The 111,076-nt window shown below is 44.0% G+C and overlaps 1 protein-coding gene, 1 non-coding gene and 2 pseudogenes across 2 annotated transcripts; 3 read left to right on the plus strand and 1 right to left on the minus strand.

The window, feature by feature from the left end:
* Nucleotides 1–2,217: 2,217 nt before the first annotated feature.
* Nucleotides 2,218–4,489, minus strand: LOC136153187 (52 kDa repressor of the inhibitor of the protein kinase pseudogene; annotated as a pseudogene).
* A 25,094-nt stretch (nt 4,490–29,583) lies between these two features.
* LOC136154711 (ATP synthase subunit e, mitochondrial pseudogene) lies at nt 29,584–29,853 on the plus strand (annotated as a pseudogene).
* Nucleotides 29,854–37,790: 7,937 nt separating this feature from the next.
* LOC136154992 (small Cajal body-specific RNA 2) lies at nt 37,791–38,206 on the plus strand. The gene has a single exon (XR_010660685.1). It is a non-coding gene; the product is annotated as a small Cajal body-specific RNA 2 (non-coding RNA).
* Nucleotides 38,207–65,473: 27,267 nt separating this feature from the next.
* RHOXF1 (Rhox homeobox family member 1) lies at nt 65,474–83,618 on the plus strand. The gene is made up of 5 exons (XM_065916877.1): nt 65,474–65,651; nt 81,582–81,855; nt 81,907–82,088; nt 82,278–82,632; nt 83,379–83,618. Exons 1-5 carry the CDS (start codon nt 65,474–65,476, stop codon nt 83,452–83,454), a joined length of 1,065 nt encoding a protein of 354 aa, XP_065772949.1. The 3' UTR covers nt 83,455–83,618.
* The last annotated feature ends 27,458 nt before the right edge of the window (nt 83,619–111,076 follow it).

The following is a 111,076-nucleotide window of genomic DNA, read 5'->3' on the forward strand; positions in this document are numbered from 1 at the left end:
CAGGCAGCCAGGAGCTTGACGAGCGCACTCTCCCTGGGTGCTGTGCGCCTTATCCCCTCTGCAGTCCCAGCCTCAGTTTCCGGGCGAGCGGATCCGGTATGCCTTGTGTCTCTTCTGGGGAGCTGATCTCTGGCTGCAACCGACCCTCCCGGCAAATGTCAACCATCCAGAATCTTTGGTTAGAGACTGGAAGCCTGTTTGCAGTTTGGTAGGAGATGCCGTCTCTGGGGCCAAGTTTGCCCCTTTCCTCTCCCCACTGCCTCCTGCCTCCAGCGGGGGATGGGCCGGTTCGCAGCCGGCTAGCTCTTCCCGGTTCGCAGCCGGCTAGCTCTTCTCCGGTATTCGCTCAGTCCTTTGTTCTGGGAACGGGTGGGTATTGCCTTAGTTTAGGGATTTTTCCCAGGTTAATTCTCTGTCTCTTGCTATCCCACAGCTTAAGTTGCTATCTCACGTTAGCTCCCTCAGATTGCCCTCAGGGCATTCAGGCCTGGTCCTTACCCTAAGCAATGCCACCCGCTCCTCTCCGTTCAGCCCCCACTTGCTGGTGGCGGATGCGAGCGTCTGGGGTACTTTTCTGCTGGGAGTTGCTTTTAGGCATGTAATCTGTGGGTTTTATTTATTTTTCCTCCCAGTTAGGTTGCCCTCCGAGATTTGAAAACTTCCCCCAGACCCGCCAGTGAGAGGGTTTCCTGGTGTTTCCTCTATTGAGACTCCCTTCCCAGGACGGATCTCTGTCCCTAACTGTTTTGTCTCTCTTTTTATCTTTTATATTTTGTCTTACCTCTTTTCGAAGACAATGGGCTGCTTTTCTGGGTGCCTGACGTCCTCTGCTAGCGATCAGAAGTTGTTTTGTGGAGTTTGCTCAGTGTTGAAACGTTCTTTCGGTGAATTTGTGGGGGAGAAAGTGGTCTCCCCGTCCTATTCCTTCACCATCTTAGCTCCTACCTCCATAAGTTTTATTTATTGTCAAATGAAAGAGAGCCAGACCAGATTGCAGGCTCTATGATTTTTCCTTGAAGAAGTGTTTTATGGATGCCCCAAGACTTGTTAATATCTTAAATACTGAAAATAACTTCTAACAATGGGCCCTATACTTGACAATGTACTTATCTTGTGTTATCTCACACAACTGTTTTTGTCAACCCCATTTGAGATCAGAAACCAAATCATTTTTGTAGGCTCCTAAATGTATCATGGGACCAAGTCATCTCATCTACTGTGCCTAAAGCATAATTCCTTCTGCTTCTTTTTTTTTTTTTACACAAAATTCACATTTTATTTAGGTTGAAATAAACTATACAAAATTGATTTTCTTCACCAAAAATAACAGCAATATTTTCTGTATTATTCCTAGATAAACTTATATTCCTAGAAAAACACTTGTTTTTGTAGGCTTTCTAGGCTTTGCTTGTAAATCAAGATGAGGCTGTAGATACAGTCATGGAAAAAGACAGAAGAAAACAGACAAATCAGTTGTCAGTATCCATGGCCTCTGATCCTTTCTTGACCATGAAACTGAAGTGTTCAACATGTACCTGCCAAAAAGCTTATGAAGACGTAGGCTCAATCAAGGAATGTGAACAGCAATAACCAGATGTGGAACAACAATGGCAGGCTCTTCCATTCAAATTTTAACTTGTTGTTTTAACTTCATTTGATAAAGAGAAAATCTACACTGAAATCCTTGTTTGACAAGCTTACACGTTTCTCTTATAGTGTGATAATTTTCTTAACTGTCCTTTACAGATTTTTAATAGCATACTTATAACTCCTACTATTCAAAAGTCAGTCATGAGCTTCACTGTAACATTTTACAAAATGCATTCCCTCCTCCTATACCTCCTCTAATTTTATATTTTCAAAGATCTGATAACTTAATACCTGACAATTTGATCCACAGTGATAAACATAATGTCTAAAATCACTTAACTAAAACAATTCCAAAGTGCCATTAGCAGAGATCACATAAAACTGTAATATGGTACTTTCAATGCTATCTTCTGGAAGAACAGTTAGGTCTCCAAAGCATGGGTATTTGAACAGGCCATTTAAACAGGCAGATTATCAATGACTAATGTACTCAATGGGAGGCCTACAGGTCAAGATATTCAGTGGTTAACTGGCCTACCCTTACAACTTTTCTGTAAGATATTTTAAAATTTCTTACAAGTTTTTTTAAAATATCAAATATAAGAGAAAGTCTAGGTTAAAAGTCTGTTAGGTATTTTCAGTGGTTTCCGAATTATCTGTAGGAAACTCTGACTTACTTGTATAGAGTTTGATGTATGTATCCACCATTAAATCCAAATCGTGTTTTATATCAAAATTTATGTTAAGCAAAGCAAGGTTACTTGAACTTTGATCTGTCAAAGTGTTCCTCAAGTATGCTTTGAGATGCTTTCACCCATTTTCATAGCGTTCCTTCTCAACTTTCATCACAGGAAGAATACATAGGACCTTCAGCAATGCATAAACATTAGGAAAAAACTTGATGTCTGGTAGATGAAGGGCTTCGTACATAGAGGATGGAAGTTCTATATCTTCCCTCTGTGTTTCCATTTGATCCTCCAACAATGCAGCTCAGCAGAGAGTGTGCCAGGATTAGGTAAGCCACTTCGGTACATGTCAGCATAGTGCTCCTCTAACGTATTGAATTTGAGCTGTCCCATGACAGAGGGTACCAGGAGTAAGCACTTAAGAGTTTTGAGGTGCTGTTCTGAGAAAAATCTTTCAGTTACTGAATAATGGGTTCCACAGTTGGAACACTTAGAGTTTCTTTATAGTAACTCTCAGAGGTTAGCTGAGATTCCAGGTTACTGTGCTGAGCTCTGCGAAATTTCCCTGGGAGTTTCATCTGAATATCAAGTTTGGTTGCCAAACTTGTGGCTTCCTCAAACCAAAATTCATGATAACCTTCAATATTTTCCATCACTTTATTTAGTGAATGTAACACTGCTGTCAAGCTAGTGGCTGCAAAAAAGAACATCAGAGGTTTGCCCCTGAAGATTTTTCCCAAAGGCTCTTGTAAAAGATAAAACATTTTTAAGAACAACAATGGTAACGATGAAATCAAAATCTGTTATCTCACTACAGAGCACAAATGCTCGGCCAGCTATACAGTTATTCCATCTAACATTTGTATCACTATTTATACCATCTAAACATAGAACAAGTGCTTGTAGGAGGTCCACTAAGATTTCAAAAGGATCATGCTGCCTGTCCACTGAGAATGGCAAATTCCCTTCAGTTCTTTGCCCCTTTCTTCATTATTCTGAAAGAGGACAAAAATTACATTTTCAAGCTCTAAAAGCAGTTGTGGTGATTGATGAAAAAAAGAACAAACTTCCTCAATTGTTCTTAATGCAACATATACTCCCATAACAGGCACTGATTTTGCCAACCACATATTTACGGGACAGGAAGGGCACAGTGTGTAGATAGCTTGGGGATATTTCTCTAAAAGTCTAGAAGCAACAACTTTCATTTTGGATGAAAATCCACTAGACACAATGTAAGCCTGGCCATGACAATACTCCATGTTTAATCCCCATTTCTCAGTTTTTGTAGTGTGAAATTTCACAGCCAAAATTTCTGCATCAGCTTCATAAGGCAGGAAGTCTACAAATTCCTCTCTCAGGTTGTGAGCTTCATCGACAAACCTCATCAACACAGGCAGGTGCTCTTCCCCTGCGATGTTCACCACATCATCAGTGATGATGGAAAAGAAGTGAGAATCTCTCACTTCCCTGAGGGTTTCTTCCCAAATGCAGCTCTCACAGATCTCCAGCATCTGTTTCTGCTGTGTTTTGGAACAGAACAATGTGTTAACTGCTGTTGTCTCAAAGCGCTTTCTCAGAACCTCTTCACCAGAATTGATCCAGCACTCTAGCAGTGCTTGAAAGTTATCAGGAGTAAAAAGACCTTTTCAGTTTTCATCAGCTTCATGCCATCCAGAGGTATGTTTTGTTTTCCCATAAGAATCAAAATTTCAAATAAAGATTTTAAATATTCTGTTTTCCTTCTCTTCAAGAGTTAAAGGTAAAATGTCTTCATCCTGCTCTTCACCCCCTTTTCTGCACTGGGATTCTGACCACTGCTGTTGTTTATTTCCTTATGTTTTGGTTCCTGTTCAGAAGTTTCATCAATTTTTTTTTTTCTGTTTCAGTGTCCTGATTTCATCTTCACTCAATTCTTTTATTCATTTTCTGTGTCTACTATGTGGATTATTCAAATGACTGGTAAGATTGAATATTGTTGGTATGGCATTATCTAGAACTGTCCTGTAAGGACTAGTTCTGCAGATCATAGAAGTTTCAAAGTGTTTGGCACACAATTGATAATGTTTATTTAGTTGATCAGGTGTTTTCTCTTCTAAGTCTGCTCTCCTACAGTTCTCCACCCACTTCTGGCATCTGGCCAGATCCCGCAGGAACCTGAAGAAGGCCAGGTCTCACTGCGTGCAGTTGGGGGCCGCGCAAAAGTTCGGCATCGTTGTCTGCCCGCCGTTGGGGCCAGGGAGGGGAGCCAGGCCGGTCTCCCGACCGGCTCCTCCGAACTGGTTCACTGCGTGGGGGAGGGGCCCCTTCTGCTTCATATTTCTGGAGAGTGGGTAAGAAATTAACTAAAAAAGGGTTTGATGACCAATTCTTTTTCAAAAAGATGGTAAGAGATGGCAATCTGATACCTCTTCCTGATTTTAACCAAGATGTTTCCTCCTCCTGTTGGCCCTGATTGAGTACAGCAGGCCTCTGCCTCTCTTGGCTTGATAGCCTATGCACAATTTTGGCTTAATATTAGTTATCTCATGAGAGACTTTAGAGTTTTCATCATGATTTGCATTAGACTAGCTGAGAATTCTATGACAGCTCAGGAAGTGTGTCTCTTCACAGCTCAGATTTCCACAGTGAATTTGTGTTTTCCCAACTGTACTAACCCATGTTACCCTTGACAAATGTTGCCTTACTTTGGCATCAGTCATAGTAGTGTTTTTCTTTAAATTTTACTTAGCTACACACTTTTAAAACCTTAAATACTGAATGGAGCCTCAAGTAATAACCACAAATCATGGTTTGATGTATTAGATTTATGGGAGTGAGGGGCCCTGGAGCCAGATTGTTGGCATCTAAATCCTGGCTGTGCTAACCATTTGCTAGCTGGTTAAACTGTTAGGTTACTTATTATCACTCAGTCTTGGTCTCTACATCTGTAAAACGAGGATAGTAATAGTAACTACATCACCAGGGTGTTTTGAGAATTAACTGAGATGATAAAAACAAAACGCTACCAATGGTCATACTATGCTGTCTTACGTTTCTGACTTTAGTCAATTGTGTGGTTATTTATTTATTCACAAAGGTCCATGAAAGAAGAGAGATGATGGTTATTCTCTGGCAGTTGGCAATGAGGACAGAGTTTTCTTGTGAACATGTTGCTGCCATGTTTTTTGTCCCTATGTATGCTTCAGTCGCTGAGGAAGGCTGTCTTATCTCTCCTTGCTATTCTTTGGAATTCTGCATTCAAATGGGTATATCTTTCCTTTTCTCCTTTGCTTTTTGCTTCTCTTCTTTTTACAACTATTTGTAAGGCCTCCTCAGACCTCAGTGATCAATGCAAAGAAACAGAGGAAAACAATAGAATGGGAAAGACTAGACATCTCTTCAAGAAAATTAGAGATACCAAGGGAACATTTCATTCAAAGATGGGCTCAATAAAGGACAGAAATGGTATGGACCTAACAGAAGCAGAAGATATTAAGAAGAGGTGGCAAGAATACACAGAAGAACTATACAAAAAAGCTCTTCATGATCCAGATAATCACTATGGTGTGATCACTCACACTCAACTAGAGCCAGATATCCTGGAATGTGAAGTCAAGTGGGCCTTAGGAAGCATTACTACGAACAAAGCTAATGGAGGTGATGGAATTCCAGTTGAGCTATTTCAAATCCTGAAAGATGATGCTGTCAAAGTGATGCACTCAATATGCCAGAAATTTAGAAAACTCAGCAGTGGCCACAGGACTGGAAAAGGTCAGTTTTCGTTCCAATCCCAAAGAAAGGCAATGCCAAAGAATGCTCAAACTACCGCACAATTGCACTTATCTCACATGCTAGTAAAGTAATGCTCAAAATTCTCCAAGCCAGGCTTCAGCAATACATGAACTTCTAGATGTTCAAGCTGGTTTTAGAAAAGGCAGAGCAACCAGAAATCAAACTGTCAACACCCGCTGAATCATTGAAAAAGCAACAGAGTTACAGAAAAACATCTATTTCTGCTTTATTGACTATACCAAAGCCTTTGACTATGTGGATCACAATAAACTGCGGAAAATTTTGAAAGAGATGGGAATACCAGACCACCTGACCTGTCTCTTGAGAAATCTGTATGCAGGTCAGGGAGCAAGAGTTAGAACTGGACATGAAACAACAGACTGGTTCCAAATCAGGAAAGGAGTACCTCAAGGCTGTATATTGTCACCATGCTTATTTAACTTATATACAGAGTACATCATGAGAAACGCTGGGCTGGAGGAAGCACAAGCTGGAATCAAGATTGCCAGGAGAAATACCAATAACTTGAGATATGCAGATGACACCACCCTTATGGCAGAAAGTGTAGAAGAACTAAAGAGCCTCTTGATGAAAGTGAAAGAGGAGAGTGAAAAAGTTGGCTTAAAGCGCAACATTCAGAAAACTAAGATCATGGCATCTGGTCCCATCACTTCATGGCAAATAGATGGGGAAACAGTGGAAACAGTGGCTGACTTTATTTTTCTGGGCTCCAAAATCACTGCAGATGGTGATTGCAGCCATGAAATTAAAAGATGCTTACTCCTTGGAAGGAAAGTTATGACCAACCTAGACAGCATATTGAAAAGCAGAGAGATTACTTTGTCAACAATTTCCGTCTAGTCAAGGCTATGGTTTTTCCAGTGGTCATGTATGGATGTGAGAGTTGGACTATAAAGAAAGCTGAGTGCAGAAAAATTGATGCTTTTGAACTGTGGTGTTGGAGAAGACTCTTGAGAGTCCCTTGGACTGCAAGGAGATCCAACCAGTCCATCCTAAAGGAGATCAGTCCTGGGTGTTCACTGGAAGGACTGATGTTGAAGCTGAAACTCCAATACTTTGGCCACCTGATGCGAAGTGCTGACTCATTTGAAAAGACCCTGATGCTGGGAAAGATTGAGGGCAGGAGGAGAAGGGGACGACAGAGGATGATGTTGTTGGATGGCATCACACCGACTCAATGGACATGGGTTTGTGTAGACTCTGGGAGTTGGTGATGGACAGGGAGTCCTGGCATGCTGCAGTTCATGGGGTCGCAAAGAGTCAGACATGACTGAGCAACTGAACTGAACTGAACTGATGTTTCAGTCAGTAATTCTTTGTTGGTTGCTGTGTTTACAAGGCTCTACCTCAGGCAGTGTGGAGAGTGTCATGATTCCAGAGACAGCTATTGTGCCATGGGTTCTCACGGTCTGGAGAGATCAGTCCATGTGAGAGAAAGAAGCTGGAAATTCTCTAGACAGAGTGCCCAGCCCTACCATCACTAACTTGCTGTGTGGCTAGAGGTAAATTAACTGACCTCTCTGTGCCTCAGATACCTCCTTTGTAGGATGAGGACCATGATGGTACCTGCTGGACCGTGTTGTGAAATTTACATGAAGGAATACAAGAAAGGTCCGTGGTGAGGGCTCAGACAACTTCCACTGATGCTGAGTTAAAGGGTTGGGACTGACTGGGGGCCTGCACCACGACTGAAGATGCTGGACATAGAGTGTCACCCCTGTTCCTGAGTGGATATGAGAGTTGGTAGAGTGCCACATGGCCATGCTTGTTTGTGCTAGTGACACCATGTGGGAGCTCACTGTGCACCTGGGCCTGGCTAATCAATCTTATTGGTCCCCCGAGGAGGGGGCCATCATTCTCTTTAGCTCCTAACCAAGGTAATGGAGGCTCTGAGAGGTTCAGTGACTTTCCCAGGGTTACACAGCCCAAAGGTAGGGCCAGGATTCAAACCTTTGAAAAGACTATTCTTAGCAGCCCGTTGTAGAAGCGGGTATGGTTTTTGTGGGAATGGTGTTGTTTGTACCCCATGGGATGGATCAGATACTGGCAGATGCTGAGCAGGTTGTGCTGAGAATCCCAGTGAAAAGCGATAGCATGAAAAATAAAATAAAATAATAAAACAGGTAGCATGTTGTAAATCAACTACACTTAAAAAAAAAAAAAAAAAAGGTACCACGAGCAGCCCCAGGAGGCATGAGTGCAAGCTTGTCTCAGGGAACCCCAACACAGCCAGATGTGGCCAGGTGAGTACAGATAAAGGGTGACTTTTTTTTTGTAATTGGCTGTGATGGATCTTCAGTGCTGCACAGGCTTTTCTGTAGTTGCAGTGCATGGATTTCTCATTGTGGTGGCTTCTCTTGTTGAGGAGCATGGGCTCTAGGGCGAACAGGCTTCAGTAGGTGTGGCACGTGGGGTTCAGTAGCTGCAGCTCCCAGGTTCTAGAGCACAAGCTCAATATTTGTGGCGCACGGGTTTAGTTGCTCCGAAGCATGTGGGATCTTCCTACACCAGGGATCAAACCCATGTCTCCTGCATTGGCAGGTGGATTCTTCACACTGAGCCACCAGGGAAGACCTAAAGTATGGCTTTGAGAGGGAGTCGGAGGGAGAGCCTGAAGGTAACACTACCGTGGGTGAGAAATAAAGTTTAAAAGGTAGATTTAGGTCAGAATTATGAAAGGAGTCAGAATGCCAGCATCTGGGCATGGATCACTGTGGTGGTTTTGGTCAGGGGCAGTGATAATGAAATCGGAATCTTAGGATGTGGAGGAGAGGGGAAGAGCCTCTAACATGGCTCCTGGCTCAGCTCACTGCATTTATTGGGCTCAGCCACGAGGACAGACACAGCTTTCTGACTTGGAGGCCATGGTTGGCTATCAGGGAAATCACGGGTCTTCTTAAACTTGAATGTAAATTGTTTAACAATATATTTTTCCTTTTTAAAAGATTTTTTAAAGTAAAATTTTCTGGTGTACGTATTTTTTTAATATGTATTTATTTATTTTTATTTGGCTGTACCAGGTCTTAGTTGCAGCACACGGGATTTTTAGTTGCGGCACGTGAACACTTAGTCACAGTATGTGGGATCTAGTTCCTTGACCAGGGATCGAACCCAGAGTTCCCTGCATTGGGAACATGAATTCTTAGCCACTGGATCACCAGGGAAGTCCCTGAACTTGAATGTAAATTTTAAGAGTGTGTGCACCTTTCATCAGATAATCAAGGGGTTACATGATGACACTAACTACCCCCTCCCCAAACACAGACCAGAGTTTTGAGTAAAGATCACAGGCTTTAGAGTTGGAACACCTGAATCTGGTTTCAGTGCACAGCACTGTTCTTTAGTTGCCTTCACACAACAAGAACTTTGGCCCTAGGTTCTTGTCACATGACACTGAGCATGCCTTGTATCTCTCTGAGAGACGTGTAAAATAGGGTGACTGTTGTTATGACTACTACTAGCTAAAATAAAAATAATTATCTTACAGAATGCTTTTTCTTTTTTCTTTTTTAGTTTCTCTCTGTCTGCATTTCACTTAGCATAATGTCCTCTAGATTCATCCATGTTGTGGCAAATGGCAGGATTTCCATCTCTCTCATGACTGAACAATACCCCACTGTATATGTATACCACATCTTTATCCACTCAACCATCAATTTATGCTTAGGTTATTTGTATGTCTTGCTATTTTCAGAATTCTTGTGATGCTAGAATGAAGTATGGAAAGATACTTTATTAACTGACTAAAAATATAAAGGGTGATTTCTATTATTGTCATTTGTGTTAAGCAATTTGACTTTTTATTTTTTAAAATAGCACTTAAAATGAAAATTTCAAACATACACAAAAGTAGAAAAAATACAGTAACTCAATAATGAACCCTCATAGAAATCATCATCCAGATTCAATATTTATCAGGATTTTGCTAAACTTGCTTCATCTATCCTTTTTTTTTCTTCCCTCTTCTCTGTTCCCTCCCTTCTTCTTTCTGTCCTTTTCTCCTCCTCCCCTCCCCACTCACTCTCCTCTTCTGGCTGTGCTAATTTAAGAGGAACTCAAGACAGGTATTTTCTTTTTTTTTTCAATAAACACACTTGATTTATTTTGTATAAAAGGGTTAAGTTTACAACTAAACTTTTATAGAAAGTTTAGCATGAATAAGTACATCATTACACTTTATATGCAGAAATGTACATTTCTGCCACTATACAAGAAAACTCTAATTAAAGAGTTCACAAGGTTTCACTCAATATATATATATTTATATATAAATATGTACACAGCATTCAGTAGGCTTGCATCAAAAAGGTAATTTCTGACCAAAAGACTTCATTTAAGTAACTGAATACTGGATCCTTCTGGTATTCACGCTCCACCTTTGAAAAAAGGCAAAGTCTGCTTAAATTGGGCAATTCCTTGTGATTTTAACGTTTTTGCTCCCCATGGTGGGAATAGTATATAAAGAAAACCTTCCAACTGCAGAAAGGGCATTTAAAAGTCCTTTTCATAAATAACTAATATCTGCCTGGAGGGCAGAAAACACCCTGGGGAAGTTGATCATTCTTAAGTTTTCCTTCCATTTTTTTTTTTAAAGGTCCATTTGACTTGTTGTCCTCCTTGTGAAATGGTTGAAAAATAAGTTCAGCGCCTTAAAAAAGCCTGTGGATTTGTTGTTGTTGTGCAAAGGGGGAAAAAAGTCATGAACACCATTTATTCAGCCACAGAGCGCTTTGCTGCCATTTGACATTAACTCAGAAGGGAATTCAAAAGCCTGCAAGGACGGGATGCTGATGTCGGTGTTGAGGGTGGTGAGCGGCGTCCTGGACGCCTGGCTCTGTCCGGGTCACTGGTGGTGCAGGCTGACGACGGTGGGTGCGAGTCCAGCGCGATCTGCAAGTCCGAGATGTGGTCGATGACGTGCTCCAGGCTTTCCATCTTGCTCACCTTGTTTTTTTTTTTTTTTTTTTTTTTAATATTATTTTATTAGTTGGAGGCCAATCACCTCACAACATTTCAGTGGGTTTTGTCATACACTGACACGAATCAGCCATATAGTTACATGTATTCCCCATCCCGATCCCCCCTCCCACCTCCCTCCCGACCCGACTCCTCAGGGTCCTCCCAGTGCACCAGGCCCGAGCACCTGACTCATGTATCCCACCTGGGCTGGTGGTCCGTTTCACCATAGATAATATACATGCTGTTCTTTCAAAACATCCCACCCTCACGTTCTCCCCCAGAGTTCAAAAGTCTGTTCTGTATTTCTGTGTCTCTTTTTCTGTTTTGCATATAGGGTTATCGCCACCATCTATCTAAATTCCGTATATATGTGTTAGTATACTGTAATGTTCTTTATCTTTCTGACTTACTTCACTCTGTATAATGGGCTCCAGTTTCATCCATCTCATTAGAACTGATTCAAATGAATTCTTTTTAACGGCTGAGTAATATTCCATGGTGTATATGTACCACAGCTTCCTTATCCATTCATCTGCTGATGGGCATCTAGGTTGCTTCCATGTCCTGGCTATTATAAACAGTGCTGCGATGAACATTGGGGTGCACGTGTCTCTTTCAGATCTGGATTCCTCAGTGTGTATGCCCAGAAGTGGTATTGCTGGGTCATATGGCAGTTCTATTTCCAGTTTTTTAAGAAATCTCCACACTGTTTTCCATAGTGGCTGTACTAGTTTGCATTCCCACCAACAGTGTAAGAGGGTTCCCTTTTCTCCACACCCTCTCCAGCATTTATTGCTTGTAGACTTTTGGATAGCAGCCATCCTGACTGGCGTGTAATGGTACCTCATTGTGGTTTTGATTTGCATTTCTCTGATGGTGAGTGATGTTGAGCATCTTTTCATGTGTTTGTTAGCCATCTGTATGTCTTCTTTGGAGAAATGTCTGTTTAGTTCTTTGGCCCATTTTTTGATTGGGTCGTTTATTTTTCTGGAATTGAGCTTCAGGAGTTGCTTGTATATTTTTGAGATTAATCCTTTGTCTGTTTCCTCATTTGTTATTATTTTCTCCCAATCTGAGGGCTGTCTTTTCACCTTACTTATAGTTTCCTTTGTTGTGCAAAAGCTTTTAATTTTCATTAAGTCCCATTTGTTTATTTTTGCTTTTATTTCCAATATTCTGGGAGGTGGGTCATAGAAGATCTTGCTGTGATTTATGTCGGAGAGTGTTTTGCCTATGTTCTCCTCTAGGAGTTTTATAGTTTCTGGTCTTACATTTAGATCTTTAATCCATTTTGAGTTTATTTTTGTGTATGGTGTTAGGAAGTGTTCTAGTTTCATTCTTTTACAAGTGGTTAACCAGTTTTCCCAGCACCACTTGTTAAAGAGATTGTCTTTTTTCCATTGTATATCCTTGCCTCCTTTGTCAAAGATAAGCTGTCCATAGGTTCGTGGATTTATCTCTGGGCTTTCTATTCTGTTCCATTGATCTATATTTCTGTCTTTGTGCCAGTACCATACTGTCTTGATGACTGTGGCTTTGTAGTAGAGTCTGAAGTCAGGCAGGTTGATTCCTCCAGTTCCATTCTTCTTTCTCAAGATTACTTTGGCTATTCGAGGTTTTTTGTATTTCCATACAAATTGTGAAATTATTTGTTCTAATTCTGTGAAAAATACCGTTGGTAGCTTGATACCTTGTTTTGCGCGATGTTGCGCACAACGTACAGCAGGCTCATCGGGTCGTCCACCGGGGTTTTGCTCCGGGAGATGCCCAGGCCGTGGTCCGAAAGGCTGTTTTTCCTAACGAACCTCACTGGACTGAAGGCTTTCATACTGACCGCGGGGAAGGGAAGCAAAGCGATTGGGAGAAGGGAAGCGGGCTGCCCCGAAGCTCAGGCCGCCGCCGCCGCCGCCGCCTACAGAACTCGCTGCGCTCGGCACCGCGCTCGGCTCAGAATCAAGACATGTATTTTCATCCTTATATCTTTATGTGCACTTTAAAGAAAAAAATACAGACTTTTCCCTACATAACCACAGAGCCATCCAGGCACCTCAATGGTACTAATAATCCCTTGGTGTCATCACCCAGTTGCTTGTATTCAGAATTACCTGATTGCCTCAAAAGTGACTTTTTACGGTTGGTTCTTAAAAAGATATTTATTTTTTTGACTTTGCTGGGTCTTAGTTGCGGCACATGGGATCCAATTCCCTGACCAGGGATAGAATTCAGGCCTCTGCATTGGGAACACAAAGTCAGGGAAGTCCCTGTGGTTGGTTTTTATAGTATATAAGTTTTTCTGTATCTACACTGATACAGTAAGAGGAAAACTCCAGGGGAAAGGGTTTTTGTATATCTAATTCCAGCCTTAGAAAGGTGAAGAAGAAATAAAGACAGCCTTGGATATCTACTACTACTGGTGGTTTTATGTGGCAGTAAAAGCAATTCTATTTTTGCAGAATATCTGCAGATATGCAGATGACACCACCTTTATGGCAGTAAGCAAAGAGGAACTAAAGAGCCTCTTGATGAAAGTGAAAGAGGAGAGTGAAAAAGCTAGCTTAAAATTCAACATTCAAAAAACTAAGATCATGGCATCTGGTCCCATCACTTCAGGGCAAATAGATGGGGAAACAATGGAAACAGAGACAGACTTTATTTTCTTGGGTTCCAAAATCACTGCAGCCATGAAATTAAAAGATGCTTGCTCCTTGGAAGAAAAGCTACGACCAACCTAGACAGCATATTAAAAAGCAAAGACATTACTTTGCCAACAAAGTTTCATCTAGTCAAAGCTCTGGTTTTTCCCGTAGTCACGTATGGATGTGAGAGTTGGACTATAAAGAAAGCTGAGTGCAGAATTGATGCTTTTGAACTGTGGTGTTGGAGAAGACTCTTGAGAGTCCCTTGGACAGCAAGGAGATCTAACCAGCACATCCTAAAGGAACTCAGTCCTGAATATTCATTGGAAGGACTGATGCTGAAGCTGAAACTCCAATACTTTGACCACCTGTTGCGAAGAACTGACTCCTTGGAAAAGACCCTGATGCTGGGACAGATTGAAGGCAGGAGGAGAAGGGGATGGCAGAGGATGAGATTGTTGGATGGCATCACCTACTTAATGGGCATGAGTTTGAGCAAGCTCTAGGTGTTGGTGATGGACAGGGAAGCCTGGCGTGCTGCAGTCCATGGGGTTGCAAAGAGACAGACACGACTGAGAGACTGAACTGAACACAGCTCGGATATGGAAGCACAGAGATGTCAGGCAACTTGCCTAAGATCACACAACTCAGAAGTGGAAGCAAGGAGATATCAGGCAACTTGTCTAAGCTCATACAGCTCAGAAGTGGAAGCACAGAGAGGTTAGCAAACTTGCTAAGGTCACACAGCTCAGATATGGATTCGCAGAGAAGTTAGGAAACTTGCCTAAGACAACACAGCTCAGAAGTGGAAGCACACAGAGGTCAGGCTATTGTAGCCACACATTCCGGGAAACAAACTCACTCAGAAGGACAATGCAGATAGTGGAGTGCAGTTTATTACACCAGTGGGCCCAAGGCAGAGTCTCCTCTTAGCCAGGGACCCTGACCAGTTTTTGTGAAAACATTATATACCCTAAGTGTACATGCCCACACCCACCTTCCCAAATTCCCTGAAACTAGTCTGAACAAAGGAAAAGAAAGATACAATCAAAGTTAACCCATGATTCATATGCCTTAAGTCTAGATAGTTAACAGTGGACAATCATCAATAGGCCTGTGGTCATACCCCAATAAGCATAATAGAATGTATGATTCTATTTGGTTACACAGATAATTAGGGTATTCTTTTAGGCTAGGGAGAGTCTAGGTATGAGCTCTGGGGCTCTTCCTTCCAGGGGCCTGGTTTTCCAGTTGGTATGTCATTTCCACAGATACTGGGCATATAGCTCAAAGTAAACAGTCCAGTCCAAGATGGAGTCCTGCTTTCAAGACAGAGCCTGTTCTGTCTGTTTCCTCCTTCAAGGCAATGTGCCTGAGATCACACAGCTCAGAAGTGAAAACACAGAGAAGTCAGGCAAATTGCCTAAGATCACACAGTTCAGATGTGGAACCACAGAGAGGCCAGGCAACTTGCCTAAGATCACACAGCTCATAAGGGGAAGCACAGAGAGGTCAGGCAAGTTGCCTAAGATCACACAACTCAGAAGTGGAAGCACAGAAAGAAAAAGAAAGAAAGTGAAGTTGCTCAGTCGTGTCCAGCTCTAACGACCCCATGGACTGTAGCCTACCAGGCTCATCTGTCCATGGGATTTTCCAGTCAAGAATACTGGAGTGGGTTGCCATTTCCTTCTCCAGGAGATCTTCCTGACCCAGGGATTGAACCCAGGTCTCACGCATTGTAGGCAGACACTTTGGCATCTAAACCACCAGGGAAGTACAGAGAAGTCAGGCAATTTGCCTAAGATCACACAGCTCATATGTGATGGACAGGGAGCCATGGTGTGCTGCAGTCCATGCGGTCACAAAGAGTTGGACACGACTGAGCAAATGAACTGAACTATATTGTACAAGTAATATAGCCAATGTTCTACAGTTACATAAATGGAGTATAACCTTTAAAAATTGTGAATCACTGTTGTAAACCTATAACTTATATAATATTGTGCATTTTAAAAGGTAAAAATGTAAAAGAAAACAAAGTCGGGGTAAGGAGAAAGAGTGCCAATTATTTATTTTTTAAATTAACATAAAACCTGAAACAGTAAAAACTACTAGAAAAAAAAATGCACAGGAAAAATTAATTGACATTGGTCATGACAATTTTTTGATCATGACACCAAAAGCACAGAAAACAAAAGTAAAAATAGACAAGTAGGACCACATCAAACTAAAAAGCTTTCTGCATAAGAAAGGAAACAATTGCCAGAGTGAAATGGCAACCTATGGAATGGGAGAATATATTTGTGAACCATATATCTGATAAAGGTTAATATCCAAAATACGCAAGGAACTTGAACAACTCAATAGCAAAAAACAAAACAAAAACACAAACAAAACACAAAAATAATGCAATTTAAAAATGAGCAAAGGGGAATTCCCCAGCAGTTCAGTGGTTAGGATTCCACGCTCTCACTGCCAAGGACCGGGGTTCATTCCCTGGTCAGGGAACTAAGATTCCCACAAGCTTCACAATGAAGAAAGAAAAAAAAGAATGGGCAAAGGTACATCAACTGTACTTCAATAAAAGTTAATAAATTTTAAAGTGAGCAAAGGATCTGAATAGCTATTTCTCAAAAGAAGACATACAAATGGCCAGTAGGTGTATGAAAAGGGGCTCACTAATACTCAGGGATATGCAAATCGAAACCACAATTGAGATATCACCACATCTGTTAGAATCGCTATTAAAGAAAAGACAAAGGGAAGTGGAAGGAGGGGCTCAGGATGGGGAATACATGTACACCCATGGCTGATTCATGTCAATGTATGGCAAAACCCACTACAATATTGTAAAGTAATTAGCCTCCAATTAAAATAAATAATTTTTTAAAAAAGAAAAGACAAGAGATAACAAGTATTGGTGAGGATATGGAGAAAAGGGAATCCTTGCACACTGCTGGTGGGAATGTACATTGAAACAATCAATATGGAAAACAGAATGAAGTTTTCTCAAGAAAATTAGAACTAGTCTATGATCCAGCAGTCTCATTTCTGTGTATTTAACCAAAGGAAATGAAATTGAACCCAAAGGACATTATGCTAAGTGAAATAAGCCTGACAGAGGCAAATATAGCATGATCTCACTTATATGTGGAATCTAAAAGAGTTCAACTCATAGAGGAATAGAGTAGAACTGTGGTTGCCAGGCATGCCAAGGTTTGGGGAAAATGGGGAGATGTTGGTCAAAGGGCACAAAGATTCAAGTTCTAGAGATCTAATATACAGCATATGACTATACTAAACACTACTGTATTGATTCCTGCCTGGAAAATTCCATGGGCAGAGAAGCCTGGTGGGTTACAGTCTATGGGGCCACAAATAGTCAGACACGACTGAGTGACTGAGCACACAAACATACACACTGATACTAGAAACGTGCTAGGAGGGTAGATCTTAAGTGTTCTCACCACAAAAAGAGGAAGGGGTGACTATGTGAGGTGACGAATATGTTTATTAGCTTGAATGTGGCTGTCATTTCACTATGTAAACATATATCAAAATAGCAAGTTGTACACCTTAAATACAATTTTTATTGTCACTTACACAAAATAACTGAAAAAATAGTAAAGGAAAAGAAAATAGACCAGAAATAAGGAAAGGTAAGAAGAAAATGATACATAGCACCAGATAAGGACATTTAAAAGAACAATACTTATTATAATAATAGGAACAATACCTAACCATTATAGAGAGAGCTTAGGAAGGCTTTTTTCTCCTCTCCTACTTCAACTTTCATTCTCCACCCTTCCAACTCCCAATAAAGAATTCCCACTTATAAATCTCAACCAAAATATCTGTTCATCATTCATGAAGCAATAGTTGAGCACCAACTTAGTGGCAGGCACTGTGAATTCTCTGATGAATAAAACAGGGCTCCTTTCTTCCATGAGGTCAAACATAAAGACAAGTAAATTCCAGTAGGTAAATTACCAAATGCAAACTTGTGTGCCCCAGGCACAGTGAGGCCAAACACTACAGAAACATCAAAGTTTGGAGCAGAAAAACGTTTATTTCAGGGCCATGTAGGGAGACGGGGGGCTCCTGCCAATTCCCCCACCAAACTCCGAGAATCCCTTCAGCAAAGCATTTTTTAAAGAGGCCAGGTGAGGTAGACGGGTCGCAGGGTAAGTGATCTTCTCGTAAACAATTCTCTGGTGATGGTGAGGTAACAGGATGGTGTCACAGGGGTTAACATTATTTATCAAGCCTCAGGCTCCAGTAGGCCTGGGGGCTATCCGGTCAGGGTCATCAAGTAGTAAACATCTTCCATTCCCTGTGGGGTTTTCACATCTGCAAAACAACACAGGAAATGTGCATCAAATACTATTATCTATTAACAGGTACTTCAGAGGGAACAAAAGCAGAGGCCATTCTGGAAGGCCTGTGGAGGAGTCGGGAAGACCCCAAAGGGTCCTGCTTGGTTACTGATATTAGATGCTTGACGTGTCTGCTCTAAGTCCGCAGATGCAAGGGAGAGTGAAGACCAGGACACCTTGTGAAAGGACCTGAGGCAGGGTGAGAACGTGAGGGAGTAGGATGTATAAGAGGTTGTTGCAAATGGATTGAAGTAGTGGATGAAAATGGGCTCAAGGAAGGTATTATAGAAAAGGCAAAAAAGGGGACCATTCAGAAGGGAAGAGAGATGAAGCAGACTCTGAAGGCAGGTGGGCTCCTCAGAGCGAAGGTGTGGCCGCATCACTCACCTCCTCCCGGTCCTTGTCCAGGAGATCTGTTTTGCCTCGTTGCTCCCGCAGCGGTGAGAGTGGCGGCCCCGCTCGGTGAACGAGGAGGCAGAAGGGGAGGAGTGGTCGCCCGGAGGAGCCGAAGGCAGCTCTTGCCAACGACACCGGGAGCCGGGGTCGCAGGGCTGGTTTCTGGGGCCTCGGCCAGTTCCCGGGCCGAGAGCCAGAGTGCGGGCTAGAGCGGCGGCGCCAAGGGCTCGGGGCTCTTCCACGAACTCCGCCTCCCGGCTAAAGAGCGCGACAGACCAATCAACGCTGCAGCGAAAAAGGGGGGAGCTCTCTACTAGCGCCTGGCCTTCCAGAATGCCCATGCTGCGGTCCCGCCCAAAGCAGAGGAAACCTTGGAAAAGGTACCAGGCGAGTTGATGACGTCTGGAGTGCACGCTGGCGGGCGGAAGTGCAGTGCGCATCCATGGAAATGAGCCACCTTGGGCACCAGCTCCCTGCATCCTTTCGGTTCCTCAGGAGACTCTGAGCTGAACAGGAGACAGCATCCTTCCTCAGGCCCGTATGTGAAATAACTGAAGGAAAAGGCGATAGGACACTTGTCATATTTCACAAAGAGGCCATTTCAACAATATAGTCAATTCATCTTGTATTTGGGGAGGGGGTGCATATGAACGCCTGCTGTGCATGCGTACTAAGTCGCTTCAGTTGTGTCCGACTCTTTGTGACACCATGGACTGTGTCCCTTAAGTCTCCTTCATTAGCAGGCAGCTTCTTTACCACTAGCATGACCTAGGAAGCCCTAGGTGTATATGTAAACACATGTACATATACAACACACACACACACACACACACTAACACTTTTACGGACTTCCCTGATGGCTCAGACAGTAACGAATCTGCCTGAAATGTGAGACACCCGTGTTCGATCTCTGGGATGGGGAAGATCCACTGGGGGAGGAAATGACAATCCACTCCAGTATTCTTGTCTGGAGAGGAGCCTAGTGGGCTGCAGTCCATGGGGTCACAAAGAGTCAGACACGTCTGAGTAACTAACACTTTCAGTTTCACACACACATAGATACACACACTATATGTGTCACACACACACCCTGTATCATATAATATTATATTAGTATATAATATATCAGTTCAGTTCAGTCAATCAGTCGTGTCCAACTCTTTGTGACCCCATGAACCGCAGCACGCCAGGCTTCCCTGTCCATCACCAACTCCCAGAGTCTACACAAACCCATGTCCATTGAGTCAGTGATGCCATCCAACCATCTCATCCTCTGTCGTCCTCTTCTCCTCCTGCCCTCAATCTTTCCCAGCATCAGGGTCCTTTCAAATGAGTCAGGTCTTCGCATCAGGTGGCCAAAGTATTGGAGTTTCAGCTTCAGCATCAGTCCTTCAAATGAATATTCAGGACTGATTTCCTAAAGGATGGACTGGTTGGATCTCCTTGCAGTCCAAGGGACTCTCAAGAGTCTTCTCCAACACCACAGTTCAAAAGCACCAATTCTTCTGCATTCAGCTTTCTTTATAGTCCAACTCTCACATCCATACATGACCACTGGAAAAACCATAGCCTTGACTAGATGGAAATTGTTGACAAAGTAATCTCTCTGCTTTTCAATATGCTGTCTAGGTTGGTCATAACTTTCCTTCCAAGGAGTAAGCATCTTTTAATTTCATGGCTGCAATCACCATCTGCAGTGATTTTGGAGCCCAGAAAAATAAAGTCAGCCACCATTTCCGCTATTTCCCCATCTATTTGCCATGAAATGATGGGACCAGATGCCATGATCTTAGTTTTCTGAATGTTGCGCTTTAAGCCAACTTTTTCACTCTCCTCTTTCACTTTCATCAAGAGGCTCTTTAGTTCTTCTAAACTTTCTGCCATAAGGGTGGTGTCATCTCCATATCTGAGGTTATTGATATTTCTCCCGACAATCTTGATTCCAGCTTGTGCTTCTTCCAGCCCAGCATTTCTCATGATGTATTCTGTATAGAAGTTAAATAAGCAGGGTGACAGTATACAGCCTTGATGTATTCCTTTACCTATTTGGAACCAGTCTGTTGTTCCATGGCCAGTTCTAACTGTTGCTTCCTGACCTGCATGCAGGTTTCTCAAGAGGCAGGTCAGGTGGTCTGGTATTCCCATCTCTTTCAGAATTTTCCACAGTTTATTGTGACCCACACAGTCAAAGGCTTTGGCATAGTCAATAAAGCAGAAATAGATGTTTTTCTGGAACTCTGTTGCTTTTTTGATGATCCAGAGGACGTTGGCAACTTGATCTCTAGTTTCTCTGCCTTTTCTAAAACCAGCCTGAACATCTGGAAGTTCACAGTTCATGTATTGCTGAAGCCTGGCTTGGAGAATTTTGAGCATTACTTTACTAGCATGTGAGATAAGTGCCATTGTGCAGTAGTTTGAGCATTCTTTGGCACTGCCTTTCTTTGGGATTGGAATGAAAACTGACTTTTTCCAGTCCTGTGGCCACTGCTGAGTTTTCCAAATTTGTTGGCATATTGAGTGCAACACGTTCACAGCATCATCTTTCAGGAAGAGATCTCTAGTCTTTCCCACTCTATTGTTTTCCTCTATTTATTTGCATTGATCGCTGAGGAAGGCTTTCTTATCTCTCCTGGCTATTCTCTGGAACTCTGCATTCAAATGGGTATATCTTTCCTTTTCTCCTTTGCTTTTTGCTTCCATTCTTTTCACAGCTATTTGTAAGGCCTCCTCAGACAGCCATTTTGCTTTTTTGCATTTCTTTTTCTTGGGGATGGTCTTGATTCCTGTCTCCTGTAAAATATCACAAACATCCGTCCATAATTCATCAGGCACTCTATCAGATCTAGTCCCTTAAATCTATTTCTCACTTCCACTGTATAGTCATAAGGGATTTGATTTAGGTCATACCTGAACGGTCTAGTGGTTTTCTCCACTTTCTTCAATTTCAGTCTGAACTTGGCAATAAGGATTTCATGATCTGAGCCACAGTCATCTCCCTGTCTTGTTTTTGCTGACTGTATAGAGCTTCTCCATCTTTGTCTGCAAAGAATATAATCAGTCTGATCAGTGTTGACCATCTGGTGATGTCCATGTGTAGAGTCTTCTCTTGTGTTGTTGGAAGAGGGTGTTTGCTATGACCAGTGCATTCTCTTGGCAAAACTCTATTAGCCTTTGCCCTGCTTCATTCTGTACTCCAAGGCCAAATTTGCCTGTTACTCCAGGTATCTCTTGACTTCCTACTTTAATATTATATAATACAGTGTGTGTACTGTGTCATATATCAATGTATATATGTGTGTGTATAATATTAGCTCAAATCAAAGTACATATTTTTAAAATCTCTCCTGAACTAAAAAATATAAATGGAATGGGGAGAAAAGTACAAAGTATTAAAAGCATTTCCTACAGAAATGATAATATGTTTGTATTACAGTTATAATATTTAGCATAAAGAATACAGGGTAGGGCTGTCCTAAGATGGTGGAGGAATAGGACAGGGAGACCATTTTCTCCCCCACAAATTAATTAAAAAAACATTTGAACGCTGAGCAAATTCCACAAAACAACTTCTGAATGCTGGCAGAGGACATCAGGCACCCAGAAAGGCAGCCCGTTGTCTTCGAAAGAAGGTAGGACAAAATATAAAAGATAAAAAGAGAGACAAAAGAGGTAGAGACAGAGATCCGTCCTGGGGAGGGAGACTTAAAAAAGAGAGGTCTCATTTCTCCAAAGAAGACATACAGATGGCTAACAAACACATGAAAAGATGCTCAACATCACTCATTATCAGAGAAATGCAAATCAAAACCATAATGAGGTACCATTACACGCCAGTCAGGATGGCTGCTATCCAAAAGTCTACAAGCAATAAATGCTGGAGAGGGTGTGGAGAAAAGGGAACCCTCTTACACTGTTGGTGGGAATGCAAACTAGTACAGCCACTATGGAGAACAGTGTGGAGATTTCTTAAAAAACTGGAAATAGAACTGCCATATGACCCAGCAATACCACTTCTGGGCATACACACTGAGGAATCCAGATCTGAAAGAGACACGTGCACCCCCATGTTCATTGCAGCACTGTTTATAATAGCTAGGACATGGAAGCAGCCTAGATGCCCATCAGCAGATGAATGGATAAGGAAGCTGTGGTACATATACTCCATGGAATATTACTCAGTCATTAAAAAGAATTCATTTGAATCAGTTCTAATGAGATGGATGAAACTGGAGCCCATTATACAGAGTGAAGTAAGCCAGAAAGATAAAGACCATTACAGCATACTAACACATATATATGGAATTTAGAAAGATGGTAATGATAACCCTATATGCAAAACAGAAAAAGAGACACAGATGTACAGAACAGACTTTTGAACTTTGTGGGAGACGGTGAGGGTGGGATGTTTCGAGAGAACAGCATGTATATTATCTATGGTGAAACAGATCACTAGCCCAGGTGAGATGCATGAGACAAGTGCTCGGGCCTGGTGGGCTGGGAGGACCCAGAGGAGTCGGGTAGAGAGGGAGGTGGGAGGGGGAATCAGGATGGGGAATACGTGTAACTCTATGGCTGATTCGTGTCAATGTATGACAAAACCCACTGAAATGTTGTGAAGTAATTGGCCTCCAACTAATAAAATAAAATTAAAAAAAAAAAAGAGAGGTCTCCAAACACCAGGAAACACTCTCTCCAGCAGGTCTGTGGTGAGCCTTGGAATCTCAGAGGGCAAAATAATCGGGAGGAAAAATAAATAAATAATTAAACCCCACAGATTGTGTGCCTAACAGCAATCCCCAGTGGAGCAGCAGCCCAGACGCTCGCATCCCCCACTAGCAAGCAGGGGCTGAACAGGGAGGCGCGGGCTGCAGTGCTTTGGGTACGGACTGGGCCTGAATACCCCGAGGGCAATCTGAGGGAACTAGCTTGAGATATCAACCCAGACTTTGGGACAGCTATCCCGTGAAAAGCCCTAACCTAAGACACTGCCAGGCCGGCTCACAGAACAAAGGACCGAGTAGAGTTAGCCGGCTGCTGAGCGGCCCATCCCCCACCAGAGACAGGCAGGCGAGAGCAGCCAGAGCCAGAAGGGGGCAATCGCAGCCCCAGAGAGGCATCCTATACCAAACTGCAAGCAGACTTCGTTGCTGACCAAGACTTCTTGGGATTCTGGACAGTCAACATCTGCTGGGAGGGTCGCAGCCAGAGAGCAGCTCCCCAGAAGAGACACTCGGCACACCTGAGAAGGTGTGCCCATTGTATACCCAGAAAACCGAGCGGCTGGGACAGGGGAGGGGATAAGTTGCAGCGACCCCGCTTGCCAAGCACCTGGTCACCTGAGCTGCTCGGACCTAGGAAGGGTACAAAACGCAGGCCCAACCGAGTCTGTGCCTTTGTGGGGTACCCGAGAACCCGAACCTGAGCGGCTTAGACCTGGGAAGTGCACACAACCCAGGGCCCGCCTCAGACAGTTCCCAGCAGAGCAACCTAGAGACTGAGAAGTGTAGATCATGAAAAGCACACACGCTGTGAGCGGGGGCAAACCCAGTGCAGCTGAAACACTGCGAGCACTCCCCACACACGTCAGTTATATTTGTTTGCATGCAATGTTCCTCCCTCCCCACAGCACGACTGAACAAGTGAGCCTAAAAAAGTGACCACCACCGCCCCCTCGTGTCAGGGTGGAAATTAGACCCTGAAGAGACCAGCAAACAGAAGAAGTTGAAATAAACAGAGGGAACTGCTTTGGAAGAGACAGGTGCAATAGATTAAAACCCAATAGTTAGCACCAACTACATAGGAAGGGGCCTATAGACCTTGAGAAGTACAAGCCGGATCAAGGAGCTATCTGAAAATGAACTGACCCCACACGGTCTGCAACAGATCCAGAGAAAGTCCTAGATATGTTTTTACTATCATCATTTTTTAAAATAAAATAAAGTTTATTTTTAAGTTCAATATTACTCCATTAATTTTCATTTTTATAACCTACTATTACCTTGCAAAAAAAGACCCTATTTTTAAAGCAAATTTCATATATATAAATTCTATAATTTTTGTGACTTTGTTTTGTTGTTATTGTTGTTGTTTTACTATTGTATTTTTGAGAATCTAACCTTTACTCTAGATTTTTAATCTTTGCTTTTTGGTATTTGTTATCAACTTTGTACCTTTAAAAACCCAATCTTCAGTACCCATTTTTACTTGGGAGCAAGATCACTGGCCTGATTGCTCTCTCCCCCTTTTGACTCCCCTTTTTTCTCCACCAGGTCGCCTCTATCTCCCCCCTCCCCCTTTTCTTCTCAACCCAACTCTGTGAATCCCTTTGTGTGTTCCGGGCTGTGGAGAACATGTAGGGAATTGATTACGGGCTGGATCTGTCTCTCTCATTTTGATTTCCCCTTTTATCCTCCTGGCCACCTCTGTCTCCTTCCTCCCTCTTCTCTTCTCTGAGTAACTCCATGAACATCTCTGAGGGATCCAGACTGTGGAGAGTACATAGGGAAGTGATTACTGGCTAGCTTGCTCTGGCCTCTTTTGATTCCCCCTTTTCTCCTCCTGGTCACCTCTATCTCCCTCCTCCCTCTTCTCTTCTCCATGTAACTCTGAACCTCTCCGGGTGTCCCTCACTGTGGAGAAACTTTTCATCATTAACCTAGATGTTTTATCATTGGTTCTGTATAGATGGAGAAGTCTTGGCGCTACTGTAAGAATAAGACTGAAAACCAGAGGCAGGAGGCTTAAGTCCAAATCCTGAGACACCAGAGAACTCATACTCCAGGGAACATTAATTGATAGGAGCTCATCAAATGCCTCCATACCTACACTGAAACCAACCACCACCCAAGGGCCAACAAGATCCAGAGCAAGACATACCACACAAATTCTCCAATAACAGAGGAACATAGCCCTGAGCATCAACATACAGGCTGCCCAAAGTCACACCAAACCCATAGACATCTCAGAACTCATTACTGGACACTTCATTGCACGCCAGAGAGGAGAGATCCATCTTCACCCACCAGAACACCGACACAAGTTTCCCTAACCAGGAAACCTTGACAAGCCACGTCCAACCCCACCCACAGTGAGGAACCTCCACAATAAAGAGGATCCACAAACTGTCAGAATACAGAAAGGCCACCCCAAACACAGCAATATAAACAAGATGAAAAGGCAGAGAAATACCCAGCAGGTAAAAGAACAGGATAAATGCCCACCAAACCAAACAAAAGAGGAAGAGATAGGGAATCTACCTGATAAAGAATTCTGAATAATGATAATGAAAATGATCTAATATATTGAAAACAAATTGGAGTTACAGATAAATAGCCTGGAGACAAGGATCAAGAAGATGCAAGAAAGGCTTAACAAGGACCTAGAAGAAATAAAAAAGTGTCAATATATAATGAATAATGCAATAAATGAGATAAAAAACACTCTGGAGGGAACCGACAGTAGAATAACAGATCCAGAAGATAGGATAAGTGAGGTAGAAGATAGAATGGTAGAAATAAAGGAAACAGAGAGGAAAAAAGAAAAAAGAATTAAAAGAAATGAGGACAACCTCAGAGACCTCTGAGACAATATCAAACACCCCAACATTCGAATCATAGGAGTCCCAGAAGAAGGAGACAAAAAGAAAGACCATGAGAAAATACTTGAGGAGATAATAGTTGAAAAGTTCCCTAAAATAGGGAAAGAAATAATTACCCAAGTCCAAGAAACCCAGAGAGTCCCAAAGAAGATAAACCCAAGGTGAAACACCACAAGACACATATTAATCAAATGAACAAAGATCAAACACAAAGAACAAATATTAAAAGCAGCAAGGGAAAAAAAACAAATAACACACAAAGGGATTCCCATAAGGATAACAGCTGATCTATCAGTAGAACTCTTCAGGCAAGAAGGGAATGGCAGGACATACTTAAAGTGATGAAAGAAAATAACCTACAGCCCAGATTACTGTACCCAGCAAGGATCTCATTCAGATATGAAGGAGAATTCAAAAGCTTTACAGACAAACAAAAGCTGAGAGAATTCAGCACCACCAAATCAGCTCTCCAACAAATACTAAAGGATATTCTATAGACAGGAAACACAGAAAGGGTGTATAAACTCGAACCCAAAACAATAAAGTAAATGGCAACCGGATCATGCTTATCAATAATTACCTTAAATGTAAATGGGTTGAATACCCCAACCAAAAGACAAAGACTGGCTGAATGGATACAAAAACAAGACCCCTATATATGTTGTCTACAAGAGACCCACCTCAAAACAAGGGACACATACAGACTGAAAGTGAAGGGCTAGAAAAAGAAATTCCATGCAAACAGAGACCAAAAGAAAGCAGGAGTCACAATATTCATATCAGACAAAATAGACTTTAAAACAAAGGCTGTGAAAGGAGACAAAATGGACACTACGTAATGATCAAAGCATCACTCCAAGAAGATATAACAATTATAAATATATATGCACCCATCATAGAAGCACAGCAATATGTAAGGCAAATGCTAACAAGTATGAAAGGGGAAATTAACAATAACACCATAATAGTGGGAGATTTTAATACCCCAGTCACACCTATGGATATATCAACTAAACAGAAAATTAACAAGGAAACACAAACTTTAACTGATACAATAGACCAGTTAGACCTAATTGATATCTATAGGACATTTCACCCCAAAACAATTAATTTCACCCTTTTCTCAAGCGCACATGGAATCTTCTCCAGGATAGATCACATCCTGGGCCATAAATCTAGCCTTGGTAAATTCCAAAAAATTGAAATAATCCAAAGCATCCTTTCTGACTACAATGCAGTAAGATTAGATGTCAATTACAGGAAAAAAAACTATTAAAATTCCAACATAAACATATGGAGGCTAAATAACATGCTTCTGAATAACCAACAAATCATAGAAGAAATCAAAAAAGAAATCAAAATATGCATAGAAACGAATGAAAATGAAAACACAACAACCCAAAACCTATGGGACACTGTAAAAGCAGTGCTAAGGGGAAGGTTCATAGCATTACAGGCTTACCTCAAGAAACAAGAAAAAAGTCAAATAAGTAACCTAGCTCTACACCTAAAGCAACTAGAGAAGGAAGAAAGGAAGAACCCCAGGGTTAGTAGAAAGAAAGAAATCTTAAAAATTAAGGCAGAAATAAATGCAAAAGAAACAAAAGAGACCATAGCAAAAACTAACAAAGCTAAAAGCTGGTTTCTTGAAAAGATAAACAAAATTGACAAACCGTTAGCAAGAATCATTAAGAAACAAAGGGAGAAGAACCAAATAAACAAAATTAGAAATCAAAATGGAGAGATCACAACAGACAACACTGAAATACAAAGGACAATAAGAGACTACTACCAGCAGCTCTATGCCAATAAAATGGACAACTTGAAAGAAATGGACAAATTCTTAGAAAAGTATAACTTTCCAAAACTGAACCAGGAAGAAACAGAAAATCTTCACAGACCCATCACAAGCACGGAAATTGAAACTGTAATCAGAAATCTTCCAGCAAACAAAAGCCCAGGACCAGATGGCTTCACTGCTGAATTTTACCAAAAATTTAGAGAAGAGCTAACACCTATCTTACTCAAACTCTTCCAGAATATTGCAGAAGAAGGTAAACTTCCACACTCATTCTATGAAGTCACCATCGCCCTAATTCCAAAACCTGACAAACATGCCACAAAAAAAGAAAACTACAGGCCAATATCACTGATGAACATAGATACAAAAACCTGAACAAAATTCTAGCAAACAGAATCCAACAACATCTTAAAAAGGTCATACATCATGACCATGTGGGCTTTATCCATCAGCAGATGGATGGATAAGGAAGCTGTGGTACATATACACAATGGAATATTACTCAGCCATTAAAAAGAATTCATTTGAATCAGTTCTCATGAGATGCATGAAACTGAGCCCATTATACAGAGTGAAGTAAGCCAGAAAGATAAACATCAATACAGTATACCAATGCATATATATGGAATTTTAAAAGATGGTAATGGTAACCCTATATGCCAAACAGAAAAAGAGACACAGATGTACAGAACAGACTTTTAGACTCTGTGGGAGAAGGCGAGGGTGGGATATTCTGAGAGAATAGCATTGAAACAAGTATACTATCAAGGGTGAAACAGATCACCAGCCCAGGTTGGATGCATGAGACAAGTGCTCAGGGCTGGTACACTGGGAAGACGCAGAGGGATGGGATGGGGAGGAAGGCGGGAGGGGCGATCGGGATGTGAAACCCATGTAAATCCATGGCCGCTTCATGTCAATGTATGGCAAAAACCATTACAATATTGTAAAGTAATTAGCCTCCAACTAATAAAAAATAAATAAAAATAAAAATAGAGAAAAAGAAAATAATTCTTAGATATAGAGGATGGAGAGACTGTGTAGACAGCAACTTTCAAGCAGATATCACAGAACTGTAAGGAAAAACCAGTGAAAATCTTAGCTAAATATTTAGTTTGTAAAATAAAAGTGCTTTCTTAAAAAAAAGAAAGAAAGCTGTGGTACACATACACAATGGAATATTACTCGGCCATTAAAAAGAATACATTTGAATCAGTTCTAATGAGGTGGATGAAACTGGAACCTATTATACAGAGTGAAGTAAGTCAGAAAGAAAAACACCAATACAGCATACTAACGCATGTATATGGAATTTAGAAAGATGGTCACGATAACCCTGCATGTGAGACAGCAAAAGAGACACGTACGTATAGAGCAGTCTTTTTGGACTCTGTTGGAGAAGGCAAGGGCAGGATGATATGGGAGAACGGCATTGAAACATGTAAATTATCGTATTTGAAACGAATTGCTAGTCCAGGTTCGATGCATGATACAGGGTGCTCGGGCCTGGCGCACTGGCATGACCCAGAAGGATGGGATGGGGAGGGAGGTGGGAGGGGGGTTCAGGATGGGGAACACATGTACACCCGTGGCAGATTCATGTCAATGTATGGCAAAACCAATACAATATTGTAAAGTAAATAAATAAATAAATAAACCTGGGGGAGGGGTGGCGGGGAGAATACAGGGTAGGGCTTTCTTGCTGATTCAGTGGTTAAGACTCCACCTTGCAAGGGTCACGGACAAGATGGTTCCGCCGGTGTAGGTCTCTCCACTCATCAAACTCGGCAGTTACTCCGCCCTGTTCCTCGGCTTGGCCTATGGCGCCAAGCGCTACAATTACCTGAAACCCCGGGCAGAAGAGGAGAGAAGGCTCGCAGCCGAGGAGAAGAAGAAGCAGGATGAGCAGAAGCTCATCGAGCAGGAGCTTGCGGAAGCCCAAGAGGATTACCATATTGAAGTGAGCCTGCCCTTCTCTGGAGCAGTGTGGATGAATAAAGTTTTCTGTGCTCTGTGAAAAAAAAAAAAAAAAAAAAAAAGAATCCACCTTGCAGTGCAAGGGACACCAGTTCGATCTCTGGCCTGGGAAGATCCCACATGCCTCAGGGCACCTGAACCCATGTACCACAACTACTGAAGCCCATGAGCCCTAGAGCCTGTGCTCCACAAGAGAAGACACGTCAATGAGAAGTGTACACTGCAACTAGAGACCAACCCCCACTCACTGCAGCGACGAAGACCCTGCACAACCAAAAATAATTATTTTTTAAAAAAGAGAATACAGGGGATAACCCTGGTGGTACAGTGGATAAGAATCTGCCTGCCAATGCATGGGATGTGGGTTCAGTCTCTGATCTGAGAGGATTCTACATGCAACTAAGCCCGTGTGCGACAACTACTGAATCCCTAAAGCTCTAGGGCCGGAGAGTCACAACTACTGGGCCTGAGTGCTACAACCACTGAAGCCTGTGCACCTAGAGTCCGTGCTCCACAACAGGAGAAACCTGAGCACCACAACAAACAGTAGCCCCCACTCACCAGCAACAAAGACCCAAGGCAATCAATAAATAAATACATAAAAATCATTTTTTAAGTATAGGATAAATTTCAATATATTTAAATAATACAGGAGGCTGAGTTATGTTTTAATTACTGATAAACAACAAATATATTTCTGGATAAGAATTTCCCTGCAATATAGGAGACATACTAAAATATTGTTTGTTATTTATTTAAAATATAAATATAAGCCAGGGTTCTGCATTTTATCTGCCAATGCAAGTTTATTTCCCATTGTTCAAGGATGAAGAAGAAAGGGTGAAGGGGGGTGTGTAATGCTTCAGGAGAATCTATTAAGACTGGGATTATATCACATACAAAATAAAGAGTATTATATTTAAATTCTACTTCATTTAACAGAAGAAAAAGAAGCAAAGGAGGTGGAAAGAACTACCGAACTTCAGGAAAATGTTCTTGACCACATGAGGGACCAAAAGGGATTCATAAAATTCCCTTTTTCTTCTCCAGCCTGTTGTTACCTTGTCCCTGAGGCATAATGTTTCAGTGGGACCTGGTTCATTACCATGAGACTTCCTGTCCTGGCCACTCATGATGTCTTAGTCCTCACTGGTCAGAAATCTGAGATCAGAACTAGGTAAGCAGAGTGAAGGATCAACTTAGAGAAACTCCCAGGCAGGGATAGAGAAGAGAGAGCAAAGCATGTCTGGGAGCAGGACTTACAATGAGAAATAACAGGGCAGAACAGTGGCATCCTATGATTGTTAGCTTTAGGTGTGTTTTCAGTTATATTCTTCTGCTGCAGAAAAATGGAAATTGTTTTAATGTTAGCTTCTCAGGCAAAGGTGGCAAATTGGCAACTGCAGCCCAAGTCTATTCTGCAGACCTGTTTTAGATATTCAGCACACTTTTCAAGAAAATATATTTCAGTTAGTTGCCAACATTTTAAAAATGGAAGGATTCATATAAACATTTTGAGGGACAACTCTGGTGGTCCAATGGTTGAGACTCTGCTCTTCTAATGCAGAGGGCTTGAGTTCGATCCCTGGTCAGGGAGCTAAGAGCTCACATGCCATGTGGCTTGGCCAAAAAATTGAAAAAAAAAAAAAAACTATTAAAATTTTTAAAATTTGGGGCCAATCTTGAAAAACTGGAAAATATGGCAGTGCTGGCCCAACATTCCTGCCCAGCAACACTGTGCTGGAAAACAGTGTTCTCCAATTTGCCAGTCACCATGCTCCTTGCTGTTATATTAATATTACTGGCCTGGCTGTGTCAGCATTTGAGTTTGTAACTCTGATCATTTAAAAACATATTTTTTATTATGCAAAATGTCAAACATATGTAAAAGCAGAAACAATCTTAGGATGAATCCCAAGTATTCATCACTTGGCTTCAACAATTATTCATAGCCAGTATTGTTTCATCAACACCTTAATCAATGCTCCAACACACTTGCATCTGCCCTGGAATTATTTAAAGGCAAATCTAGACATCACATCATTTCATCTGTAAATATTTCAGTGTGTGTCTCTGAAAGAACCAGAATGTGTGATTTCTAATTGGGCCTCTCTCCATTATGCCACATATTCCACAGGTAATACACCGAGGGGATGAGGAACATTTTCAAGGGCTTCTTCTGTGGCTAGACATTGTGCTATGTACTTGTGTACATTATGTCATTTATTCCTCTCTTCAATTCTATGACAAAGATATTACTATTACTCCTATCTTATAGTCTCCACACAGAAGTTCTCCCTCATATATATGCATACATATACCTATGCACATATTTATTTATATTATATATGTATGAGACATTTATATGTTACTTATAAATTATCCATATATATATATATTTAATTGTATACATAGACTAGAAGAAGTGATTCAGTTCTATTTTTTTTTCCTTTAGAAAATCATGTTCCCTGTGGCAATAGGAAATTTCCAGAAGCTGGAGTTTACATATACCACTTCCCACTCACAAAGACCCAAAGTTTGAAACTTATTCTCCAAACATGGAAAAGGTAGCAAAAACACACAATTTCAGAATGTCTAGGACAAAGACGTGCAAGTCCAGAAGCAGGTTTTAGAATGGCTGCCTCAACAATTTTTTCAAGTTTACTGGCCTATATCCTGGCTTCATGCACACAAGTGCATCTTGCAAATTCCTTTCTGAGGGAAGAAAACCACAAATATCCAGTGTTTGAAGTTGTAGATGAAATGAAATACACCATGTTCCATTCATGCTTGCTTTTTGGGTGGTGGAGAGCAAAGCAGGATCTTAGTTCCCAGACCAGGGATTGAACCTGGCTGGCCCCCTGCAGTAGAAGCACAGAGTCTTAACCACCAGACCCCCAGGGAAATCCTCATACTTACTTTCAAATATCTATCCCACAACTCTTCACCCCCACTACATTGTTCTGTAATATCCAGATTGTGGCCTTGCTTTAGTAATGTTTTTCTCTCCACATTAAATTTCAAGGGACCCGGGACTTCCCTGAAAGTTCAGTGGTTAGGATTCCACGCTTCCACTGCAGGGGGCATAGGTCTGATTCCTGGTCAGGGAACTAAAGATCACACATAAATAAATAAATTTCAGGGACCCCAAAACTCAGGATTCCAGATAAATGATATTTTTGTTAGTTGTATCACAGCACTGTAAATCAACTATACTTCAATAAAAATTTTTCAAAAAATAAAATGAGGACAATGATATCTGCTGGGAAAAATACTTTTGCAATTTTTAAAAAATCAAAATTAATTATTATGAACAAATTATCAAAATTTTAAATCAGGACAGGATCTGACCCTTCACTTGACAACTAGCCACACCTTACTCTCCTCACCCTGATCACCACCTTGGTTTGAATCAGACACAGTTTACAAAAATTTAGCATCAAGCCAAAGTGTGGCCACTTGATTCATTTTAATGCTGTGTGAAAATATCTACCCTGGTGCCAGGAAGAATTGCCTCCACTCTAGTGCCCAAGGACAATTTTTTATATAAAATTTATATAATTTATTTAAAATATTTTAAAATTCTTTTGAGGCTGACAAGATTTATTGAAGACATTCTCTTCCTGCAGCTCAATTCCAGAAAAATAAATGACCCAATCAAAAAATGGGCCAAAGAACTAAACACACATTTATCCAAAGAAGACATACAGATGGTTAACAAACACATGAAAAGATGCTCAACATCACTCATTACCAGAGAAATGCAAATCAAAACCACAATGAGGTACCATTACACGCCAGTCAGGATGGCTGCTATCCAAAAGTCCACAAGCAATAAATGCTGGAGAGGGTGTGGGGAAAAGGGAACCCTCCTACACTGTTGGTGGGAATGCAAACTAGTACAGCCACTATGGAAAACAGTGTGGAGATTTCTTAAAAAACTGGAAATAGAACTGCCATATGACCCAGCAATACCACTGCTGGGTATACACACCAAGGAAACCAGATCTGAAAGAGACACATGTACCCCAATGTTCATCACAACATTGTTTATAATAGCCAGGACATGGAAGCAACCTAGATGCCCATCAGCAGACGAATGGATAAGGAAGCTGTGGTACATATACACCATGGAATATTACTCAGCCATTAAAAAGAATTCATTTGAATCAGTTCTCATGAGATGGATGAAACTGGAGCCCATTATACAGAGTGAAGTAAGCCAGAAAGATAAACATCAATACAGTATACTAATGCATATATATGGAATTTTAAAAGATGGTAATGATAACCCTATATGCAAAACAGAAAAAGAGACACAGATGTACAGAACAGACTTTTGGACTCTGTGGGAGAAGGCGAGGGTGGGATATTCTGAGAGAATAGCATTGAAACAAATATACTATCAAGAGTGAAACAGATCACCAGCCCAGGTTGGATGCATGAGACAAGTGCTCAGGGCTGGTGCACTGGGAAGACCCAGAGGGATGGGGGAGGGGGGATCCGGATGGGGAACACATGTAAATCCATGGCTGACTCATGTCAATGTATGGCAAAAACCATTACAATATTGTAAAGTAATTAGCCTCCAACGAATAAAGATAAATGGAAAAATAAATAAATAAATAAAAATAAAGACATTCTCTTTAAAGTATTTCTTGGGAATTCCCTGGCGGTTAGGATTCCACATTCTCATTGCAGAGGGCCTAGGTTCAGTCCCTGGTGGGGGAACTAAGATCCCACAAGCTGGGCGGTGCGGCCCAAAAATTAAACAAATATGCACTTCTTTTCAGTGGCCTTAAGACCCCCTAGTTGGCCTTTGGCTCAGAAAAGGACGAAAGAGGTTCTAGGAGAAAGAATGAGTCTTGGGCCCTGCCAGTGCTCCCCAGAAGGTGGGCGCCTTCTGAGTAGACCACTTACTTCGGAATTTGTCCAAGCGGGTTGTAAAACGCTCTTCCGCTCCTGTTGTTGGCAACGGAATGTAAGTGACGCAGTAGAGGGACTGCTGCCTGTTCCCAGGCTCCCGGGGCTTCAGCCCAGCGCCCTCGGAGTGCTCTTTGTCCGTGGGACCAGGAGCTCCTGCACCGTTTGAGGCGGTTACCGCTGTTCTTACATTCCGAGTGTACTTCTGCCGTCTCGTCTTTCCTGCAGATCACTGGATTACAGGAGGAATTGCATCCGGAAAGGAGGAAAGGCACCTAGATCAGTGAACTGGTTCAAGGGCAGGAGCAGGCATGCGAGCCCTGAGCTGAGAGCAGCAGAGGCAGGAGCTCTGCGTCCTGTCCCCTCCCTGCCGTAGGGAAAGGTCGTTTCCTGGAGTTCTGAAAAGCGCAGGTCACCGTCCAGGCACTGACCGTGCACTTCTTCCCAGAGCTCCGGGACGCGCATCTGGTTTCATCTCGGCTGCACTGGCTGGGAGTCCCCTGTGCTCAGGGCTGTGGATGGAGACTCCGTGCTGAGTCCTCAGGCAATGCCTGGTCACTCCAGAGGTGTAAGCAGAAGCCAATTGGGAGTTCTCTTGAGGTGTTTGGTCTCAGTTGACAAGAGTGTCGACCTCAGGTTCAGCCTCAGGCTTATATATTTCTAAAGAATTTTATATTATTTTACACCATGCTCCCCTGTTCACAGACTAGTATTGTTACATAAGCAAAAAGTAAACTTCTATCTTATTTGCATCTTATAAATTTTGAGGTCTGTTAGAGCAATTAGCCGACATTAAATGATGTAAACGTTTTTTTAAAAGAATTTTATTTTATATAATATAAATATAATTCATATATAAAAATTTAAGTGAAAGTCGCTCAGTCATGTCTGACTCTTTGTGACCCCATGGACTGTAGCCCTCCAGGCTCCTCCGTCCATGGAATTTTCCAGCCTAGAATACTAGAGTGGGTTGCCATTCCCTTCTCCAGGGGGATCTTCCCCACCCAGGGATCAAACCGAGGCCTCTGGCATTGCAGGCAGATTCTTTACTGTCTGAGCCACCAGGGAAGCCCCACAGTATGGGACACATGCTAGGAGCAGCACTTAGTCACTCTCTATTACACCCAAACATTATTTTATAACTTATCAACAACTTAGTGTTGTTGTTGTTATGTAGTCTCTCAGTTGTGTCTGACTCTTTGGGACCCCATGGACTGTATTCTGCCAGGCTTCTCTGTCCATAGGATTTCCCAGGCAAGAATACTGGAGTGGGTTACATTCCCTTCCCCAGGAGATCTTCCCCACCCAGGGATCAAACCCAGGTCTCCTGCATTGCAGGTGGATTCTTTACCATAGTTATATAATTATCAAACTATTTAAATATAAATGGTTTCAATATCTATATAAATTAAAATATAGATATAAAATATGGTATATTGATATAATTTCATTTTATAAATGTTTTATACATTATTTATATATATTTATAAAATATAATTTAAAATTTTTGAGACTGACAAGATTTATTAACAGCATTCTCTTTATAACATTTCTTATCAATGCACTATGTGTGTGTGTATATATATATGTATATATATATATACACACACACATATATATATCAGGCTTCCCAGGTGGCTCAGTGGTAAAGAGTCCTGCTGCCAATGCAGGAGACGCGGGTTCCATCTGCGGGTTGGGAAGATCCCCTGGAGGAGGAAAATGGCTCCAGTATTCTTGCCTGGAGAATCCTATGGACGGAGGAAACTTGCAGGCTACATAGGGGTCACAAAGAGTCAGACATAACTGAGCAGATATGCACAAAATTTTACAAAGCCATCAAAAGGTTTCTGATCCATGAAGTCCTGAGTTTAGAAAGTAGAAGGGTGTGTGGGGCAGTGTGTGCAAGTGCACTGAATGGGGCTCTGAATGAATATTGGAGCTCAGACTTGGTGGGGTCTCTGCCCAGAAGAAGGGGCTCCACTTGATTTTACAAGCTGATTTGGGCACACAGAGGAAAGAGGGGGAGATTTCATTCTGGTCTTGGAGAAGTTTGGAGGTGACTTTCAACCCAGCTCTCCATACCTTGCAGCCAGTAATCCTAAAGAAAGGTGAAAGTGTTAGTCGCTCAGTCGTGTCTGACTCTTTGTGACCACATGGACTGTAGCCCACCAGGATCCTCTGTCCATTGGATTTTCCAGGCAAGAATACTGGAGTGGGTTGTCATTCCCTTCTCCAGGGGATCTTCCCATCCCAGGGATCAAACCCAGGTCTCCTGCATTATAGGCAGATTCTTTACTGCCTGAGCCACCAGGGAAGCCCTAGTAATCCTAAAAGAGATAGTAACTAAATAGAAATAATTTGTTGGAGCCTGCTTGCTTTGAGTATTTTCAGTGATGCTGAAATCAAAGCCCTCATGCTACCTGGAGCTTTGAGAGCAGGATCTTGGGGTGGGATTTGTCCAGCACTCTGGGTGCTCAGATGTACTCTGCCAGAAACCAAATGCACCCCTTGAGAAAGTCCAAGTGCCCAGAGTTTTGGTGATGAATCCATGTCAGAGTACAACTGTAAACCCCTGCCTGGTGCTTAGTATCCCCAAGAATGCTTACATGGGGTCCTTCCCAATTAATACTGTAATGAGGAAATATGAGCTAATATTTGGAAATCATTTAGAACAATGCCTTGTGCATAGTAAGCACTGCCCAAGGGTTAAAGAAATATATGTGAAATGAAAATTTTGTGCCCATTTTCAAAGATTTATCACTTTGGACAAAAGGTATTTTAGTGGTGTATGTGGGACAGTGTTAATAGGATTATAGAAAAGGAAATAGTTTGCTGTGACCCTAGATGGATAGAATTGTGGAATTTCAAGTCCACCTGGACAATTCCTAAGAACTAATCTTGTGTAAACATCTGATTTGGCTCAATGTCCAGAAAAATAAGGGACTTGTCCAATACTCAGAACTGGTTGCTTCTTAGCCTAGACCTTCTGATGTTCTGAAAGCCTCATCTTTGATTAAGTACAGTGATAGAAGCCTTTAAATAAGTTAGAAGAATCTTCACCGGAGGGAGAGCGGGCTGGAAGCGAGGTTACTGTGAATTGCTGTGTGGTGTTGTGTGTGGTGTGTGTGGGGGGTGGGGGGCGGCGCGTGTAAGCCGAGTGTGTGAGTGGATGCGTGAATGTGTGAGTGGATGAGCTAATGTGTGAGTGCGTGTGCCTGTCCCTGCGCCCCCTCCCCCCGCCTACACGTTGCTCTTATTTGATCAGGTTGTGACTCCAGCCCCGCCGGGCCGACCCGAAATGAAAAGCTTCCTTCCTGCGAAGCCCTTCCTCGGGGCGCTGTGCAACGCTGTGGCCCCGGAGGTTCTGGAGCCGGTCCTATGGGGCCCGGCACTCAGAAGTGATGAATTGATCAGATAGACGAGGCCAGTCTTGTCCCGCGCCATTGATTATCGAGGCGATTCTGATCTGAAAAAAAAAAAGAAGAAGAAGAAGAAGAATCTTCAGGGGAAAATAAACACTGGGCAGAATCTGCTAGTCTGAGACTGATTACCTTTGACTAGGCAAGAGAGACCCGTTCTGTTGGCAAAATAGAGTGCTGTTAAGACAAGCAAAGGGCTTTGAGCACAGGATTAGGCCCTAGGGAGAAAAAAGGTGAAGAGGGGCAGTGTAGAGAGATTCACAGTGAGGGCATACTGGCTATAAGCCTCCACTCACGATTCAGGATATCAGGAAACTTAGTCTATGTGGGCCTCTTTCTGCATAATACAGACTCATAATTACACAGTCTCCCCTACCCCTGCCCCCAATAAGCCAAATCCCAAAGAAAAACCCTAGAGAGGTAGACATGGAGATACTTTCTAAGGGTGGACAACTTATATACCCTTTATTTTGGGGAAGACAGTATGTACTCTGAAGTGCTGTTCTATTCTTTTTTAAACTTTCTGCATATATTTACAGATATTAGTTATTTGTTTTTTTTTTTTTTTTTAAGTTTTTGGCACATTAAATGGAGAAGCAGGGACTTCCCCGGTGGTCCAGTTGCTAAGACTTTGTGCTTCTAAGGCAGGAGGCTCAGGTTCGGATCCCTGGTGGGGAAACGATCAATAGATCCCACATGCTGCAACTAAGAGTTTATATACCGAAATTAAAAGATCCCTCATGCTGCAATGAAGATGGAGAATCCTGCGTGTGGCAACTAAGACCCAGTGCAGCCAAATAAATAAATATTAAAAAAAAATAGTGTTTTAAGAAATAAAAAATAAACAGAGAGGCAGACCAGTTGAGTCAGTAGCTCGCCAGAGACAATGCTGGTGACCGTGGTTTTCATGGTGATTCAGAGCAGAGAAAGGCCCCTGCCCTTTGCAGCATCCAGGGCATCAGCACAACAGGACTTGACCACTTGCCCCATTAACTGACTGACACCCACTGGGCTAAATGTGATCCTTGGGTTCTATCCTCAGTTAAGAAAGAGGAAGGAGGAAAAAAAAATGAGATGGGGGGAAAAAAAGAAAATAGGAAGAAATACATTATGGGGAGAAAAAACACCACCAGTAATGTAAAGGAGGCAATCAGGAGAGCAGGGCCAAAGCCTGTCTTGCCATGTGTTGTGGGCCAGGCATGCACCTGTCTGACTTAGCTTCCTCACCTAACCTCCTATGTGGGGCCCTCGTTAAAAAAATATAAAAGTGATTGAAGTAGGAAATGTGTGGTCATTCGTGAAGTTTTATTAAACCGCCTCTATTGATCCTCACACCACCTCGTTTCACTTGGTAGTTATAATTGTTATCCTCGTTTTAAAGATACTTGAATGAAGGCAAAGAATAAGCAGCTCACCAGATTAGCCAGGTTGCCTGTGAATGAACAAAGCTAGGGTTTAGATGCATGCAGTCATTCTGGCTCCAGAGCCGTTGCTTTCATAAATTGGTTCCATCAGATCATGATTCCCATCTACCTTTGCTTAGAATGCGGTTCCATTTCTAATTTTTAATTTAAAAATTAACATTATATTAAATTTAACTTTAAAATTTTAAATAAAAATATTACCATGACTGTAGGGCAATAGTTACCTGGGATACATGGGTGACTGGAGGTTAGATAACACTGGAGGACACCTTCAGCCCTGGAGGAGGGCATGGTAACCCACTCCAGTATTCTTGCCTGGATAATCCCATGGACAGAGGACCCTGGCAGGGCTACAGTCCATAGGGTGGCAAAGAGTCAGACATGACTGAAGGGACTTAGCATGCACCCCCCCTGAAGTGTCACAGATGTCCTAGCTAGTCTAATGCAAACTATGAGGAGAACCTGTGTAGGTCTCTCATGTAATAACTGCTCCAAGGCCAAAAATTCATCACAGTGAATCTAACCAAGAGATGAGGAGGCCTGCATAATCCAACAAGAGTTAGTCTGAGGATGTAATATCTTGGTTAAAGTCAGGGAGGCTGTAGGATTGCCATCCTTTGACGTCTTTTTTAAAGTAAATTGTTCAATCACCCTCTTTTAGATGATTTCTTAGCCATCCTCCAGAAACATGAGGCAGGGGCCACTTATCTATCAGGCACAGTAAATGAGGTGCTTAAGCCCTGTGATCCCACAAAAACAATTAAATTTCTTTCATAAAAGGATGCTGAAGACAATGGTGGTTGTGACAGTAAAAAGAGGATAAATCATATACGATACTAAGCATAGGGCCCATTATGAGAAGCTATTTTGAATATTCAGGATATTAACAACTCCCAGAGCATCTACAAAACACAACTCAAAGGGAGAACCACAGAGTTCTCAATCTGGCCTGGATCTCTTTTATTTGACAGTAAATAAAACGTAATTTTGTCCTAAGCAAGAGATTGGAATGCTATTCCTAGTGAAACGGAGGGGGGAAGGGGGAAATTCACCTGGGTTCACAAAAGGAGCTCAGCGCAGGACGGACTGAACTTGTGCAGAAGACCTGCACGAGAGCCGCTGAGCCGGAGCACAGTGGCAGATGGGTACTGCGCTGTGCTGTTCTAAGCCCACGCAAGGCAAACGTTCTTGGATACACTAAGCCCGGGGCTGTGGTGCACACCTGCACTCTGATATGGTTACATTGTTAAAACCCTGGAGTGCTTAAATTTTCTCAACTGTAGGGAGTTCGTTGCAGAGCTTATCTGTCCCAGAATCCTTTGCAGTCCAGCTGCAAGATCTTGCTCCCAGCAACGGCAGGAACATGGCGTGCTCTGGAGAAGCTCAGAGCAAGCAGTACCCTAGTTAATTGTTTCACCTTAATCACTAGCCCGTGGCATGTGCAAGCTGCCAAATATGAAAGGTTGGACCCTGTAACCGTCTGCAAACTTTCCCAAAAGGGCCCCTGCTGTTACTGTGAGGTCTCATGCCTCCCACCCTTCCCCTACTCCTCCTTTCAAAATCAACTTGCATTACCCAGGATAGCCCCTTCCTCAGGGTGGACACTCTGCAAGTGGGGAGTACTGAACTGAACTGTAAACCAAAGCCACCTGGGAAGATCCAGAGGAATCGGGTGGAGAGGGAGGTGGGATGGGAGACCGGGATGGGGAATTCGTGTAACTCTATGGCTGATTCATATCAATGTATGACAAAACCCACTGAAAAATTTTAAAAAAATAAAAATAAAAATAAAAAAATGAAAATAAATAAATAAATAAATAAATAAACCAAAGCCCCAATTCCACAATACCCATGCCCCCACGAGCACACTGCTATCCCTGGGTGTCCCCATTTTGGGGGCCACGCCCCAGTCGCTTTCGCGCCTAAGCAAATCCCACCCCCAGTGACTCCCGGTCAAAAGAGAGCCAATAGCGATCATTCAAGGCGGAGCGCGGAGTGGGGGGTGAACCCAGCCCGAACCGTTATATACTATACCACGCCCAAGCAGTCTCGGGCTCTCCTCGCGGCACCGAGCTTCCACGGCGCACCAGCCATGGAGTCTCCACCCGGGGACCACCAGTGTGGCCCCTACTGCCTGAGAGCTTGCACTTTAGATGTGAGACCTGAATTTGAGCAGGATCGAGGGCCAGAAGGCTACTTGGTGCAAGGAGGTCGTCTGACCTTCGTGCGTGGCCTGAATTACGTGAACCTCCTCCGCCTAGGCTACTGGAACCAAGGAGGCTTCTGGAACCACCAGGGTCGCAATGGTGGCCAGGAGCCGGAGCAGCAGCCAGCTGAGGAGCCAGCTGAGGAACCAGCTGAGGAGCCAGCTGAGGAACCAGAGGAGGAGCCAGGCTTAGCGGCGGCTGTCGTCCAGGCGCAGCAGCAGCAGGACCCGCCGCGCCGTCGTAGGCAGCACAGGAAGTTCACGGCCATGCAGCGGCAGGAGCTGGAGGAACTCTTCCAGGAGACCGAGTACCCGGACCTTCTCACCAGGTACGTGGCGGGCTCTGGGGGAGCTGGATTCCAGTGGGTTTGGGCTCATTTCCAGCCTCCTCTATCCCTCTCTCGGGACTGTTCCTTCCCTTCCAAAGCCACAAAATCAACCTGTACCCCGGGATGGGGGGTGGGGGTAGGAATGCCTTAGTTATGTGGATCCGGTTTGGAAAGTGGTCCATGGTGGTTGTTGTTTTTTAAACTGTGGAAAAATGTATGTAAGCATAAGATTTACTGTTTTAACATTTTAAGTGTCCAGTTCATTGGTGTTAAGGATATTAATATCGTTGGGCAAGCAAGCTGCAGAATTTTTTAACTTGCAAAACTAAAACTGGATGTGGAAGGCAAGCCACCATCCGCCTCCCCCACCCCGTCGAGCCCCTGAGGACCACGTTTCTTTCTACTTTCTCTTTATATGAATTTCACTACTCTGGGTGCTTCATATAAGTGGAGTTGTACAGTGTTTGTCTTGTTGTAATTGGTTTATTTCACCTAGTATAATGTCCTCAGTATTCATCCATGTTGGAGCACATGTCAGAATTTCCTTCTTTTTTAGGGCTGAGTAGTATTCCATTATACATGAATACTGCTATTTATCTGTTCCTTTATTAATGAGCACTTGGGTTGCTTTTACCTTTTGGCTATTGTGAATAACGCTGCTATGAGCATGGGTGTGCAAATAACTGACTCACTGTTTTCAGTTCTTTGAGGTTTATACCCAGAAATGGAATTGCTGAATCATATGGTAATTCCGATTTTAGGTTTTTGTTTTTTTTTTCTTTTGAGCTACTGTTCTCTTTTCCATAGTGGCCGCACCATTTTACATTCCCACTCGGAGTGTACAAGGATTCTAATTTCTGCACATTCTTGTCAATGCTTTTCTTTTTTTTTCTGTTTTTTTATTATTAGCCGTCTTATTGAATGTGAAGTGGTATCTCACTGTGATGTTGATCTGCATTTCCCTGTTGATTAGTGATGTTGAACATCCTTTAATGTGCTTATTCAAATCTTTTAACCATTTTATGCTTTATAAAACTAATATATTTATTTTTTTCTGAATTTTTACTGTAGTAAAATACACATAAAATTTGCTATCTTACCATTAAAAAAATTTTCATTTATATATCTTTGAACTTGGTCTTAGTTGCATAGGACTTTTCTCTAAAGGTGGAAGCAGGGGGGTGGGGGAATGCACTACTCTCTAGTTGCAGTTCGCGGGCTTTTCATTGCGCAGGCTTTTCGTTGCGCGGGCTTTTCATTGCGCAGGCTTTTCGTTGGGCGGGCTTTTTTCACTACCGTGGTGCGGAGCGTGGGCTAGGGCGTCCCCTGGCTTTTACTGCGGAGCGTAGGCTAGGGCGCCCCCTGGCTTCTTTTACTGCGGAGCGTGGGCTAGGGTGCCCCCTGGCTTCAGTAGCTTGCAGCACCTGAGCTTCAGTTCCTTCAGCTCCCAGGCTTTAGAGCACCGACTCGGTAGTTGTGGTGTCCCGGCTTTGTTGCTCCGTGGCATGTGGGATCTTCCCTGATCAGGGATCAAATCCATTTCTCCTGCATTGGCAGGCGGAGTTTTTACCACTGAGCCACGAAGGAAACCCCTTTACCATTTTTAAGCATACACTTCCATGATATTAAAATAAGTACATTCTTATTGTGCAACTATCACCATGAAACCACCTCCAGAATGCTTTTCCTCTTGCAAAACTGGAACTCTGAACCCATTACATAGGAACAGCCTATTCCCCCCTTCTCCCAGTCCCTGATAACTGCTATTCTTTCAGAGAGGTCTTGAGGGGAGAATACAAATTTTAAAACAAGCATAAAACATATCTATATATTTCATTTTGTCTATAACTCAAATACTAAACACTTGTGTTTTTCTCTCCTCAGACAGGAGATTGCGAGACGCTTGGGTGTGACTGAGACCAGAGTGCAGGTCAGTAAGCCTGAAAAAAACTTTCTAAAATTGACTTGGGGATTTGAACACCTTGTCCTGAATACTCTCGATACTCTCATGTTGTCTTTTTTATGTCGGCAGATAAGTTTTGATTTTAGTAGTCTTTGTGGGTAGCAAACTCCAGATTATACATATTTCCTGATACCAGAGGGAACATGATTTCCTAAAGGAAGAGAAACAACGAAATGCTTTCCCTAATCTATATATAAAATTTAAATATATATATATATTTACAAACATAGATATGTATATCTATATACATGTATATGTGTATATTTAGTAAGGTTCAACTCCTCACAGTGGTATCCTCTAGGGAGCACTTCTGTGTGGAGTCATGTTGGGGCTCAGACTGACTTTGGAAGTATTCAAATTAATATACAGAGGAGCAGGTTGTAAGAGGGTTCAATTGTACTAAATTATTTAAAAGTAGGCATAAACTCTTTGCTAAATGAGTGAATTGATAAATATCAGGGTGAGGGAGTAATTATCCACAGAACACACTATGTGAGTGACTAATAAATGCTGAGACTGATAGGGGAAGATAGTTTAAAAGTCTAATTGACTGGCCCTCCTTCTTTTGTTTTTAAGTGTTTGGGATGAAAGTATAGAGAGTGGCGGCCCTAAATTTTAATTTTCTAGAATACTTGGATGTGTCAATCTGAAAGCATTGCTAGAATAGTCACATTAAGATGAGAATGGGGGGAAAGTTTGCAAACTTTGGAAATTTGTCTAAAGAATAAAACAGCAAAAAGAATAATATTGAATTAATATTAATTGACCCAAGAAGTATGAAAAGGTTAGAGAAGAAATACAGATACTACACAAATTCAACATTATGAATCTACTAAATGTGTAAGTGAGTATTCTCTTGAGGAATTTCTAACATCTAAGGATGTTTTCCCATTTTGGTAGGACTATTTTTTTAATTATTTTATTTTAATTGGAGGCTAATTACTTTACAATATTGTGGTGGTTTTTGCCACACATCGACATGAATCAGCCATGGGTGTACGTGTGTCCCACCATCCTGAACCTCCCCCCCCAGCCCTCTGTATTGTCCCAGAGCACGCACTTTGACTGCCCTGCTTCATGCATCAAACTTGCACTGGTCATCTATTTTGCATATGGTAATACACATGTTTCAATGCTATTCTCTCATATCATCCTACACTCGCCTTCTCCTTGGTGGGACTATTTTGAAGAGGCAAGTTTTATGGAATTTGTTTGGTGAGGGGTGGGTGACCCTCATGTCAGGGTAGATTCCTAGCTATATTAATTTCAAACACTTTTCATTCCCTCAGGCAGTGATAACTAATTTGTAGGTCTTGAGATCAAAAGGTGACCAAAAAACACCATAATTTTTATCAAAGATTTATTTGCCCAAAAAGAAAAGAAAATCAGGATGAGAGTTGATTAGCTTTGCCACAGAGCGCATGCGCGAGCCAGGGACCAGCGCTGCAGAGCTGGTGGTGGGGTGTCTGAAAAGCAGCCCAACAGTCAGCCTCTTGAGTATCGGCATCCTAACGCCTCAATGTGGGCCCACAGGCCTGGTTCAGGTCGGAAAGGTTAGAAGGAGGTTAGGAAGACTTTCTCAAGTTGCCCAGGCATTTGTAGAAGAAATGAAAAACTTAAAGTTTAGTGATTTGCTTTCTTCCTCACCAGATTTACATGGTCCTCTCTTGGTGGTATTCTGAAGAGAATATGAGCCACAGGAAACAAATCAGGGGAAAACTTAATATTCTCATCTATTTCCAAACCATACAGCATGAATTTTCAGTAATACACGATTTTCTACCTTTCACTTGCAAATAGAGCTATTTTGTGAAACCAGTATTGGAAATACAGACCTAATTTGAGCCTAGGACACAACCAGCTTTGGGCTTTGATTCTGTTTACAGAGATTTGACCACTGGTGGTACATTTAGAGCCCCTCCCTGCTCAAAATGAGCCCTGTTACACCAACCTGGTTTAGACTATCCATGCAGCAGAGAGACTGCAAATCCTGAGGTAAGAATGAAAATGAGGTGTCAGGAAGGGAAAGAGGGCCCTTTGGGTCACTTAAACTTTACAGTTTGGGAACTTTCAAAAGGATTGAAATACAGTGTCAACCTCCATTAACTAGGACATTGAGAGACAGTGAAGTCTGACAGTTTTGTTGGTTTGTTTGCAAAAATAGTAGACAGACTTAATTTTCAACCGGCCCTCCAACAGTAGTTCTCCTCCCCAAAGCAACCATTCTTTGCTTCATATAAATCTTATTTTTTAGTTTTTATTGGAGTAGAGTTGATTTACATTGTTGTGTTAGTTTCAGGTGTACAGCAAAGTGGTTTCATATAAATCTCAACAGAAGTATTCAATGTATATAAAGGCAATGATGTGTATATTCTTTAAAAAATATAAATAATAGTATCCTATACACACACTGTTCTTCACCTTAATAATATAGCTTGCTTAGAGAGTGCTCCATGTTGATAAAATCTATATTAATATATAATGGGCAGATATTTAGGGAGGAGCCATTTAATGATCCCTTGCTCTCATTGTTGTCCACTATCTTCCAAAAATGCCTGTTTCACCTTCCTGCCACTATGGAAAACAGTGTGGAGATTTCTTAAAAAACTGGAAATAGAACTGCCATATGACCCAGCAATACCACTTCTAGGCATACACACTGAGGAAACCAGATCTGAAAGAGACACGTGCACCCCAATGTTCATCGCAGCACTGTTTATAATAGCCAGGACATGGAAGCAACCTAGATGCCCATCAGCAGATGAATGGATAAGGAAGCTGTGGTACATATACACCATGGAATATTACTCAGCCGTTAAAAAGAATTCATTTGAATCAGTTCTAATGAGATGGATGAAACTGGAGCCCATTATACAGAGTGAAGTAAGTCAGAAAGATAAAGAACATTACAGTATACTAACACATATATACGGAATTTAGATAGATGGTGGCGATAACCCTATATGCAAAACAGAAAAAGAGACACAGAAATACAGAACAGACTTTTGAACTCTGGGGGAGAACGTGAGGGTGGGATGTTTTGAAAGAACAGCATGTATATTATCTATGGTGAAACGGACCACCAGCCCAGGTGGGATACATGAGTCAGGTGCTCGGGCCTGGTGCACTGGGAGGACCCTGAGGAGTCGGGTGGGGAGGGAGGTGGGAGGGGGGATCGGGATGGGGAATACATGTAACTGTATGGCTGATTCATGTCAATGTATGACAAAACCCACTGAAATGTTGTAAAGTGATTGGCCTCCAACTAATAAAATAATATTAAAAAAAAAAAAAAAAAAAAAAAAAAAAAAGAATGAGGGATGGGATTGGGACCTCCCGGTTGAGTTGCAGCGCCTAGGATAACCTGCCATGCTGGACACCTGCGGCTCCAGTCCAGGATCCTGGAACTCTAGCCAGAGCAGAATGAGCTGCCTTGGTCCCGAGTCCAGGAAGGTTTGTGGGGTGGGGTAGGTTGGAACATGCAGAATTGACAATGGTGATCATGGTATGCCTCTTTCCCCTACACTCTCGGGTGGCCTAAGGTTTTCAAGAGTCTTTGTTAACTTGGGTTGAGTTGATCTTAACTTAACGCTACAGGCTAAAATATCAAGGCAGTGTCCAGAGCTTCAGCAACTCTCATTTCCTGGTGACACAAGTCACAACCCACCCTGGGCTCCTTTGCCAGACCACCTTTCTAACTCTCAAGACTTTTCAGAGGACTAATGACCTCTTAGACATCCTTCTGTTTAAAAATCCAACAAGTTCCTTCCTATTAATTATTTACTTCATACCAGAGATAGGCTTTTCAAATAAGGAACTGTTCCCCTCAGTATGATCTTAAATAGATCCACTACTTACCATGCCTAAATCTACCCCCCAAAAGATGACCCTCTCCCTAGTGAGGACAGGGCAGGAGGTAGCCAGATGGCTGATGATCAGCTGTCAGAATAGAGACCATTCTTTATCCTGTTACTGGGCATTTTATCAATAGCAAGGACCCAGTACAATGATTCATAAACTAAACCTGCATCCAATACTTGGGAAAAAATTAGAATATGAAAATTTCGTGGAGAGAGATAAAAATAATAATAAGCTTATGCCAGAACTGGGCCCACAGCAGAGCTCATTAAGAATGAGCTGAAAAGAGGGAGGTGGTGGTGTGGTGGTTTAATTTTCCTGAGGTACCTTAGCAAGAAGGAAATAGCATCTCCTAATGCCCTTGGAAATCTCAATGTCATATAAAGTTGCAAGCTGTGTTTTTTGTATTATGACATTAACTGTTCAATACCCTAAACCAATCTTTTCTCCCCTCTGATTGTAGATTTGGTTTAAGAATAGAAGGGCCAAGAATCGGAGGAATGAGAGAGCAGCCATGGCTCAAGCTCCAGCACCTACTGCCATGAGGCGCCTTTACTTCTTCTTGATGGATGTGCCCTAAGATCTTGTCCGGGTTCTGGAGCCATACTGGAGATGGGTTCTTCTGGTGCCACTGACACCTGGGCTGCCCATGCTGCCCATGCCACCCATACCTCCTCTGTACTTGTATTAGCAATAAAGAGACAAGTTCTCAATATATTTGACTCTGTGTATCAAATGGGGCCAGTGGGTTATGTGGGAAAATTGTTAAGGAAATGCCATTTCAACAGAATAACAAGGTGACCTCCTTCCATGAGGTGACATCCTGGAATCACTACTAGTAGGTCCTGTGTGTGTTGCAGAAGTTTCCCAAGCATGCATGGTGAGTTTACACTGACCCATATATTCTCCTCCATCTCTCTCATCATCCCCACTCTTATCCCCACCCTGCCCCTTTGGGACCACATACATATGCACAACGGGGTGGGGTGAGTCCCTAGTGTGAGAACAGGGTGTTTCCAGACAGGGCTGAGCTCCATTTATGCTGACAAGTTCAAGCTGAACACTGGAATCATAAGGCCATCTTCCCTTAGGAGGCTGCTTGCAAGGATTTGTGGGAAGGTGATAGCCAAGTATTCATCCCACGTGCTCTAAATTCTGTTCACTGTTCTCTCTAGGGAGAAGATGGGGGAATAGGAGTCCTTCTGGCACACAGGTTCTGCTGCTTCAAAAGAAACATAAGAGACTTCATCAGGCCAGAAAAAGGCACTTCTCCCTTTTTTCCCCTCTACCCACCAGCCTGGGTATATTCTTCACTCTTCACACCAGCATATTCTATATTCTTCACACCAGCATATTTTTCACTTTCCCAGCTCCATTCAGTTCAGTCACTCAGTCATGTCCAACTCTGCAACCCCATGAACCGTAGCACTCCAGGCCTCGCTGTCCATCACCAACTCCCGGAGTCCACCCAAACCCATGTCCATTGAGTCAATGATGCCATCCAACCATCTCATCCTCTGTCATCCCCTTCTCCCGCCCTCAATCTTTCCCAGCATCAGGGTCTTTTCAAATGAGTCAGCTCTTCACATCAGGTGGCCAAAGTATTGGAGTTTCAGCTTCAACATGAGTCCTTGAATGTCATCACCCTTGATCATCACCCAGGACTGATCTTTAGAATGGACTGGTTGGATCTCGCAGTCCAAGGGACTCTCAAGAGTCTTCTCCAACACCACAGTTCAAAAGCATCAATTCTTCAGCACTCAGCTTTCTTTATAGTCCAACTCTCACATCCATACATGACTACTGGAAAAACCATAGCCTTGACTAGACAGACCTTTGTTAACAAAGTAATGTCTCTGCTTTTTAATATGCTGTCTAGGTTGGTCATAACTTTCCTTCCAAGGAATAAGTGTCTTAATTTCATGGCTGCAATCACCATCTGCAGTGATTTTGGAGCCCCAAAAAATAAAATCAGCCACTGTTTCCACTGTTTCCTCATCTACTTGCCATGAAGTGATGGGAGCGGATGCCATGATCTTAGTTTTCTGAATGTTGAGCTTTAAGCCGACATTTTCACTCTCCTCTTTCACTTTCATCCAGAGGCTCTTTAGTTCTTCTTCACTTTCTGCCATAAGGGTGGTGTCATCTGCATATCTGAGATTACTGATATTTCCCCCGGCAATCTTGATTCCAGCTTGTGCTTCCTCCAGCCCAGTGTTTCTCATGATGTACTATCACAACTTCAAATTTATTTTATCACCTTCAGCATCCAATTTCTGCTCTTAACCACTAAAAGGGAACCTCTTGGTTTAATGGTGCTCTAAGCAAAAATAAGCAGATGTTTTCCCAAGCAGTGCTCCAGAATAATCACTCTTTGCAAAGAAACAGTCATGCCTTTGCTTTATTCATATTGTTTCCCTTGTGTGAAATGACCAGGGTAAGAAAAAAAGTAAATTTAGGAGAGTGAAAACCAGGCCTACTTTTCCCATCCAAGTACTAACCAGGCCCGACCCTGCTTAGCTTCCGAGATCAGACGAGATCGGGCGCGTTCAGGGTGGTATGGCCGTAGACCAGGCCTACTTTTCAAAAAGCATTTATTTCCTCTCAACTGAACCCTTGTTGAGTAATCTTTAGTAATGTGAGGCTCCTTAAATGAAGTTTGATATTAAAAGTGATTAAAAATTGCAATGACTACAGATAAGGTGCCATAGTTACATCAGATTTCCTTTCATGGAAGTTAATCAAAGACCAGTTTCACAGCACTTCTGTGCTCACACACGAAGGAGACTGTTTTCTCAGGAAAGCGTACACTCTTTGCCACAGTGTCCACTAATTGCAGGGGCTTCCCAGGTGGCTCAATGGTAAAGAATCCACCTGCCAATGCAGGAGATGCAAAAGAAGTGGGTTCGATCCCTGGGTCGGGAAGATCCCCTGGAGAAGGAAATGTCAGCCCACTCCAGTATTCTTGCCTGGAGAATCCCATGGACAGAGGAGCCTGGCGGGCTACAGTTCATGACTGAGCTGTAAGGACATGAGCTCTACAGGACATAACTGAGTGACTAAACAAGCACTAATTTTTATTCTGTCTTACCACTTCTCTCACTTGTGAGTGTCAAATGTCACAAAGTGGTTGTCATGTCAGGCTTCCACAGAGAGGATGTTACTGCTACCCAGAGACACCAGGACTTGTTGGGAGTGGGAGAAATTTGAGAATGTTCCCATGTATGCCCACTATCATTCTCACCAGATGATTTTGAAATAAAAAATTCTTATTTCCTAGTATTGACCACTATCCTTTTTTAAATTTTTTTAATATTTATATTTATTTGACTGCACCGGGTCTTAGTTGCAGCATGCTGGATCTTGGTTCCCCGAACAGGGATCGAACCCCAGCTCCCTGCACTGGGAGCGTGGTGTCTTAGTAACCAGACTGCCAGGGAAGTCCCACCACTGTCCTTTTTTAAACATTAGGTTTCTTAGTACTTTAAGGACCCTCAAACTACAGGGCCTGTACAAAAAAGCTTCAGAACACTGTCAGACCCACTCCTAAGCCCTTCTCCACTCTGGCTACAGTGGAAAGGACCACATTCAGCCTTTCCAACCTGCGACTGAAAGCCAGAGAATACTCAGCACATATCCTCCAGTCAACCCTCACAGCAAGTCTGATACACACAAACAAAGAACTTTTTTTTTTTTTAATGCTCAGGCTGCCTGGGAAAAACAAACAAAAAAAGGGAATATCTATCCTGTAAGTGCTGGTATCTTCATTATACACTTTTACTATTATTTTGGGGAGCAGTGGAGTACACAGGATCTTAGTTCCATTACCAGGGAACGAATCCATGCCCCCTATAGTGGAAGTGTGGAGTCTTAACCAATGAAAAACCAGTGAAGTCTCCATTCTTTTTTAAAACATGTCTCAACTTCTTTCAGGTGCTAGATGAATTAAGGCAGAGAGGTGGCATGAGGCATAAGAAATCAACAAAACAGGGTCTTCCCTAGTGGTCCAATGGCTAAGATTCTGAGCTCCTGGTGCAGGAGACCCCAGATTCAATCCTGGTCGGGGAACTAGATCCCACAAGCCCCAACTAAGAGTTTGCTTGCCACCACTAAAGATTCCACATGCCAAAACTAAGACCTGGTACAGCCAAATAAATAAATATATCTTTAAAAAGAAAAGAAATAAAAAATAAAATAAACAAAAAAAGAAAGAAATAAGCAAAACATTGCTGTAGCTAATAATTTACCCTTAGTCTAGGTTTGCCAAGAGAAAGGTCTTCTAAAATTAATCCCCCAATTTAATTAGTGCCCCCAAAAGAATTTCTCTCAAGGTACATTTCAAATATCCCAAAGACATAGATCAGAAATCAATTATTCTGACATAAGAAATAACCTGGATTAATAAAAAAAAATCTTTAGAAACTGGCTACCAACAACTACAGAGAACTGAGGTAGGTTGTCTTTGCAGATGTTCATTTTGGCTAAAAAGTTGTATATAAGCATCATCTTATAAGGAGTGCAGTAGATTCAGCCTATTATAATAGTAATAGTTTCTAGATGTAGTGTTGCTTTCTAAAATTTTCCACAATGAAGAATACATGCCAGTGAACTTTCAAAATAGTAAGGATTTAGTGATCAAATAAAAGTGAGAGTCACTCAGTCGTGTTCAACCTTTTGCAACCCCATGAACTGTAGCCCACAAGGCTCCTCTGTCCATGGAATTCTCCAGGCCAGAATGCTGGAGCGGGTAGCTGTTCTCTTGTTCAGGGGATCTTCCCAACCCAGAGATCGAACCCAGGTCTCCCACATCACAGGCGGACTCTTATACAGTCTGAGCCATCAAGGAAGCCCAGAAAGAAGGTACTGTCAAGTAAAAAAATGCACAACCTAAAAGTTGAGAATTATGTTTTATTTGGTGGACAAAACTGAGGACTTTAGGCCAGAAAATCTCTCAGATAGCTCTGAGGGATGGCACCAAACAGGTAAAGGAGGAGCCAAGCTACATAAAAAACCAGGTAGTTAGAATATCAAAAGATTACTGTTAATTCAAGAAAACCAAATATTTAGCACTTTTCTGTGTATGGGAAGATGCAAGAGTCTGAGCTTATGGAAATCATTCCTTTGAAAGGCACCTCAGCTATCTGGGCTGGTGTCCAGCTTTTCTCAATCCTGAATCCCCTCAGGTGCACCATTGTGGGAGGGCTGCAGTGACTGTCAACTTGATGACTGCAACATCCTTTGTTTACTGAAATGGTAAGCGACATTTCTCATTCACATTATGAACTGTCTGGAGGCTTCCCAGGTGGCTCAGTGGTAAAGAATCCACCTGCCAGTGAAGGAGACATGGTTCAATCCCTGGGTCAAGAAGATCCCCAGGAAAAGGGCACAGCAACCCACTCCGGTGTTCTTGCCTGGAGAATCCCATGGACAGAGAAGGATGGAGGGCTACAGTCCATAGGGTCACACAGAGTTGGACACAACTGAAGCGACTTAGCATGGAAACAACATGAACTGTTTGAGGGGAAAAACTGTTTGAGGGGGGAAAACCCAGCAATCCCACTTCTGGGCATACACACTGAGGAAACCAAATCTGAAAGAGACACGTGCACCCCAATGTTCATCGCAGCACTGTTTATAATAGCCAGGACATGGAAGCAACCTAGATGCCCATCAGCAGACGAATGGATAAGGAAGCTGTGGTACATATACACCATGGAATATTACTCAGCCGTTAAAAAGAATTCATTTGGCCGGAGAGCAAGCGGCGGGTAGGTTGCGGGCCGGGCGCCGGTGCCCCGCTTCCGCTTTCTTTCTTCTGAGGGCGCGCGCTCGCGGCCTCCGCGGCCCGCCCCGCCCGGCCGAGCGGAGGGTGCCGGGGGCGGCCGGCGCCTTGAGGTCCAGAGCATTGGGGCCACCGGGCTGCCGCCGCCCTCCTTCTGTTCCTCAGCACGACTCAGGCCGGGCAGAGGGGCGGCCGCGGGACCCAAAGGCCCAGGATCGAGGCAGGGCTGAGCGCGCGGGGCCTGCGACGCCCACCGACGGCAGGCGCCCCGGGCCGAGTTCTCACGGGCTCCCGAGTTTGCTGTCCGACCTCCCGGGCGGCCGCATTGTCGGATCAGAGGCCGCCTTCGGAGACCCCAACACTGGGAATGTGGCGCTGCCACGCAGCCCTGTACCCGCTTCCCGATGCGGGCTCCGAGCTGCGGCCCAGAGCAGGGGGTGGGGGATGCTGCGAGGCCCTGGAGCTGCGGGCGCAGGCGGGGTGGCCCGGAGCTGTGAGTGCAGGCGGAGTGGTGGCCTGGAGTTGTGGGTGTAGACGGAGTGGCCCGGAGTTGTGGATGTAGACGGAGTGGCCGGAGCTGTGGGTGTAGACGGAGTGGCCCGGGGAAAAAAGTAAATAAATAAATAAAAATAAAAAGAATTCATTTGAATCAGTTCTAATGAGATGGATGAAACTGGAGCCCATTATACACAGTGAAGTAAGCCAGAAAGATAAAGACCAATACAGTATACTAACGCATATATATGGAATTTAGAAAGATGGTAACGATGACCCTATATGCAAAACAGAAAAAGAGATACAGATGTACAGAACAGACTTTTGGACTCTGTGGGAGAAGGCGAGGGTGGGATGTTTTGAGAGAACTGCATCAAAACATGTATATTATCTACGGTGAAACAGATCACCAGCCCAGGTTGGATGGATGAGACAAGTGATCTGGCCTGGTGCACTGGGAAGACCCAGAGGGATGGTGTGGGGAGGCAAGTGGGAGGGGGGATTGGGATGGGGAATACGTGTAAATTCATGGTTAACTGAAGAGAGGGGGTAGGGGCAGGCGAGGTCACAACATTTGTGGCATTTGTCCTTTGTGGTGAGGGGCGGGGAGGTGAAATAACCCGGTTGGGCCCCACAGCATGGGTCTGGGCGGGTTGCAGGACTTGCTGGACATACAACATTGCGCTATTGCTTCCCGTGCCATAGGTATCATATATCACTACCCCCCAGGACAGCCCGGAAATCCATCTATTTTCAGTCCGTCCCTGCTGTGTAAATGATAATCGGACCTGGTCGCTACACTGCCCTTGGTTGGAGGGTTGCCCCTGCCAACCTGATTTCGGGGGAGGACCCGTGAAGGACATATTGATCAGGTCTGGCTTGGTAACCAACCACTTCCAGTACCCATCGTTGGAAGTGACACAGCCCCAGGATTTACAGTAGCGGCTCACCATTCCCCCACAGGTCTTTATGTTTTCCCAATGGTGTCTGGGCAGGCATAAAACCCGAGGGACCTGACCCTACACTTGGAGTATCCTGATTTTTCGATTAACTTTGTAAGGTTAAAGTATAGGTCCGGCCACCACTTATCTTTTGGTTGGGTGGCTGTGGTCTGGTTTAGTTCTTCGTAGGTCTCTCCATTTTTTAAGATCCAGGTGACTTGAAAAGGCTGGTGGGGGTTTTGGTTGGTGTGACCCCCTTTTTCCAGGACCCCCACTACCCCCAGAGTAACCCAAAGTAGAGAGCCCCGCCTTGTTCTGAGGTTGGGGTGAAGGGGGTATGGCAGACAACTAGCCTCGTGGGTCTCGTAGGGATGGAGCTGGTAACCAGGTCAGGGTGTCCCAAGGGAATAGCACCCCACGAGTAGGAAGCAGATGGCTAGGTATGTGAGGGCCAGGGACAGTCGAAGAGTGGAGGACCAATCGCGGGGGTCCTCGGCCGCTAATCCAATGGCAAAAAGTATGGCCAGAGCTGTGACTGTTAGCAGCCACAGCGGGTGATGCCAGGTCAGCATCGGATATCGAGATGTGGTCCCTCAATTATTTTGGGATCGACGACAGAGGGGTTCGGGTGATGGTTAGTTTGGTCGACCCCGTGAGGGTGGAGCGGTAGGAGTAATTGGGAGGAGGGACCTGGACTGGGGCCACCCCTGTCTTTGGGAGACCCAGGGGAGCTCGTTTGAGCCGGGTTAGGTGATACCAGGGCTCGTGTCCCAGAAGTTTGGCTGCCGTGGGGGTGGTGAGGATTACAGTATGGGGCCCCGTCCAGCGAGGTTGTAGCGGGCGGGGATTTAAGGCTTTTAGCAGTACCTGGTCTCCCGGGGCCAGAGGCTGAGTTGGCCCTTCGTCGTCTGTCGGTTGTGGCAGGACCTGGTCTGCGTGTTCTCTCAGCAAGGATCGTAAGAGGGAGAAGAGGGGGAGGTACCCCAGCGAGTGGGGGAGCCTCTCCCTCTGGGAGGTGAGTCAGGAGGTAGGGCCTGCTGTAGAGCAGTTCAAAAGGGGTCAAACCTGTTTTGGAGTGTGGTGTGGTGCGAATGCGAGTGAGCGCCAGAGGGAGGAGGTCGACCCAAGACAGCCGCAGTTCTGAGGCAAGCTTGGTCAGGTGCGTCTTGATGATGCTGTTCACCCGCTCTACCTTGCCTGACGATTGGGGCCGATCGGGGATGTGGAGATGCCAGTCGATGCCCAGGGCCGTAGCCACCTGCTGGGAGATCTGTGAGATGAATGCAGGCCCATTGTCAGACTGGAGAGAGTTTGGCAACCCAAATCTGGGAATGAGATGGGTCGTCAAGACCTCTGCCACCGCCGCTGCCGTCTCTCGGGTGGTGGGGAAGGCCTCGACCCATCCTGAAAAGGTGTCTACTAAGACCAGCAGATAGCGGTAGGTTCGATATCTGGGCATGTGGGTGAAGTCTATCTTCCAATCCTGCCCGGGCATATGTCCCCTTAACTGATGAGTCTCTTGTGGGGGTCAGAGTCCTCCTTGAGGAGAGGTGGAAGCACATGTAAGGCAGGAGCGGTGGACAGCATATATGGTCTGTCTGAGATGTAGGGGAGAAAAGACAGGGCTGAGAAAGGAAAAGAAAGCCCTTGGTCCGATGTGGAGGGTATTGGGGTTTGGGATATTATGGCCTTAGCCTGGCGCTCAGGAAGCACTGGTTTATTATGGAGTAATATCCACCTCGACGGGTGTCTCTGAGCCCCTTCCTGTGCCAGCAAGGCTCTGGCTTCTTTGCTGGAATAATCTGGGTTGAGGGTGGATCTCAAAGTCAGCAAGGGCTCGGGGCTTGTTGTAAGGTGATTTGTCGAGCCACTTGGTCTGCCATATTATTACCCAGAGCGACAGTGTCTTGAGTATTCCGGTGTCCCTTGCAGTGTATGATAGCGACCTCTTTGGGCAGGGATAAGGCATCTAACAGTCGAGTAATGTGGGGGGGCATTACAGATGGGAGATCCTTTAGTGGTCAGGAAGCCCCACTCTTTCCAGATTGCCGCGTGAGAATGGGCAATCAAGAAGGCATATTTGGAGTCTGTGTAAATATTGGCCCTTTTTCCTTTTGCTAGGTGTAAGGCTCTAGTTAGGGCTGTTAGTTCAGCCTTCTGAGAGGTCGTCCCGGGTGGCAAGGGCTGAGCCTCCAGGACTTCTCGGGTGGTTACCACAGCATAAGCCGCCCTTCGGTTCCCGTTGGGATCTCGCTTTGAGCTCCCATCGACAAACAAAGTTAGCTCTGGATCTGGTAGAGGTTCGGAAAACAGGTTGTGAGGTGGTTGCATAAGGGACTCAAGGACCTCTGGGCATGAGTGGGCTGGGAGTTTTGAGGAAAGGGGGAGGGAGGGCAACGAGGAAAGTGGGTTTAATTGTGGAGAACGACCCACGGAAACTTGCGGATTGTCCAAAAATACCAGGTGAAACTGCTGGAGCCTGGATTCACTGAGGTCAGAGAGAAATCTAGAGGTTAGAAGATCACCAAGGCGATGAGGTGAGAAGATGGTCAGGGGCTGACCATGAATCAGCTTTTTAGCATCAGCGTACAATGTTGTCGCTGCTGCTAGTGCCCGCAGGCAGGGGAACCATCCCCTGGCTGTGGGGTCAAGTTGTTTGGATATGTAAGCAATAGGCAGCAGTTCGGGGCCAATCGGCTGCACCAAGGCTCCAAAGGCTATCCCTCCCTTTTCATCAGTGTATAAATGGTGGGGATAGGTGGGATTTGGAAGAAAGAGAGGGGATGCAGCCAATAGGGTTGAGCATAAAGCGTGGAAGGCCTGAGCCACTTTGGTGGGGAAAGACAGCGGTCCCGTGGGAGTCTCTTTAGCGGCAGCATATAGGGGTTTGGCCAGGGTGGTGTAATTTGGGACCCAGTGTCGGAAGAATCCCGTCAGTCCTAAGAAGGACAATATCTGGTCTCCGTTGGCCGGAGGGCAGAGGGACCTGAGGAGGCTACTCCAATCTGCTGTCAGGGCCTTAGTGGTAGGGGTGATTTGGAGGCCTAGATAGACAACAGAAGTCTGAGTCAGTTGAGCTTTGGATTGTGAGGCTCTGTAGCCCTGGGAACCGAGGAAATTAAGAAGAGTTGTAGAATGTTGTCGGGAGGTCTCTTCTGAGGGGCTGCAGAGGAGCAAGTCATCTACATATTGGAGGAGGGTGCTAGGACGGAGCGAGCATCTGGCCAGGTCCCGGGACAGAGCCTGCCCGAAGTAATGGGGACAGTCTCTGAACCCCTGAGGGAGTACGGTCCATGTGAGTTGTGTAGTCAACTGAGTGTCGGGGTCAGTCCAGGTGAAAGCAAAGAGGAATTGGCAGTCAGGGTGGAGTGGGATGGTAAAAAAGGCATCTTTGAGGTCAATAACGGTGAAATGAGAGGTTTTGGGAGGTATGGAAGAAAGGAGGGTGTAGGGGTTAGGGACAAGTGGATGGGCAGTGACCACCGCCGCGTTGATCAGGCAGAGATCCTGCACTAGCTGGTAGTCTCCTGAAGCCTTTCGAACAGGGAGGATGGACATGTTACAGGGGGAAGTCGTGGGGATCAGGAGACCCTGTCCCATGAGGCGGTCGACGATGGGCTTTAGCCCCCTGAGGTTACGGGTAGACAGAGGAAACTGGGGCCGGGCTGGGAAACAGGTGGGGTCCCTTAGCCGGATGAGGACTGGAGGGTGGTGCTGAGCCACCACCGGGACTCGGGTGTCCCACACTTCAGGATTAACAGAAGAGGTTGGAGGGTCAACAAGTAGCATTAGGAAGGCCCCTGACGTGGGAGCCGATTCTGGAGTTAGGTGAAGAGTGGCCTTTAGCTTAGCGAGAATATCTCTTCCCAAGAGAGGAGTAGGGCAGGAGGGGATGACCAAAAAGGAGTGGGTAAATAGGCAGGAATCTAACTGACAGGATAGTGGTTGGGTTTGGAGCAGACACGAGGGTTGGCCGTCCATGCCCATAACCGAAACCTGGGAAGGACGTAAAGTGCCCCTGAAAGAGGGAAGGACCGAATAGGTAGCCCCCGTATCAACTAGAAAGTTGATAGACTTACCCGCTACCTGGAGTGTTACCCTGGGCTCGGCTTGGATTATCGGGGTTCCCGAGTCTGGGCGGCGTCAGTCATCATCGAAGCTCAGCAGCTCTAAGGCCGGAGGAGGGCAGGAGGTCTCCCTGGGGTGCTCTGGTCTCTGGCCCCTAGAGGTTGGGGCCCGAGAGGCCTGGGGACAGTCACTAGCCCAGTGTCCTCGCTGTTTGCACAACAGACACGGCTTGGAAGGAGGCCGCGGATTGGGGCACATCTTGGCCCAGTGTCCTTCTTGGCCGCACTTGAAGCAGGCCCCCGGAGGGGGGTTTCAGGGCCCCGAGCCCGCCGCCGGCCGCAGGGCCGCTACCAAGGCCTGGGTTTGCTGGTTTAGGAGGCTCGCCTGAAATTCGGCCTTTTGCTTGAGCCTTGCCTTTCGACTGGCCTCAGCAGTTTCTTCATGGGCATTGTAAACCTTAAAGGCCATTTTTACCAGGTCTCGAATAGGGGTCTGAGGGCCGTCCTCGGCCTTGGCCAGCTTTTTTCGGATGTCAGGTGCGGATTGGGAGATAAAACGATTGGCCAAGGTAGCTGCCCCAATGGGGGACTCAGGGGACAGTCTAGTGTATTGAACAAGAGCCTCAGTCAGTTGATTAAGAAACATGGCTGGGTTTTCGTCAGGCCCCTGAGTCACCTCATCTAGTTTGAGGAGGTTTACAACCTTATGAGAGGACGTTTCCATCCCATCGAGGATACACTCTATCATATAGCGTACCCGCAGCTGGCCACCAACCCCTTCCTGGTAGTTCCAATCAGGGTCGATGCCAGGAACTGCCTGAGCTCCCGGGGGATGCTCAGGGGAGGGGCTGGCACAGTGCCGCTGATCGGTCTGAGCCTTGGCTGCCGTCCAAATGGCCTGCCTCTCTTCGGGGGTGGTGGTAGACCCCAGGATGACATATATGTCCTGCCATGTTAGGGCGTAGGCTCGGGTCAGACTAGTAAACTGCTTAATGTACTGAGTGGGGTTGGAGGAAAAGGATCCCAGTTTGGCCTCAATCTGTGCTAAGTCTTGGAGAGAGAAGGGGACGTGGACCTGGGCTAGACCCTCAGCTCCGGCTACTTGTCGCAGAGGGAGTAGCGGGACTGGGGAAGGGGGAGGGGAGGCTCCTGGAGGGTTGCTGGGGGAGCCTTTGGAGCGAGTGTGGGCGCTAACCAGAGAAGGGGAGGGAGTGACGGGGGGAAAGGGGAGGATACAAGATAGGGTAAGGGGCCGGAGGATCTGGGGCTGGCGGTGGAGTCTCGGGGGCGGGAGTAGGGGCAAAAGGGGCCGGAGTGGAGGGGGAGGGGGCGGGAACCGGAGAAGAAGGGGTGGGGGCAGCCGGAGAGGAGGGGGTGGGGGCCGTGGGAGAGGCATAGGGAGGGGGGGCCACCAGATCTTCCAGGGGAACAGAGAAAGCAGAGGACTCAGAGGCGGGAGGACTTGGCTTGGCCCGGGAGGGTGGGGTCGGGGGGGCCATGGTGAGTAGGATCTGGCTAGGAGCGCACGTGGTGCACAGGGTGGGGCGAGAGTGCAACGCCCAAAAGGCCTGGACATAGGGGACCTCAGACCATTTTCCCATTCTCCGGCAGTAATTATCTAAATCACAGAGGACGTCAAAGTCTAATGTCCCTGCGACTGGCCATTGTGAGCCATTATCTAGGGAATACTGAGGCCAGGCCTGTGAACACAGAAAAGTGAGCTGCTTGGGGCGGATATATCCCTTTAGTCTTAGGGTCCACAGGTTAGCCAGCAGGCACTCTAAGGGTGTGGAGTATTGAGGATCGGGTTTGGAGGCTGTTGATCCCATGGCAACCACGGGGCGTGGAGGCAACCCCCGCTGCCCGAACGTCTTCGGACGTGTTAAGGGAAGCCGGAGGTCCGTGCAGCCGTTTGGAACGTCTTCCTCACGAGCTGGGGACCAGGAAAGGCCGAAGCTGGAGGTCTACTCAGCCGCTTGGGACGTCTCCCTCACAAGCTGGGGACTGGAAAAGGCCGAAGCCGGAGGCCAAAGCTGGAGGCTGAAGCCAGAGGTCTACTCAGCCGCTGGGGATGTCTCCCCACAAGCTGGTGACTGGGAGGGCCCAGTAAGTGCCCACCCGTTACCGGGCCCTAGGAGGTGGTCGCCAAGGAGGGCAGGCCTCAAAGCCGAAGGGACTTACCCCGTATCCTGCCATCCGGGGAGTTGGTCAGCTGCCTGGGTCCGGGGCTACCGTGGTGGTGGAGCTCGAGGGGGCCTCAATGGCGAGTGCTGGGGGCCCTCACCTCGGGCCCCATGTTGGGCGCCAGATGTTATAAAACGCCGCGGGATGAAAGAGCCACCTCTAAGGACTGTTGATGAAGGCCTTTATTGGGCGGGCACTCTCGGGCAGATCTCCCGGGGAGGGGCGGGTGAGCGAGGAGACAAAGGGAGTCTGCGAGGTATGAGAGGTGGGGAGAGGTTTTATAGCCAGGGCCGGTGTCCAGGCCAGGTCCTTCCATATAAGGTAGAAAGCGCGGGCTACAGCGGCGGTGGGTGTCCAAGGGCTCCGTATCGGCTCCTGATCGGACCAGGCTGCAGGGGCGTCGGTCCCTGGAAGTTTAGCCAGCCTCTGGAACTTGTCTGCGGCACTTTTTCCAGGGCATGCCTCAACATACCTGAACTTTCACTTACTACAAGGCACACCCAGAGCACACATACTGAACACCATGCTGTCATCTGGTGCTGATGTAGCTCCCCTAGGAAATTTCAGACACTGGAAGTGAAATAATGAAGCTAAAATAGAATCCTTCCCTGGATTTCCTGATTGGTAAGTTCAGCTTGGTCCACACCATGGACTGGGGGGTCTCAAAACCTTGAGTGGGACTTCCTTCGTGGCTCAGGGGTAAAGAATCTGCCTGCCAATGCAGGGGATACAGGTTAGATCCCCGGTCCAGAAAGAACCCACATGCCTTAGGGCAACTAAGCCTGTGTGCCACAACTACTGTGCGCCAATGCTCTAGAGCCCGTGCTCCACAAGCGAAGCCACTGCAATGAGAAACTTATGCACTGCAACTAGAGAGGAGTCCTCGACTGCTGCAACTAGGGAAAGCTCGAGTGCAGCAACGAAAACCCAGCACAGCCATAAATAAACAGAAACCTCAGGAGTCAGCTCATCACATACCCCTCATCCTAAGAATGCTGCTTGAGGTGAGAGGGAGGTTCAAAAGGGAGGGGACGTGTGTATACCTATGGCTGACTCGTGTTGATGTATTTCAGAAACCAACACAATATTGTAAATCTATGATTCTCTAATTAAAAATAAATACATAACATTTGAATAATAAAGATATGAAAAATGACATTACTTTTACTTTGGGATTCATTTGAGACTTTCCTTACCCTCCCTCCCATTAAACTAGCACAGTAGGGCATCTCAAGGAAAGTACATTTTTGTGTTCTGGGTGGGGGGTGGGGGTGGAGTGGGGGGGGAACACCCAGGTTAAAGAAAGAAATCACAGTAGTCTCTGCACCACAGGGGACCTTTGTGGGCATCCAGTCCATTCCCTTCTTCGTACAGATGAGGGTACGCAAACCCAGAGCAATTGGGTGGCCTGCAAGAGAGGGCATGTGGAGTTGTCTCAGAAAAGGCGTCTCTGGGTGACCGAACTGTTCCTGGGGCCCAGATGCATCCAGCTCTGGGCAGTGCAGAGGCAGGTTCAGTTCTTCAGCACTTACCACCTCCAGCATGCACAGAGCTCTTTCCTTCAAAGAGCTGTTGACTTCAAGTTCCTCACTCAGCCTCAGCACTAAGGCCCCTACCCTCCACCCTTAAGGCACACAGTCTCCTAGTGTCCACTCCCGCACCGCAAAGGTCAAAGGGTTGAGACAGGGATGCCATGCCTACTGGATCACAGAAGCTGTGATTCCAGGACAACAGCTGGAATCTCCTGGCAAAGCCAAGCCTGCCCCCTGGCAGCACAACTCATGAACAACAGCCTGCTGTGCACAGTTGTTGAATAAGCTTCTTAAGGAAAGATGGCTAATAGCTTGGAAAACTTAATTATGCCAATAGGAATACAAAAGACTTTTAAAGCCCATTCTTTCGTATTTCACAAACAAGGGGATACAAGTGATTTAAAAGGTGGTATTCAGGCATGGGTAGCACACTGCTACACTCAGCCCCCTCCAAACCTCAGCCCCCAGACATACATAGGGCCTGTATGAGCACTGCAGAGTTGGAACTTGATTTTCTATTTCAGGCCTAAGAATCTTGGTTCAGGAAAGTCCCTGGTGGTCCAGTGGCTAAGACTCCATGCTCCCATTGCAGGGGGCCCAGGTCTGACCTCTGGTCAGGGAACTGGATCCCACATGCCACAACTAAGATCTGATGCCACCAAATAAATAAATTTAAAAAAAAAAGAAAGAACCTTGGTTTAGGTGTGGGGGACAGGGAATGTAGGCAACATAACGACCAAAGAAGAGCCTCTGTCCTATTCCCCTTGAACATGGTTGTATAAGGAGTGAAGCAAAGGATACTTTGAAATTAGAAGTGGAAAAAGAAGTTGTAGTAACTAGAGGGAGAAAGAAAACCATGTCAATGGCTGGGCACAGAGTTGTTGCTGGGCTGTAGGGAGCTGAGTGGTCAGCTGGGCTGGGAGGTAGCCAGTAGGACGCAAGTAGATGGCTCTGACCAGCTGAGCTTTATAAGACAAAAGACACAGAGAAAGGAAAAACAGAACTCAGGTTCATGTGCAAATGAGTCCCTAACATTTTCCACAGCTCCCATCACAAGATCAAGCAGCAGAGTTGTCTTTTTCTCCCTGGTTTACCCTCCTTTTAACTCAAAAAATTCACATGAAGCAATTTCACCAGGATTGAAATACTCATAAGGAAGGAAGGAAACTTAAGACAGGAAAAAAGTCTAAAAATGTGATAGCTTCTGGCCCAGTCTCCAGTCTCAGCACCCTTTGAAACAGCCAGGTTCCATTTTGTCATTCTAACCAGAAGAAGGATGTCTCAGGAGTTCCATGGACCCATTCACATCCAAACTTCAACTCTAGTTGAAACTCAGGAAGAAATACTGAAAGGTGCCAAGTTGGTTCTCACATATTCTGTTAAATTAAGGGTTCATTTTAATATAGTCTCATGCAATATTTCTGGATAAAATTAAACAGATCAAATGATTGGCTATTGATGAGGGATTTTGGGTTTTTTTTTTTTTTTACAATAGCTGCACTATTTAAATGATTTTCCTTTTCTCTGCATTGTATACTTTTTTATTTGATTCATTCATGCATTAGTTTATCAGAATTTAAGACCACATATAACATACATGTGCATGCTAACTTGCTTCAGTCGTGTCCAACTCTTTGCAACCCATGGACAATAGCCCACCAGGCTCCTCTGTCCATGGGATTTCCCAAGCAAGAATACTGGAGTAGATTATCATGCCCTCCTCCAGGGGATCTTTCCAACCCAGGAATCAAACCCACATCTTGTATGTCTCCTGCATTCACAGGTGTGTCCTTTACCACTGCAGATAAGATGCATATAATACAGTAAGAAAAAAAGTTAACTGTGGATTAAGCTGTCCTTTTTAAAAGAGAAAGTGATTTCCTTTTTCCTGGGTGAATGATAAGCAGCCTATGAACAATATCAGAATATGGAAGTCTCACACTTTTATTTATTTTTAATTTAAAAATCATTTATTTTTGGCCATGCCACTTAGCATGCAGGATCTTAGTTCCGACCAGAGATGGAACCCAAGCCCCCTGCATTGGAACTGGCTAGTTTTAACCACTGGACCACCAGGGGAAGTCTCATAATTTTTTTTTTTTGTATCACACAGTTTATTTACCTATTCACCAGCTAGATGTTTGGGTTGTTTCCAGCTTTTAGCAATTATAGACACAAATGCCATGAACATTCACATATGGGTTTTGTGTAAACACAACTTTTCATTTCTCTTGGGTAAATACTCAGAAGAGGGATTGCTGAGTCTCCTTATTTTACATAAGTTTTTGCTAAACATCTTCATGCTTTCATTTTTGTTCAAATTTAGGATACATATCTAGAAATGGATAACAAATACCAGTCCACAAGACTCCTCAGTCCATTGAATTCTTCAGGCAAGAATACTGGAGTGGACTGTCATTTCCTTTTCCAGGAGATCTTCCCGACCCAGGGATTGAACCCGGGTCTCCCGTATTGCAGGCAGACTCTTTACCAACTGTGGTCCGTACCCCGTCGCTCTGCTCACTGGATGCTGATCGATGGGGATCCAGGAGCCCACGAAATGGGCATTCCCAGTTGCAATGGAGACCCCTGAGACCTGGGACCCACTGCCTAGGAGCTCAGAGGAGGCACGCTCCACCCCCGACATGGGTCAGGTGTGCTTCGGCCATACGCCCACTTCCAGGAGAGGCCCGCGGGGCTCCCTACTGCCGCCAGGTGAAATCCATCCAGGAGCAAATCCACCCCAAGAGACAACCCAAGCTTTTTATCAACTATGAAGTGAAGTCGCTCAGTCGTGTCCGACTCTATGTGACCCATGAACTGTAGCCTACCAGGCTCCTCCATCCATGGAATTTTCCAGGCGAGGGTACTGGAGTGGGTTGCCATTTCCTTCTCCAAGGTCTCATAATTTTAAAAGCAAGATAAAAATAAAGCACGAATATAGTCAGCATTTCTGCTGATTTGAACCCAGAGTTTTCAAGGTGCACATCTTTAGTTTATTTTAATACATCAGTATGGTTTGCTTGGCTAAGCTATATGTTTTAAATATATATGAGGTACTTTGTGGAGTGTTGAATGCAATTTCACAGGCATGCATTCAGAAGTTCAGTTATTTCATAGTTAAAGCAAAATAAAAAACAAAACAAGGCTTGAATGCATGAAATACCAGAGTTCCATATTTAAAATATACGTTTGTCCTTAAAGAAATAGTAAATGAGTGGTACATTTATCTTTGAATATCGGTTGTTGGAAAATAGGTATATACCTATTTATATATATACCTATATATACCTATATATTTATATATATACCTATATATACCTGTGGAAACAGTGACAGACTTTATTTTCTTGGGCTCCAAAATCACTGCAGATGGTGACTGCAGCCATGAAATTAAAAGAAGCTTACTCCTTGGAAGAAAAGCTATCACCAACCTAGACAGCATATTAAAAAGCAGAGACATTACTTTACCAACAAAGGTCTGTCTAGTCAAAGTTATGGTTTTTCCAGTAGTCATGTATGGATGTGAGAGTTGGAACATAAAGAAAGCTGAGCACTGTCTTTTTGAACTGTGGTGTTGGAAAAGACTCTTAAGAGTCCCTTGCACTGCAAGGAGATCCAACCAGTTCATCCTAAAGGCAATCAGTCCTGAATATTCATTGGAAGGCCTGATGCTGAAGCTGAAACTCCAATACTTTGGCCACCTGATGCGAAGAGCTGACTCATTTGAAAAGACCCTGATGCTGGGAAAGATTGAAAACGGGAGGAGAAGGGGATGACAGAGGATGAGATAGTTGGATGGCATCACCGACTCAGTGGACATGAACTTGAGTAAACTCTGGGAGTCGGCGATGGACAGGGAGGCCTGGCGTTCTGCAGTCCATGGGGTCACAAAGAGTCAGACAGAACTGAGCTACTGAACTGACTGAACTGTTGCATATTACCATGGGAGACAGTGTCCAGTTTTCGTTAAAAACATAGGGTTTTTAACATAGCAGAGCTTTTTTCATCTGGCTTCGTGTACCAGGTGTGAGATGGTGGGCTGGTTACCCTTTCTGAGCTACAACCATCTGATCTATGAAATGGGAGAAAAAATAGTTCCCCAGTGCAGAAATGTGATAAGGAAAGTGAGCATAAAAATATTGGCTATTATTATTATTATTGCTACCTGCAAAATACAAATTTCCCCACAGCCTCACAAACATTATGTTTTATTGTTTTAAATTTTTGTTTGTTAAATAGGTATAAAATGGTATTTGTTGTATCTGTACTTCCTTGTTACATGATGAGGTTTGTATTGTCTTTTTATTATTATTTTTTTTTATTTTGCTGTACCAGGTCTTATTGTGGCATGTGGGATCTATTTCCCCAGCTAGGGATTGAACCTGGGCCCCCTGCACTGAGAGCACAGAGTCTTGGCCACTGGACCAGCGGCGAAATCCCTACACATTTTTCAAGTGTTATCTTCTGTGTGCTTTTTGTCTTGTGATGCCTGTTCTCTTCCTCATTGAGCATTCAGATTTTTGGTCTTCTTCACTCAGAATTTACTCATTTTAAAGATATTTCTAAAGTAAGTAATGCTTATCTATCATTCACTGCATATATTTCCCCATTCTGTTGTTTTCCTCTTTTTCTTAGTGTTGTGGTCCATGTTTTTGTTTCTAATTTTGTTATTACTTCAGAACTTTAAAATTTTCCTCTCTCATAGTTGCATTACATTTTGTTAAATAATTGTGTTATGAATATTTGTTTATTCCATACTTTGATTTGATTTTACCTGATTTTAACCACTTAACCTTGCTGAGATGTATGGCGCTTCATAGTTGGAAAAGCTAGAAAGATGAGGATAGGAAAAAACACCTCCCTTGTAACATTGCTGTGACCAGTAGGAAAGGTAGTGTGTGTGGTGTTCAACAAGGTGTCTGAAGGTACAGAGCAGGCTCAGTACTGTGATGGGAAAACAGCTATTTCAAGTTGCTGTCTAGGCACTGGACAGTAAGACAACCCTGGACACTTAGATGAGGACCTGAGCTTAGGATTCCCACCACAAGTTCCTGCTTTACTGTTCCCAGGACACCTTTTAAAATAACTGCTTATGTATGACAAAACCCACTGAAATGTTGTAAAGTGATTGGCCTCCAACTAATAAAATAATATTTAAAAAATAATAATAATAAATAAATAAATAAATAAATAAAATAACTGCTTAGGGATTTCCCTGGTGGCCCAGTCTCTAAGACTGCACTCCTAATGCAACGGGTTCAGGTTCGACTCCTAGTCAGGGAACTAGATCCCACATGCTGCAACTAAGACCCAGTGCAGTCAAATTAAAAAAAAAAATGGTAAACAAAACAAAGCAAACCACTTCCTTCTTAAAAGGTTAAAAGAACTACTTAGATTTCAATCCCCCATGCCCCCAGCCAAAATTAGTGACCTCTGCTCCAATCCACCTTCTAAGTCCAGGAGCTTGCCACCCTGTTTTCTACCTCCATGCTTGTGGCCTGGGATGGAGAACTCCCCTTCCCCCAGGTCACTGCTCTTCCTACCCCCCTTTCTGGGGTTTGTAAGTAATAAACCTTGTGACTTTACTTCCTTTGTGTGAGTGTTTGGAAACTGTACCTTCAATCAAAATATCCCTGGGATTTTCCTTTTCCCAAAGTGGGAGCTCAGATGCTGAGGTAACTACCTGCCAACCCCGAGTGGGTGACTTGAGGCAAGGAAAAGACTTTAATCAGGGAGCCGGCAGACCGAGAAATGGCAGGCTAGCACCTCAAAATAACCATCTTACTGGGGTCTGGATGCCAGGTTCTTTGATAGATCAGACATGAGGGGAGGTGAGGAAGCAAAGCAAAAAAGCCATGAATCTTGCAAACATCTCCTAGAATAGCAAGCCTCAGGCAGGGGGTGTGTTAATTTCTTCCTTCCTACCATTCACAAGTGGACACGGTTCTGAACAAAGGCACTTTAACAATCAGGCAGAAGGGCAGGATTCTCTGAGGCAAACCATTCTGTATGATTATAATAACAAAAGCAAAGAGAGGCAAGTCAAAGAAACAGTTCCAATATGGAGTCAGAACTGGCTTCCTCCCTGCAACAAGGATACAGTATTAAGTGCCTTCCAAACTTTAAGAGGGCATAATCCGGGGACTTCCCTGATGATTCAGTGGCTAGGACTCTGTGCTCCCAATGGAGGGGGCCAAGGTTCGATCCCCGGCCAGGTGGTCCCTAGATCCCACATGCCAGAACTAAGAGTTAGCATGCCACAACTAAAGATCCTGCTTGCTGAAATACAGATAGAAGACCCCCCATGCTGCAACTAAGACCCAGTGAAGACAAATAAAAATTATAAAAATAAATATTTAAAAAAATAAAATAAAATACGGTAGGAAAGCTGTTCCTCTGTTGACCAAATACCTGATGGTGATATCTTGGTGTTGTTCTCTTCTTCCAGTCAGGTCCATGGTCATGTGTACAGCGGGCTGCTCTTAAAGGCTTAGGCTGAAAACACCAAAGTTACCTGAGAGTCTTGACTAACCCTACCCCAAACACAAGTTCTTACAAGTAAGAGAAGAGTGGACTCCTGGGGGTGGGGCTGTTTTCTGTTCTCCAGAAATAAGGTACATTATTAGGCCTGGAAGGGAAAGATATGCTGAATAAAACTTTCTCCTAGACCATGTGGTAGGTATCACACAACAAGATGCACACAATATATCAAAGAAACTCTTAAACACATTAAAAATCACATTATTTTTCTTGTGAAAGTAATACTCCATGTTCTCATTGTATTCGTTACCTTTTACCTACTGTCTTTGGGATGCAGTTCATTGTAGTCATATAGTGTCGGGGAGGAGGAAATTTCCCCCTTCCTTTCTGGGTTCTTTTCGCTAGTCTAATAAATTGACAGAAGGCAGATTAACAGGAGGAAAAAACAATTTAATTCATATGTACAGAAAGAAAGGTGAAAGTATTAGCCACTCATTCGTTTCTGACTCTTTTCAACCCATGAGCTGTAGCCCATCAGGCTCCTCTGTCCATGGGATTTCCCAGGCAAGAATACTGGACTGGGTTGCCATTCCCTTCTCCAGGGGGATCTTTCCAACTCAGGGCTCAAACCTGGGTCTCCTGCATTGCAGGCAGATTCTTTAACACTAGTGCCACCTGGGAAGCCCCATATGTATGGAGGTCTCATACAAATAGGACCTAAGAAGTGACCAAGGAAGGCAGTTTTGGGGTGTGTGTGTGTGTGTGTGTGTGTGTGTGTGTGTGTGTTTAGACAAAGAAACAATAAATCTGTGAGGAACTGACAGGACAAAAGAAATTTAGCCTGGAAGCTTAATTAGAGGAATATAAGCAAAGCTTGGGTTTGGGGTAGTAAACCAGTAAAGAAGTCACAAAGTTTGTTTGCACAGGCTTCTCAGCCTTGAATGTCCTGTCTCTGGTGATAAGGATGTTTCTCTCCTGGTACACAGAGTAAATTTTGCAAGGGAGAATTATTTCTAGCTTTCAGGGGGGATAGAGAAGAAGGTCAGAGTGTTCCTCTCACACCAGCCCTTTCTAAAGTAAGTTTGAAAAAATACTTTATTTATCTGGCTGCACTGGGTCTTAGTTGCAGCATTCAGGATCGTTGTTTTAGTTGTTGTATGTGGGATCTTAGTTCCCTGACCAGGGATCGAACCCAGGCCTGTTTTAGCCACTGGGTCACCAGGGAAGTCCCTCAAGTAACTTGAATTCAAAATAATCACTATGCCACTGTGGCATGTTCTAGGGTGGCCTGCTCTGAGCCCCAACAATAGAAACCACATGATCACTTAGAATGTTTCATCTGATCTCTTTGTAAAACAAGTTTATTACTTGGTCTCTGTTTTCTGAAAGTAACAAAGGTTCCTGCCAAGAAACAAAACAACAGATGGTACAAAATAAGTTCAGACTAACAAAACAACAGATACCTAAATTACCAAAACTGAATTCACCATTAAGATCTGCCTGGTCATTTTCTCAGTTCAACCCTTAAAAACAACTTGGTGTTTAATCTGGAACCAAGATTTGTGGAAATTCCTGAAGTCATTTGGCTCATCCACAAACATGAGCCTCTAGAGGTGAGGGACTATATTGTGGCCAACAACATAAGACAAAGATATACCAAAGAAACCTTTAATGATGATAGATTATACAAACATAGCTTTGGATTTATCCTATAAAGAATTTTCCTTCTTTTTTGCTTTCTACCAAAACACACCAAAATACTGATCACAGAGAGACAGTGGAGAGTGATCCTGAAGAGAGATGGTATTAGTAGTTCCCTGCCCAGCAATCGAACTGGGGCAACCTGGATGAAAACCCTAGCCACCAGACCACCAGGGGTTAGAAGCTATAAGCAAAGTGGCCCTGGCTCTCTCCCTCCCATTTAAAAGCAAGAATATCTCAAGGAGGCAAAAACTGCAAAAACAGGTACAAAGTTTATTATTAGAGACATAGCATAATCTGGGGGAGAGCACACAGAAAAACAGGCTGTTTATTCAAGAGAAGAGCTAGGCAGAAATACACTCCCAGAGAGAAGGTGTGGGCGCGCCCCCAGTGAGGAGGAGTGGCATAAGTCAAAAGCTAGGCAGAAATACACATCCAAAGAGAAGTGCAGGCATCCAGAATGCAGGGGTGCAGTAAAGAGGTGATTTTAAATCACTGATACAAAACAGTTCTTCTGGGTCTTTGTTTACTTTTGGCCAATTATCTTATTTCTTTCTTCATACCTGACTGGCCCTAAGACCCTTCCCAACATGTGTGTGGAAAATTTTTCAAAAATGGATTCCACCATAGAGGCCTGAGGCTATATGTCCATACTTATTATGGGGTGGTGGCCCTTCCCTTTTCAACTCCCCAAGAAACCTTCCTGCACATGTGCAGATAGGGAAGTCTTCCTTAACCTCAGGAGTAGGCACCTTCTGTCTTCAGCAGAGCTCAGCTTTTGCCACTAGCTTTGTTCTAGGAGTGTCTGGGTGAGAACAAAGCTTGAATTTTACTCCACCTGACAAACACCAGCTGTCCAGCCGAGAGGCCCATCTATCTGCTACCTCAACAGGAATACTCTAAGAGTTCCCAAGCAGTTCAGTGCACTTTAGTTCAAAAACTCTCCACAGCTCAGCCAGACAGCTGTGGGCCACAAGGGTCTGCCCCTGCTTCCTTTATTTTTTCTTAATTTTTAATATTTTTGGTCCAGCCAAGCAGCACGTGGGATCTTAGTTCCTCAGTCAGGGTATAACCTGTGCCCCCTGCATTGGAAGTGTGGAGTCTTAACCATTGGAATGCCAGGGAAGTCCTTGCTCCTGCTTCCTTTAGAAAACAAAGGAAGAGCATACCCCCAAGAGCACATCCTCAGGGATTAAATAGCTGATAAGAGGAGTGGGTATGAGGTGTGGGGGTGGGTGAGTGTGGAGAGATGTCATTGCCTAAGCACATCCAGACCCAAACTGATAAAGCTATTCTCCTTGAGTATCTAAAAATCTGCATCTACATACATGGGATTCCCCCAGTGGCTCAGTGGTAAAGAATTGGCCTGCCAAAGCAGGAGACTCAGGAGAGGTGGTTTCTATCCCTGGGTTGGGAAGATCCCCTGGAGGAGGAAATGGCAACCCACTCAAGTATTCTTTCCTGGAGCATCCCATAGACATGTGTGTGTTTGTGTGCTCAGTCGCTCAGTCATGTCTGACTCTTTGCAACCCTATGAACTGTAGCCCACCAGGATTCTCTGTCTATGGGATTCTCCAGGCAAGAACATTGGAGTGGGTTGAGGGGAAAACATAATTATTTCATGTGTTTTGTTTCACACAAAACTACAGGAGAAGAACTCTGAGTTTTGGGGGTCACAAAATGATCAGGGTGATATGGCACCTTGAAAACCCAAGTATTATTTAATTCTACTCCCCCCCACCCTATCCTCATGTGGAAGTTTCCTGCTGAGGATGGCAAATTACAATCCCATCTATTTGCCATGTTCTCTTAGAGCACAGGGCAGTTGCTGAGAGGGAAAACTAGCACTCAGTTCTCACAGTGACAGTAAACTGCATTTTCCTCTCTGCTTATCAAACACTGTCAGAACAATTATAGGGTCTTCATTTCATTGTAATTATTCATACTTCATTTCATTGAAATCACTGCTGTCTGTTCTCTTTCTTGGCTCTGGGGATCTTCGAGGTGCCATCACACACTCGAACAGGAAACCTAACCACTTCTGCCACCTCCACTCGGTTTTGCAGTGGCCCTGGTGAACCGCCCAACAGAACAAGTGCCTTTGGGGTATTGGGTGTGGAGTGGAGAGCTGTTAAAGTACTCTCAAAGACAGCATCAAAACCTCCGACATTCAGAGTGAATTCCCTCTTCATTTTGTATAAAGTTATAATGCACTTCATTTATAAGCTCTCCTCATTGGACCCTTGGGGAACTGAGGCTCAGGGCACTGAAGGGGCTTGCCCAAGGTCACAGAGCCGAAAGGTGGTGGATTCTCCTGATGCAAAAATCCTCACAACATTTTGTCTCCACGTTATGTGCTCGTGTCCAACTCATTCTGACCTTATGGACTGTAGCCCACCAGGCTCCTCTATCCTTGGGATTCTCCAGGCAAGAATACTGGAGTGGGTTGCCATTTCCTCCTCCAGGGGATCTTCCCAACCCAGGGATTGAACCTGCATCTCTTACATCTCCTGCAGTGGCAGATGAGGTCTTTACCACTATCTCTGCCTGGGAAGCCCTCTGTCACCACATGTCACAACAAATGGCAGGATAAGAAATGCTTTTTTCTTTGCTGTCTCCATCAGAGGTTCATGACAGGGGAGTGAGTTTGGATACATCCTTGGGAAAACACATGCTTAATGCTTTCAGGAAATGGATAAAGTCCTGGTTTCCAAATAAGCCAAGGGAGAATCTGACATCTGACATTCATTTAAAAAGAACCATCACTCTCTGAAATTGGGAGGATGGAGAAATTGCTCCAGGATCCTCCCAAGTAAGTAGGACTCTGAAACCACCGTCTGATGTGTTCCTTAATGGAGATTCAGATAATGTTTCCCTTTGTGTTTTTCAGTGGATTTGTTACTAGAGAGAAAAGATGGTCTTTCCCTTGAACGTGTGGCTTCATCAGTGCTCTGGCTTGAGTCATAACTCCCCTAACATATTCCACCACCACGAAGGCCTAAGTTGGACATATTTCTCCATCATGAAGATCTAAGGCTCTGCTGAAAAGGTACCCATGAACAGAGTTGTGTTTTTTGTTTGTTTTTTAAATTTTTTGGCCACATTATGTGGCATGTGGGAGCTTAGTTCCCCAATCAGGGATCGAACCCACATTCCCTATATTGAAAGTGTGGAGTTTTAACTGCTGAACCACCAGGGAAGTCCCTGGAGTCATGTTTTTGGTGCTCATTTAAAGTCTCTCTTGTATTATCTGAATGTTCTTTCAGTATAAAAACTTGAGTCCAAACACTGGCTCAGTGGTAAAGAATCCAACTGCCAGTGGGGGAGACGTGGGTTCAATCTCTGGATCGGGAAGATCCCCTGGAGAAGTGAATGGCTACCCACCCCAGTATTCTTGCCTGGAGAATTCCAAGGACAGAGGAGCCTGGTGGGCTACAGTCCATGGGGTTGCAGAGAGTCAAAATACGACTTAGCAACTAAACAGCAACAATGAATGTACATATCTTGAAATCTGGACATTAAAATGTGAAAATATTTTTCCACAGGGGCAAAATGTTATCACATCACACACAAGCCAAAACCATCTTTTACAGGATGAAAAATACAAAGGAATTATTTACCTCATTTTTAGTGTTAACCTTTTTATTCCTGAACGTTTTCCTTCCCATGATCCATTGTATTATTAGATCTGACTGGATCAAAATATGACCCAAACCCCAAACTAATGTTCAGTGGAGTGGAAGTGAGAGTGGGGGTGTTGCAGAAACTGGTACTTGAGAAACCAAGCACCACACTTGGAGAGCTGGAGAACTCAGGTTTATTACACCAGCGGGCCCAGAGGAGTTAACACTCCAAGCTCTGAGCCCCAAACAAAGGGGTTACAAAGTTTTTATACACAGACAGGCATGATTAAGCAGGTTTGTGGGTTTGCAGGGGCTGGGTGATTGCAAAGAGCAGGACAAAGGTTAGTGAGATAACTTCTAGTTCCTAGTATTGTAAGTCCCCACTTTCTGAGACCTACGTGATCCAGACTTTGCAAGGAGCAAGCTAGGTTACAGAGGCAGAAGGAGCAGGAGGTTATGTAATTTTTAACTTTTCCTCTTCATTTGCCTCTTGATACTTCTATCACTCATTGTAGAAAGCATCATCTCATGTTTCTGTAGGACCTTCAGAGCTCTCACTTGTTTAGGGGGTTATATTGAGCTATTACCATTTGTAACTTTATGGATTCAAGAGGTTATGAACTGGGTAACAGCATTGAGAATACAAGAGTCAAACAGGAGCATCACAAAGAACATGAAGAGAGGATCAGTTAAAGTGAGAAGCCATGATGCCCAGCTCCAGATATTGTCCCCATTACCCCAGGAATTTGCTAGTTCCTCTCTCCTTTTTATGATTCCTTTCCTTAGCTGTTGGGCCATGTCCCTGACTATTCCTGATTGGTTTTCATAAAAGCAGCATTCTTCGTTCAAGAAGAGGCAGAGTCCTCCGTTTTCAGCTGTCAGTAGGTCTAGCCATCTCCTATTCTGTAAAACCACCTCAGCCAGGGAGTCTAGTTGGTCCTGTAATGAAGAGCACAGCAATAATACTGATTTGGGATAGAGGCCAGGGTTGATAATGAAAATCCATCGATATTTCGATAGCCAGATCCTCTAGCTTCCACTGTGCATTGACCAGTCAACTGCCGGAGTGTGGCTGGAGCAAGGCTGAAGAATCCTCAAGTTTCTGCCGTGCATTGACTAGTCAGCTTCCAGAGTGACTACAGCAGGGCTCAACGTCCTTTGTGGGTGAGGGCCGTTGTCTTTGGAACTGGACCTTGAGGAGGTTATGGGGGCCCCAAACTGCTTTCTAAATGTCCTCATCATGGGAAGTAGCTGCCGTCTTGACTCTGGTGTGGTGGATCCAAGGGATGACACCTATAACTTTAACAGCAGTAGGGGTTGCCAGGACAACCATGTGAGGGTCAGTGCAAACTGGCTGAAGTGTTTTTTTTTCCCCCTAATCTTTAACCCATACCTCATTTCCTGGCTGATAAGGATGAACTCAATTGCCTAAAGGAATCAGTGTCCTTTCTAAGGTTTATTGGGCAATATGGCAGAAGACTTTTCCCAGGGCCTGGAGGTGTTGGGACATCTCCAGGTCAGCTAGTTGTTGGTGGTCTCCCTTGAGCTTTTTTTTTAATCACTGGTAGTGGTCTCCCGTATAAGATCTCAAAGGGAGAATAGCCTGAGGACCTTGGGGTGTATTTAGGGAGGGAGGTGAGAGCCCACAGAATGATAAGGCAGCTTATTCCAGCGCTGTCTGGGTGTTGGCCGGGGGATATTCTTGTCATACTACTACTTGGAGAAACAAACTTAACAAGAAAGTTAAAGATATATGGCCCAAGATTAATAGACATAGAAAAGTTGTGGGGTTAGCCAGGAGAACCAGGTCCAGACGTTGGTTAGTGACATTAGTGTTTCTCCAGAATGAGAAGACGCAAGAATTTGGACTCAGAAAAATCTTCACCTGATAACATCTGGCAATCTGAAGGCCTGTTTTCCAGGTTTTTCCCAGGGCACAGAGTGCCTTATTTTTTGTCTCCACCCTGAACTCCTTTCAAGGGGGTGTGGAAGATCAGCATCTTGTAGTGGTCATGATTTAATCTTTGTAGAGGTAGCTGGCAAGGGCCAACTTCCAGTCAGCAGGGCCCCTTCACAGCCACATATTTGACCGTGTTTTGGGGGCATTTCATGGTCATTGTGTCGCATGGTGCTGGGAAGGCTCATTCCAAGATCTAACAAAAATTCCATTGACAGGACACTCAATGTGCTGTCAGTAGACCAAGCCTGTAAGTAGCAAAAGTCTCTGGACCATACCTGTCTTATTTCCCTCTTGGTCCAGGAAAATATTTCCTCTTGTTGCTTCTTCCATATCTAGAGATACAACTATTGACCTCATACAAAACTGCATATCAGCATTTTATCACAGGCTCAGTCACACATTTGGTAATGTAAGAAATCGTCTGAAGCAAGCTACATAGAAAATAATATAGCTAGCAGTTATTAGTAAGGTCACAAGCAAGAATTTAAGTCAAGAACTTTCATTGGGTATAGCCCGGTACACCCCAGGTCATCTGACTCAGTGAAATGATTACAGCCAAGTGTTAATCTCCTGGTTGTACCTCAGGGAGCATCGACCTTTATCCAAAGATTGGTTAATGAGATAAGCTTTAGAAATAATCTTAGAGTATCCTTTTTAATAACTCAATTAACCTTTTTAGCAATATAACATAACAAGGAACTATCTTAGAAGTGAGTTTTAGTAAGCACAGACCTTAATTAACAAAACTAAACTTAATATTCAGTGAAACATATTTTTTTCTTTTTGTGGAGAACTCATTGTGAGGGCATTAACACTGTAGCCAAGGACAGAGGAGCCCTGCGGGCTACAGTCCATAGGGTCACAAAGAGTTGGACATGACTGAGCGACTAACAACAGTAACACATTTTATCAGGAGTGTACCCATACATAATCAAATGTATTTACATCTATCAAATGGTTTATTCTACTACATTAATTTTTCATCTTCTGCTGTAAAAAAATTTTTATGTAACTAAAGGATTCTGACTTTAAAAATAATTTCTAGATTTCCTACCTTGCTTTAAAAAGACTCCTCAAATTCCTGACTATGTACAAACTTCCTAAATTTTTTCTGAAATGTACTGCTTTTAAATATATAATTTTCATATACTGTATTTCCTGTGTGGACTGTGGTAGACCCAATTTGTTTTCCTCCAGAAACATGAAAAAAAAATTTAGTACTACTTATTGAAAAACTATCCTTGACTCCCTGATTTGAAATTCCTACTTTACTAAACAACACATTCTTATGTATATACCTGAATCAGTTCAGTTAATTTCAGTCGCTCAGTCATGTCCGACTCTTTGCAACCCTATGAACCACAGCACGCCAGGCCTCCCTGTCTATCACCAACTCCCAGAGGTTACCTAAACTCATGTCCATTGAGTTGGCGATGCCATCTAACCATCTCATCCTCTGTCGTCCCCTTCTCCTCCTGCCTTCAATCTTTCCCAGCATCAGGGTCTTTTCAAATGAGTCAGCTCTTCACATCAGGTGGCCAAAGGATTGGAGTTTCAGCTTCAACATCAGTCCCTCCAATGAACACCCAGGACTGATTTCCTTTAGGATGAACTGGTTGGATCTCCTTGCAGTTCAAGGGACTCTCAAGAGTCTTCTCCAACACCACAGTTCAAAAGCATCAATTCTTCAGCACTCAGCTTCCAGGATGTCTGGTTCCAGGTGAGTGATCACACCATTGTGATTATCTGGGTCATGAAGATCTTTTTTGTACAGTTCTTCTGTGTATTCTTGCCACCTCTTCTTAATATCTTCTGCTTCTGTTAGGTCCATACCATTTCTGTCCTTTATCTCACCCATCTTTGTGTGAAATGTTCCCTTGGTATCTCTAATCTCCTTGAAGACATCTCTAGTCTTTCCCATTCTATTGTTTTCCTCTATTAATTTGCATTGATCGTTGAGGAAGGCTTTCTTATCTCTCCTTGCTATTCTTTGGAATTCTGCATTCACATGGGTATATCTTTCCTTTTCTCCTTGGCTTTTCGCTTCCATTCTTTTCACAGCTGTTTGTAAGGCCTCCTCAGACAACCATTTTGCCTTTTTGCATTTCTTTTCCATGGGGATGGTCTTGATCCCTGTCTCCTGTACAATGTCACAAACCTCTGTCCATAGTTCATCAGGCTCTCTATCAAATCTAGTCCCTTAAATCTATTTCTCACTTCCACTGTATAGTCATAAGGGATTTTGTTTAGGTCATACCTGAATGGTCTAGTGGTTTTCCCTACTTTCTTCAGTTTAAGTCTGAATTTGGCAATAAGGAGTTCATGATCTGAGCCACAGTCAGCTACCAGTCTTGTTCTTGCTGACTGTATAGAGCTTCTCCATTTTTGGCTGCAAAGAATATTAGCAATCTGATTTTGGTATTGATCATCTGGTGATGTCCATGTGTAGAGTCTTCTCTTGTGTTGTTGGAAGAGGGTGTTTGCTATGACCACTGCATTCTCTTGGCAAAACTCTATTAGCCTTTGCCCTGCTTCATTCTGTACTCCAAGGCCAAATTTGCCTGTTACTCCAGGTGTTTCTTGACTTCCTACTTTTGCATTCCAGTCCCCTATAATGAAAAGGCATCTTTTTTCAGTGTTAGTTCTAAAAGGTCTTGTAGGTCTTCATAGAACTGTTCAACTTCAGCTTCTTCAGCATTACTGGTTGGGGCATAGGCTTGGATTACTGTGATATTGAATGGTTTGCCTTGGAAACGAACAAAGATCATTCTGTTGTTTTTGAGATTGCATCCAAGTACTACATTTCATACTCTTTTGTTGACTATGATGGCTACTCCATTTCTTTTAAGGGATTCCTGCCCACAGTAGTAGATATAATGGTCATCTGAGTTAAATTCACCCATTCCAGTCTATCTCAGTTCGCTGATTCCTAGAGTATCAACGTTCACTCTTGCCATCTCCTGTTTGGCCATTTCCAATTTGCCTTGATTCATGGACCTAACATTCCAGGTTCCTATGCAATATTGCTCTTTACAGCATTGGACCTTGCTTCTATCACATCACATCCACAACTGGGTATTGTTTTGCTTTGGATCCATCCCTTCATTCTTTCTGGAGTTATTTCTCCACTAATCTCCAGTAGCATATTGGGCACCTACCGACCTGGGGAGGTCCTCTTTCAGTATCCTATCATTTTGCCTTTTCATACTGTTCATGGGGTTCTCAAGGCAAGAATACTGAAGTGGTTTGCCATTCCCTTGTCCAGTGGACCACATTCTATCCGATCTCTCCACCATAACCCAACCGTCTTGGATGGCCCCACACAGCATGGCTTAGTTTCATTGAATTAGACCAGATTGTGGTCCGTGTGATCACATAGATGATCAAATATTTACATAGGTACCACTAATTACCTACATTTAAATAATTTCTTCCATAAGAAATATTAATTTAAGAATGTTTTCAACATCCTGACTTCAGGATCCTGACTTTCAACATCCTAGTTGTCTCCAGCTATTTCTAGATAGGTAGTTACCTAGGCACCACAAATTGTCTATAGTCCTAACACATGAATTCTATGAGAAATATGATTTTGCGCTTGGCAAAAATGGGTTTTCCAGCTTCCTGCCTTCACCTCCTTAGTCTAGCTACAGGTAGTTATCTCTATATAAATCTTACCTAAAGTAAGTCTATTTAGAGGGCTGCTTCCACGTTACAAAAAGCTGTCACATGACCTGAATTGTAACGGATATCCTAGCTAGGCCAAGGAACACCAGGATCATAACCATTAGAGGTTTCTCAGGTTATAACTAATCCCAAGCCCAAACTGTTCATTGTAGGTGAGGTGAGTAGGGTGGAGAACAGAGTTCTGGAAGATGGTCCCAAACAAAGGGAGAGAGAGAAGGGGAAAGAGGAGGGTGAGAAGGGGAAACGTGGGCGCCAAGGAGGAGACTAGAGGAGGCAAAGAAGAAAAAGCGGAATTTAACCCAAGTCCAGGGGCTTTCCAGGTGGCTCAGTGGTAAGGAATCCACCTGCCAATGCAGGAGACGCAGGCTACATCCCTGAGTCGGAAAGATCCCCTGGAGAAGGGAATGGCAACCCACGCCAGTATTCTTGCCTAGAGAATCCCATGGACAGAGGAGCCTGCTGGGCTACAGTCCATGGGGCTGCAGAGTCGAACACGACTGAGCGACCAAACAACAACAACCCAGTCCACACAGCCCCCAGCATAAGAAACCCGTGCACTTTTGCAGAGGGCCAGCAGCCCCCGACACGCTAGCGGAGCATAGCAACGCAGATGCTCTATCCTCCACAATCGCGTCCAGGGCCAAAGCAAGGGTCGCGTGCAGTGTTCTACACTTGCCCTCTGACAGAGGTTAGTACAAATTTGGATTACTTGTTGCATTTGTAAGGAACAGGCTGGATTTCTTTCAGTAGGCATCTGAGTACACTGTGTGCTCTGCAAATACAGCCCCAAGTTCCCGCGCCCCAGTACCCCCCAGGGAACTAGAGAAGACGGGCTCTGCTTTTAGCGCCTTATTGCAAAACCCCAGCAAGTAGTCTCCCACCTTCCACCTAGTCTTTCCGTCTGAATCACTAGCCCGTTTCATGGACTTTGAGAGCGAATGGAACAGAATCACAGTCCCATCCATTAATTACCGACTTCCCAGAGGGAAGTCGCGCTCAGAGCCCACGCGACAAGAGGGGACGACTGTCGTCTCAGCTGGCTGGGATTGCTGGGGCCCCAGGGTTTCTCCAGTCCCACCTCTGCGTCTCCCACTCTGGGGGTCAGGGGGTTGGGGGGGGGGGACTAATGGCAACAAGCCTGAGCCCATCGAGGGCCAGGCGGAGAGACGATCTTCCCACCATTTCCCCCAGGCTCCCGGGACGCCTCATTGAGGTCTCATTCCCTCCCCACTCCCCCGTCCCAAGTCAGCTCGCACGATCGGGAGAAGCCCCTAGTTCAGGACCGACCCAAGGCAGCAGCCGGGAGTATTCAGCTCAGCCACAAGTGGGAGCTCGAGCGCCCCCACCCGCTCGCCCCCTGCCAGGACTCTCCTCACGCGCATCTCTCTACTCTATGGCCACGCCCTGTCCACGTGCACTCCCCAACGGCTACGCCCACCGCACGCGCCGTTACTGGGGAGTTCGCGTAGGCGACGCCGAATAGCTAGCGCGTGGGCGTCGGCGTGAACGGCCGCAGACCGGCTATAAACTCCCAACGCCGCGGCCCGGACGTTGGGATCGCCGCCATCAACAGCGCAGAGTCGACCGAGGCGCACAGCTGCTTGGACAGCGCTAGCGACATGGACCGTGAGCCCGGACGCCAACATGAAGACTCCGGTTACCTCAGTGTGGGAGTCGACGAGCTCCAGGAAGATCCCGGTCAGTGCCCAGAGCGGGATAGGTACTCTGGCGAACTTGAGGGAAAGGCCCTTTCCCTGGGAGAGGCGAGTGGACGGGACGCGGCTGTGGTGCGGTCGCCGTCGCCTCTCTGGTCGCGGGCCTGCGCCTCCCGCCGCCCCGCACCCTCGGCACTCCGATGCCCAGACTTCTTGTCTTTTTCCTTTCCAGGTATGAATCCCACCGAGGTTTCGGGTACCGCAACAAGTGCCGCCGTCGAGGAGGAGTCGGGATCAGAACCTGAGCCGGGAGCGGCGGCGGCGGCGGCAGCAGCAGCAGAAGAAGAACAGGGCCAGGCTGGGGCGGGAGCTCTCGGCCCCACGGTCGACGAGATCCAGAAGGGCGGCGGCGGCGGCGGCGACGGCGACGAGGAGGAGTTCCCACAGGAGCCGATGCAGGCGGACGCCGAGGATCCGCAGCCGTCGGACAGGGAGCCTCGCCTCCACCGCTGCTCTTTCAGGCGGCTGCAACTGACGGAGCTGGAGGGCGTTTTCCAGCGCAGCCAGTACCCCAATGTGTTCGCTCGGTAAGTGGCTTGCTCTGGAGGCGCCCAAAATTTTCTGGGACGTTAGGGCTCTTCTCCCGACGCCTTTGGCGCTGTCCCTTCCCCCAGAGCCCAAACTCAGTGGGGTGCTCGAGGCCCTTGAAGGCTGCCTGCCCTTGGGCTCCCGGGTTGGGGCGGTGCGGTGAGTGAGTGAATTAACTCCGGAAACTTTAGGTTTCGGTGAATAACGTTTCATTGGATTGGGGTCTAGGTCAGTGGGAGGCGAGTGAGACCCCGTTGTGCAAGTATAGGATTGAACTTTGCTTTTATTTAAAACTTTAGATAATTTGGTGGTCGTGCAATTTTTTTTTTGCGCGTTTAGTCTTTAAATATGTATTCGGTTGCACTTGTCTTGGTGGCGGCATGCGCCATCTTTAGTTTCGGCCTGTGGGATCTAGCTCCCTGACCAGGATTGAACTGCGCCCCCTGCCTGGGGAGCGAGAAGTCAGCCACTGAACCACCAGGGAAGTCTCTGTGCATTTAATCTTTATTCTTAAATAGTGCATTAAAAACGCTTAATATTGAATACTGAGTTTTTCAGCGCTCCCATAAATTTTGCGCACAAAGGAAAATTCTCCCTAAAGAGAACCTGGAACTGGATATTACAAAACTATGTTCCCTGGGCATTTGGGAGAATATGAATGTTAAAACAAGCATAAAATGTACTTCGTATATCTAATTTGGTCCACAACTCCAAATACTGAATATTTGCCATTTTTTCCCCTTAGGAAGGAGCTTGCAATTCCAGTCGATGTGAGCGAAACCAAAGTGCAGGGCAGTGAGCCTGAAGACGACAATTTGTGAGGGCAGCCATTATAAAACCTGCCTCAAGTCTTTGGACACTTTCGTCCTAGACATTCTCAAGTTTGTTTTTTCTTTTTTTGATGCTTTTTCCATGCTTAGCAAATGAGTTTTGAACTTTGGGGTCTTTGGCAAGTGGAAATGGGATAAGTAAACACCAGTTTATGGAAATTGCCAATTATCAGAAGTAATGTGATTTCCTAAAAGAGCAAGAAAAGGAAATCACTGTTCCTATTTCCTGTGAAAAACATAATAAAGTTCAGTTTCCTCTATTGAACTGTTCTTTTATTATTTATTTATCCTTTTATTCCTAGTATCCTTTATTGAGCACTTTGTGGAGTCATGTTGGGGCTGGGTCTGATCTGGGAAGTGCACATTAATGCATTAAGGATCTAGGTTATGAGAGGGTTCAACTCTTAAAATATCGAAAAGTTTTTAGCTAAATGAGTGAATTTATAAATATTCAGGGACTGGAGTTAGGGGATAATTCACATACACTATATGAGTAAGTGTCTTTTAGTTAGGCTGAGACTGATATGGGGAGACAGCTTAAAAGTCCAAGTGCAGGGGACTCCTGCCATTGTTTTTAGTCTTCAGTAAAGCAGTGTAGAAAGCGACAGCCCTACATCTTTTTAGAAAATATCTGGTTTCACCAGATCTTAGTTGGGGGTATGTGTGATATAGTTCCCTAACCAGGGATTGAACCCAGGTCCCAGCATTGGGAGTGGGGAGCCTTAGCCACTGGGCCACTAGGGAAGTTCTAGCCCTACCACTTAATGTTTGGTATGTTATGATGTGTCAGCCTGAAATCATTGCTAAAATAGTGACATTATGGTGGAGGGTAGGAGCAAAGTGTACAAACTGGAAATTTGTCTAAAAATTGAAAGAAACAATTTTGAATAAAGTGGCACTGAGCTAAGAGTGAACAGTTGAAGAGAATTGCATTCAGTCAAACCATACACCTGGTGGATGGGGCTCAAATTGAACTTTATGAGTGAATATCCTCTTGAGGACCTTCTAACATCAAAAGATATTTTTTGAGGTATTATTTTAAAGAGTTGGGTTTTGTGGAATCTGGTGGGTGGTGGGGGTGGGAGGGGGAAAGCTTTCAGTTCAGGCCAGGTTCTTTACCTGTGTTTACTTGAAATACTTTTTTGTTTGCTCAGGCAGCGATGACTGATTTGTAGGTCACGAGATTTACCATTTGAGACTGTAGAAAAACCACAGACTGTATTAAGAGAGTATTTATTAAAAAATCCCAGATGAGTTTATTAGCTTTGCTTCACAGTCCCTATGTGAGTGCAGTGATGGATACAGGCTGCCGGACTGGTGGTGGTGAGTTGTAGTGAACTTGTACCTAGGTGAGCTAAATTTTCCTCACCTCTGTAGGCTGAAATATCAAGGCAGTGTCCAGGGTGTCAGCAATTCTTATGTCCCAGTAAGATAAGCCACAAGCCCCCTGGACTCTCCATAACCAGGCCTGCCTTGTCTATTTAACTTGAGGGAAACCTGTTTAAAAATCCAACTTGCGCATATTGAATATCTCCTTCAGACAGAAGGAACTTTTTTTTTTTAATTTTTTTTTCCTTTTAAAAAATAATTTTAATTGGAGGCTAATTACTTTACAATATTGTAGTGGTTTTTGCCATACATCAACATGAATCAGTCACGGGCACACATGTGTTTCCCATCCAGAATCCCCCTCCCACCTCCCTCCCCATCCCATCCCCCAGGGTCCTCCCAGTGCACCAGCCCTGAGCATCCTGTCTCATGGATCAAACCTGGACCAGCGATCCACTTCACATGTGATAATATACACGTTTCAATGCTACGCTCTCAAATCATCCCACCCTCTCCTCCCACAGAGTCCAAAAGACTGTTCTTTACATCTGTGTCTCTTTTGCTGTCTCACATATAGGGTCATCATTACCATCTTTCTAAATTCCATATATATGAGTTAGTATACTGTATTGGTGTTTTTCTTTTGGACTTACTTCACTCTGTATAATAGGCTCCAGTTTCATCCACCTCATTAAAACTGATTCAAATGCATTCTTTTTAATGGCTGAGTAATATTCCATTGTGTATATGTACAACAGCTTTCTTATCCATTCGTCTGCTGATGGACATCTAGGTTGCTTCCATGTCCTAGCTATTGTAAACAGTGCTGTGATGAACATTGGGGTACACGTGTCTCTTTCAATTCTGGTTTCCTCGGTGTGTATGCTCAGCAGTGGGATTGCTGGGTCGTATGGCAGTTATATTTCCAGTTTTTTTAAGGAATCTCCACCCTGTTCTCCATAGTGGCTGTACTAGTTTGCATTCCCACCAACAGTGTAGGAGTGTTCCTTTTTCTCTGCACCCTCTCCAGCATTTATTGCTTGTAGACTTTTTGATAGCAGCCATTCTGATTGGCATGAGATGGTACCTCATTGTGGTTTTTGATGTGCATTTATCTGATAATGACTGATGTTGAGCATCTTCTCATGTGTTTGTTAGCCATCTGTATGTCTTCTTTGGAGAAATATTTGTTTAGTTCTTTGGCCCACTTTTTGATTGGGTCATTTATTTTTCTGGAATTGAGCTGCAGGTGCTGCTAGTATATTTTTGAGATTAATTATTTGTCAGTTTCTTCGTTTGCTATTATTTTCTCGCATTCTGAAGGCTGTCTTGTCACCTTGCTTATAGTTTCCTTTGTTGTGCAAAAGGTTTTAAGTTCAATTAGGTCCCATTTGTTTATTTTTGCTTTTATTTCCATTACTCTGGAAGGTGGGTCATAGAGGATCCTGCTGTGATTTATGTCAGAGAGTGTTTTGCCTATGTTTTCCTCTAGGAGTTTTAGTTTCTGGTCTTACATTTAGATCTTTAATCCATTTTGAGTTTATTTTTGTGTATGGTGTTATAAAGTGTTCTAGTTTCATTCTTTTACAAGTGAAAGGAACTTTTAGTATGCTCAGCTTCCCCCACACTCAGGGTGACGCTATCCCTGGAAGGTAGAGGGTAGAGGCAGTTGGACCACTGAGGATCAACTGTCAAGATACAGACATTTCTCCATCCTGTACCAGACATAGCATTAACAGAAGGGACTGGGTGCGATCCATCAGCTGGACTAGCATCTAAGAGCTGGAAAAACCACTAACCAGTATTCAGAGTGGGAGGAAAGAGACAAAACAAGAGATCTGGTTATCGGGAAGCTTGGCACTTAGCGCTCACTAAGGGTAAACTGAAGGGAACGGGGCTGTGGTGGAAACTTTCCTAAGATATTTTATCAATAAAGAAACAGCTTCTCCCAGTGGGATTTATAAGAGCCATAGCATAAAGAATGGCATGTTGGCCGCGGGTCCCAGCAGCTCGGGCAGCGGGAAGAGCAGCAGCGGTCAGGCTACTCAGCCTCGTGAAGGCTCTATGCGTGCGCGGCCCTCAGGCTCCCAGCTCTAGCCTGCCCTGCCGCAGCGATGCCCAGGAGGTAGGTCGGCAAAGGAGGAGCCCAAGAGGAGATCGGCGAGGTTGTCAGCTAAACCGGCTCCTGCAAAAGTGGAAGCCAAAAAAGGCGTTGGGAAAGGATAAATCTTAAGACAAAAAAATGCACACAAAAGGGAAAAGAGGAGCAAAGGGAAACAGGTGGAAGTGGCCAACCAAGAGACTAAAGAAGACTTACCTGCAGAAAATGACTAAAATCGAGGAAAACCCGACCTCTGATGAAGCAGAAGAAAAAGAAGCCAAGTCTGATTAATACCGCACACCCAGTCCGGTCAGTGGTCCCTGTTTCCCTTCTTGTACAATCCAGGGGAATATTTTTATCAAGTATTTTGTAAGTGCAAGTTTTTTAGTAGCTCTGAGACATTTTTTAAAAGGAGGAAATCTCACCTCATCCCATTTTTAAGTGTAAATGCTTTTTTTTAATGAAGTGAAATCATTTGCTCGTTGTTTATTTTTTGGTACAACCAGAAAATAGTGGGATATTGGATATGGAAGGCTTTGATTGTCTTGGGTGTCAGCTTAACATTCCATGGATGGGGTAACTTTTATATCCTATAATACAAAAGCATACTAAATGGCAATTTGGAGTCAGTTGTGTGTTTAATGTCTTGAACACTTTAAATTACTCCTCTTCCCATATTGTTTTGGTAGAATTATTTCCTATAGCAAACTATTCCTTGATCTTGGCTCTCATGGTCAGAATTTTGCGTACTCTATATCTTTGGTCATGGTAGTTCAGTTTTCCTAGTAACTTGGTTAATGTGCTGTGAACGATTGACAGTTTGAGTATGTAGTGTGTATGATATTAAATTTTGAGTCAGTGGGACGTATGATGTAACAGAATATCAATATTTGAAGATAATTGGTACTTGATATCCTGTTAAGGAAAATTTGCTCCAAATTTTAAGCTGGAAAGTCACTGGAATAACTGTTAAGAATCACAATTACATGATTTTTTCAATTTCTGATATGTATGTGAAGAATTGTGTACAAACTGAAATGTCTGTGTAGTGATCCTCAAAACAACCAATAAAAACTCAATTATAAAAGAAGAAAACAACAGTGACATGTTGTGTGTAGGGGAGTGGTTACTATGACATAAATTGCTCAGTATAGTAAACCAATCCCTTTTTCCTCTAATTGAAGGTTTGGTTTAAGAATATGAGGGTCAAGGGGAGGAGACGTCAGAGGGCATTAATGTTAGGAAATATACCCCCCCCCCAGGCCACCCTGTGGGCATAATCTCGGATGGGCCCTGTAATCCCATCCTTGTTCTGGAGCCGATTGGAGAAGGGTTTTTCTGGAGCCACTGCCATGCAGGCGGCCTGTGCCATCCATGCCTCCTCTGCCCTTGTGTCCCTCTGGCCAGGCTGAAGTTGGCCCAGAATCATCCCCTGTCACCTGCGACCATGCTGTAGTCCCTCATGAGTAAGATGTGGTCTCTATGACAGTTTTTCTGAAGTATTTTTCTGCCAGGTTCCTATTATGCACAACACAGTACCAAGAGTACTTCAGCAAATGCCTGTTAAATGAGTTGAATAAATGCAAAAAGTCAGTGCCCACCCCCCTTTTAAAGTAGGGCACATTTTTGTATTTTTCAATAAAGAGGGGAATTCTCAGAATCTTTGTTTTTGTGTGTCAAATGGGGTTAAGTGTGAACAGATGGGAATTTCTAAGGGAATGTCATTCACACAGAATGGTAAGGAAGCCTCCTATTAGGAGGTGCCATCCCCCGGTCATGGGCCGGGGGCCTGTGTACATGATAGAAGTTTTCCAAGTACCCAAGGTATGTTTATACTGACTCATACTTTTTTTTCCCTCCACCTTCCATTATCTCATCCTCACCCTCACCCTTTGGTATTGCATGCACATGCAAGATGGGGTGGGATGAGTCCCCAGTGAGAGAACAGTTTATTTCGAGGCAGGGTAGAGTCCCACCCATGGTAATTTAAACGTTCAGCCCAATGTTGGAAACAAGGGACGCTTCCTAAGAGGCTACATTACAGGGATTCATGGGAAGGTGGCAGCCGAGCATTCATCCCACATGCTCCAAATTCTGTTCACTGTCCTCTCTGAGGAGAAGATGGGGGAATGGGAGTCCTGGCACACGGGTTCTGCTGCTTCAAAGGCAACACAGAGGAGACCCCATGAGGCTAGTGAGGCGTATTGCACCTTCCTCAAAAGCAATCACACCTTCAAATGTATTATCTTCCTTGAAATAACCTTGATTCCTGCTAATTCAACACCAAAATGGATTATTTTGGTTTAGTGCTGTGCAAAGCAAGAAGAGCAGCTTCCCAAGCAGCATCCTCAGGCCCACTTTTTAAAAAGCATTAAGTTCTCAGTACAACCTTGGCTCGGAGCAGTGCAAGTCTTCTTTATTGTTCATTTCAGTTCAGTTCAGTTGCTCAGTCATGTCTGACTCTGTGACCCCATGGACTGCAGCACGCCAGGTTTCCCTGTCCATCACCAACTCTCAGAGCTTGCTCAAACTCATGTCCATCATGTCAGTGATGTCATACAACCATCTCATCCTCAGGACTGATTTCCATTAGGATTGACTGGTTTGATCTTGCAGTCCAAGGGACTCTCAAGAGTCTTCTCCAACACCACAGTTCAAAAGCATCAATTCTTTAAGGTGGTTTCTGCTTTATTGACTATGCCAAAGCCTTTGACTGTGTGGTTTCTGTTAAATGTGTTTAATTGTGAACACTGAGGTCCTACTGTGAAGTGATTGCTGAGATAAAGTGCCTTGATTACATTGGAATTTCCTCTCACAAGGGTTCATCCCAGACTAGTTTCACAACTTAGATGTTCCCAGTGGAGAGGCTCTGTTTTTGGGGAAAAAGCATGTGTCTTAGGCTGTGCTTCCACTACTTTCACTCCTCTCTTCTCTCCCTTTGCACTTGTAGCTGTGTGTCAGACATCAGCACTGTGGTTGTGTGTGATGTGGGCCTTCTGCACAGAGAGGAGGGGAGTGCACCCTGAGGCCCAGCCTCTGTTGGGAGAGAGGAACAACTGGGCCCCGGTGTGCGCATGTTACCATCCTCACCAGATGCTTTTGAAAACAGAATTTCTCATTTCTGAGTATTGACCCCTGACGTTTTTAAACATCAGATTCCTCAAACTTCAAAAATACAACTACAGCATCTTGTACAAACAAAAGCCACCGGACATTATCAGACCCAACTCTGAACCCTGCTAGTCTTTGTTGACAGTTGAGCAGTCTCTGCTTTGCCATATAGAGACTGGAAGTCAGACAGTATTCAGCACAGATCCTGCAATTAACACACATACCTAGTGTGGCACACTTGCAAATATTCAGACTACCTGGAAGAATAGCCGATACCCTTCCCCATAACTGATGGATTTTAAAGAGACAAATATACTATTTTTAATTCATCTCTACTTCTTGGTTCCAGAAGAATTAAGGCAGGATGGCGAGATGAGGCAGAGGAAATATTCGAAACATTGCTACAGAGAGTAATTTCCCCTCAGTCTAAGGTCTAAAAGGGACAGGTCTTTTAAAATGAGTCCTACAAAAAAGCATTTTTCTTAATGTGTACTTCAAATACCGCAAAGGTAAAGAAATTAATTCTTTTAATATAAGGAAATTAACACTGATTTGTAAAAACAGTCTTTAACACTGGCTACCATCAAATAGGTTTACTCAAGATCGGTGGTCTCTCTTGAGGTTACTTTTGGCTGAAAAGCTATAAACACAATCTCAGAAAGACAGGAGTAGTTTCAGCATCTTACAATAATCTAAAAATTACTTTAAAAACCTTTATATCTTGCTTTCTAAAGCTTTTAAAGTTGTTTCACATCCAATAATACATCTCCTTCAAGACAGCTGTGAAAAGTGAATTTTTAAATAAAGACTTACCTTAAATGTATACAAAGAAGGGGAATGGAGTTTGTTCTGAGGTGTTATTTCTTTTTTTTTAATTAAAAAAAAATTTTTTTATTAGTTGGAGGCTAATTACTTCACAACATTTCAGTGGGTTTTGTCATACATTGACATGAATCAGCCATAGAGTTACACGTATTCCCCATCCCGATCCCCCCTCCCACCTCCCTCTCCACCTGATTCCTCTGGGTCTTCCCAGCCCACCAGGCCCAAGCACTTGTCTCATGCATCCCACCTGGGCTGGTGATCTGTTTCACCATAGATAATACACATGCTGTTCTTTCGAAACATCCCACCCTCACCTTCCCCTACAGAGTTCAAAAGTCTGTTCTGTACTTCTGTGTCTCGTTTTCTGTTTTGCATATAGGGTTATCATTACCGTCTTTCTAAATTCCATATATATGTGTTAGTATGCTGTAATGTTCTTTATCTTTCTGGCTTACTTCACTCTGTATAATGGGCTCCAGTTTCATCCATCTCATTAGAACTGATTCAAATGAATTCTTTTTAATGGCTGAGTAATATTCCATGGTGTATATGTACCACAGCTTCCTTGTCCATTCATCTGCTGATGGGCATCTAGGTTGCTTCCATGTCCTGGCTATTATAAACAGTGCTGTGATGAACATTGGGGTGCACATGTCTCTTTAAGAATAGAAGTATACTTACCTGAGTTCTGATCATGGGGTGTTGGGCTTATAATTGGGCAGCTCTGAACACATAAACTGTTCTAAACTAAACTGAGTGACACACCAGCAAAGAAGAGATTCAGGGTTGTATCCTCCCCCAGCATCCTGGCTTCCCTGGTGGCTCAGTGGTAAAGAATCCGCCTGCCAATCCATGAGATGTGGGTTCAGTCTCTGGGTCAGGAAGATCCCCTGGAGAAGGAAATAGCAACCCATTCCAGCATTCTGGCATGGAGAATCCCATGGACAGAGGAGCCTGGTGGGGTGCAGTCCATGGGGTCACAAAGAGTCAGATGCTACTGAACAACAACTGAGCACATACACGGAAGTACTGGTTTATCAGGCAGTCATTTGATGCTGACGTGATCCCTCTAGGAAATGTTGAAATCCTAGAAGTGGAGCTAAAATAGAGTTCTTCAGTGGATTTCCTGACTGGTCAGCCCAGTTGGTCTCGTTTGACTTCGTGTATCCCATGACATGGACTGGGGTTTTGAAAACCTTGAGTGGACACCTCAGGAGTCAGTTACTATGACAACATAACCCTCTGGGAGGGGGGATTGGGATGGGGAACACATGTAAATCCATGACTGATTCATGTCAATGTATGGCAAAAACCACTACAATATTGTAAAGTAATTAGCCTCCAACTAATAAAAATAAATGGGGAAAAAAAAACATAACCTTCATCACATAACCTTCATCCTAAGAATGCTGCCTGACATTACTTTCACTTTGGGATTCATTGGAGACTTTCCTTATACTTCTATAAAACCAAAGCACTAGGGTGTCCCAATGGGAGGGAATCCTTGCCTCAGCCAGGTTGTTTTATTTTTTTTTTAAGATTTCTTTATTTTTAATTGATTGATGATTGTTTTACAGTATTGGTTTGATTTCTGTCATACATCAACATGAATTAAAGTCAGGTTGTTTTTCAGAGAAATTTCTTAATAATTTTATTTATTTGGCTCTGCTGGGTCTTCATTGCTATGTGAGCTTTGCTCTAGTTGTGTCAAGTGGGGGCTACTCTCTAGTTGTGTGCAGGCTTCTCATTGTGGTGGCTTCTCTTGTTGGGGAGCACAGGGTCTAGAGCTCATGGGCTTCAGTAGTTATGGCTCATGAGCTCAGTAGTTGTGACTCCCAGGTTCTAAAGCACAGACTCAGTAGTTGTGGTGCACAGGCTTAGTTGCCCTGTATCAGCCAGGTCATTTTTCTCCGCAGGCATATTCTCATTTTCCTTTGTGCAACCCTCACACGAGATTTCTTCATTTCAGGTATAACTGATTCATTTTGCTGTACACCTGAAACTATCACAACATTGTTCATCAACTATACTCTAATATAAAATAAGAAATTTAAAACAAAAAGATACCTTCATTTGACAAATGAGACAAATATTCCCAGAGCCCTGCAGTAATAATCAATCACAGAGAAGCAGTCCCATTGGATCCTGTGGCTCTTCCAAGCAAAGTGCCTTCGTCTTCTGTACCCAGCTTAAAGGAAGAAACCCTGGTGGTCTCCACACTGCAAGGGTCATCAGTTCACACCATTCATTTTACAGATTTGGGACACAGGCTCAGAGCAGTGGAGTGGCCAGCCCAAGAAAGCACAGAGTTCATCCCAGAGAAGGCCAGCCTCTCGGTGGCCATGCTGTCTGCTGGGCCTTGTATCATCCAGTATGGCCAGTGCCCATTCAGACTCAAAGCTCCCACCAAAGCCTGATCACTGAGTCATTTTACCTCTAGGAAAAGTAATCAACCTCCCCTGCAGAGGCATTCGGCCTCCTGGTGTCCACAGCTTCAGGTCCTGAGAAGGATGCAATTTGTACCCTCCTCACAAAAGCCCGAGTGTGCTTCCACTACAACAGCCCTCATTTCTCGCAATCTCCTTGCAAAGCCAAGTCTGCCAACCAGCGGCACGATGCATGAGCAAGAGCCAGCCCTGAGCTTAGGCTGAATTAGCTTTTTTAGGAAAGTAATATAACAGCGTGGAAATTGTCATTGTTGTTGTTTACTCATTAAGTTGTGTCCGGCTCTTTTGCGACCCCATGGACTGTAGCCTCCAGCCTCCTTCCTCTGTCCATGGTTTCCCAGACAGGAATACTGGAGTGGGTGGCCATTTCCCTTCTCCAGGGGATCTTCCCAACCCAGGGATCGAACCTGAGTCTCCTGCCTTGGCAGGTGGATTCTTTACCGCTGAGCTAGTGTCCCGAAACTGTCACTAGGTAATTAATATTCATTTTGAAATTGATAATTTATGGTTTGCCTTGATCAATGTCACACTTGCTCCTTCTCAGACATCAGCATGAAGCTGTGGGGCAGGGACATTTGGTGTGATGGTGTAAATATAATTTTCAACTGCAATGAGCTGTATCCACATACCCACCCCCCACCATCACCACACAAAGGGTAGGTCTGCAGGTAAATGTCTGAATTCCTAATATTTACATGCCAATCTTTTATTATTTTATTTTTTTCTTTTATTATTTTAAAAATTAATTTATAAATTTATTTTTGGCTGTGCTGGGTCTTCATTGCCATGCAGGGCTTTCTCTAGTTGCGAGGAGTGAGGGCTACTCTCTAGTTGCAGTGCACAGACTTCTCTGTGGTGGCTTCTCTTGTTGCGGAGCACAGGCTCTAAGGCCTAAGGCTCTTGGGCTCTACAGCACAGGCTCAATAGTTGTGGCATGTGGCATGTGGGATCTTCATGTCCCCTGCATTGGCAGGCAGATTCTTTACCACTGAGCCACCAGGAAAGCCCCAACATACCAATATTTTAGACTCTAGACGTACAAAACACACCTCTTACATATACTCTCACTTTCAAAATCAAGGGACACCAGACCCTGACATGGTGGTATTCAGACATGGATACATAACTGATATGCCTAGACTATTGGAAGCACAGGCCCCAGACAAAATTAGAGCTGTTATGAGAACTGCAGGTTCTTTAGCATAACCTCCTCCTATTTCAGGCCCAAGAATCTTGATCTAGGGGGAAAAATGAGATAGGTAGGATCCAAAGACAAGTAAGTCTCTGTCCATCTCTCCCTTGAACAAAAGACACAAAGGATGAAACAAAGGATGTTTTTTCATAGTAAGTGGAAAAGGAGGCTCCAGAGGAAAAAGAAATCTATGTCAAAAGCTGGGCCCAGAGCTTCTGATCTGGGTTAGGGAGCTGGGTATTGAGACAGGCTGGCAGCTCAGCACTGCCTCTGGATAGCAGTCAGAAGGGTATAAGGAGATGGCTCTGGTCAGCTGGGCTTTATAAGAGAAAAGAGAAACAGGACTCAGATTCATGTGCAAGTGAGTTCCTTACATCTCCTTCCACAGCCCTCATCACAAGGTCAAGCAACAGCGCTCTTTTTATTTTAATTTATTTATTTGGCTGCTCCAGGTCTTAGTTATGGCATGCAGGATCTTTGATCTTAGTTGCGGCATGAGGGAATCTTTAGTTGTGGCATATGGACTCTAATTCTTCAACCAGGGGTTGAACCTCGGGCCCCCTGCATTGGGAGTGAGGAATCTTAATTACTGAACCACCAGGGAAGTCCCCAGAGCTCTTTTTTTCTTTTTTTCTCCCTTGTCTCAGTTCAGTTCAGTCACTCAGTCGTGTTCGACTCTTTGCAACCCCATGGACTGCAGCACACCAGGCTTTCCTGTCCATCACCAACTCACAGAGCTTGCTCAAACTCATGTCCATCGATTGGTGATGCCATCCAACCATCTCATCTTCTGTCCTCCCATTCTCCTCCTGCCTTCAATCTTTCCCAGCATCAGGGTCTTTTCCAGGGAGTCAGTTCGCATCATGTAGCCAAAGTATTGGAGCCTCAGCTTCAGTATCAGTCCTTCCAATGAATATTCAGGACTGATTTCTTTTATGATTGACTGGTTTGATCTCCTTGCTGTCCAAGGGACTCTCAAGAGTCTTCTCCAGCACCACAATTCAAAAGCATCAATTCTTCGGTGTTCAGACTTCTTTATTGTCCAACTCTCACATCTGTACATGACTACTGTAAAAACCATAGTTTTGAGACTATACAGACCTTTGTTGGCAAAGTGATGTCTTTGCTTTTTAATATGCTGTCTAGGTTTGTCATAGCTTTCCTTTCAAGGAGCAAGCATCTTTCATGGCTGCAGTGACACTCTGCAGTAATTTTGGAGCCAAAGAAAATAAAGTGTGTCACTGCTTCCATTGTTACCCCATCTATTTGCCATGAAGTGATGGGACCAGATGCCATGATCTTAGTTTTTTGAATGTCGTGGTTTTTTTTTTACTCATAAATGTTCATTTTAATTTTTAAAAATATAGCAATCACAAATTCATTTTTAAAAATCCCTTCCACAACAGCAACAGAAATTGTATAATACCCATGAATCAATTTAATTAAAGTGAAACAATACATACATGAGTAATACAAATGAAATTTTTCTGAAGAAATAGAAAATTTAAATAAATTAAGGCTACACAACTGAATGTATCTCAATATTGTAAATATCCCAGGTATTTGTAAATTAAATATGTATATCCAATGCAATCTCAGAGAAAATATCAACACAGTTTTTGAAATGGATATGACAATCTTATACTAAAATTTTTCTAAAAGAGAAATTATGCTAGAATTCCCAAGATAAGTTCTTAAAAGAGGAACAATGAGGGTGTACTTGTGTGGATCTGCACAGAGGTTCTTGTGCAACCAGACTGTATAACACACAATTAAAAATCTGCAGTAATTAGAGTATTAGCAGAAGAATAGACCAATAGATTAAAAAAAATAGAACAGAGAGTTTTAAAATGGACCAGAGTACAAATCGGAATTTGGTACCTGAAAAGAGGTTTTTTAATGTAATGGGTAAAAGATTGTAATGAATTCTGTTGTCAAAGTGTTCATTCATTTAGGTAAAAATGTTAGATTCTGCTTCATACTAATCTCAAAAGTTGATGCCAGAAGGATTTAAAAAGTAAACAGTGAAATCAAAACTTTAAAAAATAGTTGAAGGAAATATAAGAGAATGTATATTCAACTGATTGGTAAGAAACTGATTGTATCTTGAACAAGATACATACACACAGGTTGTAAGTGAGAAAAAGATTGATAATTTTGACCTCATCAGAATTTAAAACCTCTACTAAAAAGGACACCATAAACAGTTAAAACGTTAACAACAGATTGAAAAATTAACAACATTAATCAAAAAATATTAATTATTTATTATAATATACAGTTCAGTTCAGTCACTCAGTCATGTCCAACTATTTGCGACCCCATGAACCACAGCATGCCACACCTTCCTGTCCATCACTAACTCCCGGAGTCTACCCAAACCCATGTCCATTGAGTTGGTGATGCCATCCCATCTCATCCTCCGTCGTCCCCTTCTCCTCCCACCTTCAGTCTTTCCCAGCATCAGGGTCTTTTCAAATGAGTCAGCTCTTTGCATTAGGTGACCAAAGTATTGGAGTTTCAGCTTCAGCATCAGTCCTTCCAATGAACACCCAGGACTGATCTCCTTTAGGATGGACTGGTTGGATATCCTTGCAGTCCAAAGGACTCTCAAGAGGCTTCTCCAACACCACAGTTCAAAAGCATCAATTCTTTGGCACTCAGCTTTCTTTATAGTCCAACTCTCACATCCACACATGACCACTGGAAAAACCATAGCCTTGACTAGACAGACCTTTGTTGGCAAAGTAATGTCTCTGCTTTTTAATGTGCTGTCTAGGTTGGCCATAGCTTTCCTTCCAAGGAGTAAGTGTCTTTTCATTTCATGGCTGCAATCACCACCTGCAGTGATTTTGGAGCCCCCAAAAATAAAGTCAGCCACTGTTACCACTGTTTCCCCATCTATTTGCCATGATGTGATGGGACCAGATGCCATGATCTTAGTTTTTTGAATGTTGTGTTTTAAGCCAGCTTTTTCACTCTCCTCTTTCACCCTCATCAAGAGGCTCTTTAGTTCGTCTTCGCTTTCTGCCATTAGAGTAGTGTCATCTACATATCTGTGCGTAGTCCCTCAGTCGTGTCCAACTCTTTGTGACCACAAGGACTGTAGCCCACCAGGCTCCTCTGTCCATGGAGATTGTCCAGGCAAGAATACTGGAGTGGGTTGCCATGCCTTCCTCCAGGGAATCTTCTCAAACCAGGGATCAAACCCAGGTCTCCCACATTGCAGGCAATTTCTTTACTGTCAGAGCCACCAGGGAAGCCCCTGCATACCTGAGGTTGTTGATATTTCTCCAAGCAACCTTGATTCCAGTCTGTGATTCATTCAGCTCAGCATTTCACATGATGTACTCTGCATATAAGTTAAATAAGCACAGTGACAATATACAGCCTTGACGTACTCCTTTTGCAATTTTGAACCAATCTGGTGTTCCATGTTCAGTTCTAACTGTTGCTTCTTGACCTGCATACAGGTTTCTCAGGAGACAAGTAAGGTGGTCTGGTATTCCCATCTATAAGAATTTTCCATAGTTTGTTATGATCCACCCAGTCAAAAGCTTTAGTGTAATCACTGAAGCAGTGAAAGTGAAGTCACTCGGTTGTGTCCAACTCTTTGGGACCCCATGGGCTGTAGACTGCCAGGCTCCTCCATGGGATTTTCCAGGCAAGAATACTGGAGTGGTTTGCCATTTCCTTCTCCAGGGGATCTTCCCGACCCAGGAATTGAAGCCGGGTCTCCCACACTGCAGGCAGACTCTTTACCATCTGAGCCACCAGGGAAGCAGAAGTAGATGTTCTTCTGGAATCTCCTTGCTGTTTCTATGATCCAGTGAATGTTGGCAACTTGATCTCTCATTTTTCTGCCTTTTCTAAATTCAGCTTGTATATCTGGAATTTCTTGGTTCATACACTGCTAAAGCCTAGCTTGTAGGATTTTGAGCTGAAAGATTGAGTGCAGCACTTTAATAGCATCGACTTTTAGGATTTGAAATAGCTCAGCTGGAATTCCATCACCTAGCTCTGATTGTAGTAATGTTTCCTAAAGCATACTTGACTTCACATTCCAGGATGTCTGGCTCTAAGTGAATGACCACACCATTGTGGTTTATCTAGGTCATTAACATCTTTTTTGCATGGTTCTTCTTCACATTTTTGCCACCTCTTCTTAATCTCTTCTGCTTCTGTTAGGTTCTTGGGTTTTGCTAAAGCTGAGCTGACCAGGAGGCAGAGAAATACCCAATTCAAGCTCCTTCTAGCCTTCTTGTCTCTGCTAAAGGGAAGGGTGGGAAAGTTGAGAGGCACTTGTAAAGGTCACAGTTCAGGGAGACAGGCTCACTAAAAGACTGAGATCCAATCATAGGACTACAGACTGCTTCCCCTGTCCCCAAGCTTACCACCACATCAACAGTGCTCCTGTATAATAAAAGTGGATTACGGCTGAAAGAACTGTGAGCTCTGACTCTGTTTAAGAAAAAGCCTCTAGGGACTTCCCCAGTGGTCCAGTGGTTAAGAATTCACCTTGCAATGCAGGGGATGCAGGTTTGATCCCTGGTCAGGGAACTAAGATCCCCCATGTCTCAAGGCAGCTAAGCCTGAGTGCCACAATTATTGAGCCCAAGTACCACAATAAAAAGATCCCCCATGATCCATCAAAGATCCCACCACAGCCAAATAGTAAATAAATAATTTTTAAAAAAAAGAAGAAGAAGCCTCTAAGGAAACGCAAAAATGACAGGGGAGATGAACAAGGATACTAGTAGAAATTTTAACCTCTGACACCCACCACTAACAGTAAACACAGCCTGATTCCTAGCCAGATAAACACACAAAAAAAAACTCACAAGAAAAAAACATCTACTTCAGTTCTTTTATCCAATACATCATGACTGGCTTTCAACAAAAATTTACAAGGCATGCTAAAAATATAAAGAAACATTCAAAAGAGAGAAAGCAGGCATCAGAGCCAGACTAAAATATGGCAGAGATTTTTGTAATTATTGAATCTAGAATTTAAAATAACTATGATTAATATACTAAGGTTTGTAATGAAAAAAGTGGACAAGATATAAGAACAGATGAGTAATGTAAGCTGGAGATAAAAATTCTAAGAAAGAATCAAAAGGAAAAGCTAGAAATCAAAAACAGTGACAGAAATGAAAAATGTCTTTGATGGGTTTATCAAAAGACTGGATGAGGCAGGTAAAAATCAGTGAGGTAAAAGATAAAACAATAGAAACATCCCAATATGACAATGGAAATATTTTTAAAAGCTTAACCCTAAAAACAAAACCCCACACACCATTTATATTAGCACCTCAAAACTGAGATACTTCTGTATGAACCTAAGAAAATATATGCAGTCTCTCAATATCTATATTCAGAAAACTATAAAACTCTGATGTAAGAAGTCAAAAGTAGATCTGAATAAATGAAGAGATATTCCATGTTTATGGATAGGAAGACTTGATAATGTTAAGAAGTAAGTTCTTCCCAACTTGATATATAGATTGAACACAATCCCAATCAAAATTTCAGCAAGTTACCTTGGAGAAATTGACAAACTGATCCTAAAATTTATATGTAAAGGCAGAAGACCCAGAATGGCCAAATTAACACTGAAGAACAAAGCCAGAAGACTGACACTATCCAACTTCAAGACTCACTATAAATCTACTGTAATCAAAATAGTGTGGTACTTCCAAATTTAGTTCAGTTCAGTTGCTCAGTCATGTCTGACTCTTTGCGACCCCATGGACTGCAGCATGCCAGGTGTCCCTGTCCATCACCAACTCCCAGAGCTTGCTCAAACTCATGTCCATCGAGTCGGTGATGCCATCCAACCACCTCATCCTCTGTCATCCCCGTCTTCCCCTGCCCTCAATCTTTCCTAGTAACAGGGTCTTTTCAAATGAGTCAGCTCTTCGAATCAGGTGGCCAAAGTATTGGAGTTTCAGCTTCAGTGTCAGTCCTTCCAGTGAATATTCAGGACTGATTTCCTTTAGAATTGACTGGTTTGATCTCCTTGCAGTCCAAGGGACTCTCAAGAATCTTCTCCAGCACCGCAGTTCAAAAGCATCAGTTCTTCGTATTAAAAGCAATGCCTTTGATATGAAACATGTTACTTCATTGGACTGACCAGGGTTGGGTTTGAGGTATTGAGTAAACGATGGGTCAGATTTAGGGTTATGAATAGGTAGACAAGGTTTTGGAGAAGAAATGGCAACCCACTCCAGTATTCTTGCCTAGAGAATGCTGTGGATAGAGAAGCCTGGTGGGCTGCTATCCATAGGGTCACAAAGAGTCGGACACGACTGAAGTGACTTAGCATGCATGCATGCGTTGGAGAAGGAAATGGCAACCCACTCCAGTATTCTTGCCTGGAGAATCTCGGGAATGGAGGAGCCTGGTGGGCTGCCATCTATGGGGTCGCAGAGTCGGATACAACTGAAGCAACTTAACATCAGCAGCAGGAAAGGTTTGGAGTAGGGTGAGTTATAGATAGGGTATTAATGTGAAGTTTGGACTGTAAAAGAAGAGGGAGTAAGAGTAAAATCATTATGTGGTGTCTCATGTCTAAGGGGAGAAAATGATATAAGTAAGAATCCAGGTGTAGAAATCAATTTGGGTAGGTGTGAACTCTATGAAATCTCCCTGGAGCCAAAGATCAGTTATAAAGTCAAGGAATAAGGGGAGATCAATAACAGTGGTGTTTCCAGGAAAGGTAAGGGCTTGTGTTACTATGTGAAGGAAAGTGGATAATGAATTCATCTAGGCTGATCACAGTAAGAGGAGGACCACACCCAGAAAAACAAGAACTATGGAGAAGTAGGTAAAACAGAGGGAAAGCTTTAGAATGATAGTCCACTCAGGGGGAGACACAGAGTTAAGTACTATTGTGAATAGAGTAAGTAGGGGCAATCCCAGTCCAATTAGTAACAAATACATCTATTTTTGTTTTACTTGTCGATATTTGTTTTTCTGCCACAGGGACAGCAGACCTGGGTGTGGCATAAGCTCTCTTGGAGGAGGTCACCGTTAATCCCACCATAGAGCTGCCAGAACTTACACAGGACTGGGAAACAGACTCTTGGAGGGCACAAACAGAACCTTGCACACCAGGACCCAGGAGAAAGGAACAGTGACCTCACAAGAGTGACCCAGATTTGCCTGTTTGTGTCCGGGAGTCTCCAGTGGAGGCGTGGGTCAGTGGTGGCCTGCTGCAGGGTTGGGGGTACTGAGTGTAGCAGTACATGCACAGGATCTTTTGAAGAAGATCACCATTATCTGAATGACTCGTGGTTTTGCCCACTTTCTTCAATTTAAACCTGAATTTGGCAATAAGGAGTTCATGATCTGAGCCACAGTCAGCTCCTGGTCTTGTTTTTGCTGACTGTATTTCTCCATCTTTGGCTGCAAAGAGTATAATCAATCTGATTTCAGTGTTGACCATCTGGTGATGTCCATGTGTAGAGTCTTCTCTTGTGTTGTTGGAAGAGGGTGTTTGCTATGACCAGTGCATTCTCTTGGCAAAACTTTATCAGCCTTTTCCCTGCTTCATTTTGTACTCCAAGGTCAAATTTGCCAGTTACTCCAGGTACCTCTTGACTTCCTACTTTTGCATTCCAGTCCCCTATAATGAAAAGGCATCTTTTTTCAGTGTTAGTTCTAAAAGGTCTTGTTGGTCTTCATAGAACCATTCAACTTCAGCTTCTTCAGAATTACTGGTCAGAGCATAGACTTGGATTACCATGATATTGAATGGTTTGCCTTGGAAATAAACAAAGATCATTCTGTTGTTTTTGAGATTGCATCCAAGTACTGCATTTCAGACTCTTTTGTTGACTGTGATAGCTATTCCATTTCTTCTAAGGGATTCCTGCCCACAGTAGTAGATACAATGATCATCTGAGTTAAATTCACCCATTCCAGTCTATCTCAGTTCGCTGATTCCTAGAGTATCAACATTCACTCTTGCCATCTCCTGTTTGACCACTTCCAATTTGCCTTGATTCATGGACCTAACACTCCAGGTTCCCTATGTAATACTGCTCATTACACCATCGGAACGTGCTTCTATGACCAGTCACATCCACAACTGGGTGTTGTTTTTGCTTTGGCTCCATCCCTTCATTTTTTCTGGAGTTATTTCTCCACTGATCTCCAGTAGCATATTGGGCACCTACCAACCTGGGGAGTTCATCTTTCAGTGTTCTCTCTTTTTGCCTTTTCATACTGCTCATAGGGTCCTCAAGGCAAGAATACTGACATGGTTTGCCATTACTTTCTCCAGTGGACCATATTCTGCCAGACCTCTCCACCATGACCCGTCCGTCTTGGGTGGCCCCACACGACATGGCTTAGTTTCATTGAGTTAGGCAAGCTGTGGTCCATGTGATCAGATTAGCTAGTTGTCTGTGACTGTGGCTTCAGTCTGTCTGCCCTCTGATGCCCTCTCTCAGTGCCTACCATCTTACTTGGTTTTCTTTTACTGATAGACAGAGTGCCTGATGAACTATGGACGGAGATTTGTGACATTGTACAGGAGACAGGGATCAAGATCATCCCCAAGAAAAAGAAATGCAAAAAAGCAAAATGGCTGTCTGAGGAGGCTTTACAAATAGCTGTAAAAAGAAGAGAAGTGAAAAGCAAAGGAGAAAAGGAAAGATACATCCATCTGAGTGCAGAGTTCCAAAGAATAGCAAGGAGAGATAAGAAAGCCTTCCTTGGTGATCAATGCAAAGAAATAGAAGAAAACAATAGAATGGGAAAGACTAGGGATCTCCAAGAAAATTAGAGATACCAAGGGAGCTTTTCATGAAAAGATGGGCTCAATAAAGGACAGAAATGGTATGGACCTAACAGAAGGAAAAGATATTAAGAAGAGGTGCAAGAATACACAGAACTGTACGAAAAAGATCTTCACAACCCAGATTATCATGATGGTCTGATCACTCACCTAGAGCCAGACATCCTGGAATGTGAAGTCAAGTGGGCCTTAGGAAGCATCACTACGAACAGAGCTAGTGGAGGTGATGGAATTCCAGTTGAGGTATTTCAAATCCTGAAAGATGATGCTGTGAAAGTGCTGCCCTCAATATGTCAGCAAATTTGGAAAACTCAGCAGTGGTCACAGGACTGGAAAAGGTCAGTTTTCATTCCAATCCCAAAGAAAGGCAATGCCAAAGAATGCTCAAACTACCGCACAATTGCACTCATCTCACACGCTAGTAAAGTAATGCTCAAAATTCTCCAAGCCAGGCTTCAGCAATTCGTGAACCGTGAACTTCCAGATGTTCAAGCTGGTTTTAGAAAAGGCAGAAGAACCAGAGATCAAACTGTCAACATCCTCTGGATCATCGAAAAAGCAAGAGAGTTCCAGAAAAACATCTATTTCTCCTTTACTGACTATGCCAAATCTTTGACTGTGTGGATTATAAATAAACTGTGGAAAATTCTGAAAGAGATGGGAATACCAGTCCACCTGACCTGCCTCTTGAGAAATCTGTATGCAGGTCAGGAAGCAACAGTTAGAACTGGACATGGAACAACAGACTGGTTCCAAATCAGGAAAGGAGTACCTCAAGACTGTATATTGTCACCCTGCTTATTTAAGTTACATGCAGAGTACATCATGAGAAATGCTGGGCTGGATGGAGCACAAGCTGGAATCAAGATTGCTGGGAGAAATATCAGTAACTTCAGGTATGCAAATGACACCACCCTTATAGCAGAAAGCGAGGAAGAACTAAAGAGCCTCTTGATGAAAGTGAAAGAGGAGAGTGCAAAATCTGGTTTAAAACTCAATATCCAGAAAACTAAGATCAAGGCATCTGGTTCCATCACTTCGTGGCAAATAGATGGGGAAACAGTGGAAACAGTGAGACTTTATTTTCTTGGGCTCCAAAGTTACTGCAGATGGTGACTGCAGCCATGAAATTAAAAGATGCTTACTCCTTGGAAGAAAAGTTGTAACCAACCTAGACAGCATATTAAAAAGCAGAGACATTACTTTGCCAACAAAGGTCTGTCTAGTCAAAGCTATGGTTTTTCCAGTGGTCATGTGTGGATATGAGAATTGGACTATAAAGAAAGCTGAGTGCCGAAGAATTGATGCTTTTGAACTGTGGTGTTGGAGAAGACTCTTGAGAGTCCCTTGGACTGCAAGGAGACCCAACCAGTCCATCCTAAAGGAGCTCAGTCCTGGGTGTTCACTGAAAGAACTGATGCTGAAGCTGAAACTCCAATACTTTGGCCACCTGATGTGAAGAAGTGACTCATTTGAAAAGACCTTGATGCTGGGAAAGATTGAAGGCAGGAGGAGTAGGGGACGACAGAGGATGAGATAGTTGGATGGCATCACTGACTCAATGGACATGAGTTTGAGTAAACTCTGGGAGTTGCTGATGGATAGGGAGGCCTGCCATGCTGCAGTCCATGGGGTCGCAAAGAGTCAGACACAACTGCGCGACTGAACTGAGTGACTGACTGAGGTCCCTGTGTATAAGCATTAAGTCAGCTGAATTCGTTTGATGGGGCTTTGGGAGAGAGCGATCTGCATGTTCTCTCATGAGGTGTCTAACAAGGTTAAGGATGGGAAGATAATCTCCAGCAAGGGGCTGGCAGTAGGGAACTGACCTAAGAGAAAAGGGAGTCCATGCGGTGTAGCCCTAATGTGAGCCAATGCCATGGAAAGGAGTTCAGTTCATGGCCTTTGTAGTTCTAGAGTTTGGTTAGGTCCGTTTTGAGAATAGAATTTGCCTTTTCTACTTTTCCCATTGATTGGGGTCTGTGAGGAATATGTAATTTCCAGGTTATGCCAAGGGATTGGGCTACCTGTTGAGTGATTTGGGAGATTAAAGCTGGCCCATTATCAGATTGGAGAGTGGGAGACCAAAGCGAGGGATGATTTCTCGTATGAAAAACTGTGTTACCTCTGAGGCAGTTGTTGACCTCATAGGAAAAGCCTTAATCCACTCTAAAAAAGTGTCTACTAGAGTGAGCATGAGTTTTATTTTTCGTGTTGGAGGCATGTGAATGAAGTCAATTTGCCAGTCCTCTCCCGGGATCTGACCTCGAGCCTCATTTGTTGGGAATGAGGGAAATAGGCTTTAGGGCTCCCTGCGGTGAGACTAATGAGCAGATAATGCAAGAGTGAGTGATTTGTTGTAGGAGTGAAAGAAGGTTAGGATAGGTGATAAGAGGTTTTAAGAGATGATAAAGAGGTTTAGTGCCTATGTGTAGGGCCTGATGAAGAATCTGTGTGGCCTGAGATTGGGGAAGGACATGGTGGCCCTGTTTTTATAACCTTGTGGTTGTGCTCTCTCTTGTAATAATTGTTTTTTCTTAAGGGAGGTAAAGGGGCTTTATGTTGGAGATTACTATAAGTTGTTGAGCTGGTGATCAGAGTGAGGCTTGTTTTGCTTTTCTGTCTGCAGCATCGTTGCCCCGTGAAATGGAGCCTGAGGCCACCGGTGACCTCGGCAATATATGATGCCTACTTCACTTGGCATGTTAGCTACTTTTAAAAGTTGGAGTATAAGCGGGGCGTTAGTTATGGGAGAGCCTTTAGTAGATAGAAGCCCTCATTCCTTCTAAATGGCAGCATGTGAGTGTATGATGTGGAAAGTGTATTTAGAGCCAATGTATACTTTGCTCTCTTGTTAACTGCGAGGGTAAGAGGTCTAGTTAGTGCAATAAGTTCTGCCTTTTGGGAAGGGGTTCCCCAGGGGAGAGGTTGAGATTGAATAATTTCGGTGTCAGAGACAATTGCATATCCAGCTACTTTTTTTCCATTTGATGTCATAGAGGAGTTGCCATCAATATACCAAGTAAAGTCAGGGTTATTTAAAGAGGTTGAGGAAATGTGGGAAAAATGGGTCATCAGGTCTTCTAACGCCTCTTTGCAAGTATGAATAGGGGGCTCAGAAGAATTCGGGATAAGTGTGGCAGGGTTTAGAGTAGGACAGTGTTCAAAGGAAAACTCAGGAGATTTGAGAAGAGTGACATGAACTAGTTGAATGCCTGAAGGAGATAGAAGGGTCATGGATTTGTGAGAAAGTAAGTCCTTAAAGTCATCTGATGAACGAATGACAGTGGGTTCTCCAAAAGTAAGTTTTTTACTTTCCTGAGCGAGGAGTGCAGCTGCTGCCAGAACATGTAGACAGGCTGGCCATCCTTGAATTGTGGTATCTAATTGCTTTGATAGATGAGCAACAGGGGTGAATGAGGGGCCCTGATTTTGTCCCAAAACTCCTAGGGCAATTTTCTCTCAGCAGTGTAGAGTATAAAGGGGCGAGAAATGTCGGCAAGTGTTAGAGCTGGGGCTGAAAGAATGGCTTGCTTAAGGTTGTTAAAGGCTGAACGTATATTTTATTTTAGCTCTAGGGGTTCTGAAAGATCTCCTTGGCTTGATATAAGAGTTGTGCCAAGAGGGCCAAATTAGGAATCTAGCTAACCCCAAGGACTGGATCTCTGTTTCTGATGTAGGTAGTGGTAGGGTGGATATAAGGGACTTTCTATTGGTAGCAATATATCTTTTAGTTGGTGTTAAGAGGACTCTGAGATAGGTGACTCTAGAAAGAGAGAACTGAACCTTGATGGGAGATACTCGATAGCCTCGATCAGCTAGAAAATTAAGGAATTGTAGTGTGTTGTTGAGAATATGTAAGCAAAGGACTACAAAGGAGATCATCCACATATTGGAGGACAGTACTTGGAGTAAGGTCAAGAGAGATTAGGTCTGATGCTCGAGCTTGGCCAAAGAAATGAGGGCTATCATGAAAGCCTTGTGGGAGGACTTTCATGTCAGCTGTTGGGAGCAATGACTGTCTGGATCAGTCTAGGTAAAGGTAAAGAGGTCTTGAGAGTCTGGGTGTAAAGGAATAGTAAAGAAGGCATCTTTGAGGTCTAGAACAGTGAAGTGGATAGTGGAAGAGGGAATGAGAGAGAGAAGAGTATAGGGATTTGGAACTATAGGGATAACAGCCGCATTGATAAGTCTCAGGTCCTGGACCAGGCAATAGGAGCCATTTGGCTTTTTGACAGGTAGGATGGGGTGCTATAGGGAGAGTGAGTTGAGTGCAAGAGGCCCTGACGTAGGAGTTTAGTGACGATAGGCTTTAGCCCTGTTGATGTTTTTGGGAGATGGGGTATTGTGGTTGATTGGGGAATTTAGAGTGGTCTTTGAGACGGATGTGGATTGGAGCATGGTGAGAGGCAACAGATGAGTTGTCTGTATCCTAAACTATGGGGTTTATGGATGAGGAGGGCAATGGGGTGGGGGAAGAGGAGGTGGGGTTAAGGAGCAGTAGCCAGGCTAGATCAGAGGGTGGACTTGGGATAGTAATAGAGGCTTTGAATTTTGAAAGAAGGTCTCTCCCAAGAATAGGAGTGGGGCATTTTGGGAGTATGAGAAAAGAATGGGAAAATGGGGTATCTTGAAGTGTGCAAGGTAGAGGCTCAGTTATTCGTGGTGTAGATATTAAACCATCAACCCCCATAACAGAGAACTGAGAGACTTTGGTTTTTCCAGACTAGGCAGGCACAGCAAGTGGCCCCTGTGTCAGTGAGAAAGGAGATTGGCTTGCCTGCCACAGTAAGAGTTACCTTGGGCTCTGTAGAGGTGATGAGAGTCGGGGCCTGGGGCACTGCGCACCTCCAGTCTTCAGTGGCGAGTCCGAGGAGGTTGGGCAGAGCTGGGTCGGAGGACTCCTGCTCGGGACCAGGAGGGGATGTCCAGGTCCCTGGAGGGGGATTTGGGCAGTCAACCTTCCAATGTTCCTTTATGCCACAGCTGGGACATGGACCTGGAGGGGGCCTTGGCTTTAGGCATAGGCGGGCCCAGTGGCCTTCTTTGCCACATTTGAAGCAGGGCCCAGGTGGCTTCCTTTCTTTGTTGGTTGATGGAGGCTTGGAGCCATGTAGGACAGTGGCTAAAAGGTGGTATTTGGCCTAATCTCATTGGGCCTTCTCTAGCTTTGCCTGCTCTTCCTGGTTACTGAAAATCTTAAAGGCTAAATTTAAAAGGTCTCGTTGAGGGGTTTGAGGGCCTTCTTCTGCCTTTTTTAGTTTCTTTAGGATATCTGGGGATGACTGGGAGATTAAATGGGTGTTAAGAGCAATGGTGCCCTCTGCTGAAGTGGGGTCTAATTTTATATGTTTGTGTAGCACTTCCTTTAACCTGGCTAGAAATTATGTTGGGTTGTCATCTAGTCTTTGAGTTCTTTCCCGGAGCTTATCAAAGTTGACGGCTTTATGCCCTGCCTCTTGAAGACCCACAATGAGGCAAGCAATCATATGATTACGGGCTGCTTGTCCATGTCTCCCTGCCTGATAATCCCAGTTGGGACCATCTCGGGGGACAGCCGTTGCCCCTACGGGCTTAGTGTCCTCTGTCCTGTGTATCTCAGCTTGCACCCGAGACGCTTGCCTTACTCGTTCCTTCTCTTCTGGGAGAAGAGTGGAGGAAAGTATGATGTAAGTATCATGCCAGGTTAAGTCATAAGACTGGGTAAGATACTTGAATTCTTTTAGATAATTATCAGGGTCTGAGGAGAAGGAGCCAAGATACTTTTCAATCTGAGATAGATCAGTGAGGGAGAATGGGACATGAACCCGAACAATGCCTTCTGCCCCAGCTACTTCCCCTAAAGGGTGGAGGGAAGGAGCGGGGTCCTGCGGTGAAGTTTCCTGTTTTAAAGTTGTTTGGGACCGGTGCGGGAGGATCTAGGGAGTTTAGGGTAAAGCCTTGGGACCCTCAGGGTAGAGATTGGGGCTGAGGTCTCAGAGCTTATCTCAGTCACAAGCTGGGGAGGGGGATTGGGAGCTGCTGTGGTGGAGGCCTGCACTTGAGAAGAAGGGAGGGAGGAGGGGACGTAAGGTGGAGGTTGTGGAACTGGATCTGGAGTGGCTGCAAGGGGATTGGGAGTGCTAGGGGGTGGGCTGTGGTCAGAAAGGTCGAAGGAAGAAGAAGAAAAGTCTGAACAGGGATCAGGAGACATTGTATTAGGAGGATGTGGCCCAGAGAGGGCTAAGAGTATTTGAGAAGTAGAATAGGATTCACAGAGAGAGGCTTAAGAGTGGAGAGCAGAAAACCTGAACATAAGTGATTTCTAACTACTTGCCGTTGCAGCAGCAGACGTTATCGAGGTCCCATAGACTATTATAATCAAGAGTTCCATTTTCTGGCCATCAGGATCTGTTATCAAGTCTGTATTGTGACCAGACAGTGTTAGAATAGTAAATAAGTCTTTTTGGTCTTATCTCCTCTTGGAAACCCAAAGCTTTTAGGTTTGGGAGAAGGCATCCTAGAGGAGTAGATTTTGAGGGCTAGGATTGAGAATTTCCCATTGTGGCTGAATAGGGAGGTTAGACAAGGGCAAGAGAAAGCAAGGAGAAAGGTCCGAGAGAAAAGGCATCCCCGTTCTCAGGACTTTCTCAGAGAGTATTAATAGTCTGCTTTGAAATGGGCATCCCCTATTTCAAAGTCAGATAGTGCACAAGGCCAAGGGCCTCAAGGGCTGTGGGGATCCTCCCGCCTAGTGCTAGGACTTGGAAATGAGGCAAGAGACAGGATCCAAGAGAATGGGATTTCACTCACCCTTGTAACTGATGATATGTGGGCCGGTGTGTGGATGTCCGTCCAGCAAGGCAAGTGGAAAGTCCCATTCCCGAACTTGCCTCAGTTTCTCGGCAAGGTCCAAGGGAGGGGACCACTGGAGGTGGGCTCGTGAAAGGAGCCCACCCAGTTGTGGTGGATCTTCCCTCCTGGGTTTCGGCACCAGAATGTAAGGCTAGTGCAGAGAAAAAGAGAGCAAGCCAGGCAGTCAGGCAAGAAAAGGGAAATTTTATTAGAGGGAAAAGAGAGGGTGATTGGCCCTTAAGGAGAACCAGCGTCCTCCCTTTCTGATGGAGTCCTTCTTATACCCCACCAGTGAAAAATTCTCTGAAGAGATGGTCACATAGCCAGAGGTCTGGAATCTGGTGGTCTCACAGCTTTGAGAAGATAGGTACCAGTGTGATAACAGGATGCCATTTGGGCAATTTGGTCAGTCTCAAGGATCACTGTGATTTATTCTTTGTTAGGTCAACATAACGAGCCATCTTATCAGTGAGACCCCCATGTGGACTCTATCACCTTGATTCATGGACCTAACATCCCAGGTTCCTATGCAATATTGCTCTTTACAGCATTGGACCTTGCTTCCATCACCAGTCACATCCACAACTGGGTGCTATTTTTCCTTTGGCTCTGTCTTTTCATTCTTTCTGGAGTTATTTCTCCACTGATCTCTAGTAGCATATTGGGCACCTACTGACCTGGGGAGTTCATCTTTCAATGTCCTCCTATCTTTTTGCCTTATCATGCTGTTCATGGGGGTTCTCAAGGCAAGAATACTGAAGTGGTTTGTCATTCCCTTTTCCAGTGGACCACGTTTTGTCAATTTAGATAAATCCCTTTTAATTTGCTTGGAATTGGAAACAAAAAAACGGTGTGTGTGTTTGTGCCTCCTAAGTCACTTCAGTCATTTCCGACTCTTTGTGACACTATGGGCTGTAGCACGCCAGGTTCCTCTGTCCGTAGCATTCTCCAGGCAAGAATACTGGTGT

The sequence above is a fragment of the Muntiacus reevesi genome, chromosome X, assembly GCF_963930625.1.
Source record: "Muntiacus reevesi chromosome X, mMunRee1.1, whole genome shotgun sequence".
NCBI classification, from domain to species: domain Eukaryota; kingdom Metazoa; phylum Chordata; class Mammalia; order Artiodactyla; family Cervidae; genus Muntiacus; species Muntiacus reevesi.

What these genes read in the sequence shown, in the direction of transcription:
- RHOXF1 (XM_065916877.1), top strand. Translation starts at nt 65,474, where the DNA reads ATGGGGATCCAGGAGCCCACGAAATGGGCATTCCCAGTTGCAATGGAG. An exon ending in GCCGTTACTGGGGAGTTCGC is followed by an intron (nt 81,856 to 81,906) that starts GTAGGCGACGCC and finishes GAACGGCCGCAG; the next exon opens with ACCGGCTATAAACTCCCAAC. An exon ending in TACCCCAATGTGTTCGCTCG is followed by an intron (nt 82,633 to 83,378) that starts GTAAGTGGCTTG and finishes TTTTCCCCTTAG; the next exon opens with GAAGGAGCTTGCAATTCCAG.